Source organism: Sorex fumeus, unplaced genomic scaffold (genome assembly GCF_029834395.1).
Source record: "Sorex fumeus unplaced genomic scaffold, SorFum_2.1 ptg000265l, whole genome shotgun sequence".
Lineage (NCBI taxonomy): Eukaryota > Metazoa > Chordata > Mammalia > Eulipotyphla > Soricidae > Sorex > Sorex fumeus.
In genome coordinates, this window is record NW_026606322.1 from 8,581,052 (window position 1) to 8,722,083 (window position 141,032).

At 39.0% G+C, this 141,032-nt stretch overlaps 1 non-coding gene and 1 pseudogene across 1 annotated transcript; both read left to right on the forward strand.

Moving 5' to 3' along the window:
• The first annotated feature begins 60,882 nt into the window (after nucleotides 1-60,882).
• Nucleotides 60,883-117,428, forward strand: LOC130018435 (39S ribosomal protein L15, mitochondrial-like; annotated as a pseudogene).
• Nucleotides 64,837-64,943, forward strand: LOC130018770 (U6 spliceosomal RNA). Its single transcript, XR_008791641.1, has one exon. It is a non-coding gene; the product is annotated as a U6 spliceosomal RNA (small nuclear RNA).
• Nucleotides 117,429-141,032: the final 23,604 nt, after the last annotated feature.

A 141,032-nucleotide genomic window follows, 5' to 3' on the forward strand; every position in this document is an offset into this window, starting at 1 on the left:
CCAGGTAATGTCAAAGAATGACAGTCACCACGAGAATCTAGAAAGAATCAAGGCAGGCTTCTCCCAGCAGGTTTCAAAGGGAGTAAAAGTTTGATAAAACCTTGATTTTGAAATTCTGAATTTCAAATCTGAGATGCTATTTTTGTCCAAAAGCAAATCTATTTTCCAAGTTCAAATAAATGCTCTCAGCAGGATTTTCACTTACATTAATTTTCACAGTGCTCGGGGATCATGGGCACTTTGGTGGCATTTTGGAGTGGTCCGATAACTTTGTACATCAATACCAGAAAATTTAACGCTACTGTCACCATATTTCATAAACTATAATAAAGTCTTTTAAGATAACTAAAAGAAGAAATTCACAAAAGGTGTGTACTTCATGACTCCTGAAAAGGCCACAAATATAAGGCTAAATAAACAGTTAACTTCATTTATTGGAAAAGGATGGAACTTTGGGGAGTGATATTGGTGGTCTACATCTTTGATTGCAGTGCTCATTATATAATCTCAATGCATAGATCATATACAATACTGGTGATTTAATTTAAAATTTTACTCATGTAACATCCCAATAAACATACTACAGAAGTGGGAGAAGTATATATTGACTCATATATTTAAGAAAACTTTATATTCTTCACTTTGAGGCATATTTGGGTTATGTACTAAATTGAAGTTTTAACCACATGTCTTTTCCTTTCCTTCCTCCACCTTGACTTATTATTTCCAAGTGTTGGTCCCCACCAACGATGCCTGTCTAACAATAAACAGTGCAACTCATGAATAAGAAAATAATTCATCTCTTCTTATAATAAAGTTAATTCCCCCGATCAGGCACTTATTTGCTTTCCTTAGCCCTCACACCCAATGTTCTGGATATAAATATCTGGGCCCTCGGAAGTGAGATACATATTTAATTCATTTGCCTACCCCCTGTGGCAAGAAATTAGATCACATTAGAATTGCTTGGTAAGGTAGAAATACAATTTCCAAAGTGGAAGGGGAGAAAAGCAGACAACATAACAAACGTTCCAATACGTCATTATTGAATACTGTGATTTGTCTGTTGTTCATGTTGCTCAACAATATTTAGCGTAACTCCTTCAAGCTGATTCCAAAGAACCTGTACAGCGTGTTTCTGAGATTTCCGTTTTGTAGTCCTACGCTTTAAATGACAACACATTATTTGCCATGATTATTTCTATTTAGCTTTCTTACTTAATCCATGAAACCAACCCAATGCCTTTGGGTTAGAATGGCTCCTTTTTGCATCAGTTGTGATTTTTAAGGTAGAACATATTCTCACTTTCCATTTGGTGATGAGACCTGTCACTTCAATGACCGTAGTTCTAGGAATTAAAGCTGCATCCACACTTGGCTGGTTCTCAGTGAATTCACTCAGCAGTCCTGATATAGAACAGGACAGGAAAAGATGAGCTGGACATGCCAGCTGGACTGACTTGCATAATTAATCTCACCACACAAACTTAACCTGTGTATAGAGCAGTCATAGCTCTCTTTCAACTGCAAAGACTCATTACACCATCAGTGATTTTTTTTTTCTGGGAACCCCTAGAAGCAAACAATTACATTTAGGAAAAAGCCTTTAAGACTATTTAATATAAAAGTCTACTTTCATAAATGAGATAAACTCTAAGCGCTTCTTTTATTTTTGTTTGTTTTGTTCTGAATAACACTCAAATTTCTCTTTTTCCTTTCAAACCATTTTATATATGGATTTATGGCTTTAAGATAAGGTGTTATGCTAAGTCCGTTTTATGACCTAAATATTCACTCATTAAAACTATATTAATACTTTAATAAACTATATAAAGATGATGAAACACATGTGCATTTATAAAACTATATGTCATTCAGGCCACATCCCCATGGAGGGAATTCACATAATGACCTCATTCATCTATGAAGACACAATCTTTGTTGACACATACACATTCATCTACTTGTCCAGCATGATTAGCCCTCTGCTTATTGATGATTTCCTTCTGCTATGAATATGCGTGTCCAGTTGTCTGCCTCTCAGGGCATCTCATCCACCAGCCAAAGGAGAAGACCTAGGGATATGCAAATCATTGATTTGGCTCATTATTCTGGAAGAATTTCTCAGTGGTCTTCTTCTATCATTCTAACTGAAATTGGATGAGTTTTTGTTGATTCTTCTCTTTTTCTCCCTTACTAAAGCAGTCTTTTCAAACAAAACCACAAACTCAGCTATTACCTGGAAGGAAGCTATGATCAAAGGTAGTCTTTCTGGGGATGAATGATAGCTACCTAGCACTCGTCCATTGGAGATAGAAACCATCTTGCCTCTGTTCACCTCTGGAGCGACTGGGACTGTGTGCTTAAACAAGATCACAGAAAACTATCCGGGGTCCATAGCAGTAGTACAGCGGGCAGGGTGTTTGTCTTGCACATAGATGGTATACATCTTCCAAAATGGTTTCAGTATTCCATATGGTTCCCCCAAGCTTAACAGGAGTTATCCCTGAGTACAGAGCCAGGATTCAGTCCTGGGCACGACTAGGTGCTGTTCCCCATTTCAAGCAAACAAACTAAAACAAACAAACACTGTCCTCCCATTGTTCATCAATTTGCTCCAGCTGGCCCAGCAACGTTTTTGAGACTTGTTGTTACTGTGTTTGGCATATTGAATACGTTACGGGTAGCTTGCCAGGCCTTGCAGTGTGGGCGAGATACTCTCGGTAGCTTGCCGAGCTCTCCAAGAGGGGCAGAGAAATTGCCCAGGCTGGGCTGGGCTGGCTGTGCGCAAGACGATGAATGCCCTACCGCTGTGCTATCGCTTAGAGCAAACAAAAAAGAAAAACAAAAATTACCTGGCCTAACTTATCCACAAATCTGTTCTCTACTCACTACTTTTTGGTCCTTTTTTAATTCTGGAGTTTCTCTCTAGTTAATGGTTTGTCTGAACTTTTCTACCTGTTATCTGTATTGATATTGTAATGATCCTGAGGAAACAAAATTTTATGTCCATTGACAATGTAAAGACCTCCGCTGATGAAAAAGTAGAGACCATTGTCATGAAAACATGGGAAAATAAAAGGACATGACTAACGTTATCAAAATAAATAGATACAAAAAAGGCAAGAGCCGATAAAGACCTAGCTGTGTGGCCTGGTGAGTGAAAATACATAGGACGATATTTTCATTTCTCCTATATAGAAATTAACAGGAGGTCCTGATAAGACACCGTGGAAACATAGTATAAATTTTGGTGAAAAATAGGTCACATTTGAGAGGCCTTCTAGTGTCTAATACCAATAGTATTGGTACCTCTGACCCCATTGCAGAAGGGGGTGGTCGCAGAGAATGAGTCAAACACATAAATTGATAAACACACATAAACTTCTTTTTCAATCTTTGAAGCCAAAGATTTGAATAAAAATTGTGATTTAAAAAATATATCTGTTAGTTGGGTGACCTTGGAAATTTAGCTAATCCTCATCTGTAAACTAGGGATAGTATCTCCTCTGGAGGGGCAATTTATAGCATAAATAAAACATTTAGCACAGTACCTAGTATGTAGTCTTAGAAAAATGACTGATCTCATCAGGTTTTCTCTTTGGACTGTGTTTCTCTTCTATAAGAAAAAATAAAAGGACTTTCCCCCCTTTTTATTAAATTAATGTGAGATACATAGTTACAAAATTGTTCATGATTGGGTTTCAGTCATATAATATTTCAACACCTGTCCTTTAACCAGTGTACATTTCCCACCACCACCAATGTCCCCAATTTCCCTTTTGTCACCCCCAAAACTAAAAGGCTTAGCAAAGAGGAGCTCACAGAGAATCTCCCAGACATTGGACTAGATAAGATTAGGAGTTTAAATAAATTTACATTTAATGCTATGCTATTTTAAGAAAATATTAGTCCCCATATTTCTCTAATGGGTCATAGTTTTTGAATAAGAAAGACAACTTTGAAGATTTGCTAGGTAATATTGAAATGTATACTGGTGCTATTACTGTGAAAAGTACATTTTCCTGCACTGATGGGTCCTTGAGAATGGTATGAAAGATATGCATGCAAAATTCAGGAGGTTAAGAAATTAGAGATTTTATATTTCTTTTCTTTTCTTTTTTTTTGTCAGAGTCAGAATCCAGGGATCTGGGATCTAGGAATGAGGACTAGGAAGGAAGAGTGTGTAAGATGGGAGAGATGAGGGATTGAATAAACAGCAACTAACCAGCAACCCTCCAGAACTCACGGCTGCTTCTTCTGGAAGGGAGCATAAAATGAGGCTCCCATAACCTTGCCACCTGGACTCCACGCAGCTTCGGGGTGCACCAGAGGGGTATGGGTGAGAACCCTCCCCGCCCCAAGGGACCCAGCCCCAGCAACTGACCTCCACTAACAAACCACCACCATGCTCCAGACCACTTTCCACATGCTCAGGCCGAACCTCACACATGAGCGAAATCCCACGGAACCCAGGTAATGTGGAACTTTGTGATCCTGGACTCTGATCTCAACAGGACCTGGGAGCAGAGATCCTCTGCCTGCTTCCCCCAGTCTCCAGTAACCCAGGAATCACACCCATAATTCACCTCATGCGGCGCCAGATAATCTCCTCATTGTCCACCCTCCTGAACGGCTACTTCTCCTGGAAGGGAGCATAAAATGATGCTCCCATAACCATGCCACCGGACTCTGCATCAGGCTATTTTCACTCAGAGTGCCCCCAGAGGCGGGCGGGTAAGAGCTCTCCCCTCCCCAAGGGACCCAGCCCCTGCAGCCAACCTTCTCTAACCAACAGCTACCACGCTCCAGGCCATTTTCCACATGCTCAGGCCAAGCCTCATGCATGAGTGAACATATTCCTGGACCACAGGGCCTCGAAATATCATCATAGAGGGAAAAAAATATATATATTTATGTATATCTCTTGGATAGCCCAGCAAGCTACCAAGAGTATCCTGCCCGCATGGGAGAGCCTGGCAAGCTCCCTGTGGTGTATTCAATACGCCAAAAACAGTAACAATAACAGGTCTCATGCCCCTGATCTTGAAAGCGCCTCCAATCGTTTGGAAAGACAAGTAAGGAGATGCTGCTAAAATCTCAAGGCTGGGACGAATGGAGATGTTACTGGTGCCCACTCGAGTAAATCAATGAACAACAGGATGACAGGTGATACAGTGATATAGTGATGCTACATTTTAAGTAGATGGTTTGGATCCATTTCCAAATGTCCTGGTGTCTCCTTTACCCATGTACATCACTTGTCCTGTCCCTGGCATTGCCCCATTCTGTGCACAGCTTCCTAAGTCCTATCCCACACTGTCTACTCACCTCCAATGTATAATCACAGGGACTCGTCCCTACATCTTTGTCCAGTGTATTCATTCCTAGTCTGAAGTAAAAACTCTGGACCTTTCCCAAAGATTCTATGATGACTAGTCCTGGTGTTCCTTAAGTCTGTAGCCTGTCACCAGGTGCTTATGAGCAAGATTCCTGTGCTCTGCCCCTATGGCTGGGACATCCCTGTGCTCTGTCCATATGGCTAGGTCTTACTCGAACCGTACCTCAGCAATTCTTGCTATCCTGTTCAGACTTTCCTCATCACATACTATGTCTGCGGTACACATGGATGAGACTCTGGTGCTCAGTATTTGCCCATGCCTGAGTATGCCATTTTCCAAGCCTGTGTGCAAACTTTATCTATGCCTACAGTCTGCCTGGGTGTATTCAGAGAGAGTGAGACTGAGGGTTTCCTTTTATCTGCTGCCATCTTTAAACTTCATTATCTCTTTTGATTTGTTGCCTCTCTTTTGAGAGGTTCCCTGTTCCATGGGCAAGACTTAAAGTGATTCTTTAAAAATCACTTTAAATTCACCTGGTTGCTCCACCTTTTCCCTCACATTGCATCAGTATTGGGAGAGCAAAAGAGGATTTATTCCTGACTTCATGGGTTCTTGAGAACTGTATAAAAGATTCACAAAGGAAACTCAGAAGCTTAAGAAGTAGATGAGTCCAGGTTCCTCACCAATGTCTCTATCCACCCATGTACAACTGTATTTTGATGCCCAGTCCAGATTTAAAAAAAAGTCGTAGTCTTGTTCTCCCGCCATCTGCTTGTCTTCCGTGTACAATGGCCTAGTTTTATCCCTGTGTTGTTCTCTGCCCAGCACATGCTTTTATACTCTGAAATCCGCAGCTGGAATCCCTTCACATATTTCCCATTGCTGAGGCTTGATGCTTTGTAACTTGTTGCTGGCCAATCTGGGCTGATCACTCCAGTGATTTCCAGTTCCCTTGGCTTTGCTTAGTCTCTGACAATATATACGAGTGCATGGGGAAAATCCCTGCTGTCCTTTGGTCTGTCTTGGTATAGGTAAAAGGGCAAAAGGAAGTTCCCTGGTATGGACTCCCTTTGATTTCCTGCTATATTCCACTGCCAGCCATTCCATTCCATTATTGACAGAACACTTGTTCAGTGGGTGAGATTTAAAATGACCAGAAAAAATAACTAGTTTACCTGTTGTCCAGCCCTTCCATGCACATGATAACAGGATCTTAGATTAAAAATATGGAATGATATAGTGGCGAGGAGTTGGGCAGCCAAAGAGCAGGGTAGAAAAGGAAAGGCTGTTCAAAATTATGCAGGAGTAGTGTGTACAGAGGCATTCTTGGATAAGACAAGAGGAAAGAAAGGGGAAATAATCTTGGGTTCAGGAAAGCAGTGAGCCAAGTCTTGCAGGCCAGCAAAAGCTTTGATAAACAAAAAGAAAATGTACAGTGCAATTGCAAGAGCAAGCAACAAGAATTATTTAAAAACTGAGTAACTGAGCCTCTAGTAAAAGGGGACAATAAAGCATTACAAATTGGGATTCCTAACAACAGACATGGGTCCTAAGAAATGAGCTCACCATTATAACTAAGGCATAGATTTCACACATGTCCTTTGCAGTACCAGGACTAGAGTACTGTTAAATCTACAAACAGAATAGAGAGAGAAAGATTTTAAACTAAAATTGTTCCTGAGTAGAAAGTCATTTCATATCTTCATATGACAACAGGCTCTCACAACACATATAACTTGAAACAGAAATAAAGAACAGGAAAGCATAATTGCAGAATGTACAGAGATATTTTAGTACATGTGCCCAGAGGCATTTTAAAAATATGGGCTTGTTTTTCAAAATTAAGAAAATGAACTGAATATATTAATGATTAAGATGGTATCACTAGAATTCAACTTATTTGTTTTTAAATTATTTTTTTAATTTTTTTAAATTTTTAATAGTGAGACATCATGAGGTACAGTTGCAGACTTACACATTTTTGTGCTTGGGTTTCAATTATACAATGATCAAATACCCATCCCTCCACCGGTGCCCATTTCCCACCACCACGGATCCCAGTATCCCTCCCACCCCCCCAACCCCCCCATCCCATCCCACCCTGCCTCTGTGGCAGGGCATTCCCTTTTGTTCTCTCTCTCTTATTGGGTGTTGTGGTTTGAAAAAGAGGCAATGGGTGACAATCATGTTTAGTCTATAGTCTACTTTCAGCATGCTTCTCCCATCCTGGGAAGATCCTCCCGACACCTTTATTTGGTGTTCCCTTCTCTATCTGAGCTCCCTTTTCCCCTAGCATGTGTGGTTGGCCTCCAAGCCATGGAGTAACATTCCTGGTACTAATCACGGCCATTCTTGAGTGTTAGTCTCCTATTTTGTTACCTTATGTTCCCTAGATAAATGCAATCTTTCTATATCTATCCCTTTCTTTCTGAGTCATTTTATTTTTAATAATATTCTAAGGCTTTTTACCTGCCAGTCATTAATTTAATAGTATTTTTTTAAGCATCTTGAAATCATTCCATGAAAATCAGACCTAGAAAACTCACAGTGATAGACACTTTTGGAAATTCAAATTTTTAAGGATACTGAATATTGACACTTTTGTTTCTTGATGTAATTGTATGTGTGTCTATGTTCATATGTATGAATGTGTCTGTACATGTATGTATACTGGAGATCAAGCAGGTAGAGGCATGAGTTCAGTATGTAGGCACAGGAAATATTAAAGAAATCTTACGGAACTGGATGTAAAACCAAAGAGCATTGATAGAAATCATCACACAGTTTCTAAACTTCGATTTACCAACGCGGATCCCAAAACTCAGTGACAAACCTAAGAGAGAGAATGAGGATGAAAGTCGTGTTTAGAGTAACTGGGTGAGGAAGTACAATGGTTTCTTACACAAGTATAGGGAATATAAGGGGGAGTAGGAAAGAGACAGAGTGAAAGGGAAGAGAAGAAGACATGGACAAGAGGACACAGGAATAGGGTCAAGGGGATTCAGGAACATCAGTGGTGTTAAAGAGTACAAGAGCTGAGTGTCCAACCAGGAGCCACCAGCCCTGAAATTGCGAAACCCAACTTTTAATAACCAGACTTAAAAGGTGCCTTCCAAAATGGCAGAAAATTATTATCTACCCAAGAAAGGCCCATGGTGGATAGTGTTCTCAAAAGATCTCTTTTGAGACTATAAGATTGATTCTCATCTTTTTTTTCTCTGTTGTAACACATAATAATATATGTACCCTCCTCTGAGCACAAGTATGGTAGTCTATTACATATGAATTCTCACACACTACCTCTAACTTTTCTAACTACCTGCTTCAAAAGAATCTATCAGTATGCAAATGAATATCATAATGAAGTGCTTATTCCGAATACATATTTTTAAAAGGAAAATTATTGCTAGAATTAGGTATTTTACCAATTGTAAGAAATAAATTACCTAATATACTTATCACCCTTAAAACTCACTGGAGTACTACCTCCAGAATTAATAATCAGTTGTATGAACAGATAGTAACCTTATTTTTAAATAAAAGAAACAGAATAAGAAGCAATGGAAAGAAAGTGGAAATAATAAGAAAATATAAATAAAAGTTAAAAACAATTTAAAGGAGATAATTAAAAATAAGAAGAAATAATTTTAAAGGAATACTTAAATCATAAAAGGGGAAATTAAAGAAAGAAAAAGACTAAACAAAGACCCTAAACCAGTAAAGACTGACCTTACAATAAGTCTTTGAATATATTGGGCCTTCTTGCATTTTCTGTCATTGAAAGTTTATACTCCTATGATAGACTACGTTGCCCAATACCTTTCAATGTGATCTTATTTGGAGATGAGGTTTTTACAAGGGTAACTAAGTTAAAGTGAGATTATTAGAGTGTCAGACAGATAGTACTGCAAAAGGCACATGCTGTGCCAGCAGCTATTCAATTCCTGGCACCACCATATGAATCTGCAGTCCCATTACCAGTCTCACTCCCTAACCAGTGTAGACAAACACCAACCAGTGTAGACAATTACCACCCTCCCCACACCCAGAAAATAAAAGCAATATCATTAGAGTGAGCATCAACCTAGTACAAATGGTGCATTTCTAAAAAGAAGAAATTTGGAAATAGATGTACATACAAGAAGAATGCTAAGCTAAGGTAAAGGCAGAAATCAGAGGGACACTGATAGTTCTATCAGCAGGAATACCAAAGACGGCCAGCAAACTGAAAGAAAATTTCTTCCTCAGAGCCCTTCGAAGGAAATCAACCTTGATCTTCATGACACATTGGTTTGGGGATCCTTGCTTCTAGAACTAGTAGTCAAGATATTTTTGTTGTTAAAACTATTCAGTGCATTGCCATTCTCTGCTATGAAAGGCCTAGCAATTTAATCTAATTCTGAAGAAGTGTCAGGCACCCTCAGAAAAGAATTTGGAACCATGTCTATTTGTCAGGTGAGATGATTTCTCTACTAAGAAATTGGAGAGAATTGAGGACTTCAAGGCAGACAGAGACCTAACAACTAGATAGTAACTACCAAAACATTAATTCAATGGAAATGAAAGGAGGAAACCCAGACATTTCATTATGTATATCCAAAACACATGAAAATAAAGAGAGGGTTACCAAGTGCTTCTAGGGGTCAGAATTAGATTTCTGGCAGCAAACAGGCCAGGCAAGGTAGGATAAGAGATAAGAATGAAAAGTCATATCCATCCAGTAGACTGTTTGCCTCCAGCTCTAAAACACTGTTATGAATGTGAATTTCTGTGTCTTAGATGGTAACTCTCTAGGTTTTAAAAGAATTAACATGTATGCTTTAAAAATTATTCTCTTTGGAAGTGTGACTTAGTTCAGTACCACAAGTCAGCATGAATAATGAATAGTTACCATGTTTGTTTTCACTCACAGAAGCTCTGGCCTTTATCTTTCTGCATGAGTTCACACCTTTCAAACAGGCAGAAGTGGCCACCGGGATTATGAAAATTGTAAATTAAACAAAACATCAAATGTGCATGAGAGTACACATTAGAAACATAAAATGATTTCTAAAGTTAGAGAAAACAGAGAGGAGGATTTCAGTATAAAACAGTGAAAAATGTGTTCAACCATTAAAAGTGCATACCTTCATATACAAATGCACAAATTAATTTGACAAATGTGGCATCCTATTTCTACACATTTTGATTATATTAAGCAACTATATTGTTGAACTTTCATAGCCACAACCATTCCTCCAGTCATCTCAGAATTTTGTCCTTCACAACCTTGCTGTACTGTCAATAAAGCATAGCTACCATTCTCTTACGAAAACCATCTAAGTGCACTGTAAAAAGAAGTGATGAGGGCACAATGTCCTAACTTGAAAGTAACTATGATATAATTTTCCAATTGCTATTACAGAGAAGTGGGGAGAGGAGGGTGCTAGGTAATCGAATTAATACAATTACTTATTTTAAATTTCTCCTACTTTAGACATAGCCAGTCAGATAGATATGAAAATGTCTAAGAAGCAGAGTAATATAAAAAAAAAAGGTGTACCTAGGTCAGGAAGCTTCCATTTAGACCTGACACTCATGTCAAGAGAGATGGCAGCCTCTCTTTGAACGCGAATCTATTAATCTATGCAAATGGCGAAAAGCCATCGTTCTCAGCCACGTCCACATGGCCAAAGAACAAAGCAGCAAATGACAAGAAGTCATAGAGCAGCAGGCCTTGAATGACACATACCCCCAGTGAAAGATTACAGAACAGTGAACCTCATACCAAACCAGAGACCTAATACACAGGAAGCAAAAAGAGAGAGGTCTGAACATGGGGGATTCAAACTACGTATTTAAGCTGTATGATTAATAAACTTTAATATCATAGAAATCAGGATTGTAGAGACTAGAGAGGTAGTATAGTGTGCTTGCCTTGCACATAGATGACCCAGGTTTAATCCCCAGTATCCCATATGGTCCCCCAAGCACTTCCAGGAATGAGTCCTGAATGCCGAGTCAGGAATTACTCCTGACTCCGCCAAATGTGGCCCAAAACCAAATTTTTTTAGAAAAGAGTTTTGTACGCTAATTTTACATATAGAAGTTAAGCACCCACACTGGAACCAGACCAGTTGTCAGATGATTTTTATCAAACTCACATCAGTTCTGATTATGCGATAGTCTCTTGTCTGGAATGCCTCCTGCTGATGTATCAGTCTTGCCTAGATCATTATACCTTTTTGCTCCTCAATTTTTTTCAATACTCATTTCTCTTTGCTGACTACCTTCTGTCTTCTACTTTGTCCTATCTTCTTACTAAATCAGTTTAGATATTTATATCATACTTCTGCTTCTTCAGAACATGGTGAATGGTCCTTACACTTTTGTAGAATGATGCTTCCTCACCAGGCTGCATCTCTCTGTCTAAACTTTTCTTTCTTCAAAAGGGCACTGGAATCCTAACATAATTTATTCCATAGCTGAATAAATAATTGGAGTAGATATGTCTCTAGGTGAAGAGAGAAGGTAAGTTCCTTCTCAATGATTTCAAACATCCAGAGTACTATTCATATGTTTAAAAGAATTTAAAAAAAAACTATAATTACCAGCTCCCATTACCTTTCTCTTCTCTTACTCTTGCTCCTTGGTGCTTATATTGTCACAAAGAGCTTGAGAGTGGGAATCAAAAAACTCAGATTAAGTCCTAACTATTAATTGCTCTATGGAAATAAAGTCTAAAAATAATATTGTTACCTGTAAAATAGAAAGGTTATTGTGATCCCTGACTACAAAATTATTGTGAGAAGTAATTGCCTGAGAAGTGCCTTGTCTGGGGTTTGAAAATTTAATAATTATATTATTGAAATGTTAGATATTTTTATATTATTGCCAAAAAGAAGTCCATGAGCAGGAGATTAGATTGGTATCTAAGCCTTATCAAGAATATTCAGAAGGAACCCAGCTATGACCATAATGGCTAGAAAGTTGTGTCATATTTTTAAATACAACTCAGTTACTAGTTACTAGTTAATAGTTAAACTATTGAGTACAAATTTACCTAAAATATTCAGAAGAAGCTTAAAGAAGATCAAGTTGGCTAGAATGTGGTGTCAGATTTTGAAATCCAATTTAGTTACACTTAATAAAGAAAAATGTATATAGTTATTGTCTTGATTTTGATGTATTCTTTGGTGTGCTAATATTCAACAATTTCTTAGTACTAGTCCATAGGGCTATGTACAGTGTTATACATATTAAATGTTGTATCATCCATTTGCCCTTATGTTATATATCCTATAATTTTTTAAAATATAATTTTGTTTCCATTTCCTAGAATATTTAAGAATTCCTATAAAAAGTCAGTTTTCTGGAATTTTCCTCCAGATCTTATACAATTCTTTTCAAAATTATGCTTTTGCTATTGGTCTGTCACAGTAATTTTATTCCTGATTCCACAGTATTTATTCTTACTCTCCATAGTGATTCATACTCCTAATATAGTTAAAAACTGGTTGATATCCTTAGATATTCAGCTATTCTGCGATATTCAATTATTCTTAGATATCCACATTATCTACAAATTTGTTTTCTATAAATTAGTGGACTGAAGTGGCCAAATTCTTGACTTACTGTGGTTTGCAAAAGAGGCATTGAGTGGCAATTATGTTTGGTCTATAGTCTACTTTCAGCATGCATCTCACATCCTGGGAGGATACTCCCAACACCCTTTATTTGGTGCTCCCTTCTCTATCTGAGCTGCCTTTTCCCCTAGCGTGTGCGGCTGGCCTCCAAGCCATGGAGTAAACCTCCTAGTACTTACCTCAACTATTCTTGGGTGTTAGTCTCCTATTTTGTTACTTTATGTTCCCCAGAGGAATGCAATCTTTCTATGTCTGTCCCTCTCTTTCTGACTCATTTTGCTTAGCACGGTACTTTCCATGCAGTACCACTTATATGTAAATTTCATGACTTTATCTTTTCTAACAGCTATATAGTACTCCATTGTGTAGATGTACCAAAGTTTCTTTAATCAGTCATCTGTTCTCGAGCACTCAGGTTTTTTCCAGATTCTAGCTATTGTAAAGAGTGCTGCAATGAACAAACAAGTGCAGATGTCACTTCAACTATACTTTTTTGCCCCTCTGGGATATATTCCCAGGAGTAGTATTGCTGGGTAAAATGGGAGCTTGTCTTGCTCACTGAAAAATATTTCAGGAGTAGACAAGCAGTGAAGTAAACAAATTTTATTTGGAGGGTTTTGGAAGGGAAGGAAGAAGAAAAAGTGGGAGTGTGAAGAGTAAAAGAGACAGAGAAATGCACACAGGAGGGAACTCGGGCTTCTCCAACGGTGGAGAGAACACCTACAAACACCCCAGCGTTAGATAGGAAAGCATAAAAGTACACATCTCAAGAAAGGAGATGCGGATGACACATGTGCTCAGGCACCACATGTACTTGGCCACACAGGTGCAAGCATCACACAGGTTCAGGCAGCATATACATGCCCTTCCTTTGTTCATGGTGTCTTTTATAGGCTCTTCCCGGGTTGTCTTGATTCAGAAGTTCTGGAGTCTTCTCTGGGCTGGATCACATTATAATCAGATTAAGGGAGAGGTCAGAGGGTTTGAAGCACTTCATGGGGAGAGGTCCAACCTCCTCAAGGTCCTCTGAAGATCTTATCAGGTCTGTTTTCTGTACCCACAGGGTGGATCAGTCTTAGGATTTTCCTCCCAGAAGTTCTGTAGGCCTAAATTTTATTGCTGAGGGCCTTTCTCTGTTTACCTGCCTACATCAGCATCAACTGAGGAAAAGAAAAGTATCAGCCTAATATTGAAAGAGAGAGCCTCAGTTTGGCCTTGCCAGCTGCTATGAGCAGTCCCATTTTTGAATGGCCCATCCTACATTTTTGAGTTTCTGCAAATTCCTGGGATTTTCTGAAAAATAGGGAGTTAACAATTGTTCGTCAAAAAATTCTGCCCCAGAATTTAGGCTCAAAGGGAGACTAAGATAATGGGAAATATCTGTGGTAAATATCTAGACAAGGATCTGTTAGATGCTTGCATCCTTTGTAACACTTGCCAAGAGCTCAATTTTCATTTAAAAGACTCTATAGGAAAAACATTGTCTTTAACTTTCCTGCATTCCTTGTAACACAAAGACTTGGTTCTCCTATAAAAATCCCACATAAAGAGCCATAGTTAACTTAATCCTATACCAAGTTCCTCCCCACTTGAGGACCTCCTTTTCTTTTCTCTTTTCCAATAAACCTTCTAACCCTGAGCCTGAGCATCTTTATTTTTCAGTTCATTCTTGAAAATATTGAAGAACGTGGGGCTGGAGAGATAGCACAGCGGGTAGGGTGTTTGCCTTGCACGCGGCCGACCCGGGTTCGATTCCCAGCATCCCATATGGTCCCCTGAGCACGCCAGGAGTACTTCCTGAGCACAGAGCCAGGAGTAACCCCTGTGCATCGCCGGGTGTGATCCAAAAACCAAAAAAAAAAAAAAAAAGAAAATATTGAAGAACGTGAGAAACACCAATGGATACAGAGACCTGCCACCACCGCTTCTGCTTCATCTGCATCAATATCAACTCCCTGAAAATCATAAAAATAATTATAAAAGCGGGTGCATAGAAATATTACAGCTATTCAGGTGCTTGCCTTGTACACAGCAAATCTGCTTTTGATCATGGCACCCCATAAGGTCGTCCAATTCAGGAGTGACCCCTGAGCACAGAGCCAGAGCCCTGAGCACCACCAGTGTGTCCCCAAAATAACAACAAAATATTAAAAAGGGAGAAGTTGAAACTAACAAAACAGGAAATGAAAGTTCCAGCCATTTCAAACAAAGTACAATCTAACAACATTGGGAAAGAATTACAAAGAGTCATCCTTGTAAACTGGCTGTAAAAAAAATTGATTTTTTCTTTTTTGGTCACAGGGTTGCACAGGGTTACTCACGGTTTTGTACTCAGGAATTACTCCTGGCGGTGTTCAGGGGTGTTATATAGGATGCTGGGAATCGAACCTGGGTCAGCTGCATGCAAGACAAATGCCCTACCCGCTGTACTATAGCTCCACCCCCTGTAAAAAATTTTAAGGGAGTAATTGTTTTTCAAACTCGGGTCAGGTCGGCCATGTTGGCTGCTTGTAAGGCGAACGCCCTACCTGCTGTGCTATCGAGTTCGATTCCTCCACCCCTCTCAGAGAGCCCGGCAAGCTACGGAGAGTATTTGATATGCCAGACACAGTAACAACAAAGTCTCCAATGGAGACGTTACTGGGCCCGCTCGAGCAAATCAACGATCAACGGGAGGGCCTTTACCTTTTACCTTTTAATTGTTTTTAACTCTGACCTCATGAGTGGAAAATTGTTCATTTGCATATTTATTGGAAATCATTTTGCTATCCTTTCAAACTGTGCAGGGAACACTAAGAGGAAAAACTCAGACAGCTCACTACTTGGGTACCATAAATCTATGGATAAAGATCTGGATTCTAGGAAAATATCACCACTCATTTCTCAAATATTTATTACATTCGCAAATCAAGGTCTGGTTCCATACAGGAGCAGAATAAGACTCTGCTCCCATATCATGATGGTAAGACAAAACTTAGATGCTTCCTATTGATGTCATTGGGCCAACAGGTGGATCATATGAAGTGGGGAGGAGAAAGACCATCACTTCCTCCCCATCTGCCTCTGCTACCCGGGACCCAGGGTTACTGAGTTCTTGTCTCACCTTGCAGAACGGAATTTCAGGAGTAGATGAGCACTGAAATTACAGTTTTTGTTGAAGGTTTTGAAGGGAAGGAGGGAGAGAAAGTGGGAGTGAAGAGTAACGTGCTCAAGAGAAAACCCAGGCTTCTCCAAGGTCGGAGAGAGTCCCCATACACATCCCACTATGAGACACGAAAGCATGAAAGTACACATCTCAAGAGAGGAGATGCAGGCGACACATGTGCTTGGGCACCACAAGTGCTCAACCTCATGGGTGCAAGCAGCACATGGGTTTGGGCAGCACATGGCACCCTTCCTTGGCCCAAGGTGGCTTTTATAGCATTTCTCCAATCTGCCCCCATGTGGGGCTTCTACCTACATAAGAGTCTATTGCTAAGTGAGTAGAATTGGGTGTGGCCTCTGTAACTCCTTTTCTTGACCTTCAGTTGGTTGTGCTGGATCTTCTCTGGGCTGAATCACTAAAGTTAATGGGATTAAGGGAGAGGTCTGGGGTTATTCCAGGAATTTCCTAAATCTGGCGGGGTCTAATCTCCTCAGGGTCCACTGCTGGCACCAGGTGAGGGTCTTATCAGCCTTAGTTTCTGTTCTCTGCAAAGTTGGCCTTTGCAACTCCAGAGCTATTACTTCCCAGGAAATTTACTGCCATCGCCTGGCCTGGGGAGGGGTCTTCCCTATCTGCCTGCCTGCCTACACCACTGTCTCTCAGAAGCCTTCCTCTCTCCATTTTGTCCTACCCACTCTGAACACTCCTAGGAGTGCCAGTCCTTCTCAGTAGCACTACAGTTTTTATTTTTCACATTAACTTGCCACTATCTTCAGATGTGGGAAGAATAAATCTAATAAAAATATAAGTGGTGAGCTGGAGATGCAACTGTTGATACTTCATGTTCCCCCCACACACACACACACAGACCTGGACCACAGTACTGCCCAGTGGAGCTAGCGAGACCTCCCACACCAGCACAAATGGATGTGACTTTGAGGCCCACAGCCTGCTAGACTCTAGCACCACAGCATTACTGACCCTAGAATTAAATATTCCAGACAGTTGACTGAGAATATTTGGTGTAGCCCCTGGCCCTGCAAAGCACTGTTTTGGAGAATTTGTAAAAGTTTTTAAAAAGACATCCTGTTGGGAGAAAATACTGTGTATACCATATATCTAACAAAAGGGTCATCTACAAGATACAAATAGAAATAAAAAATTCAAGAACAGATATGAAAAGCAACCCACAAAAATTGCAAAAAGATATATTAAAGAAGATACAGATTGCTAAGGGCACATAAAAATTCTCATCTTTACTTAGTATTAGGGAAATGCAAGTCAAAAATTGTTGGATAACGTTGGTCCATCCTTTCTCCTCCACTGAAAGGCACTTAGGTTTACTGAGTAACATGGATCACAAGGCTCCCTAAGCAATCCCATTTATCTTTAACTTCTCATTTGAGCTCTATTTTCCCCTACCTGTTAATCACTTATTTTCCCCTAATCAGACCCTGTGACTTACAAAGTCAGATTCCTCAGGGGATTCTGGATTTTATATTTGTAAGCGGACATTGCTTTTTCTCTTTCCTTTATGTAATTTGCAGTTTACTTTAGAGCAATGCCCTTTTTGTATAGACACAGGAAGACAGTTAATGCTTTGCTCTATGTTCAAATAATATGTACCCCTGAGCATCTGTCATATTTACTCAATGTAAGCCTCAATTGCCCCTATTCTCCAGAACCCAAAAAGAAGGGTCCCAAAGAGAGGACTTTGACAGACCCAGAGCAAGCCGTGAGCTCCCCTGGCACCAATAAGGGACAGGCCAAGGATCCTAAAACCTACAATAAGTTAAGAGCACGGTCATGGATAAACTCTGTTATGACCCAAAAAGAAGTAACTGGATAAGGACACTACTGGGGTTAGGAATGGCTCATCTTGCCTGGGAACTGTAGTCTGGGCTATATAGCAAAATGCCCCCAGGAGAGCCACCCTTTAAGCTTAATGCGTCCATACAAAATGACTAGGAAGATTATGAAGAAGTAAATTTAAGATGACCATTTAAATGGATTTGGACTAATTGAAGGAGAAATATGCCCTTAGATGAAATTCTGCCCTTGAACAGATCTCCTAGCAGGATGAGATTTTGTCCTAGAAGAGCTTCTGCAGAAGGAAGGACTTTTCATATGTTGATTATGCTACCTTACTTATGTGTAATTGATACCTCCAACCTTTGAGGTTTGTCTCTAAATTAACACTGGGAGATAAGAAAGGGGCAGAGTGAAACTGGATGGGGTGTGTGAGACTGGGATGAGAGAAGTGTGAATCTGGTATGGGGACAGATATCGAAATAAACTGTGACTGATCAGCAACCAGCCTGGTAACCCTGTTCCCTCCTTCATGCATTCAACAGCAGTGGCTGGTTGGGGTAGGTAGGGAAGTGGCTTATGGCTACTGAATGCATGTTGCATGTGCCCACACTTTTTGAACTCACAAAAATGATAATAAAATGTCAGTTCACACCACTGCAAATGGCTTATATTAAAAAAAAAAACAAAGGAAAAAAACAACAGAAACTTAAGAACAAAGACTGGTGGGGATGTGGAAAAAAAGAGCCCTCATTTACTGTGGGAAGGCAAACTGGCTCTGCATTTATTAAAAACAGTATGGAGATTTCTCAAAAAAAGGTGATAATTAAAACCAATGTGATCCAGAAATTCCTTTCCTAGGTATCTATGTGAAGAAAAGAAAACATAAATTCAAAAATACAGATGCATTCCTATATTGACTGCAGCACAATTGCCAATAGTCAACAAATAGCAACAATCCACGTGTCCAATGATAGATGATAAAGAAATTGTGATAAACATACACAACCATTGCAGCTCAGCTCTGTGAAAGGATAAAATATTTCCCTTTGCTACAACATGGATGAAACTGGAGAGGATCATGCTAAACCAAATGAGTCTGAAGGAAAAGGTAAATTCTATGTGATCTTAGTCATGTGAGGCATGCAAAGAGATAAATCAAGAGAAAAGGCAATGTGAAAAAATAAACCAACCACAATCCTTAGACTTGTGATAGAACTGAGGTTACCAAGGTTTAGGGCAGAGGTCTGAAAGGGTTATACAGACTTTGATACAAGAATATGGGCATTTTATGGGTAGACATGGCATAGTAATAATGTTTCCTGAAAACAGGTCAATATGCTCACCCTCATACACTTAACATTTGCGAGTAAAACAAATAAGCATGTAAATAAATTTTAATAAAGTAAAATTGGGTCTATGTAAGATTGAACATAAACTAAATATCAAGCGTAGACCACTCAAATGTAAGGCATTAAGAATGCTTTGTGAGCCATGCATTTCAATTCTACTGGGATTCATCTAAGCTGGGAAAGTCTACATATTAATGATTTTTACCTACTTGGTCTTTGACCTTTGACTTTCCTTATTTTCTGTGACATTAGGATTCTTCAATGTAGCCACTTGAGACCACCTGTGTTATTAGAAACCATTAGAGACATAAAATTAGAATTCATTAACAGACAGATAATGTACTTGCTACTATGATATATGGGACTATATTTATCCTTCAGTGTAACATATTTTCTCATCAGCGCGGGAACAGAATGATCTTTTATCTGGATGAAATGTCCTTAAAAGCTTCGTCACTGCAGAGCAGCAAGAAGCTACTCAAATGGTTCTTCTTAACCTCTTTCTGATGATTAGAAAAAAAGAAAAGAGACTGCACCACTTCCCAAGGGTTTCGATGCAGTTGCTATAGCAACGCTATGTCTGAGTCAGAGCTATTAACAATCACCATGGCAACAAGTGTCTCACATGCCATTTCCAGAAACTCAATGCGTTTGGACTAGAATCATCACACCATGTAAGAAGGGGTGGGTTTTCCTCTCTCTGACTGTCATACAGGAGGCTTTCTCCAAATAACTTGTCCCAAAAATGTTTCGAATAATATAAAAGAAATTATATGAGAACTAAGCTGACAGTTGCTGATTTTCCTGTTTTCTGAAACATTAGGACTTAATGAAAATAATATCTCAAATGTTAATAATTGATATGGTAGATTGGTTGTTTCTGATATTACCCAGCAAAATCATTGATACGTAAAAATTTTCTATCTTTCAAAATCCAAAAACTGTTTTATTTCTCTTGCACAGCAATCTTTTTCTCTCTGTTAATTTCCCTTCCTTCACTCTGTCAGACACCCTTTTGAATATTTAGCAGAGCAGAATTCTTTAGAGATTTGTGGATCACACTTGTCAACTTAAAAGCAGCAGAAAGGAGAAAGGATCACACATATTTCTGGAATTGCACCAAAAATGGAGCGTGTGGTACTCTGTGGAATGCGGTTATGGTAGAACTATAGGATCATCCTATTTTTCTTTTTAAACACAAAACATTATGTGCTAAGAATGAGCGGTGTCCACATTTTCATCCATAACACGATATTGTAACTCCTCTAGTGATTGGGCAGCAGAGCAAAATCAACAGAAAGCAGCTATGGTCTCTGAAACCTACAGGATTACCTGTGACCCTTAAAACAGCTCCTCTTCCTAGATGTGTAGGGTACTTCATTCCCTGATCCTACGATCCTATGCCATGTCACACAGTAGCATTTTATTGGGAATTTCATCCTGAAATAAGAGCTGGCAGGGCCATATAAAGTTGATTGATAGTTTTCATTATAGCTTTTTATGTGCACTAACAAAAAAAAACTAAGTTCTGGGGCTATAATAATAGTACAGTGGGTAGGTAGGGTGTTTACCTTACATTCAGTCCTGGTACCACATATGGACCCCTGAACCTTCCCCCTCACAGTTATCTCTTAGCACAAAGCTAAGAGTTAGTCCTGAGAAATGCCAGATCTCCCCCTTCTCCCTCAAAATGTTCGATAAAAAATTTAATTTTTTTTTAAATTCAATTAACTTCAAAGTTTAGTTGTTTTGGTCTTTCTCTGTTATTTGTGACCACAAAGATTCTAAACTTTCCTGTGCTTTTTTTACCTCAGAAATCAACGACTAGAGAATGAAGCATTCTAGAACAAATACACCTTAATGCAGAAAGTTTTCTTACCCAGTGAGAGAAATGATAAATAGAAGCAATCCTTTCCATTGTGCATTCTTGGTTATTTGACTTCACACATCTAGAATTTATTTAGGCAGAAATGGGCAGGAGACGAGAGGCAGGCAGCATTATGTAGTTTCTCACTGAGCCAATTTAAAAGGAAATCCAGAGCAAAGACTGCAACACTTTGATGAGAAATTAGAAGGACCCTTAGATCAGGGCAAAAGACTAAAAGCTAGGGACTGTCCTGTAGTCTAGCGTAAACAACCATAGGGAGAGAGTGAATTCAACAATGAACCCATCTCTATATGACACATGAATTTCTGCCCCAACCCTGGCCTACCCAGGAGAATATAAAACTGGCTTTCTTCAGAAAATGCAAGATATGACATAGAATAGTTTACATTTGAAAACTCTTCCTTGAAATTTTGTAATCTTTCAATAGAGTACTTAACCTTTGACTTTTCAATATTTTTCTCATTCTTTTTCTAGAGAAAACAAGGCTAATACTCCATTGGGAGGAAAAAAACTATAGGTATCATGAGTTGTGAATAGTTAAAATAAACATTTACTTACTTAACACTGGAAACGGCTTCTGCTCTGATTCATCATAGATATTTGTATACCAAATTGGAAATGAATCATAGAGCATTAGTGTTGCACTCAAATTCCTCCTCCCTTTGAGCGATAGCACAGCGGTAGGGCATTTGCCTTGCACGCAGCCAACATGGCCAACCCGAGTTCGATTCCTCCGCCCCTCTCGGAGAGCCCGGCAAGCTACTGAGAGGATCTCGCCCGCACAGCAGAGCCTGGCAAGCTCCCCATGACGTATTCGATATGCCAAACACAGTAACAGCAAGTCTCATGATGGAGATGTTACTGGGCCCGCTCGAGCAAATCGATGATCAACGGGAGGGCCTTTACTTTACTTATTTTTATTTGCTGTAAGATTTATATAGTGGGAATGGAAAAAGTAGATGAACTTGTTGATCTAATTGGTCATTTTTTCCAATCAAAATGAATAATGGGGGACTGGGGAGTCTAAGCAATAGTACAGCAGGTATTGTGCTGCCTTTCATGAACATGATCTAGGTATGATTCCTCGCGTCCCATATGGCCCCCCAAGCATTGCCAGGAGTGATCTCTGAGCAGCACAGAATCACAAGTAAGCTCTGAGCACAGTTGGATGTGGCCCCCCAAACAAACAAACGAATAAAATAAATAAATTGACAGTGGGCTAGCTGGGAGTGGAAAATAGCAGCAGATAGGAAGCCCCCAGCAAGAGCTCTTGATCCCTTCCTCAAAGCCCAGACAGATAGCAGGACAGTAGGAGTCTCACTCACATGACCAGAAACTAAGGGAAGATGGGATGACAAGGTGCTGCTGGGGTACAGAACTAAAGCGGCCCAGAGGCAAGGTACAGAGAAGCAAGCCCTAGTAAGGGGATATAAGTGACAGGGTTCTGGCTTCAGATTTCAGACTAAGAAAGCAAACACTGTACAGAGAATAGCAAAGGGACAAGATCAGATCATCATACACTGGAGGTGATCAGTGATGAGAGATGGGATTTGACTTAAGACACTGTGCAGACATCAAGAAATGAGACAGGGCAGAATCTCCTGCCCCCCATGCCAGGCTGTCTTCACCGGGGCCCCCTTGAAGGGGGGCAGGTTGAGTTTCCCTCCCCACCCCAAGCAGAGCCCTAGCAGCCGAAAACCTCCAGAACCCAGCCACAACCATGCTCAAGGCCACTCCCCACATGCTCGGAAGAGCCTCACCCATGAGGGAACTAACAGAGGAACCCAGGTACGCGGGACCCGTGACTGAGCTCTCCAAGCCTGCTTGGATCGGGACTGGGCCTCCTCCACCCAGATGCCTTGTTTTCCAGTAGCTTGGCAGTCACACCCACAGACCGCCCCCCAGCATCATGTAATCTCATCAATGGCCAAGATCCAGAGACTATAAAACAAAGCTCCGGGAAGAGAGGGACTATGCTGTTTTTCCAATAGTGCACACCTGCGACCTCTTATACTCTAGCGCACTGATGTAGCTAAAGCAGCACACATGTGTTTTGTTTTAACAAACTTGCGTGTATTATCTTACATAGGGGCTTAAAGGGCCCCAGAATGAAATCAACAACCTTTACACACTTCTTATTGTGGTTCGAAGATGCTTACTGGTTGGGTGGGTGTTTGAATATTATCTGTAATCAACTATTGTGAACTACTTTATGAAAATGAAATATAGAAAAACTTAAAAAAAAAGAAATTAGGATGAGTGACACAATACACAAAGGTCGCAGAACCACTACTTAAACTATACAATAAACTTTAACTTTTATGGACCTGAGGGGTTTTTGTTTTCTTTTGTTTTGTCTTTTTGGGCCATGCTTGGCTGTGCTCAGGACTTATACCTGGCTCTGTGCACAGGGATCACTCCTGGGAGTATTCAGGGGACCATAAGGGATGCTGGGCAAGGCGAGCACCCTACCCACTGTACTATCACTCTGGCCCTAAGCAGCTGGTTTTGTATGCAAATCTTCCCAGTTCTCAAGAACCCACAAGCTTAAAGAGAAATCTTCTTTCGAGCTAACAAGATGATGTAGAGTAAGTGATCTGAACACACTGATTGCAGTTTCACACTATTGAGATAGAACTAACAAAATACCTAACTCACATAATTGTTGACGTGATTAATAAACTATACCTAGAATAATACATAGAACACTTAGAACATTGCCTGGAACTCAGTGCTATCATCAGCTGATAATTAGATTCAATTTGTCTATAAGTTCCTTTCTTCTCTGCTAAGATAAATATAAATCTTGTTTTTCTGAAATAATTTTGATTAATTGTATTCATTCATCTCTTAATTCATTAAATATTTATCTCTGAGAGGCAAAGACAGGAGGTAGAGATTGTCTTATTATTATAAGAATTATAATTGAATGTGCTAAAAAAAAGACTAGTAGAGGAGAGGTAGCATTACAAATGATATTTCAATTTTGGAATTAAAGAAGAGATTTTCCCAACAGGGTGAAGTGATCATATATTTATAGTTATTTCCCCCTCTAATAAAATTTGTAATAGGTGACAATATACATAGTATAAAACTCCATGTGCGGAGAATAGAATAAATTGTCTCAATACAGTCATCAAAAATGACTAGCATAAATGTGAGGTACTCTTAGTTATAAAAATAAAAGTTCCCTGGAACTTGGCAAATATTTGATTATGTTGGGCTACTTCAATTGTATGCTCAGAAAAAAAAAAACAGTATGTCCTAGTGAATCAGGTCATTTTGAAATTAGAAAACTGGGCTTCCCATTCCAACATTCTATATTGAGTTCTTCGATTTTTCCTAATTTAAAAAAATTGGAGAACTGTTTTTAAATATAGTATGTTATCACAAGGTGAAAAAAATGCCAATTTTATTGAACCCTAATTATTTTACAAGCTTTCACAAAATGGGATTCTATCTTCTTACTCTGAAAAATAAGAGCAAGCAAATATGATTAATCCAGATAGACTTAACCTTGTGCAAATAGACATAGCAAGTGTCAGAAATTAAAGCCTCTAGGTAATAGTCCATTTCAATATTTATATGTAATCTGACCACAACAGAATTAAGTGGTATATCTAACTCAGGTTCAATCTCCAGCATCCATATGGTCCCCAAAGCACTTCCTGGAGTAGCCCTTGAGCTCAGAACGAGGAATAGCTCCTGGGCATCACCAAGTGTGGTCTATAAAACACACCAAAAATTCTGGTAACAATCCAAGTTACCATTCAGCAAAAAGAAAAAAAATTGTAGTATTGAAATAATTATTAGTACTATTATAAACTATAATTTTTAATTTTAAAAACTTCAATAACTTTATTGAAATTTAAAAATAAAGAAGTGGATAAGAATGAGATTTTATCCTCTGAAAACTCCAGTTCAAAAATTTTGTTTTGTATTTATCCATTGCTGTTGGTTTCTCATAGAACTTTTCCTCACAACTCTTTAGACTATTAGGAAATAAAATATTGAGGTACATCCTGCTTTCCGTTTCTGCTGTCAATGAAGTTGGTATAAACGTAAGCAAGTAAGTTTTTATAGAAAGCAAATAAGTTGCTTCATAGAAGCAATTCTGTACCAATTGCTTCTACATACCCCTATGACTAAAACCTTTTATTGTTCGTAGAAGCCATTCTGAGTATACTCAGTTTCACTAGCTGATGAACCAGTGGCATCATCCAGATTTGACCTGGATGGAAAAGTTCTGTAATATTAACTAGTCACTAAAAGCCTAAAAGTATTCACAATGAATAGAATTCTGCTTCCCTCCCGCAAAGTTCTTCCAGCTTAAATAATTATCTTTTACTCATATAAACTTCAAGCCTACTTGTATGCTACTTCTTCTAAAAGGTGATACTCTTTATGGGAAGGTACTGTGTCTTTTTTTTTCTTCCTACTGCATCTAAGACACATAACTTGTATATGCGTGTGAGTAAACCTTTTGAGTCAAGGGATTGATAAAGCAAAAAAGATCATAGACTATATCCTAACTTCTGCTAAGATATGAGCAAGGACATTCGTACTCTGGACACAGTGGCATTTCCTTCCTAACCTTCTACTGAATACAGCTGGGATTTGAGGTATGTGTTCATCCAAAATGCTTCTCTAATTTTTTCTTACTGATATACATGTGTACATAAATATATGTATATATATATGTGTGTACATAAATATATGTATATATATGTGTGTACATAAATATATGTATATATGTGTGTGTACATAAATATATGTATATATATGTATATGTGTGTGTGTGTGTGTGTGTGTGTGTGTGTGTGTGTGTAGGTAAGGCCAAAAGGGACAGATAACTTTAAAGAGCTCTCTAACTGATCAAGCTGTGACTAAGGGAAATAGAGAAGGACCAAGAAAAATAAGGAGGAGTTGCCATTTTGAAATATTGATTAGAACTAAATTTTGAAATGATCCAAATGCTATAATTCTATATTCAAATTAACCCTGTTGGATCAAGATGTATATCCATCCTAGATATGTTAACCCTCTGCTCTTAATTAGAAGCAGGCATTCTCAGCATTCCAGTTTTAAAGTGCATACTAGGGTCCTTTGTTCCTACCAACAAAATAGCTCTAATTTAGTTCCATTCATCTCAGCAGAAGTTGTATCTAGAACCAGACAGCTTTTAGAGGTACTAGCAGACTCTGTGGGTGGGTGCTCTGTTGCTGGAATAAGTAAACCTTTTCCTTTTTCTGAGAAAGTGATTAGTCACCAAGGGAGGGCAATTGTTTATTGGTTGACTACCCTGCAAAGAGAATTTAGCAGAAGAAATTCTGAGGGAATTCATGATTCCACAGAGACAGGAGAGGCACTAAATTTACCAGGCCACCAAGACTTCACCAGTGTAGGAAAAGAATTCACCTCCATTTTATCCACCAAACTATCAAGAGGCTATCAGTATGGAAAAGGAATAGTTGGTGCCTCCAAAACCACAAATATGCTTTACAATCATCACCTTTCTCTTCTGATTTTTGAGACATTATGAGATCCATTCTCTGTTAGTATTTAATAGGGGAAAAATGGGGAAATTATATGTACTTGCTGTTTTTCAACTTGTTAATGAACTCATCCCATCAGCTAGTCTAATTTCTCAAGTATAATATATACATATATAAATTTCAAAAATAAAAATTCAGGTCATTATTCAGGGCCCCTATAAAACATAGCATGTTATCCAGGTGCTTAAATTAGCAACATTTTGCCACAGTGATGTATATAGTATCCCTACACTGATACTATAATTATTTGCTTGCAAGGCTTAAATAAACAAAATGACATTAGAAGGCTTTAATATTTTTCAAGTTTAATAAATATTCTATAATATAAACATTATAGGTGGCTCAGAATAAACAGCTAAAGCAACTGACAGTGCAAAGTTTATAATATCTAACTTGCCACCTCATTCACTGTCACTGTCCTCCCATTGTTCATCGATTTGCTTGAGCGGACCTAGTAACGTCTCCATTGGAGACTTTGTTGTTACTGTGTTTGGCATTATTTTCATTTATTCTTAATGTCTCCTGGTCATCGGGAGCCACTTTTAAGGTTGATAAAATGCAGGCTAATGTCTTTTCTGGTCTTAATGTTCGTGAGTGAGCAAATGACAAGGATATAACCTATCAGGATTGTCCAGAAAGCACAGCAAGGAGCCCAGACTGCACTTGCATTCATACAAGTCTTCAAAAGAAAGATTCTGCAAGTCTATGATCTGCGATTTCTTTCCAATATTTATGCAGTATAATATGTCAGCACAATGTATATTTATTCTGATTACTGGGTCATTTTCACTTCTGGCCGATAATTGCTCTTCGCTGTTTCCCAAATACTAAATGAGTGACAGGCGCATGCTGATGAAAGTTGTATGTGCCATCTTAGAGCTATGCCAGAAAAGAAGGCAGGACCACAGGAATGCCAACTGCAAAGGCATACCATATACTGAGCAGATTCAGGCACTCATTGTTCTCATTCAACATTTCAGAACTTAGAGCTACAGTTGTTTACTTAAAGGAATAGAAATATTTTTGCCGTGGATTAGCCAACAAAACGAAGGCCCAAAAGATTCTGAATTATTGATGTTTTAATTGACTATTTACAGTGAATACACATCCCAAGTAATTGCTGAGTCTTTTTTCTATCCTGTGAATTTATAGCCCAAAAGTTTGGTTATTTTCATGCTGGCTTTAAATGGCTTCAGATGTCTGACCCAGCTACATAGGCAAACTGCTACGCTTTAAGATGTGGTATTTCCTGCCCAGTAAAAATCTTTCTTTTTAATCTTCAATTTTAGTGCAGCCTATCTACAAATATCCAGGCTTAGGCAAGAGGAAGAAGACAAAGGCTGGGGGCATCATTCCTGGTTTTATTTTATGAGGTTTGGGTAAAGTTAAGTAAAAGTACTGACATGTCCTAAGGAGTCGTATCTGCTCTAGGTTCAGGCCTGCATACATTGAAATAGGTTTGCAGGACTCCTTAGAATAGAGAAAGGAGACACCAAGGGTCTGAAAGAAAGAAAATCTCACATGACCTTTCTGTAAGTCCCTTGCTTACCTGTTTTACTCTATGGGCAGCTTTACTCCTGGTGAGGTTTATGACAAAGGGAATAAGCAATGTATCAAGGTGCACTGTACATAGGGGACAAAATGAGACTTGGTTTTCTTCAAGTCTATGGTAGGTATGGAGCAGAATGAATCAGCATTCCCAAGGGTACCCAATGAGTTTCAATTTAAGCTAGGCAGACGTTGCTGAGAGGTGTTTTAGTAAATTTAACTGGGACGGTGAAGAATTTCTTTTTATGGATGTTGAGATGATTGGTAGTAAAGACAGTTTTGTATAATTTATTTTTTAATTTTTAGGCCATACCCAGAGGTGCTCAGAGCTAAATCCTGTCTCAGTGCTTAGGGATCACTCCTGGAGAGGGAGGGGGATGGAGGGTGGACGGAAACAATATGGTGTATCAGGGATTAAACATGAGAATCAGCTGTTTGCAAGGCAAGCGTCTTAGCATCTGTACTATTTCTATGACTTGCAATTATTTTTGAGCCTTCAGGAAAAACTAAGAAACAACAACTGTCCTAATAGAATGTCATAAATTTAAGCATGAGTATGTCAGATATGATGTGTCTGGAAAGTCAAAGACAGTACTATCAATGGCAACAATGGCAAAAACCATTCCATACACTATCTTTTCCTATTTTATATTAATATTGCTCTACCTGCAAACACATTCTTTCAACTACATTGCCTTACCTTGTCCTTCAGCTTGGAATTACAAAATAGTCATTTGCCACCATTCACTCCCTTTCAGCCTCCAAATAATCATGGTAGATTTTGGATTAATCATTAATTTTTCTTGGTGGTAATTGTCTGAAATTTCACAAGAAAGATAACTAGACTAAATCAGAACATTGGATTTTCAGTCCCTTCTTACAAGCTAAGCAAAACATTAAACCAAAATCCAATAGAGTTCTGGCATCCACATTTTTAAGATATCATCTACCATATTGATCTACTTATCATTCATAATATTGTTTCAGAAATGAAAAATGACTCATATAATCACTGTCACTGTCACTGTCCTCCCGTGGTTCATCAATTTGCTTGAGTGGGCCCAGTAACGTCTCCATTGGAGACTTTTTTGTTACTGTGTTTGGCGTATCGAATACATCACGGGGAGCTTGCCAGGCTCTGCCGTGCAGGCGAGATACTCTCGGTAGCTGCCGGGCTCTCTGAGAGGGTCAGAGGAATCGAACTCGGGTCAGCCATGTTGGCTGCGTGCAAGGCAAACGCCATAATATATACTATATTTTATATATTATTTTATAATATTTACAATAAAACACAATATTTTATATTGTATTCAAAATATAAGATTATAAAGTTTAGAACAAATGACCTTTCTACGTAACATTAGAAGCATACCTTCCAGATGGAATGCACCAAATTAATACAAACACACACGTATCTACAAATATCTCCAATGCTCATGCTCTTAGTTTGTGTAATCTATATTGGAAAACTTGTAAATAGACTTCCAAACTTTAATAATGTGCCAATCTGTGAAAATCCTCTATGCTCTCTGGCTGTGTGTATGTGTGTATCTCTCTCTATCCACAATTCTTTCTTCTCACTGTATCCATCTTCTCTCTCTCTCTCTCTCTCTCTCTCTCTCTCTCTCTCTCTCTCTCTGCTGTCTCTATCCTCTTCTCTCCTTCTCCTTCAATCCCCTCTCCTTTAATCAATCCATCTCTTTCTCCCTGCAGCAACTCTTTTTTATCTTCTCTCCACGCCTCCCCAACCACACCTCCCCACGGGAAGCATGATCAAAATTGTATTTTCAGTCTTCCTGACCACCTGCAGCCCACAAGGGCAAACCAGTACTTACGGTGTGTTTCTCCTCTCCTTAGACCTGCAACTAAATTAACAGCTTTAATTCTACCTCCTAATATTTACCATTCTGTATGGACACAATAATAGACACTTTTAGGCGTGTAGGGTGACTCTCCTGGGGACATCTCACTACAGACTCAGACTACAGTGTCCAGGCCAGATCAATCATTCCTAATCCCAGCAGGGTCCAAATCTAGTTATTATTTTTGAATCATGACAAAATTTGTCCATGACCAAGCTCTTAACTTATAGTTAAACATTAAAGAACTTTGGCCAGGCTCATTTCAATGCCAGAGTAGCTCATAGCTCACCGCTTGCCCTGTGTCTATCCAGTCCCTCATCGCAACCCTGCTTTTGGTGATCTAAGAAGTAAGGGCAATTGAAGCTTAAGCCTAGAGAGCAGATGTCCAGCAAGTAATATTATCTGGAATCAATCAACTCCCAAGCCACAGGCTTCTCTTTTGAACTATCTTCCTGTATCCATACAAAAAGCAATTACTCTGAAATAACTAACCATGTAAAGGACATTAAGGAGAAGAGAAAGACATTATTTACAAGTCAGAGTCTGATCGGGGGACAAAGGAAATTGACAGGTTGAAGGGCAATCAACAAACATCAGTTCCCAGCAGTCAGGTAAGCAGGGTAAGCCAATGTTATCCTACACCAACCAACATACAAAGTCGCATTCTACCTGGGAAATAAGAACACCTCACATGAGAGCCAGGAATATGGATCAAAGTAGAGAGCATGCATCACATGAGGTCTTGGATTCAGTCCTTAGTACCACACATCAAACATAGAAAGCTTGAACAGGAGGTTCAGGAGATGTGGAGCAGCCCCACTGGTATGACAGAGAGGACATAACCTGAAGGGAGGGAAAATCACCACTAGTTCCAAAAAGACCCCAGGGATATCAACTGGGAGATTAACATCATCTGGAAGGATGGGGGAGCAAGCAGAAGATGAATTGATAGTCATTTTTCTTCAGGTTTACTCAAGTATGGATCTACCATCATATATTTTTGTATGTTGATCTGTGTATTTGTATTTCTTGGACTTATTCTTTCTGTGTTGTAGGGAGAAGAGAGTATTCCAAATATAAGCATTAAGGTGCTTCATGTTGGTTTTATGGATAAATTGTGTTTTTACCGTTATTATGTATTTACATAATGATTTTACCCTGAGAATAAAAAAATACCAATTTTAATTAGATAAAACATTACATATTTTTGTAACAAAATATATTACAACATTATAAAAACATTACAGAAATCATGATTTATCCATTTATTTTCATTCCAGCATCACCGAATCTATAATGCCATGGCATCTTTGCCTATGCATGTCCTTCATAATATCTGAACAGCAGAGTCATGAGTCATCCTTGGAGTGAAGATCATAAAAGATGAAAGTGGATAACAAACATCGGAAACCCATAGCTACCTATACTTCCCTAATGCAACATCACACCATAAATTCCTGGCTCCCATTGCAAGCTATCTGTCTGGATACCTGGTTTCCATTTGCCATATGTATTCCATCTACTGCATTTCCTTGTCTGAAAGAGAAATTTTTAAATAGTAGGTTCAGAGAAAAGTTAAAGGCCTGATAATTATGCCAAAGAAAGGATTGATGGTGGCAGGGAGCCAGAACAAGATGAGCCCGTGTGAGCACTTTTGTCTTTCCTTGAGTAGCGGAAAGAGTTCAATCACATTCATCAAAGATTAAAGTGCTTTGAGCTGCCCCTCTAGAGCACTTGGAAAAAGATGCCTTCCTTCTCATCTAGAGCAGCTGAAGTTTTTCCATCCATTCTCTTAATTTTCTACATCTGGTACAGTTTTTTCAACCTTCCACCAGGGCTTCCTCTTAAAAACTCTTGGATCATTCAGCGACATCCATTTTTTTCTTTTCTGAAAAAGCTCTTAGACTTGAAGGGCAAGAAGAGGGGAGTCCAGGGCCTATCTGTAAATACATCTGAAGATAAATCTTCCCTTTAAGCCCTACAATTTTCTGTTCTGTATCATGTATATGTAGAAAATGAGCTGAAAATTAGATAGAATAAATTTGAGGAGCAAGTCTGAATCATTCAACCTTGAAAGAAAGAATGAGTCAAATCAGGTTTAACTCAATTCAACAAACACTTATTGACTGCCTAGACTGTGCTAGCACAGGGGTAGCAGTCTGAAAGGCAGAAAAACTTCAGAGAGGAGTGATTAAATTTCTCTCATGTTGTACTTGCTATTCTCTTTTATACCTGAGTCTAGCAACTTAATTCATGAATCATGGGAGATTTTTGTGGGAAGTTTTGGCCTCTGAAGTATTTACTACCTCTACTCCTGAAAGCAGATTACAGTTTCCTTAGGAAACATCCTTCAATTCCATTTTCAACTCATGACATTCAGATAAAATTGAAGCTATCTTCAGTAACAGGGAAAGACACATGAAGAAATCTAAGAAGAGCAGCACATAACATTCCCATAGCTACAGTGATGAGTTCAGAGCAATGCATAAGACAATATTAGAAGTATCGTGAGCCACAAATGGGAGTATTTTCCAGTCCCACCAGAAAAGAAACACCCTTTTTCTGATAAAAATTCCTGAGAGCATATATATCAGTCATCTGAAGTTGATAATGGTACTGCCATTAGAAAAAAGAGATGACTTGGACGGAAGGGCAAGAGGGGGAGAATGAACAACAGAGAGTGGTTTCCTCAGCAGCAGCGATGTGAACTTTCTTTTGACAGATGGGTGGCTGAAGTAGAAGAACTTGCACAAATGCTGTGTGGGAAAGGGTTTTCCCACTAACAAGAGCAAGATGGCAGTTGGAGGATTTGAACTGACATAGTGACTGAACTCAGCCCATGCTCCCTCCCACAGTTTAGATGCGTGATAGGCATAGTTTCCTCAGTGGCTGCTAGTTACTCCTCTCCATATTCTATAAGATCTATTTCTTGGCCTCCTATACTGAACTCTCACCAGGGCAGCCTGGCTACCCCAACCACATTAGGCCAAGCGTCCATTAGCCCCTACTCCAATCAATATTCTCTCGAAACTCACAAAAATAATAGTCTGTGCAAGAAACAATACAATCCTAATTAAAAAGTCACAGTAAGTTCAAGTTATTTATTTGGGCCCTTGACTTCACAGTTTAAGATCTTGGAAAATGACCAAGAGAAGGAGCCTAAACAAGGCAGTAAGAAGGAAACAACAAAACTTAGAGCAGAAATTAATGAGCTAAAATCAAAAAAAAAAATCCAAGATCAATGAATCCAAGCTGTTCCTTTGAAAAAATACACAAGGTTGATAAGCCACTAGCAAGAGTCTCAAAGAAAGAAAGAACCCTAATAAACCAAATCAGGAATGAAAGGGTGTGGGGGGCATTGGACAACAGAAACAACAGAAATTCAAAGGATCATCAATTATTACTCTGAGAATCTATATGCCATTAAACAAGTGAATCTAGTTTCCTAGAAATGCCCAAGGCTGAACCGAGAAGATTTGGAATACCCAAAAGGCCTATCACTATCAAATAAACTGAAATGGTAATCAAGGGGCTGGAGCAATAGCACAGCGGGTAAGATATTTTGCCTTGCACATGGCCAACCCGGGCTTGATTCCCAGCATCCCATATGGTCCCCTGAGCACCGCCAGGAGTAATTCCTGACTGCAGAACCAGGAGTAACCCCTATGCATTGCCAGGTGTGACCCCAAAAGAAAAAAAGTCTTCCCCAAAACAGAGGCCCTGACACATATGATTCACTAGTGGATTTTTTCAAACCTTTGAAGAGGAGCTATTGTCAATCTGTTTCAAGCTTTTCCAGGAGACTGAAGAATGAAAATGGTTTCTATAGGTAAATATCACCCTGATATCAAAGACATCATAAAAATGAGAATTACAGGCTGGTATGCCTAATGAATACAAATGCAAAAATTCTCAACAAAATACTAGCAACTGGAATCCAGCAACTCATCAAAAAGATCATACATCATGATAAAACAGGATGCATCTCAAGGATGCAAGGATGGTTTAACATTCACAAGTCAGTCAACATAATACACCATATCAATAAAAGAAAAAATAAAACTGTATTAACATATCAACAGATACAGAGAAAGCATTTAACAAGATCCAGCTCCCATTCATGATAAAAATAAAAACACTTAACAAAACACAGGCATTTTCCTCAATATGCCATCTATCATAAACCAAGAGCAAGCATTATCCTCAATGGGGAAAAATTAAGCCTTTCCTCTAAGATCAGGCACAAGACAAGATTTCAAACTCTTGCCAGTCCTGCTCAATACAGTACTGGAAGTATTTTCCATAGCAGTTAGGAAAAAAAGATACCAAGAACATCCAGATAGGAAAGGTAGAAGTCAAGCTTTCACTATTTGCAGATGACATGATACTAGACTTAAAAAATTCTAAAGACTATATTTTTTAAAAGCTGCTAGAAACAATAGATTTGTACAGCAAAATGGCTGGTTACAAAATTAATACCCCAAATTCCATGTCTTTTCTATATAAAAATAATTTAAGAGAAGAGATATTAAAAGTTATCTCATTCACAAATCACCTCAGAAAATCAAGTATCCCAGAATCAGCTGAACTAAAGAGGGATACAAAAATTAAGATCTTAACTAAAGACCTGTACAAAGAAAGCTACAAAACACTACTTCAAGAGATAAAAAAAGGACATGAGGAAATGGAGACACGTCCCGTGATCACTGATTCGGAGAATTATCATTGTCAAAATGACAATACTCCTGAAAGCATTGTACTGATTCAGTGCAGTCCCAATAAGGATACCCATGACATTTTTCAAAAGAAAAAGATAAAACACTCCTGATATTCACAGGGAACAATAAACTCTTATGAATAGCTAAAGAAATTTTTGGAAAAAAATAAGACTGGAGGCATCTTTCCCAACTTCAAACTTTACTACAAAGTGGTAGTAATTAAAACAGCATGTACTGGAACAAAGACAGACTCACAGACAAATGGAATATTGGTCGGATACACACCCTCAAACATATGATTATTTAACCTTTGATAAAGGAACAAGAAATATACGTGGAAAAAAGGAAAACCTCTTCAACAAGTGGTACTGAGAAAACTTGGCAGCTACATGCAAAAAATGAACTTAGAACTTTTTCTAAAGAGAGGCACAAAAGTCAGATCAAAATGAATTAAAGACCTAAATATCAAACCTGAATCCATAAGCTTCCTGGAGAAAAATATAGGCAGAATCCTCCATGACATTGAAGCTAAAGGCATCTTCAGAGATGAAACACCACTGACCAAGCAAGTAGAAGCAAAGATAAATAAATGAGACTACATTAAACTAAGAAGTTTCTTAGAGCTTCTGCACCTCAAAAGAAATAGTGACCAAGATACAAATACAGCCCATGGAATGGGAAAAATTCTTCACCCAATACCCATCTGATAGGGGTTAATATCAAAGATATTTAAGTACCTGGCAGAACTCCACAAGAATCAAAGATCCAGTCCCGTCAAAAAATGAGGAGAAGAAATGAAGAGAAACTTCTTCAGAGAAGAAATACAAATGGCCAAAAGGCACATGAAAAAAATGTTTTGTATCACTAAATCATCAGAGAGATGTAAATCAAAACAGTAATAAGATATCATCTCACCCCACAGAGACAGGCACACACCAAAAAGACTAAGAGCAGCCAACACTGGTGTGGATGCAGGGAGAAAGAGACCCTCGTTCATTGTCGGTGGGATTGCTGACTGGTCTAGCCTTTTTGGAAAGCAATATGGATATCCCTCCAAGAACTAGAAATTGGGCCTCTATATGACCCAGCAATACCACTTCTGGGAATATACCCTGGTGGCAAAAAAAAAAAAAGCAGAAACAACATCTGTATTCCCATGTTCATTATTTGATTCACAATAGCCAGAATCTGGAAACAACCTGTGTCCGAGAACGGATGACTAGATAAGGCAACTAAGGTACATCTACACAATGGAATAATACACTGCCATTAGGAAAGATGAAGTCATGAAATTTGCTTATAAATTAATGGACATGGAGAGTATCCATGAAATTAGTGAAATGAATCAGATGTAGAGGGACAGACAGACTGATAGCACTCATTCATGGGATATAAAACACATAATATGAGACTATTATCCAAGAGTAGTGGAAATGAGGGTCAGACCTACCAAGCTTGCAATAAGTCAAAAGGAGGGTGGTTGGGATAGAGAAGGGAACACTTTGATGATGTTAGTTGAAAGTAATCAATCTGGACAAAAATTGAGTGCTGAAAGTAGGAAAAGGGATATACATGATAACCTTTCAGTACCTGCATTGTAAACCATAATGCCAAAAGAAAAAGAGAGGGGGGGAAGAGGGAGACAGAGAGAGAGCACGCAAGAGAGATAGAGACTGCTGTAGAGGAAGACAGGGTGTAGGTGATGGAAGGAGGAAAGCTGGGGACATTGGTGGTGAGAAGTGCACACTGGTGAAGGGACAGGTGTTGAAGGTGTTGGAACATTGTATGAGCTAAATTCAATCATGAACAACTATTTAACTGTGTATCTCATAGCGATGTAGTAAAAAATAAAAATTTAAAAAAATTTAAAATCTAAGAGACAAGGAAAGCCAAGTCCAAAAGTGAAAAATGCCAAAGCCATTGTTTTAACTCATATACCCAACTTTTCTAGAAGCCACACCCTTGGAATTCCATATTATTTTGACCCAAACCTTCTCTCCTTTTGGGGAAGAGGGAGAGTTGTATCACACCTAGCTATGTTCAGGGCTTACTCTTGAACTTAAATGGAGTGAAAGTGTGGAGAGAGTGAGGGGTGACCTTGAGACAATGGTGGAAGGAAGTGGGCACTACAATAAAGGTTCTGGTGTTGAAGTACTGTACAGATAAAAAGCAATTGACAGTATTGTAAAATTACAAATCACAACCGCTAAAATAAAATTTAAAAAATAAATTACATTTTAAAAATGTAGTAAGTGATATTTCCTGGCAGTGCTCAGGGACCAAATGTGATTCCAGAATTGATTCAAGGTGAACTGTGGGCAAAGCACATGTCTTCAACCCTTGCTATCTCTCTAGCTGCAAACTCTCCTTTTTAAAAAAAAAGGGGAAAAAAAGAGCACTTCCTGGTGGTGCTGGTTATGTCCTGGTTGCCATTCACAGATATTCAGTATGGGAGGGGCTCACTGTCACTGTCACTGTACTCCCTTTGTTCATCGATTTGCTCAAGTAGGCCCTGTAACATCTCCATTGTGACAATTGTTACTGTGTTTGACATATTGAATACGTCACTAGCAGTTTGCCAGGCTTTTGCCCTGCGGGCAGTTTGCCGGGCTCTCTGAGAGGGGCAGAGGAATCGAACTCGGGTCAGGCATGTAGGCTGCATACAAGGCAAATGCCCTACTGCTGTGCTATCGCTCCAGCCCCTGGGAGGAGCTATTTGTGTGTGTGTGTGTGTGTGTGTGTGTGTGTGTGTGTGTGTGTGTGTGTGTGCTGCTTAAGAGTCATCAAAGTCATATCCAAAAATAATGAGTGGTGGGAAAAGATTGTGCATTGAGACATGCACTCTACTCCTTTGAACTATCTTCCTAGCCCAAATTTTAAAGCCCCTTTTAAAATTTCCTCTGAGCATTACTTACCAGCTTAAATGGAGTGAAAGTGTGGAGAGAGTGATGGGTGACCTTGAGACAATGGTGGAAGGAAGTGGGCACTATGGTAAAAATTCTGGTGTTGAAGTACTGTACGCACAAAACACTACTGACAGTCTTGTAAAATTATAAATCACAGCAGCTAAAATAAAATTTAAAAAAATGAAAAACAGGGGACTGGAGCAATAGCACAGCAGATAGTGCATTTACCTTCCACGCAGCTGACCTAGGTTCGATTCCCAGTATCCCATATGGTCCCCTGAGCACCGCCAGGAGTAATTCCTGAGTGCATGAACCAGGAGTAACCCCTGTGCATCGCTGGGTGTGACCCAAAAGCAAAAAAAAAAAAAAGAAAAGAAAAACATACTCAAAAGGACTAGAGATGGAGCTCAATGGTAAAGCATGAACCTCATATTCATAAAATCCCAGATTTTATCCGTAGCAGCACACACACCTTATCTGCTTCCATTTTTCACTCATGGTACGTATAAAAGTATTTTTAACATAATGCCTAATAGCTTGTATATAGTGGCCTCTCTCTACTTTCCTATCTCTTTATCTCTTCACATGAACTTTCATTTATGTAAAAATGTAAAGACACAGACTCCAACCCAACTGCTCTCTCTCCTCCAGGGCATTGTTCACATTGTTTACAGTACAGGAATTACACTCCCTTTGTTTCTGATCACAGTCATTCTATTTCATTATTGAAGACTCAATTTCTTGAGTTCATCCCATACTCAATTTCTTCTAAAACTTCAACCAGAACTTACTTCTCTTCTTCTGACTACCAAAAGAACTTACTGATGTCACTACTCCCTCAGACTAAAATTATGCAACAAACACTTTTCTTTTTCTCATTGAGTATTAGTATTTTTAAGGGCAGAATTACCTGACCTCCACCATAGCAAGGCACCCAACTCCAAAATTCCTGAAGTCTGCATGCCACCACACCATCCCAGGTAGATTGATTACCCCGCTGACAGCTCTGTGGCCTTTCTGGCTTAGGGCGAGGTGGATGACACCCCTTCTGGTAGGTCGGACAGACCCCACACCTGAACTCCACCACAGTGAACTGCCCAGCTCTAAAAGCCCTGAGCACAGCAGCATATGTGGACGGCTGCCAGACAGCTCCTAATTTTAACGACTAACAGCATAGCAGGACCCTAGTCATCAAATGCAATAGGGAAGATACTTAGAAGCCCACCCAGCTCTATGAGCTAGAACTAGAAGACAGAGGTCTCAAACAGAACCAGCCAATCCAGTAAGTCCTCAAGACAACAACTTCAATGACATCGTTGAGGATGTTTAATGAGATCAAGGAAACAATAGCAACAATAGCAGGAGTAGTCAATAAAGCTAGCAATGCAGGAGAAAGAATGAGTGCTGAAATGAGAAAATGAAAAGCAGAAGTGAAGAGCACGGCAGGTGATTTAAAAAAAAAGAAACCTAATAGAAATTCTGAACGTCAGATTAAGAGCATTGAGCAAAAGATCAAGGAGCTCCAAGATAAAATGAAGGAAACCACTAGATAGCAACAGAAGATGGAAACAGTCTGAAAAGAAATGAACAGTATACCAGAGAAGTATGGGATGAACTCAAGAAGAACAATATAATAATCATCAGAGTTCCTGAAGAACAGAAAGGCAAATTTGATGAAGGAACAATATTTAGAGAAATCAAAGACAGAAATTTCTTAAACTTCAGGATTCCAAACTTGAAGAATCACAAAGAAAATAGACTCAAGCAGGAAAAGTCCAAGACACATTGTATTCAAAATTAAAAAAAAAAAAAACTTGTGGAGATAGACAGAATTTGAGAGCAAGCAAGATCAATAAAGCAACTTATTACATATAAAGGAGGTCCCATAAGATTCACAGCAGATCTATCAATGAAACTCTACAAGCCAGAGGGAGCGGCAGAATATAGTACAAAAAATTAATAAAATAAACACATTAATAAGAATACTTTATCCAGTTAGATTGTCTCCAAATTTGAAGAAACGATACAGAGCTTCATGGACAGGCAAGGGTTTAGGAAATTCCTAGCCTTAGAACCAGTTTTACAAGAAGAATTAAAGAAGCTTTTTAAAGGACAGGGCAAACTTCCTAGCACATGACACTGATTCTGTCTGTCCCTCACTCATGGTGCATATATTTACCATCAACTTAATTAAGGAAGGTATGTTTACACCTAGCTTGCTAAATGGTTATATTCATTTTCAATAATGAATGAACATCTCATTTATATTGAATGTGCAATCTAATCCTATTAGTCTTTTAATACTATCTTATTAGTCTTTTCAATGCTCACTTTCTTAGGATAAAACACTTCGGACTTTTATAGGCCAATTTAGATTATCCCCTTTAAATTTTATTGTTTTTCACTCTTACTAAATTTTACAGCTGTAGGCTTTACCCATGTAAACTCTAAAATGTATTATCAAAGAACTTTTAAATAGTTTTATTAATGATAGGAAGACAGGATTATTACCATAATGAGACCCAAGTACGAAACAAAAGTTAATGCAATGTATTTTAAATACCATAGGTAAAAACTTAGATATGCAAAATGAGATTAGGTATTATATTATTCCATACATGTGATTTTAATTTATTTACTTGTTAAAAATATAGCAATAAATCATCAAAAATTGACTTTCAGTGATTTATTTTCTGATAATTGCATTTATCATTCCTCTAAGTTTTCTCGGAGCAAGCAATATGAATTAAATTTGTTTTGTGCCTGCTAAGGAAGCAGCTGTGGTAGGGGAGAGAAACTGGGAACATTGGAGGGAAGGCCATACTGGTGGTAATCTGGTGATGGGATTGGTGTTGGAAAACTATGTGCCTAAAACAACTGTAAGATGCGTAACTTTAAATCACAGTGTTTTAATAAACATGAAAAATAATTTTAAGGGAAGAATTAATAACTTTTACACTCACTACACTCAGGGCTAACTCCTAACTCTGCACTCAGGGATCACTCCTGACTGTCTTGGGGGAGACCAAATGCAATCCGGGGATCAAACCCAGGTTGGCTGCATACAAGGCAAGTACCCTACCAGCTGTACTGTCACTCGCTCTCCTCCCATCCTTATTGTTTTCACTTTTTACATAAAATTATAACTTATTAAAACCAAACAACTCTGTAACTGAAGAATTGAGATCTTCTAAGCCAATATTGCTGAGCCTCATCTCCAGCAATAGTGGTAATCTTATTTATGAAGCAGAGATAGTGACACTTGTTTAGAATGTCTGTTTTCCAGAAACGGTTACAAAATCTTCCAAACAGCCCTAAAATATGGGTAGCCTTGTTCTGCCAATGTTAGAGCAAAGGTCACAAAGGAATACAAAGATCAAGTAATTTTCTCAGATTTCCAGAATTGATAAGTAGCAAAGCTACTTTCCCATCCAAGCATCCTAAATTTATACCTCTGAATGCTTATGCTAAGATTTGGCAATAATTACAACAGTTCATGCAAATTATCTGAAGTATTAAAATCCAGTTTATTTATAATTGGGAACTATAATTAACTCAGATTTACCCTAGCATTCCTCACTTAGAAAATAGTCTGACTTAACTTACACTAACAGTTAAAATCTTGGAACAAAATTGAGAGGCTCTCTTATTCTGAATTTCTTCAAGTGACATTCTCTAAAGCCTCAAGTATTTTGAAGCGTCCTTTTAATCAACTTGGCTATATCAATCAGTGATATTCGAATCCACACCATAATTGTGGATTTTCTAAATACAATAAAATCGATTTTGGCATTTACTGAAGTCCACAGAGAACATTTTTCTTTCAAAAACTGTATATTATGAAGTAGTTTTATGTTGTGAAAGCAACTTATTTATGTAAATGAAAACTTAATAATTCTACAATGTCAACACGGCATTTTTAAATTGTTTTTTTTAGTACCTACAAATGAATAGAAGGTACGAAGAATAGTTGAATCACTGTGGACAATTGATACAGTGAATTTGAGTGACTGCATCAGAAAATTACTCAAACCGAATCTTTCCAACTTCAAAATTATTTCTAACCAAAATGGAGAAAAAAGATAAAAGTGATCTTTTGTCATAAAAAAAATCATATTTCTTTCTCTATCCTTCTCCATATACTCTGAGACCAGAAGTGTTCTAGGCATACGCCTCACCCCCTTTAATCCATTGCTATAAAAAACAGATGTGAAGCGACTGGGTGCGGGGAGGGGCCAAGGGGACTCTGAGTACATCTGTGGTATACATGAGTGATATAGTTAAATATCCAAATCACAGTGTCAACAAGACTGAAAGATGAGATCCAAACTTCGACAACAAAACTTTAAAATGTGTTGTCAAGGTGGCAAGCTTCAGGGAGGATGGTTGGAGAGGGTCAGGGAACACTGGAAACACTGGTTGAGGGAAGTTGACATAGGTGGTGGGACTGCTGCTACAATGTTTTAACTCAACTATGAATAACACTGTAAGTCATGGTTCCTTAAAAAACAAAACTTAAAAAACACATAATTACCATTATCAACCTTTTCTTCACAGCATGTTTTTGTAGCAGAAATTTATTTTATTTTAGAAAATTTCCTTTAATAATGAATAATGGATTGTAACTAAAAAGAGAACAATCAAGAAGACTTCATTTCCCCTACAAAACACAAACAAACATAAGAAATACTGGTTCTTTCTATAGAGGAAATCATAATTTAGTCTAGTCAGCAAAGTAATTCCAGTTTCATATCGAAACACTAGTCTACTATGTTCTTTATCTCTCAATATGCTAAGTATCAAATTATGTTAAATAGCATTGCCTAGGGGGAATTTTTTCAGAGCTACTGGAAAAGATCGATGCAATAACCCAGGATCTTAAATATCAATATTTAGTTTCATAAAGCACACAATTTTTTAAAACATCATTTTGTTAAATATGAGTTTTCAAAACACAGACTCAACAATTGACATTTTCCAACAGTATTCCTATAGTGACTATTTCGTGAGCAGCAGACGAAAAATACAACAGGATAAGTAATAAAGTGTAGATATCAAATATTGGTCAAGATATTTTAAGGAAAGCCTCTTATCATATCAATCCAAAGGAACTTATTTAACTGACTACAACCTTTAATATAACTATCAATCAGATGAGTTGGATACTCACTGTCTTCATTTCCCACACACCGCACAAAGCTACACATTTCTTTGAATCACATAAATAACAAATTGCCCTTTGTACAAAGATGAGCATTTATTGTTCAAACTCTCAATCAAAATGGAAGTGCCAAATGGAAAAACATATCCCCAGGCAAGAAGAGAATGCACTCCAGGAGATATAAGACTTAAAACAAATTAATGCTGTAAAATAAGAAAGAAATGATTGAAGTAAATATCAAGGAAATAATATCTAAATAACTTAACAATATCAAGGGATCCTGTGAGAAAATGAGCTACTTGAAGAATCTGTGCAAAACTCACCACAGGAATTATTTTTTCAAAGGAAGGGGGAATAGTTTGATCTGACCAGAGCAATGACTCGCCAGTAAAAGCTCTGGGTTCTACTTCACATTATGCCACTGATATTGCTATAAAGAGTTGAGACACATGCTGTTTCTGCTGGTGGGGCCCCAAGTATTTTCCCATTATTCCTGTCTCAATATTCATCAACAGCATATATGCTCTAATGAGCCCATATAAAGACAGGAGTATGAACACTAGAAGAGCAGAACTCTCAGTAAATTCAAGAACTAAGGCCTCTTTCTTAAATTTGCATTATGCTACAAACAGTATAAAATTTCGGAAGAGAGTGAATAAAGTGACCCTAAGGGAGCTAGTTCTATAGAAATTCACAGCCCCTCCCTGCCTATACCTTCTCTACTAGTCCATCTTCCTCTCTAGTCTCTCAAATTAGAGAAGGGATGATTCTTCTTTGTCAACTGAAAGAACACGTTGAGTCTCAGTTTGAAGTGTTGAAAATTTCAAAAGCAATTAAAATTAACTTTTAGGCTTCTTTGTCTCAGAAAATCTGGAGATTTAAAGTATAATACAACTCCTTATATGCTTATCCACTTCAAAAAATGAATTCGAGCAGGGTGGGATGGGGGGGATGGGGGATGGGAGGGATACTGGGATCCGTGGTGGTGGAAAATGGGCTCTGGTGGAGGGATGGGTACTTGATCATTGTATAACTGAAACTCAAGCACAAAAATTTGTAAGTCTACAATTGTACCTCATGGTGTCTCACTAATAAAAATTTTTTAAAAAATGAATTTGAAGCCTTTGTGCTCTCTTGCTGCCTGCATTCAGTGGTCTCAGGTCAGTTTCCTACACCCCGGGCTGCCGATGGCAATGGGCGAACAAAGTAGGAAGCAAGGGCTAGGTGGTTGGTCATCAGTTGAGTTTATTCCAATCTTGTCACCCTCTGCCTCCTTCCAGTCTCACCCATTCCCTTATTCCCTCCATATCCCCCTCAATTTTCCTCCTTGTGTCAACTCTTCCAGCCTAAGTTATATTCTCAAATCATGAGAAGTTGGGGTAGCAATTACACATAGGAGTGGTCATACAATCAACGGATGTAAAGTCCTTCCCTCAGGCGAAGCTTCTACTAAGACAAATTCTCATCCAGTAAGATGACTGCCTAAGGGCAAGATACCATCTAGGGGTGTGTTTCTCCTTTCCTTAGTCCAACAACCATTTAAAAGTTCATCTTCTACTTCTTAATAGTATTAGTTATTCTGTATGGACACAGTAAGAGATACATTAAGCTTATAGTGTGGCTCTCCTGGGAATATCTCACTATAGATCTCAGACTATAGTGCTCAGGCAAGATGAGTCCTTCCTAATCCTAAACAGGGTCCTTATCCAGTTGTTTCTCTTGGATCATGACAGAATTTAACAATAGCTTATCTGTAGCCAATATTAAGAAGTTCTGTGTGGATGGGAAAAACCTCTGCAATTTTTGCATAGCAGAGACTGCTTAATGAAACATTTTAGCTGACCAAGAGACTTAAGCCAGATGCAGATTCAGAATAGAAACAAGCCAAACTCAAGGGATCAACTTTAGCAACAATATTAACACTAATGTCATATAAATTCTGTAGACTCAGTGACCATTGTCAGTTTATGGTGATTCCTAGAACTTATGATAACTTGCACCACTAGAAACTTTAGGATCATCTGTGGGTTCTATCTATATGTATCATCCTTAACTTCTCCTTTGTCTTGTATGCTTCCCTGTCAACCACTAACAACAACGTTGTAGGCCATATTCTGTGTCTGAGGCCATAACCTTTGTCTTTATTGTCTTAGTGAAGAAAGTCCCTATGATGTTTGCATAGCAGCAAGTTTTTTACTTAAAAACTTGATCACTTGGCATCCTGTTACTCATCAATTTGCTTGAGAGGGAGCCAGTAATGTCTCCATTCATCCCTGTCACGTGCTAGTGTAGCCCAATGGCATCTGTTTGTTCCAGGAACACAAAGAACCTAAAATCACTTGTTCAGGGTCTTGATGAAGAAGTCTGATCATCTCGTAGGTGGGCGGCCTCGTATTCTTTTGATGTCCCATAGAATCCAGTCGGGAACAGCTCTAGTCTAGCAGTTGCCTTTAATTCGCATTATGTGTCCAGCCCATCTGATTTTTGAGGCCTTGGAAAATGATAAACCATCCCTGATTCTCAATCATCAATGGAGGTCGGAACTCCGGATTCCTTTTCTCACTTGAGTGGAGTGTGATTCTCCAAGCATAGCTCTTTTGATTCTTCTTTGGAGTTCTCATCCTGTTTTCTCCTGTTTCGGGTATGTTCTCATACCTGTTTCCATGGTAACTCACAGTTCCAGAAGGCTGAATCTAAATGCTGGACATGGGAATCTCCCAGTGGACAGTTCCACAAAACTGATCACATCATACTCAATCACAGTTTTGCCTGACCGATGTCACTGTTGTCCAAAAATTCAAAATGGGATAGGACCACCATCTCCTTCATGCAGAATTCTATATTACAGAGTAGGGAGAAAGGACTGCAAAGTTTAAGAAGAGAACTCCCAGAACGACCACCAACTGGGAGCTCTTTGGCACTATTGCGGCAATATGGGAAGATGCCGTCATTGATTATAACATTGACAAGGAATACGATCCACTAGTTCAGCACCTCCATGATTGTGCGAGGAACACTGAGAAAGAGAAAGCCACAAAAAGATGCCTGTCTTCTGAAACTCTTGTGCTCATTCCCCAATGTGGCTTGGCATGAGCCTCAGTCAACCGCAAGCTAATGTCAAAGCTCACAAAGCAGCGCAGAGGAGCAATAAAGGAAGACCTCAAAGACAGAAGAGCAGCAGTGCTGGCCAATGAGGCAGAAGCTAGGTAAAGCATTTGCAATGCCCACCTGCCCTTTGCCAACTACAAGACCAAGATGACTGCCCTCAGACGTCCTGATGGATCTATCACATCTTCCATAAGAGCAATGGAGAAGATCATCCATGACTTCTACTCGGATCTCTTCAATAGCCATGTCCACCTGCCCACATGCCAAATTCCATAGGATGGATATGTCATTCCCAATGTTCTCCCTTCTGAAATCTGAAAAACCATTTCGTCAGTAAAGAAGTGAACAGCACCCGGTCCAGACAAGGTCAGACTCGAACACCCGAAGAAACTGCTGCCAGTACTCATCAATACACTGGCTCAGCTCTTCACACGCTACCTGTCTGAATGCAAGGTTTAGTCCCCATGAATAACCTGCAGGACTGTTCTACTGTATAAGAAAGGAGACATCCATGACAGTGGCAACTATCGCCTGATCTGCCTGTTGTTCATTGTCTACAAGCTGTTCACTCAAGTCATCCTGAATAGGATTGGCAGAACACTAGATGAAGGACAACCATGCAAGCAAGCTGGGTTTCGAAAAGGATTCAGCATGATCGACCATATCCACATGGTAACCAAGCTCATTGAGGTTTCACGAGAGTTCAAGGTGCCACTCTGTCTAATGTTCATTGATTTAAAGAAGGTCTTTGATTCTGTTGAGACTGAAGTGGTCGTCGAAGCCCTAGCCAAACAGGGTGTTCAAACTCAATACATCAGGATCTTCTCTGAGCTGTATTACAGATTCACCACCAGGGCTTCACAAGGATTCTACAAGGAAGTGATCATCGACGTCAAGAGACGGGTTCGGCAGGGCAATACCATTTCACTGAAACTTTTCAGTGACACCCTCGAGAACATCATGCGGCAACTGGAATGGGAAGAAATGGGAGTGAACATAGATGGTTGGCAAAAGCACCACCTCCAGTTTGCTGATGACATCATTCTAATAACACCAAATATCAGCCAAGTGGCACAAATGCTGGTCAGCTTTGACTGTGAGTGTGGAAAGGTCGGACTGCAGCTGAATCTCATGAAGACAATGTTCATGAAATACAGACTCATTCCTGATGTTCCATTTGCTCTCAACGGAACAAACATTTCCAAATGCAGCAGTTATGTGTACCTAGGTCGAGAACTTAACATGACGAATGGCCTGGCACCTGAGCTGTGCAGGAGGAAGAGAGCAGCGTGGAACACCTTCAAGAGTGTCAAAGAAATAGCTAAGAGGATGAAGAACCTAGGGCTCCATGCACATCTCTTCGACTCCACCATTCTCCCTGCACTAACATACACCTCAGAGACCTGGGCCCTACTTACTAAAAACATTCTTGAAAATCCTCCATCTTTTTAGTTTCTATAGAATGTATGACATTTTTCCAGAAAAACAATGGGAACCACAAGGAAAGTCACATTAACTACCAATATGCCTTCATTTACTTTAGCCTTTTCCAGAGAATCACATGATTGCCAATCTCTTTCTATTATTCTTTCTCTCCTGTACTTTTTAATGCAGATTATATTCCAAAATCTTTATTACTAATGATCTAGAATTTCTTAATTCCAATGAACTTGTTACTTATAGTAAATCATCAAACCCTCAATCAAGTGCATTATAGAAAAGTAAATGATATCTTCCCCTGGAGGCTCTGATATTTCTGATATTTCTTTCCTCTTATGGAAACTCATATAGCTTAAGAATGTTAATCTCAGGTGTATGTATTTTTTGATGCAATATCATCAGTAGTTCTTGCTGCTAGAACTTGGGATATTACTAGTTTCTTTTTGTTTTTTACTAACTTTTCAAATAGAATCCCCTCCATCCTTGAGTAAATATGTTATACTGTATATATCAATGTCCAGAAAACTTTTCTCATATATTACACATTTAAGCTTATCAAGTCTCTCTTTTTATTCAACACATAATGTCTTTTGTTATTAATATATGGCTAATGCTTAGTCTTCTTAGTCTCTCTTGACAATATGTGCTTTGTTGGTAAGAATTCTAAAGGAATTTGGAAGTACATTTGTAATTATTCTCATAAGTGATAAGATAAAACAATTTCTCCAATAATTACATTACATCATCTCTTCATATATGTATCCTCCTCCTACGGATATGAAATAAGTACAAATATACTACACTTCTTTAAGTTAGAATGATTCTTCTAGTATATAATGATGCCTTGCAAGGCGCTATAGTAGACTGCCTTGCCATTTCTCCGTATGCTCCAAATTCAGATCTTCTAAGGATTTTACATTAAGGCCTCATAACCTATGACTCATTGTGCCAATGTATAATCTTTATTCATTACCAAGGCTTTAAATATTTCAGGCAGTCTCCGAAGTGGTACTCAGAAGGTTTGAGGGCTCCTCCTGGAAATTCAGCTACGAGGGAATATGTCTAGGCCTGGGGTACAGTGAGAGTCGGCTGTGCATTGCCTGGCCCTATACAATCTCTCTGACTCCTCTATATAGCAATATTTTCACGTTAGTAAATGGCTATCAAAATAAAGAGCTTCTTTAGATTTGATTCCAGATGCATGTATCCATGTTACTGACTCTGGCCAATAGTGTATGATTTAAAAAGTGCTATATGTCACTTCCATATATTATTCTTAAAACAATTAGACATATATTCTTTCATCCCTTGCTTGGCTACTAGGAAAGTAGATAGAACTAGACCTGCTCTCTTGGACAGAAAATACAAGCCTGAGGTTGAGAATGACCAAAACACCTTATCACTCTAGACATGACCAAGAAATAAAATGCTTTGGTTAAAAATACTTTAACCAAAGGGTTTTGAACTCTATGATTGTGATGGCAATTTTAGTCTGTATATGGCAAATATTCCTCCAATTTATTTTCATGTACAGTTCTCAAATATCATAGGTAACAATTTTTCAAGACAAATAAGTAAAATTTGTTCTAATTATAATCCTTAGTTACTCAATTCTATCATAAAGGACCTGGAATTAAGCTTATAACACTTTTGTAATTCTCAATGTCCAGTATCAATACAGACAAGGTTGATCTGATTTCTACTGTGCAATTCAAACTTATTTTAAATAACCTAATATTCTTTCTATATATCTGTTCTATGATTCCTATTAACATTTTGCCTGTGAAAAATCATGTTTACAATATTCTATGGTGGCAAATCCATATAATTCTCTTCATTATATTTGATTATCTAGAGAGAGAAATAACTGTATCCCTTTAAAAGTTATATAGGCATTTCCCAGAAAGTCATACATTCTCCAAAAAAGCCTAAAAGAGAAATTTGTGAAGGAGTTATAAAAGTTGCCCTATATAAATTCTAAGTTATTCCTTTACATCACAGGTGAAGTATTAAGACTGAACCCTATTGGAAAACATGCCACAATATTGTTCTGACATTGGCATCAAGTGCTGTTATTCCCTGTCTGTGAAGCTCACTGGGAAAATATTTAATCAAGATCATTTATAAAAGTATTAGACCAATACTTTTACCTGAAATAATGAGTTCGCATTTCTATATCACTGTATCACTGTCATCTCATTGTTCATCGATTTACTCAAGTGGGAGTCAGTAACATCTCCATTAGTCCCAGCCCTGAGATTTTAACAGCCTCTCCTTACTCATCTTTCCCAACGCTGCCATCAAGGCTGCCATATTGGAGGCTCTTTCAAGGTCATGGGAATGAGACCCACTATTGTTACTGTCTTGGCATATTGAATACACCCCAGGGAGTTTGTCAGGCTCTGGTGTCAGGCCATTTTCCAATAGCTTGCCAGGCTCCTGAGAGGGACAGAAGTAAAGCCCATATACATAAGAGAATACAAGTAAGTATGTATCAGTGGGCTAGACTATAAGATTAACATTATAACATTATATATATAACATATAACATTCTTGGTCTTGTGCTTCTGGGAGCTTTGTTTTATAATCTCTGGATCTTGGTTGTTGATGAGATTACATGGCGTCAGGGGCAGTTTGTGGGTGAGACTGCCAAGCTATTGGAAAATGGGGGATCTGGGTGGAGGAGGCCCGCATTTCTATAAACCCTTTATATACTTCTCAGAGAGTCCTGCAGCAGCACATCATGTCATCTTAAATGAGACTTATGATGATTATCAGTTCCTTCTGGCAGTGAATCAAGATGTATTAAGAGAACTTCAAAACATCCATGATCCAGGTAATATCAAACATATGAGGAGTTTCCTCTGGAATATTTCTAAAGACTCTAAGAATCAATTTAAAAATTATTTGGCTAGGGTACACAGATGAAACAAATTTTCTTTTACTCCTTTATCATCAAACATTGCTATCTATCATTGTGTGGTTCTTACTCTCCCATATTAGGAATTGTGATTGGAGTTAGAAATCCCTTAACAATAATTTTCAAAGATAGGACATGAAGCAAAAATGTGTTCTACATTTTAAGTATCTGTTTCAGACATTTAAATACCTTCTTAGACGATACTAACATCTTTTCATGTCTCTTACAACACGTCATGCTGTGTGTCACTCTATATAGAATTCTAATGGAGCCACTCTGTCCTTGTAACATTTCCCCCTTCCACTGACCCCAACACCATTTGTAATATATCAAGCACTACCCTATAGATTTATCTGAAACACATGATTATGCTCCCTTGCTATCCAATATGTACCAATCACAATCCATACATATTGATTTCAACAATATAAAAATCTTTCTCACATATGCCAGTTTTTATTGAATCACCATGAGTTACAAAGCTTTCATGTTTGAGTTTCAGTCATACAATGGTTCAATACCCGTTCCTCCACCAGTGCACATTTTCCACCATCAATGTCCTCAGTATCCCCCCCTATCCCAACCCTCCCCCTGCCTCTGTGGCAGACAGTTTCCCCCAGACTCTCTCTCTCTCTACTTTTGGGCATTATGGTTTGCAATACAGATACTGATTGGCTATCAGGTTGGTCCTTTATCTACTTTCCGCACAAATTTCCCATACCGAAGGATCCCTCCAACTATCATTGACATAGTGATCCCTTCTCTATTCCAGCTACCTTCTCCCCCAGCTCATGAGGCAGGAGAAATATTAAGCAATATTCTAAATATGGAGCAATATTCCCGGTCCTTGTGTCTACTGTCCTTGGGTGTCATCTCATGTTATGTTATTTTATATTCCACAAATGAGTGCATCCTATATCTGTCCCTCTCTTTCTGACTCATTTCACTTAACATGATACTCTCCATGACCATCCACTTATAAGCAAATTTCATGACTTCATCTTTCCTAACAGCTGCATAGTATTCCATTATGTTGACGGACCAAAGTTTCTTAAACCAGTTGTCTGTTCTCGGACAATCGGGTTGTTTCCAGATACTGACTATTGTGAACAGTGCTAAAACGAATCTACAGGTGCAGATGTCATTTTTACTGTGCTTTTTTGCACCCTCTGGATATATTCCTAGAAATGGTAATGCTGGATCATATGGAAGCTCAATCTCTAGTTTTTAAAGGCATTCCCACCAACAATGAAAAAGAGTCCCTTTCTCCCCACATCTGGGCCAGCACTCGTTGTTCTTGTTTTTTTTGATGTGTGCCAGTCTCTGTAGTGTGAGATGATATCTCATTGTTTTTCTGATTTGCATCTCCCTGATGATTAGTGATATGGAGAATTTTTTGTGTGCCTTTTGAACATTTGTATTAATTTTTTGAGGGAGGTTCTGTTCATTTCTTCTCCCCATTTTTTGATGGAGTTGGAGGTTTTTTTCTTGTACTAGTGTCTTGTAACACATATGCCATTTTAACATTTTCAGTAAATAAGTAAACAAATGGTAACTTTTTTTATGTCAGACACAGGTTTACTGTCCTTTATTTTCTTGTATTGCCAACAAATACAGAAAAGTTAATTACACGGTGACACATTGAGATTGTATATCATACTGATCATAATTAAGCTCACTCCACCTCTTGAATTGCTATTTAACACAAAATCTTTGGAAACAGAAGACTTTTTGACTGCTTTTATGTACACTTACCCATAGTTTAATTGCCATAGCCCAACCTAGCAAACTGTTATAACTAGAAAAGAGCTTTGTTTGATTAATACTAAAGTGATTACTATGTCAATTTTTATAACTGATTATCTTATAAAAGTAATTGATAAGTAATCGACTTAATAATCTGGATAAAGCTTATGCATTGATGAAGCTTCATCCACATTATTAAGTCGATTACTTATCAATTACTTTTATAAGATAATCGGTATAGGAATTTTGTATTATTCATTCCAGAACCATTTAATTGTTCATTCACTTCCTGTGCAGAGAGCAATATACTTGCTAGAATATTGAAGGGCTCTTTCAATTAAAAATCCCAAAGCACTGTGATCAGAAAGATAACAAACTTTTTTGTTCAATTCCATTTCAATTTAGTGGCTTCTTAACAGTTCACTAGGTGATACCTGAAGGGAAAACAGAAAGACAAAAACAAAATTCTGGGATTTTTTAATTGAAAAATATGTTAAAACGCCACAATTCACAATGCTATTCATAGTTGAGTCTTAGACATAAAATATGATCCCACCACCAGTGTCAATTTCCCTCCACCAGTGTCTCACCCAGCTGCCTCCTCAGCAGGCACATTTGTAGGTTTAGTTGTTGTGGTTTGGATTTCATATTTCCAGTGTTGCTGGTTATGTGGGTTGTGTCCATAGGTATACCATTCCTCTACATCACTAATATATTCAAGGCCTGATACTTCCCTTCTGATTCTTATCCCAACCCCTCAATTTCTTTCTCTCTATACTCTTGGGTCGAGTGTGATCTAAGCTAACCCCTTTTATACATTGCATTTCATCATACTGTTATTCTACATGCCACAAGTAAGTGATATCATCCTGTATTTGTCTTACTTCTGACATATTTCACTTAACATGGAATCACCCAGTTCAACACATTATCCTGTATTTGTCTTACTTCTGACATACTTCATTTAACATGGAATCATACAGTTCAAGAAATGTTGTTATTGTGTGTGAGTGTGTATGTATAGATGACATCTTCACAATCCACTCATCTATCATTAAATACTTAAGTTGTTCCATATTTTAGCTATTGTACTGTGCTACAATGAATAGCAGTATGCTTATGTTAATTTGAATGGATGTTTTTGTATCCTGGGGGTAAATATCTAGAAGTGGAATTGCTGGGTTATATAGCATCTCAATTCTTACTTTAGTGAGAAACCCCCTTACCAAAAAACAAAATTAATTATATGAATGTTCCTCATGGTCTGGGTTGGAGAGGAAGTACAGAGGATAGAGCGCATCCCCTGTATACAGCCCACCCTGATTCAAACCCCTAAACCACATGGTGTCCCCAAGCATTGCTAGGTGCAGCCCAAGGTGAGGGAAGAGCACATCCAGGTGGCCCAGATCATCTCCAGTACAGTACCCTGGTAAGCCCTGAGCAGTACCACATCCTCAGTCCCTCTCATTGAACTACTGACCCTTCAGTGCTGAGAATCAGAGGAGCAATGGGAGTCCCGAACAGTTCTTTCTGATCCCATAAATTTAATGATTCCCCTCAATTTCAGCACTAAATTTGAGCTCCTCTCCCAAATTTAGTGATCCTAAGGAATATCTATTTCAATATAATATGATGTAAAAATACTCAGTTCTATACTTGGACAGATAGACTATAAAAATAAACATGTTCTGGTACCAAATGAGAGAGAGAGAGAGAGAGAGAGAGAGAGAGAGAGAGAGAGAGAGAGGGAGAGGCAGTGTCTTGATTCTTTTATATATACAAAGTGAGCTCAGTCTGAAAGTCTGTGTGTGTTTGTCAGTGTAAGATAATCCCTCTCCCTTCCTCTCTCCCCCTTCTCCAGGGAAATGAGTCACACCTGGGCTCTGTCCTTGATATGATGCTTGATATTACGAATTCCCATCAGTCCCGCACAGCTAGGATGATGTCAGCACAGTTGACATTGTTAGATCTCTGCCCTGCTTACATCAGCTCCTGTTGTTCAGGCATCATGTGATTGTGCTGAAGAGGAAAAGACAGCATTTTCTTAGCAACCAAGCTCACATACCCAGGATTCAGAAGTGACATCTGGCACTTTGCTTTGGGGATTTCCAGCACTTCCCAGAATTTCAGCCAGACTGAAATACTGCTGCTCTGATCTAAAAGGATTTACTCCTCCCATCAGGAGCACGCATTTGTGTGTGCTTCTACATTTTAGATAAAAACGTTTTATCACCCAAGCATTTGTGTACTTATCCCTTAGCTCCTTGGTTCCTCTGAGATAACCTTTATTACTTATTGATTTTACAAAAATAACTAATTCTTGTTAGCAATGGGTAAGTTAAAATGAAATATTTTTATTTTCTATCCTTTGCCAAAATCTAAGATCTGTATGATCTATGAAATCAAACTGGATGAAAAATAGAGATGATTGTGCTAATTATAATAATTAGTCTCTTATGATGACTCCAGATAAAATGAATCAGTATTTCAGTTTCTCATTAGCTGGATTATACTTATTTACAAAAAATAGAATTGTACAATGAACTTAGAAGATTGTGACCTATATAGACATTTAGTCACATATTGATGATATAGTGGGTGGGGAATACAGAACATTAGGAAAGACACCAAAAATAATATTTTGGAAAATATTTTGCTACAGAATGAAACTGTAGTAGTAAGATGCCATCATTCTATAGATTTCAAAATTCCCAACAATGGAGACTGAATGTCTATTATCCAAGAGCAATCTCTCTAAATTATTATGAGTATCTTGGCTACTTCATGTAAATGATTACCTAATATCACCTGCATATGCGAATTTTTATGCTATTTCCTGCTCACTTATATAACAAACATTTTTGGGTGGAATTCCCTGCATTTAGAACACTAGAATCAAACAAAAGAGCTAGGTAAATGATCAGAGAAGCACAGAAGTGCTACAATGGAAATGGAGAAGCAATCTAGTTCATTTAATTGATGGTTTTAAATCTTGCTTGCATAAGGCATAGCCAGAGTAATAATGGAAAGGGCTTAAGGGGTAAAGATGCAAACATATACAAGAGATTTTAGGAAAGGGAGCTTCCTCTTTGACATCTCATTTATATCCAGAATAGCCATAGGTTGATTCCATATCTTAGCTATTGTACTGAGAGCTACAATGAATAATGGTGTGCAAGTGTTCTTTTGAATAGGTTTTCTGGGTCCTGTGTTAAATATCTAGTAGAGTATTCATTACCAAGGAGCCTCATATGGCTCTCAGCCATATTCGCATAGCCAGAGAACCAATGAAAGCCAAAAACCCAGAGCTGCAAGCACCAAAAAGAAAAGACAGACCACTGAGCATCAGTGGCAGATCAGCATACCATTAAGAGATATTGAACCTGCAGACTTAAAAACACAGAACCAGTAAGAGATTGGTGTGGCCTGAAAGCCAACATAAAGTGGTCCACTGGAAGACAGATTCAGAGAGAAACCACCATGAGGCCTAAATATATAGGACACTGGTGTACCTAACCCAAACCACCTTTTTAAAGCTGTTAAATAAGTAAACAGTGACTTCATAAACATCTGGATTATTTTTTCTTTTTAGCTAATTGTACATACAATTATTCAGGGACCCACTCAGGAGTAGGTCAGTTTCATGGGAACAGTCCTTGGGTATAAGTGCTCTCAAGAGAATAAACCAGGGTATAGAGTCTAACTCAACTTGTAGCTCAGATATGGTAGAAGTCCTCAGGCCTGGATTCCTGAGTTTTCCTAATTCTTTGTTCCAATGCAAATGATTTTCTACATCCTGACACTTTATCCATCAAATGTTCCTTCTAAAATTGTTATCAAATAGCACTTTTCAGACCAGACATCTCATTTGCTTGCTGACATGACCAAATTACCCTGAGTACCCTCTTTCCACAAAACGAGAAGCAGGTATATATTTGGCCTCCATTCAAATGAGAAGGATTTAATAGAACTCTTTCTTCAAATCTCAAAATTTGAATGGGCATGGATAAGTGATTGCAGATAGATAAAAAGATAAATAGATAGATAGATAGATAGATATAGATATAGATTATGACCTTTGAACTAAAAATGAAAGAACCAGTGAGAAATTGTAATATATATATGTAATATACATACATATATATGGAGAGAGAGAGCACCCCTTTGAGTTTCTCCTTTCCTCAGATAACTTTACAAACTATATTGGGGTTGTGTATTTACTTATCCCTTGCCTTCTAGAAAGTATACTCTGAAAATAAAATGTTTTTGTCTCATTTACCCCAGAGTACCCTCAAGAGATTATGCTATTTTACCAAAAGCAGAGAAGAGGGCAAGTGATAGGAACCAGAGAGATAGTACAGTGAGTAGGGCATTTGCCTTGCACTCAGCTGACCTAAATTCAATCCCCACCATCCCATACGGTCTCCTGAGCCTCATCAGGAGAAATCCCTGAGCACAGATCCAGTAGTTCTGACACCGTGTGAGTGGAAGGAGAGAGTGCCAAATCATCTAATTAGCTAGTGCAGCATCATATCAACTAGTTGATTAATCTGATCATTTAATCTGATCACCCACCCAAAAAACATATCCAATCAAGAATAGATAATGGAATGTCTAGGGTGGGAAATAGAAGCAGGTTAAGGAAGCCCAAAGCTTGCAGCTGGGATGGCTCTCTCTCTTAGCAGTTACCTATGCCCAACAGACTACAGAATCAGGAAGGGCTTAAATGCCTGAACAGCAACAAGATACTGAGCATAGAACTCTCACCCACCATGCATGGCCATGACTGGGGACTAAGAAAAGCCAGGATGATTGAGAATCAACGTGTCATTAAAATATCCAGCAACAAAAGACTCCAGGAAACTCTACACTGGATAGAGAATAGCATAAGAACAAGACCAGGTCATCACCATCATACACTGGGGCAATCTGGAATTTGGAAGAGAGAGAGAGAGAGAGAGAGAGAGAGAGAGAGAGAGAGAGAGAGAGAGAGAGAGAGAGGAGTGACTTTATACATGGGCCAAAGAAGAGGCTGGGACAGTAGGGAAGGACCCAAACCCATCTACTGAATAAATTTTTAACTTCTTAAGCACCTAAAAAAGATATCTATGAGTAACTATCTGACTAATATAATATATCTAAATGTAGCATATCTATTTTTATTATTTTCATATTTTTCATATACTGTTTTCTTTAGAGGATGAATCAGATTGTGTTCTCATCAACAACCTATGAGGGGTTGTTTTTTACCTTGTTAATGTAGGGCATTTATCATAGGTGTGAGGGGACATCTCATTATTATTCTCATTTGTACTTTCCTGAAAATAAATTAGTATGACATTTTTCCTCACGTGTCTGTTTGTCATTTATATGCCTTCTTTGGTGGAGTATCTATTCAGCAATTCTCACCATTTTAAAAAAATTTATTAAATAGGATTTACAAATTTACTGACAGTTGAGTTTTAGGCACACAAAACTTCGACATCAATCTCTCCACCACTGCCAACTTCCCTTCACCAGTGTTCCCAAACTTAACAATCAATATGCGTTAGGACTTAATTCCATTCTATCAGTTTGAGTGACTCTTTTGAGTTGATACCATAAATTTTTATTGCTTTAACTTTGTAGCAGCTTAAAGACAGGAAGCATGATGCCTCCATTATTCTTTTGTCTCAAAATTATTTTGACTTTTGGGAGACTGTGATTCTATATTAACTTCAGTAATGCTTACTTAATTTCTTTGAAGAATATAATTGAGATTTTGATATGGTTCGCATTAAATCTATGTAACGTTTTGGGCATGAATTTCTTGCTTACAGTGTTCTTCTACTCCATGAGTATGAGTATCTGTCCATCTCCTTTGTCTTTCCATTTTTTAACAATAACTATTTCATTTCATTTCATTTCATCATCCTGTTAATCGTCGATTGCCTCGAGCAGGCCCCAGTAACATCTCTTTCATCCTAGCCCTGAGATTATATTCACGGCTCTTTAGGAGAATGAGACCCATCATTGTTACTGGTATTTGGCATATTTGGTAGGCCACGGGGAGTTTGCCAGACTCTGCCCTGTGGGCAGGCTATATTTGATAGCCTGCAAGTTTGTCCAAAGTAGGAATGAGATAATAAAATATCATAAAAAGATGTCCTGATAAGATGTCGCGTGGCCGCGAATGCAGCCGCGCGGTTCCGGGATCTGGATTTTATAGTCTCTGAGTCTTGGCCGCTGATGGGATTACACGGCGCCAGGGGGCCAGGTGGTGGGTGTGACCCCCGCCTACTGGAATTTGGAGGATCTGGGTGGAAGATGCTCGACTCCAAATCGAGTAGGCTTGGAGGTCTCGGCCCCGGAACCCGCGTGGCTTTGTCCCTCTGCCAGTACCTTCATGTGTGCGGAGAGTGGTCTCAGCATGGTGGTGGCTGGTCCTGGAGGTCTTCAGCTGCCGTAGCCCTGGTCGGGGCGGGGAGGAAAGCTCAACCCGCTCCCCTCCAAGGGACTCCGGGAAGGAACACCCAGGCGCGGGGGCAGAGACTGCACTGTGCTCGTCCGGGATCTGGATTTTATAGTCTCTGAGTCTTGGCCGCTGATGGGATTACACGGCGCCAGGGGGCCAGGTGGTGGGTGTGACCCCCGCCTACTGGAATTTGGAGGATCTGGGTGGAAGATGCTTGACTCCAAATCGAGTAGGCTTGGAGGTCTCGGCCCCGGAACCCGCGTGGCTTTGTCCCTCTGCCAGTACCTTCATGTGTGCGGAGAGTGGTCTCAGCATGGTGGTGGCTGGTCCTGGAGGTCTTCGGCTGCCGTAGCCCTGGTCGGGGCGGGGAGGAAAGCTCAACCCGCTCCCCTCCAAGGGACTCCGGGAAGGAACACCCAGGCGCGGGGGCAGAGACTGCACTGTGCTCGTCCGGGATCTGGATTTTATAGTCTCTGAGTCTTGGCCGCTGATGGGATTACACGGCGCCAGGGGGCCAGGTGGTGGGTGTGACCCCCGCCTACTGGAATTTGGAGGATCTGGGTGGAAGATGCTCGACTCCAAATCGAGTAGGCTTGGAGGTCTCGGCCCCGGAACCCGCGTGGCTTTGTCCCTCTGCCAGTACCTTCATGTGTGCGGAGAGTGGTCTCAGCATGGTGGTGGCTGGTCCTGGAGGTCTTCGGCTGCCGTAGCCCTGGTCGGGGCGGGGAAGAAAGCTCAACCCGCTCCCCTCCAAGGGACTCCGGGAAGGAACACCCAGGCGCGGGGGCAGAGACTGCACTGTGCTCGTCCGGGATCTGGATTTTATAGTCTCTGAGTCTTGGCCGCTGATGGGATTACACGGCGCCAGGGGGCCAGGTGGTGGGTGTGACCCCCGCCTACTGGAATTTGGAGGATCTGGGTGGAAGATGCTCGACTCCAAATTGAGTAGGCTTGGAGGTCTCGGCCCCGGAACCCGCGTGGCTTTGTCCCTCTGCCAGTACCTTCATGTGTGCGGAGAGTGGTCTCAGCATGGTGGTGGCTGGTCCTGGAGGTCTTCGGCTGCCGTAGCCCTGGTCGGGGCGGGGAGGAAAGCTCAACCCGCTCCCCTCCAAGGGACTCCGGGAAGGAACACCCATACAACTATATACTTGTATAGTTTTAAATATACAAGTATTTTTCCTTCTCTGGTAAATTTATTATAAGAAAACCAATTATTTTTATATAATTGTAAATGGGATTTTTTCTTTCTCTTCTAATTCAGTCCTATACTCTTAAAATGACAATAATAGTGCAGTTATGTTTTACATATATATGTTTTCACAATAAAAATAGCTGCTTTAAAAATTTGAAACAATTTCAATCATAATAATTATCTTTCTAACCATTTAGAATACTAGAATGCACTGTTGATTTGTCCAAATATCACAGGATCACAGGAAGCACTGTTTCTCATTTGGCAAAGCAAAGATTATCAATAAATGTTCATTAGTCCCAGCCTCAGGCCAAACCCATCATTACTATCACCAGTATCAGATGTCCACATGGGTCCCTAACATTCCCACATTATGAAATTATCAAGTCATTTCAGAATGGATATCAACTTGACTTCTCTCTCATAAGTACAGACCCATACACTTTTCCATTCTCACTCTTATCTTAAATTTTTAATAAAATGTGATTGATTAACATTTAAATGCAAACACAAAAGCCTCGATCGACCTGCACTTACACTAATCAATGCTTCCAAGAAATGCAAAGCTTCGGTCCTTAAAAATGCAACACAGTCTTTCTTGGATCAAGAGAATTTCACAGTATTCCCCAGCATTAGATTAACACTTTTCTCTTTTTATTATTATTATTATTTTTTTTTTATTATATCACTGTGAGAAGTTGCAAAGCTTTCAGGTTTAAGTCTCGGTCATACAATGATCAAACACCCATCCCTTCACCAGTGCACATTTCCCACCACCAAGAACCCCAGTATACCCCCCATCCCACCCCTCCCCTTCCAGTGTGGCAGATGATTTCCACTTTACTCTCCCTCTCTCTACTTTGATTACATTCCATTTTTCGACAGAATACCTACCATTATTATTTGGAATTTCCCCCCAAACATTCAGACCTGCCGAGAAGCATCATGAGATAATTTGTTTTCTATTGCTGAGTATGAAAAGCACATGATGTTGTGCAGCCGCAATAGAGGCCACGCAATTTTGGATTTCTGATATTTTGGTAATTAAGTCCAGAGGGATTTCTGCCAAAAGCCGCTGGGTTCCTGGATTGGTTTGTGCACCTCTGGGATCATGGATATACAGGGACTGGAGGAGCCGTTCATCTGCGGCAACTCGGAGTCTCGTGGGGCGGGGAGAAGGGCCAGTTCCAGCCCTATCCTGCAAGGCCCCGCGTGTCTCATCACTGCAGGCTCGTATCTCTGAGTCCAATCGGCTCTGAAAGATGGCAGTCACCATGCCACCGAGGGGAAGAAGGCGGAATTGAAATCGCCCTTTCCCCCCTGGGGTGTCACGGGGCCATAGCTTAATTCACAGTCCAGAAGCATGAGCTACTGTCAGATACGGTTACATAGCTTTCATGTTCGATATTCAGGAATTGAAAGAGCTATGCTTGGAATATCACGTTTCACTCAAATGAAAGAAAGAATCCGGAGTTTCGACATCCATCGATGATCAAGAATCAGGGACGCTGTCTTGTTTGCCAAGGTGTCAAAAATCAGATGGGCTGGTCACCTAATGAGATTTAAAGACGACCACTGGACTAGAGCCGTTACCGACTGGATTCCACGGGATGTCAAAAGACCATGTGGCCGCCCACCTACCAGATGGTCAGACTTCTTCATCAAGATCATGAACGATTGGTTTGAGGCTCTTCATGTTCCTAGAGCGAACAGACGCCATTGGGCTACACTAGCACGCAACAGGAACAAATGGAGACGTTACTGGCGCCCGCTTGAGCAAATCGACAATTAATGGGAAGTCAAGTGATCAAGTGATTCAGCTATACAATGACCGATCACCCATTCTTCCACCAATGCAAACATTCCACCACCAATATCCCCATTATTCGCTCCATTTCCATCTCAGTCCTTGCCCTGCCTCTATAACAGACAGTTGCTCAGATACTCTCTCTATAGTTTTGGGCATTATATTCTGGGATATTCCTACCACCGTTCAAGCCTGCCTTCTAGGGGCAAATGCTACATCATCTATTTTCCATTGGTCACTTTGTATATCAGAAAAGGTTCAGAGGAATAGTCCTGGGACCCACATACCGGAGCAATGCTCGTGGTCATGGTTGCTGGGATTCCATCTGGAGAAGGCAGGGAGACTGCACCTGCTCCATTTGGGACACCCGGTGATATAGGCTCCATTTGGGGCCTAGAGAATTCTCCGGTGTTGTGGTGCCCATCGGGATTCTTCACTGCTGAGTGCGGCAAGATCAGATTAACACTTTTTTCATGATATGTTTACACAGCACAGTGCAGAATTTAACATGATTCAAACAGCCTATTGCTCTATTCATTTTATTTTCTGAGTGTCTAACATAAACATTTTATGTTCATTTTTCTCTCAGCTAATTTTTGCTTTCTTTCTCACCTTTCAGTTTTTATTTATTGTCTCTTTTCTTAGATTTAAAAAAAATCAGATTAATGGTAGGTCTTGCAAGCAAGCATAGGGCAGAAACCAACCAAAGTGGTCCAAAAGTATAGTATAGGGAATTTTATAATCATATCATGAAAAATAGTCAGGATGATGATAATCCTTTGACTAAAAACTAAGTTGACAATTAAAATCTCTTGAAAACAATACATAATTGAAAAGAGACAAATTTGAGCTTATATTTGAGATGCATTTTCATTATAGTTTCAACTCCTTCAAACTATTTGAAATACAGTTGACCCATTCCACTCTAGAATTAGTACTTTCTAAGTTAGAAAGTGATGGTGGTCTCTGACAATAAATGAATTGGTAGAGTCTCAAGAAAGTTGTTAAGTAAAATCTTGATTACAGTACTTTCCACTCTGTGAACTGATTGTTAGGAGTTAGAAAAGACCTGCTGAGAAAATTAATGCTAACATTGTAAAAATCATCATAACCATTATATGAGAAGTCTCAGCTTTGTCCTGGGGTAATAGCAGTTGATTTTTAAAGTTTCAGCAAAATAAATAAATAAATAAATAAAAGATACAAAAAGATTTGCATTTGGGATGAAACACTGGTTGGAGATAAGATCCAGTTAAAGAAAGGTGACTATGGTGAGATAATTGATGTATAGTTTTACTCCAAGTGCTTTTCTGGTAGAGTTTTCAAGGATAAACATTTAGACACAATGAAGACCTAAAGATTCACTAGATTCTAAAATTGACTTGGTCTCTCTTTGACAATAAAGAACTGCACACTCTAAATGACCTCTAACCTCATCTAGTTTAAATCTGTTCTTGTCTGTTCTCTACTTAAAATATTGGGCCGACTCTTAGAGGAGTTTTCTAGCTCTTTTTGAGAATTCCTTCCTGTCAGTTTCATAGATGCCTCCAATTTGATATGCTTCATACCAGTGTAGGTTGGGGTTTTGGTTTTGTGGTCCCCTTTCCTTTGAACACAACTGTATTTTTCAGTAAATAATTGTTATTACCTTCTCTATGAAACTTGTGGGGCAAGGAACATGCTCTCTTTTCCTGTACAACATATGGATAAGGAGCGATAGCACAGCGGGTAGGGCGTTCGCCTTACAAGCGGCCAACATGGCCGACCCGAGTTCGATTCCTCCGCCCCTCTCGGAGAGTCCGGCAAGCTACCGAGAGTAGTCGATATGCCAGACACAGTAACAACAAAGTCTCCAATGGAGACGTTACTGGGCCCGCTCGAGCCAATCGACGATCAACGGGAGGGCCTTTACCTTTACCTTACCTTACTTCTTCATATGCTTCTTATATTTTTTCTTAAATCACTTTTTTTTCTCAGTGCCTGATGTTGAACCCGGGACCTCACACACTTGCAAGGAAAGTGTTCTAATTGCTGAGTTCACTAAGCTACATCTCTGGTACAGATCCTGTCATCTTTAATTTCAACTGTGCAATAGTTGTATCCAGGTCTCATTGTGTCCAGTATTCTAGATAGATCCTCCATCCTCCCCCCATGTATTGTAGTTTCAGTGAATTTCCTCATAGGCAAATCTGATAGCATTACTCCCCAGTTAAAAATACCTCACTAAGATGAGATAAATTAAAACTCAAATTCCTGCTTTGGTTCTCTTGCACTTACCAACTTTGGTGACCCAGTGAGAATATATTACTAAAAATACCAAACTTCACTTTCAATGTTAAATACCACACACTCTCAATAAATTAGATACCTTTTGTTCTTTACTTCAATAGCATTAATAGTATTTGACCTAGCGTCAATTGCTTTGGATCACAATTATTTACTTATGGGTCTCATCTCATCTCCTCCTCTATGTTCTACTGACTCCTAAGTGTTTTTCTTCTTTTTCTTTTCTTTCACCCCTTAGGAGATGAAGGGACAATGGCAATGGGATGGTGGACTTCAAGTAGTGTACATAATTCTCTGAGCAAGTATGGATGTGTGTGTGTGTGTGTGTGTGTGTGTGTTTAATTTTCTTCAGTTCTTAATGGTATCTTTCACTGTCCCTCTAAAAGTGTTAAATATAATTACTTCACAACAAGGGCTGGAGCAATAGCACAACGGGTAAGGAGTTTGCCTTGCACAGGGCCAACCGGGCTGACCCGAGTTCGATTCCTCTGCCTTCAATTCCTCCACCCCTCTCAGAGAGCCCGGCAAGCTACTGAGAGTATCTCACCCGCACAGCAAAGCCTGGCAAGTTACCCGCGACATATTCGATATGCCAAACACAGTAACAAATGTCACAATGGAGATGTTACTGGGCTCGCTCGAGCAAATCAATGAACAACGGGAGGACAGTGACAGTGACCATGACAGTGACTTCACAACAAAGCCTGGAGTTTTTTAAGGGCACAAAACATATTATATGTTTTGTTGTATAACCAGTTTATTGAACAGTCTGATCTCAGTAGGGCATACACATGAAACAGTTTTATTTTTCTTTAATTCTTACTTTGAACTGTGTTGCACCAAATCTTCCTTCCCTGTTCTTAAATGGAATCTCAAATCTCATAGCTTTTTTGTCTCCCTTCACTATTAAAAACACATGATCAATTGTTTGACTTCTGATTCAAAAAACCACCTCTAAAAATATAATCTTGTGTGCTTGCTTTGGCAGCACATATATTAAAATTGGAACGATACAGAGAAGATTAGCATCGCACCTGCGCAAGGATGACATGCAAATTCATGAAGTGTTCCATATTTAAAAAATAATAATAATAATAATTTTGAAACAATCAAGAAACTCAACAGGGTTACTATTTTAAAATATAGGATTATTGTTAAAATTATTTGGTACAATGAAATTATAGTTATATATTTTTTAATGTCCCAAGCACTAGAAACATATGCAGAAGTATTTTTGATGAAAACTATAAGCTATCTGGGGTTTGATTTACAATATTCAGGTAAAATATTGATAACAATTGAGGTTAGGAAAAGGGATACTTTAGTATTTATACATTTACATTTGTTAAAATTTATTATTACCAAAATTTTATTTAAAGATTTTTTCTCTTAAAGTAACTTTTTAAAATTTCAGTTTAGTTCAATATAAAAGTTCATTATCACTCATATCCAATGGTGTTCTGGAGGGAAAAATCCAAGATTTGCAGGATTTGTCCGTTTCATACTATAAATGCTACCATGACCAGTTTCGTTATATCAATACCATAGTGAGTTCAGAGCGTCAGTAGAAAGGAATAAGCGCATTATGTTGTTGTTGGTGGTGGTGGTGGTGGTGATTTGGGGGTGATACCCAGTAGTGCTCAGGACTTACTCCTGACTCTGTGATCAGGAATAACTCCTGGTGATGCTCAGAGATAATATGGGATACTGGAGAATGAACCCAGGTCAGGCACATGCAGGGCAAGCACCCTACCCACTGTACTAGCCCTCCAGCTCCCCAATGCATGTATTGACCTTTCCAATAAACTAATTAAGTTTAGCAGACATGTATACGAGTATAAAGTAAAATGTCATAATAAAGAAATGATTAGAGTTTAGTATTTACTGACTTTGATATTATGTGACTTATTTGTAGGTTAGCATAGCTTTTTTTTAATAAGTACTATGTAGTCAGTTGTTCACAGTTTCCTAAAACTTTTACTTTTCCCTCATGAACTGATATAAGGCAGTTCCAGCTCTGTCACATCATGGCAATGCCTGCCCCTTTCTCAACACCTGGAGCAGCAAAAGTTGTAAGCCACTTCTCTAGTCTGAACTGCCCTATCTTCCTTCCTTACTCAGCAACATTAATATACCAGCTACTCCCAATTATGCATAACCAGTCAGTAAAGCGGAGAAGCAAATGAATGACCCCCTTTCTTTCTGCAGCTCTCCCTTTATGCTACTCTGAATGCTTTGTTCTGGATTACGCCTTTAATAGAATCTCACTTTGCTCCCTATCTTCTTAAACTCTCTTATTTATTTATTTATTTATTTATTTTTATTTCAGGTGTTTGGGGTGTGCTTTTGCTTTGGGGTCACTCCTGGCTCCGGTTATTTCTGGCTCTGGCCTCAAAAGTTACTCTTGGTGATGCTCAGGGAACCATATTGGGTGCTGAGGATCCAACCCCTACACTCTGTACTATTACTCCAGCCCTGTTAACTCTCTTAATTTTTAAATAGTTATGCACATAACTCTGAGGTATTTAAGTGCTTCCATCTCTCATGGAGGACATGCTTGATTTTTCATGCACTGTATTTTAAAATAAGTGGATGAACATTTTTATTCCTGATAAACACTATTAGATTATTGATATCTTAAATTACTGAGTATATGCTCTTGACTTAAGCTTGAGCATAATATACCCATTCATTATTTATAACCATGTAAAAAGTTTAAGTAGTGTTCATTATACTTGTCTTTTCCAAATTCTAAATCATATGATTTGTATTTAAAATTTTTTAAAAACACAATATATATTTTTTGAACCTTGTAGAAAAGGATAAATTTACTTCAATAATTTTTTCCCAGAAGAATAATGTACATTTTTGTAGAAAGAACTAGTACAACAAATAAATTCTAGCAAAGTATTTTAAAAGTATCAAAACAGCACAAGCTTTCTACTATAGTACTTTTGGTAGTCGTTACTTAACTAAATAGTACAAAAATATAATATTTTCTAAGGCACAAATAATTCTCAGATGTCACCCCTAAACCACTTGATTTGTAAACACTTTTCATTTCTGGTGAAGTAAGATAGTTTTTATTAAAACTTATTTAGAAAGATGTGATGGGAGAGAAAGAAAGAAGCTAGCATTCGAGAGAGAATACAGTTTTCTCCAGGATGGAAATACGAAAGCAAATTTAATTAGAGATAAGCAAGCAAAATCATGTTCAAGGAAGAAAATGGGCTTTAAGAGCAAGTCTATTTAGCTATCTATATTAATAGACTGTATGGTCATATTTTCAGACTGATAACACCGAATTCTATGTCTTTTCAATATCTTCATTCCCAGATTCTAGAAGAATTTCAAAATTAACACACAAGCACATACAAATGATTGAGTCAGTGAGAAACATATTATAGCAAAAATGATCTAATATTTATTGAACTAGAATTAGACCCAATTGTCTAAATCTCATTTTATGCTAACAATCTTACTAATTATCATAATAACCAATATGAGGAAATATTAAGCTTCAAAATTTATCTGGAAGAGTTACTTCCCATAATGTTCAGGCTTTACTCTAAGCTTTGCGTTCAAGGATCACTTCTAGTAGGGGCTGCTCCTGGCACTGCTCAGAGAACTATGCTGACTGAGGATGAAACCTGGGCATCCCAAAGGCAAAGCTTGTACTCAGACCACTGACTTATCTCTCTGACCCCAATTCCAGAAATTTTAAGAAATTTGGTCACTTAGCTAAGAATTCAGAGCCTTCAAAGACTTAAAATTCTTTGAATTTTATTAAAAATCATTCTTCAAATTCAGGGGCTCCACATGGATCTTTCCCAGGATCAATAACTCGAAACGGGGAGAAGATGGGCTCACACTATTAGGGAGACCACCCAAAGTCCACTGGAGTGTTGTCAATTATGGGAACCTGCCTAGCACCAAAGAATCCCGCCAGTGTGCAATCTCAAAATGGAAAAATGCCAAAAAAACAGTTAGTGCAATAGAGAGGCAAGTCAATCTAGCAATAGGACTTAATTATGGGAATGAGCAAAAGTGAGAAACAAAGAGAGGGATAGTCAGATAAAAAAAAAATCTCATGTACGTGTGTATATATGTGTGTGGATTATGCGTGTGTGTGTGTTATTCAGTCTTCTCATAATTCACCACTTTCCCTGACCACTCCTTCTAATAATCTGTTCTGCACTCTGAATCTAAGGGTTTGTTTTCATTTGGATTTTACTATTCCTTTCCTTAGCTTCTCTATAGCATATGTGAGTGATGTCAGCTAGGTTTTTTGTTTTGTTTTTTGGTCACACCCAGCAATGCACAGAGGTTACTCCTGGCTCCTGCACTCAGAAATTACTCCTGGCGGTACTCGGGGGACCATATGGGACACTGGGAATCGAACCCGGGTTGGCCGCATACAAGGCCCTACCCACTGTGCTATTGCTCCAGCCCCATCAGCCAGTTTTTATCTTTCAACTTCTAAACTGTTAGACACAAAAATATCATTTTTTTCTTCTGAATTTTGGCAACTCATCACAGAAAATTAAGAATATCATTGGAAAAAAATAAAAACATGGAGCATGGTTCACTGAGGCTGTGCACTCTCCGACTAGCCCACTCCAAATGCCTCTGCAGGGCACTTTTCTTTCCTTTCACTTGTTAATAAAATTTCTGTCACCTTATCCTTTAACACCTATCCTGGGTCTCCTGAGTGAATTCTCTCTCTTCTCCAACAAGAGCTGAGACAACACAAAATGCTCATATCCCAGTAACATCTAGACACCTGGTAGCAATCTTATTGTAATAAAAATCTTTCTACCACATCCCAGATCACATTAACGCCCATTTAAAAGCTTAAAGGTAAGGTAAAGGCCCTCCCGTTGTTCATCGAGCGGGCCCAATAACGTCTCCATCGTGAAACTTTGTTGTTACTGTGTCTGGCATATTCAATACGTCACGGGGAGCTTGCCAGGCTCTGCCGTGCGGGCGAGATACTCTCGGTAGCTTGCCGGGCTCTCCGAGAGGGGCGGAGGAATCGAACTCGGGTCGGCCATGCTGGCTGCGTGCAAGGCAAACGCCCTACGGCTGTGCTATCGCTCTGTGGGCAGCCAGCCCGGCCGAGCCAGGTTCGATTCCTCCGCCTCTCTCGGACAGCCTGGCAAGCTACCGAGAGTATTCAATATGCCAAACACAGTAACAAGAAGTCTCATAATGGAAACGTTACTGGGCCTTAATTTAAAAGCTTACAAGTGCAAAATGAAGGAAAGGCATGCATAAGCTGCACCAGCCCATATGCTGCTTGCGCCCACAAGGCCGAGCACATGCAGTGCCCGAGCACATGTGTCTGCAACATCTCCCCTCTTGACATGTGTACTTTCATACCTAATGCTGGGGTGGGGGGGGGGGACTCTCTCCACCCTTGGAGAAGCCCAGTTTCTCTCTTGAGCATGTCAATCCCCACTCTTTCTCACTTTCTCTCCCCCTTTTCCTTCAATGCCTCCAAATAAAAACTATGTAATTTCACTGCTCGTCTACTTTTGAATTTCCTTTCTGCGAGATGAGACAAGAACCCAGTAACCCTGGGTCCCTGGCGGCAGAGGCGGATCAGAGAAAATGACCCTCTTTCTCCTCCCCACTTCACTTGAGCTCCCCGTGACCCAGAATTAAATCCTTGACACAATATATGATTCCTAGCTCTACCAGTAGTAAACCCTTAATAAAGATCCAGCAGTAAACACTGAGCACAACTGGACCTGACCTCTCCAAAGGATAAATAAGAAGTGAGCTAATCGACCTAACATGAATGCTGGGCTCTTATTCGAGTTGTTGGAAACCCTGAAAGAGCGACAAGCAAGTAATTTGTCTTTCAGGTTAGAATGAACTGCTAATGATGGTAAAACTTGCCTGCTTTCCTTACTGTATCAGCTACTTGGTGTGTATAGAGGTGGCAGGTGGGGTGGCACACCCAGTGATGCTTAGGGTTTACTCCTACTTCTGTGCTCAGTCATTATTGTTGGTGGTGCTTGATGTTGTTCAAGGGTTGAGCCTGGGTCAGCAATGTGTAAGGCAAGCAGCTTACACCCTGTACTATCTCACTGTCGGAGCATCAGCTATTTGGCGACCTCATTGGAATATGAGTATCATGGTGTATTTGGGGATAAAAAGAGCATACAAAGTCAACACCACTATCTCCTACAAGCTAGATCACTCACCTATTCAACCGTCCTGATCAGAACCTAATCTCAATGATGGTATGACCAAAGCTCAAACACAAAAGTTTTGTAATTGTATCTCATGGTGAATCAGTAAAAAAGGGGAAAAATAATAATAAAATAGTAAAATAAAAATTAACATTCTGAAAAAAAAGTAATGTGGAGATTATGCCCAATTCAATCAGCTTAATCAATAGCTGAATAAATAGCAGTACTCCTACATTATAAAAAATTTTAATTTTTAAAAAAGAACCTAATCTCTCTTGGTTTTGTTTGCACTCAATTCTAACAAATTTGTCTCTATGGTTTTAAAGACCTTGGGAGAAATAAAGAAACACGATTATTTTTGGGGGGGAGATGTGTACAGGGGCAGGGGGAGCACACACCTGGCAGTGCTCAGGGCTAACAACTGGCTCTGTGCTCAGGGATCTCTCCTGGCAGTTTCAGGGGACTGTATGGAGTGCTGGGGATTGAACCTGGGTCTGCCACTTGCAAGGCAAGCTTCCTACCTACAGTACTATCTCTCTGCCACAAAACAACACTGCTCTATCAGCAGAAATAACGTTCTATCAGTTATAACAAAATACCAGTGAGAACAATGCATCCCGTGTACTGGTAATATTAAAGACATTAAAGAATTAATACTTTAAATATCATAACAATCAGGAAAGGGTAATGTGGAAGGTAGAAGCTGTGTATACATTGATGGCCTTTGAGGGCATTCTTGGTTTACAGAATAATCACTGGTGTATACAACAATGACTTTGAATCTTCCAGAAAAAATTAAATAATGTTTGGCCTTCTTTGTGAAAGCAGAGGAATGTGTGCTCTCCATTTTTAGGAACATTCTCATTACCTTTAGTTACACATAAAATTTTAAGTAGATAACCTGCTATCTAGAATGGCTAATTTCTCAATAGCGTGCTGAAATTTTCCTAACTCCTCTGTCAGAGCTAAACTACCCATGCCTTTCTAAGCATTTGAAAGTCGTTCTTTCTTTCCTCATTTACCTTTTACCAAGTATAGAGCAAACATTAGGGCACAGACAGAAACTAATTAGTATTGTTGATAATAAGACACATTTTTACTGATATCACTGAGATATACATGTAATTAAACTCTTTTTTTTCTTTGCTAGCATATCTCTTTTTCCTTTGCTATTCTCTTTCATCAATCTAATTTTTTCTTTTATTCCTTTCCCTTGTTAATCTAATATACAGGACCCCAGATAGAATATTAGGAAGGGAAGAAAAGTAAAGTTTTCATCCTGTTCACAATAATGATAATGTGTTATTGATGATATAAACTGTGCAAAGTTTCTGTTCTCAATCCATGACACCATAATTGTATCATTATTTTGTATATGTGTGTTTCCCATCCAATGATCTAAAGAAAGCTCTTTCAGAGCAGAGATCATATCTGCCCGACACATTGCTTATTGCTTTATTGTGGGCCATATTGTTTCAGGTTCAAAATCACCACCATTTCTACGATATGCATGAATATATGTATATTCATATCTAGCATACATGGCTATATATGATATATATGGATATATGGACATATGTATATACATATGGACATATCCATATGTATATATGGATATATATGATATGTACATATATATTCATATATACATATATACTAGAAGTTTCTATTATAATCCCAGTAGGCAAAGACTGCTAAACAAGATAATGAAAAAATACCATTCGTGGATTTTGTTTTGTTTTCTTTAATGAGAAACTAAAATTATCTCAGATTCTCTGAGCATGTTCAATGCAGTAATTCATTTAGACAGTATATGTTTTGAGCTAATTTTAGCGTGGACTGATTTTCAAGACTCTTCAATTGTTTGCAAAACAGTGCTAAAATGGGATATCTAGGGTATGCAGCAGTGTATTGTGTTTTGTCCACAACAGTGCTGAGTGTTTAAGAATCACAATTGTAAAAGTTCCATTTTGATGCTTTTTATTTTTATATGCACCATTTTGTCATTACCAAAATACTGTGAAGTTTGCTGAGAGAAGAGATTCTCTATATTTCAATTGCTTCAGAAAGAATTGTTTTTAATTAATACTGGTATTATCTCAGAATCTATTTTCGTCAGTCATCGGTGTCCCAATGATAACCTTCTCTAAGAAACTGCTTTTATTTATATCTTGTAAAATGTTTCTCTCTTTTAGAAGTAATATTTCTCTTCCTTTCCTCACAGTACATTTTACGTATCACTTCACCAAATGTTACAGAGTTTGAGGTAAGTTATAAATTGATGATGGGCTTACTTGAGACACAGCCTAGATCTACAAAAGTTCAAGAACAGAACAGAGGTTAGTCCTCTTTTATTGTGATATTTACCACACCCTGAACTTTGCCACACACACCTGTCAAGGCCCCAAACACTCGCAAGCCTGCTTTTCCTTTAAAACTCTGAAATGAAACCCTAGGGTAATGTTGCTGCTGGGATATGTGAATTCTACATTTACCTCACTTTATCATTCAATAGTCCTTCATTTTCCATTTTCTTAAGAAATATCTCTCTCTCTCTCTCTCTCTCTCTCTCTCTCTCTCTCTCTCTCTCTCTCTCTCTCTCTCTCGTCTCAGTGTAATTATTAAGCCAAATGAAATGTTGTATGTGAGTTCTCTACATTTACTTGATGAAACCCAGGGTCCCAGAAGCTAACAGAATGCTGTTTTATGCGATTGTAACACTGAACTGTAGGACTGTCCTCCCGTTGTTTATCAGTTTGTTTGAGCGGGCCCAGTAACGTCTCCATTGTGAGACTAGTTGCTACTGTGTTTGGCATATTGAATATGTCACGGGTAGCTTGACAGGCTTTGCCGTGCAGGTGAGACACTCTCGGTAGCTTGCCAGGCTCCCAGAGAGGGGTGGAGGAATTGAACCCGGGTCAGCCCAGTCAGCTGCATGCAAGGCAAACACCCTACCCGCTGTGCTATTGCTCCAGCACTATGGGATTGTATTAGTTCAAAATGACCTAAACACAATCTGGCTTTTATAGTCCATCATTTGTTTCAAGACCATCATCTTCACCTTTAAAAGCATTCCTGCAATACAGACAAACGAATATTGGAGTTTAGGTGGAAAAATATGAAAATTTAAGTAGACATTTCCTTTTTTCCTATTAAAATCTTGAATTGTTTAGTTCTAGTTAGGCAGTTTAATGTGTTTTATGTGATAAGCAGTAATCTATAAATGTGTGAAAAGTGTACCTTTATTACATACCTTTAAGAAAATGTAATTAAATAAAGTTAAATAGATCTCTTTACTGCAATATTTCTAGAGTTTTTAAAATGTTCTGAGGAGATAGTGTGCAATATTTTCCTAGTTAATGTGCAAAACCTGAAGCTTTATTCAAAGAGTACTTCTATAGACTAATGTTAAAATAATAATAAAAAAATAAGAAAATGTAGGGCTAAAAACTTCATGAGGATTAACACATGGTTCCAAGCATTCTTTGTCCAACTTGATCCCAAATGGATGGTAAAGGTAAAGGCCCTCCCGTTGTTCATCGATTTGCTCGAGCGGGCCCAGTAACGTCTCCGTTGGAGACTTTGTTGTTACTGTGTCTGGCATATCAAATACGTCACGGGGAGCTTGCCAGGCTATGCCGTGCGGGCGAGACACTCTTGGTAGCTTGCCGGGCTCTCTGAGAGGGGCGGAGGAATCGAACTCGGGTCGGCCATGTTGGCCGCTTGTAAGGCGAATGCCCTACCGCTGTGTTATCGCTCCAGCGGCCCCAAATGGATGAAATTAATCTTATTGATATTTCTTACATATGTTATGGGACTACTATAAATTCATTACATATCTCTCCCTCATTATTTGCTATGGCCAGGGGGAAAAATATGCTTGCTTTACCTTTATATGCACCCCTAATATTCCCATTCTGGAAAGGGGTTTAAAGCAGGTATCCCATTATATAAAAAGGAGCTAGTACAAGAAAAGCACTCTGCTCATTTTCTGTCTCCCCTGAGATCAGGACACAAATCTTTCAGGTAAAAGGTACTCTCCCTAATCTAAGATGATGATCCCTTATTACCAGAAAATATAAAACCTACAAATAATCAAATAATCTTTGCTTATTTTACTTACTTTACATATCTCTGGGTCCCCCTATACATTGCTTCTCCTATTAATCTGTCTTGAGTTATTGATAATAGCAGCTAAAATAACCCAGAGGATAGAGGGGAAAATTGTTCCCCCCACCCCACCCCCCCCACCCCCCATGGTGGGAAAGGCAGAGTTCAATACCACATACATAGACTGAGTGAAAAAAAAATCACTGTCTGGCCAGAGAGAGTGGTAAGGATGAAGTTTAATCTCCAACATTAGCAATGCATATAGATCCCCCTGGGCTGGAGCGATAGCATAGTGGGTAGGGTGTTGGCCTTGCACATGGCCGACCTGGGTTTAATTCCTCTGCCCCTCTCAGAGAGCCCTGCAAGCTACCAAGAGTATTCCACCTTCATGGCAAAACCTGGCAAGCTACCAATGACATATTCGATATGCCAGAAACAATAACAAGTCTCACAATGAAGACATTACTGGTGCCTGCTCGAGAAAATCGATGAAGAACAGGAGGACAGTGACAGTGATAGTTCCCCCGAGCACCATGAAGAAAAGTTCCTGAGCACAGAACCAGGAGTTAGCCTAGAGCACTGCAGTGTGAGGTGCCCTAACAAGCAAAATAATTATCATCTACTCCCCTGGCATAATATTACCTATTTTATTTGAATATTAGAATAAAATGAGATAATGTATGTGAAGAAATTTCACTTAATGCCTGATGTATAGGAAATGAATAAGTGATGGAACTGCTATGACAGTAACAGCATCTATCTATCTGTGTATGCATGTGTGTATTCAAGTATATATATGTATATATATATATATACATTCAAGCCTATCAACTTTAGGTCTTCTACTATAGACCATCATATCACAGCTGACCTAATTAAATGATTAAATTATTAATTAAATAATAAATTAAATAATTTAATTAACAATAAAATAAGCCGGTATTTAACCTAGATTGATGTTAAACTATCTTTCAAAAATTCTGTTTTGATCATGACACTCTCTTACTCCTATAGAATTTTTTTTTATTCTTGAAAAAATTTTCACACTGCACACAAGGAACTACCTCTGGTACCTAGTGATTTAGTCTGTCTTTACAAGTTCATCCTTCACTATTGGCCTGCTTTCTAGGTCTTTGTTTTTCTGCCTCACGTTCCTTTTATCCCTCAAGATATCACATACATTAAGTTATTTGTTTTTTCAAATCTTGTCCTCTGCACATACTCCTGTTCTCTAAAATTGGGATATGCTTCCTCTGATTTCAACAGCAAAACGTCTTCAAGGCCAATTCAATTACTATCTATTCTTGAGATCTTTAGTCACGCTTTGTCACCCTTTCCGTTTCATCCCTGTAAACTGTTTACCTCTGACACATCCTTGATGCATGACAATTATTTACACAAATGTCTGTTTTTATATATTAAACAAACTTATTGCAAAAAATAGAAATATAAGTTATCTTTTATTGAGAAAAAAATATGAAGATTATGTTAGACTACCCATGTCATTCACATAATTTAAGGAATACATGAGTGACCATACTTCAAATAGATCAAAAGTTGCAACCACAAACAAAATACCATTAGCATTTTTCTGATTATTATGTATACATATTTCCTTGGTTTACAAGGGTTTCCTATACTCTTTGAGATGTCTTGACATAAATTTCAGGTACAGTAAAATATACCCTTAATATACAGTAGTATAAGTTGTAGCAAACACGTTATCATGCAACAACCTTTAAAAGAAGACAAAGAATAATATTATCACCCTCCAAATTCCCTCAAGTCCTATTGTAATCAAATTGTCCGTTGATCAGCCAGAAAGCCTATTTTCTGTCCCTATGATTTTCCCTTCTCCCAAGTGCCATATAAAATCATACTGATTCTAGTCTTTAGAGTTTGACGTTTGTAAGCAAGCTTTATTATATCTGAGACTCACTATTGTTGCTGCTCTGTATTGTTTCCTTAATTCTGTTTGCTTTGAAGTTTAATTTTTCCTCTTTTTTCTTGATTCATAAAGCATATATTTTGAAATCAAGACTTTTTATAATATGATTTTAACTGAAATAAATTATATATGGTACTATTTTAGATACACCTTACAAATTTTGATGTGCTTCATTCTTTTTTTCTTTAATTTTCATTAAATTAAAATATTTTCCAGTTTCTCAACTGGGATAGAAAAGGAATCACTATGACAAAGATAGTTGGAAATAATCACTCTGGATAAAAACTGTGTGCTGAAAGTAGGTAAAGGAACAAACATGATAACCTCTCATTATCTGTATTGCACACCATCATGCCCCAAAAGGAGAGAGAGAAAGAAAGGTCAGAGAGAGAGAGAGAGAGAGAGACAAAGACAGAGACAGAAACAGAGACAGAGAGACAGAGAGGTGTCTGGCAGGAGGGAAACTGTGACATTGATGGTGGGAAATGTACACTGGTGAAAGGAGGTGTGTTGGAACATTGTGTGACTGAAACCATCCTGAGCAGCTCTGGAACTCTGTATCTCATGGTGATCAATAAAAATTTTTGTTTCTAAGTAAAAGTGAAAAGTATTATTTCTAGTATCATCCTTTATTTGTTAAATTTGTCTAAATATTAAATATTGAATACTAAAATTAAATTAAAACTCATTAATTGTTTTAATTTCCAATTTCTTTCATGAATTCCTTTTAGACATGTGGATTATTTAACTTGGTGTTGTTTTCTTCCCAAATATGTATGGATTTCTTAGATATATTCCTCTTATGGATTTCTAATTTCCATTAGAGAATATAATCTATATAATTTTAATTTTGATCTCTTACATTTCCTTATGTTGTTTTACAAAGAACAAAGACATTTTCTCTAAAGAATATTCCAGATGCTTTTAAATAAACTTTTTTTTAACTTATTCCTTCATTTATTTTAGTTTTAGAGAACCACCCATCAATCATCAGGGTTTCTAGATCTGAACTCATGAATCATTCATTCTTGGGGGTGATGAAGGACTACATGTGGTTCAGGGGGTCAAATCCAGGTTGGTTGTGTGCAAGGCAAGACCTTTCTGCTGTACCATTTCTCTGCCCCATAAACACGTTATGAATTATGCACATATTCTTTTTTTCTTTGGAAGAGCGACAAATTTTGAAGTGCTCAGGGCTCGCGCCAAGCCTCATACTTAAGTGAAGTCCCACAGAACCCAGGTAATTCAGAACTTTGTGACCTTGGACTCTGGGCTCAATGGAACCCAGGAGCGGAAATCCTCTGCCCATTTCCCCCAGTCCTCAGAGACCCAGGAGTCACACCCATAAGCCACCTTCTGCCTGCGCCAGATAATCTCATTATCAGCCACCATCCAGATCACAACAGCTACTTCTCCCGGAAGGGAGCATAACATGAGGCACACATAGCCATGCCACCAGTCTCCACGACAGGCTGTTTCACTTGGGGCACCCCAGAGGGGGGGAAGTGAGAGCCCTCCCTGCCCCAAGGGACCCAGCCCTGGCAGCCGAAAACCTCCAGAACCCAACCACTGCCACGCTCAAGGCCGCTCCCCACATGCTCGGCTGAGACTCACATATGAGTGAACACATTCCTAGACCATGTGACACATCATGACACTCCCTACCCATTTTCCATAATTACCACACCATATTTGATGGGGTTCAGATAGTAGGCAACACATCATAGAGGAAAATATATATATATATGCATATATACATATTTTCAGATATGTATATAACAAAGCTTACATCATCCAAACTTTAACAACATCTTAGTGATATCCTATAGAATGTCTTAATGGCTCCTGCCAAAATAGAACAATCTTCACACTGTTTCCTACACGAACACTCTTTTGTAAGCATGTTCAACAGTTCTTCATAACAGACAATACAAAATATATTATTTCAGTTGTGTTTTGTGACAGGACTTGGGGGTTGGGATGGAAACATCCCAAATTTGGTGGTGGGAAGGTATAATGGTGGTGGCATTGGTATTTGAATATTAAATGTAATAAAATACTGTGAACTAACTTATAAAATTTTAAAAAATTAAATAAAATATGTTAACCACAAAGAAGGCAAGCACCCTTTCCCGCTGTACTATCTCTCCACTGCATGTGTGTGTGCTCTTTTGATATTGGATAGAGTGCTCTATGATCGTCAACTAATTCCAGTTGGTTTATAGTGTTTACATGTTCAATACCCTAACTAGACTTTTTTCTCTTCCACTCAATACTCAAAGTGTTCAATTATTGAAATATCTAGTGATAGCTCTAGTGATAGCTTCTTATTTTCTAGCAGGTTTTACTTCATGTGAAGTTAAAGTCTATTATTAGGTGCACATGTATTTAGTATTTTTGTGACTTTTAAAAGGTTGAATTTTTTACCATTATGTAATATTATATCTGTCACTCTCACTGTCACTGTCCTCCCGTTGTTCATCAATTTGCTTGGGCGGGCCCAGTAATGTCTCCATTGTGACAATTGTTACTGAGTTTGGCATATCGAATACATCACGGGTAGCTTTCCAGGCTTTGCCGTGCGGGCGAGATACTCTCGGTAGCTTGCCAGGCTCTCCGAGAGGGGCAGAGGGGAATCGAACTCGGGTTGGCCATGTTGGCTGCTTGCAAGGCAAATGCAAGGCAAATGCCCTACCCACTGCGCTATTGCTCCAGCCCTGTAATTTTGATAAATGTATTGATAAATCTAATCTAATTTATCAATATATTTTAAAACCCGTCATAACTTTCTCCTCACAGATATCACGTTTTATATTGTAGTTTCTATCATCAGAAATCTACTATCTCTCCTAGATAAATTTAAAATTTGACTTAAATTGACCCGGTTTAATTTAAGTCAAGTTAGCAACAATCATAGTGTCATGGGGACTAAGTATATACGAACATGGGATCTTGCATGGGAAGAATTAGAAAAACAGCAAAAAAACTGTACCAAATACATCTCCTATATTCCTATACTCCATTCTAAATAATAAAATGCTGGTGTCATAACACTTGTCATATTGGTTATTTTCATCTTACAGAATCTAGCAAAAAACCTAATCAAGAAATTTTGGCTAAGGCCTTTGTTTTAACTTCTTACTTCCTCGTAACCCTTCTCCCAGTTCTGCTCTTTTCCCTTCCCTAGCAGTGAAAGCGATCACTAGTATACTTCCTGCACATTAATCTTCATTTCAGAGTCTAGTTTGTTATGACTCACAAAATAGTCTAAGATTATAATCAAGGATATAGTTATTCAAAGAAAAAATTGACCACATTAGCATTCTATTTCATATATATTCAGGATTATTATGTCAATGATTACCATGGACACTAAATGAAAGTTTAGCTCTCATTTTACCATCTTTAGGCTCATAGGTACCTCAAAAGAAAAAGTAAAGGGGGCTGGAGAGATAGCACAGCGGGTAGGGCGTTTGCCTTGCACGCGGCCGACCCAGGTTCGATTCCCAGCATCCCATATGGTCCCCTGAGCACCGCCAGGAGTAACTCCTGAGTGCAGAGCCAGGAGTAACCCCTGTGCATCGCCAGGTGTGACCCAAAAAGCAAAAAAAAAAAAAAATTAAAAAAAAAAGTAAAATTAAACTTGAATCCTAAATTGTAGTCACATAGTCACAATTCTGGTCACAAAAATTGACTACTTTTCTCTTTGAAAACTTGGGAGTTTGTCTGTGTTTACATTTTTAACTACTCAGCCTAGAAATTATAAGAAATTTCTTCCAAATATAATGGTGAATGTTCATCACGTATTCTCATTTAATTTTAATAGGAAACTTTTGAAGTAGACAGAATTTTCCTCATTGTTCAAATGGTGAAATTGAGGCTTAGAGGGAGAACTTTTCCAGTCCACATTTGAATCTAGTTGTTTCTCTTATAGAGCTAATTCTCCTATATGCATATATCAGTACTATATGCAAATATCAGAAATTTGTGTATAATTCATTGATTTTCCCGCATATTAAAGATATATATAATAGGAACCTATGAAATCCGAAGATCTGAACTCGCGCCAAATTTTAGCTAAGTCACAAACAACTGTTAACTTCATACTTACCAAAAATCCCTCATCAACTACTCAGCAAGATACAATTTTAGCCTAAAAAAACTTATGGTCGAGTCACTGTCACCGTCCTCCCGTTGTTCATCGATTTGCTAGAGCAGGCACAGTAACATTGTGAGACTTGTTACTGTGTTTGGCATATCAAATAAGTCATGGGTAGCTTGCCAGGTTTTGCCCTGAGGGCGAGATACTCTCCGTAGCTTGTGGGCTCTCCGAGAGGGGCAGAGGAATTGAACTCATGGGTCGGCCATGTTGGCTTCATGTAAGGCAAACGCCCTACCCACTATGCTATTTCTCCAGCCCATGGTCGAGCAGAGATGCAAATATGAAATCAACATAGGTGAGACTCACAAATGTATAGCATCTGCCTGTGGGACAGGCTTAAATGGTGGTGGGAAAATTTGAAATAATGGAGGCAGGAAGATGTAATCGTGGTGGATTGGTATTGAAATATTGGATGTAATCAATTATTGTGAACAAATTTATGAAAATAAAATTGAAAAAATTACTATACATATGATTTTAGTTTAATTTATGCAGCTTTCTTTGTATTAAACAGTTATTATAAATAGAAGTTACGTAGACATCTCACTGTGAGTCCTAAGACAAATTGGATAGTTAGGGGAGATTCTCCTAAATAGTAATATTCAGGATGAAAATTCAAGATGATTATAGAAAAAGTCCAATAAAATATGAATTTTTATTGCTGATAAAATAGGTATGAGGACATTTGATATGTAGAGAACTGACATTAGCCTCTATCAGAGGAAGATAATCAGGGCTCTGAGTAACTTCTAGTACTCATCTTCTGCTTTGCAATATTTGTATGTTTTTTTTAACCATGCTTATTCTCTGTTCTTCAGTTCTATAAGTATTCTTCTTGGTGAATGAAAATGATAATCATTAGAAGTTTTTATTTTCTTTCAATAGAAGCAGTCACTTATGGAATGATTTGAAGAGAGCATTGAAGTCAGTCTTTGCCCCTTTCTTCCTAACACATACAGCTATATAATGCATCTCACTCAGTTTCTTCACTAATATAAGAAATTCTTACTCTCCCTGGTCCTTATTTGGAAAGACAAATCCTCCTAGGAGTGACTATGTAGTTCCTAAATCCGATTGAGTTTTTACAGTAGACTTTGTACTTTCTTTATGACACACATAAACAGCTGTCAGCAACCTGTCCCCATTTTTGATAGGCTGTAGATTGCTCACACATCCCAAGCATCAATATCTAGTTTTCTCACCCTTTAACCATAAAAGCTTCACTTCTGTCTTTGGCGTTTTGCAATGTCACTCAGAAAGACAGAGAACTATGTTCATCTTACCAATAAGGGTGTTCTATATACTCCTAAAAGATTAGTCAAGCATTCCCACAGTTAATCAAGTGACCCTCAGATCTGAGAAGATCTAATAGTCTTGGAGTCTCTCAAACCCATGCTCACTACTATCCTAGGCCAATCAAGAAATGAGAGAGGCTACTTGTCTCAGTATCATAGTTTAAACATAGCCCCAACCATTGGAAAAAGACATTGGCAAGAATTCTGAAGGAAAGTGATTATTTGGGGATGTTAAGGAGGTCATTTAATTTCTATAGATCTCATTATTTTTCCCCAACAATAACCAAAAAAAGGGAACAGGAGTAGATTTCAAAGACCTCTTCTAGGGTGAGCTGTGTATCTTGGATTGCCTTCAAGTATCCTGATTTTACAAACGAAAATTTAACATCCTGGATATCTACTCAGTATTCAAAGCCCAGGATTCTTGTTGTTCCCCCAACTTTCTCCACAGGGGACCCTAAGTGATGTTGAGGATCAACATAGATATAAGGTTATTTCCCTCTCCTCCACAATAGAGGGGAATGTCAGTTCTACCTCTCAGTCCCACTATTACTGGTTTTTAATGATATGTGCCTGACACTTAAAGAATTCAATGTTACTTTAATTTTATGTGTGAAAGTAGTAAAATGAACATATTCACTGTTTGATTTAAATGGTGATAATCAAACTTTCATCATATTTACTGTCGGCTGAAATACAAATATTTTGGCCTTATTTCTGATGTAGGCTTTAGACTTTACATTCTGTTCCATGTGGATTAATCAGGTGAGTGTTAATAAAGTGAAAAGGTTAGGCATTTTAATTTTTCACTGTAAAATACTTGGACACATTCCACTCCTTGTTTTGACTCAGAACGTGTCATGGGACTATGCATGGCATGCCACCTCCAAAAGTGGTGGCACACGGTGACATGATGTCACTGGCAGGCTTCTCAGGAGTTGCTCTCCCTGCAGCACTCATCTGACAGGGCAAAGCAATTCACCAAATCTAAAACTCAGGGTTACAAGGATTTGTAACTGTTGCAAAAATTAGTAGCTGTTATGAGATATTAATATTAATGCAATTATTCTTGCAATTGTTCCAAATTCCTTCCTTTTGTAGTCACTGCTTAGAAAGTAAGTAATGACCTCATCCTTAACGACTATTCTGAAATCAGTCATAAGGATTAAAACCAATGTTTTCTTCACCAAAGGAAGAAATTAGATGACCTTTGTTCTGACCTTTGACTTGATATTTATAAAAGCTAATTATGAGGTGGGCCAACTCTCCTTTATCATTCAGGGACATTTGGCTAAGGTCTACTGTTCAAAATGAATATATTTATATACATATATGTCATTCAGAAAAGCTATTTAGGATTATACACAGTATGATAAAAATCTAGAAAGGGATAGTTAATTTAGAATTTTGGCTGTCAACATCAATTTTTCCCAAAACCTATCAAGTAGAACATACAGTTGATATTATTCAGTCATTTAAAATCAGTGTTTCTACTAAAAAACAGAATAGCTGTCTGGTGGTCTTGTGGTTAGAGGTCATAGAGATAGACAGCCTGGCAGGTTCTGCATTAAACCTCTTTTTCTACCACCAGACCCTCTTATTGCATCAGCAAGAAAAGAACTGCAGGCTAACTGCGTTGGTTAAACTCAAATGCTAATTGACTAATAAAGCAAGACTGCACCTAAGATTCAGTATAATTATATATCCTCATAGTGCATGATCTTTAGCATATAGAGGGATTTTTTTTAAGGAAAAAATTCAGAGGAGAGAAAACAAAAGCATCTGATAATAAAAAAGACAATGAAGATTCACAGTGTTCCTCTTTCTGCCTTAGCTGCTCCTGACAATCCTTTTCTCTGGGCAAAAGTAGAGATCTGATTCCTTTTGTTCATTCCAGCCACCGCCCTTTAGCAGTCTCAGTCTGAGCAAGACTGCCACGCCCAATCATGGGACAAAGGCAGAATAGGAAATTCTGGGCACTGAGACAGCCGGCTTTATTTGTAATGTGTGACATGCTGGTCTCAGTAACATAAAGGTAAAAATAAGCTCCTACCTCTACAACTGAATAATTAAAACAGGTGTATTAAATATGTTTTCTAAAATACTGTCTGATATAAGTATTATTTTCCTAGAAAGAACGGGATCTGACCGAAAGGACTCTAATTTTTAGAAAAAGGGTGAATGCTGCCCCCTTTTGACTGAGAAGAGATATACATTCCACCCAGCCTTAAGCCTGAAACATAATGTAATCTGTGGGAAAACAGATTTGATTACTGTAATGAGAAATCTGATTAAACTGTAGAGATTGGAATGTATGTGGAGACTCACAGTTTATCCAGTAAAAAATATTACTGGGACTTTACTAACTTCTTGGAAGATTAGTCATCATTTATCCAGTCAACTTTCATTATCATTTTAGTAGAAGCTCTTTTGTAGACTCTTAATTCTTCAGAAATAACTACTTGAGTTTACCTACAAATACTTATGCATTTACCTGGGGAGGGGGTAGTGGGAGGTGTTCTAATGTTCTTTGGACATTGATGAACATATATTTATTAAAAGCTAATAATACTAAGATCATTTTATAATGAATGGCTTTTTCTGATCAAAGTTCATTCGTCCTAAAGCTGAACATCAGGATACACATATAAGTAATATTATATCTTAATCCAGAAACTCGAAATATTTTGAGAACATATGCCCAATACAATTTGTACTTATTTATAGACCATATCTGAGGCTCCCACACATATTTGTCCTATCCCTTTTATCATATTAAAAAAATTACTCAATACCCTCCAGAAAATTTCTTTAAGAAACAAACAAAAAATATCCCACAATTACACTCAAGACTACTACTCCACTGGATCTTTCCAATGCCCCCCAAGGAGAGATATAGCCCACTTTGGTAAACACTAGAATACAGGCTGTACTACTAAACTATTATGCTATGTACATTGTAGGCACAAAAATTAAAGATGAAGAAAAAGAGTTATATGACGTATTAAACATTGAGTAAAATGAACTGGATGCAGAAGAGTATATATGATGTGATCTAATTTATATAAAACTTAAAAACGGGCAAAATTAATCTGAGAGCATTTATGAGGCAGGCTAGTGGTTGGGGAAATAGATTAAAGAACATAAATGACTCTTAGGCATACTGCTAATGCTTTGTTCCTAGCAGAAAGATGTGTTCAGTTTGTGAAAATTCATTAAGTTATATACTTATGACATGTACACTTATCAGTATCCATTACATTTCACTAAGCAAAAATAGAAAACAAGATTTTTTTCTCAGTCTTCATACTGACTTTCCTATTTCCTACATTTCAGCCTCCCATTTGGCTAACTTCTGGTTTAATTAACAAAGATAATCAAACTTTCAATTACTGGTCAGTTAATAAGGTATGTTCCTAGCTAGAGAAATATTCTCTAGCAGGAATTCCTGTGTATCAGTTCTCAGTTGCTATAGCAACCGCGGTGCATCTAGTCTGTTTGAGAAAGACTTTGTTCATCGTCCTGCTCCTCTCAGGTTCCTAAGCATTATTGTTCACCTGTAAAGTTATTTCATGCGTTTGAGCCCCTTTTCTGGGGTGAAAGAGAGCAATGTTACTATGAAGAACTTCACATTTTTTCCAACAACCTCATATTTTTCATCGGCAAAGTGGGAAGTAGAGTTTACAACTTTGTCAGAATAATCCGTTACATTGAAATGTGATGAAAACAGGAGCCAAAACCTGTTGACCCTTGAAAAAAATGTACTTAGTGACTTCCCTAAATTATTAGGAGAAATGTTCATTTCTAGGATTAGGGGATTCATATCTTAGAAGTGACTCTGCCAGATATTAGAATGAATATATCTAAGTTAAATGTTTGTTACTTCAATTGTAGTATGACCAGAGGGCCATTACGTTACAAAGTGAAGCATTTAGATATGACTATAGACTTAAAGACCAATACAAAAGTTTTCTAGTCAGCAAGCAGAGGTTCAGTTTATTCCTGGCCAGTTGTTTCTTTGGCTTTTCACTTTATTAGTATAATTTCCTGTAACAGTATAATTTCCCCCACCTGCCTTTTACTTTGGTTTACCACATTGTGTTTTTGGACCATAAAATTGTAAGGAAAGGACTCCAGGAGACTTTAAGTCCTTTGTGACTGACTTGTTCACTCAGTGAACAGGACAAGTCCTCTGACACATTCATGAAAATTATTATAGTAAGAGCAAATAAAAATGGTTCGGACCGTGCTGAAAGGAGAGAATATTTTAAAAGGAAGGATGCTAATGATTAAATTTTCAGAAGTGGAGTAGAACAATGCAAATCAATAGCTATTAAAATATAAACTGAAGATGATGCTATTCAAGAAAAATCTCTGGAATGCTTTAAGCATATGAAAGTCTAGCTGGATTAAGAGCTTGGAGAAGGACCAAAAAAAGGAGCACAACCCGAACAGGAGAAAGGAAATAATAAAACTCAGAGCAGAGATTAACGAGATGGAAACCCAAAAAACAATCCGAAAGATCAATGAAACCAAGAGCTGGTTCTTTGAGAAAATTAACAAGATCGATAAGCCTCTAGCAAAACTCACAAAGAAAGGGAGAGAGAAAACCCTAATAAACCGAATCAGAAATGAAAAGGGGGTCATTACAACAGAAACCACAGAAATTCAGAGGATCCTCAGGGAGTACTTTGAGAAGCTTTATGCCACGGAACATCAAAACCTCGAGGAAATGGATAAATTCCTAGACTCCTACAGACTCCCAAGGCTGAACCAAGAAGACCTGGAATACCTGAACAGACCTATCACCATCAAGGAAATTGAACTGGTAATAAAAAGTCTCCCCAAGCACAAAAGTCCTGGCCCGGATGGATTCACTAGTGAATTCTTCCAAATCTTTAAAGAGGACTTACTCCCAATGCTCTTTAAGCTTTTCCACGAAATTGAAATATCAAAAACACTTCCAGACAGTTTCTACGAAGCAAATATCACACTGATACCAAAAGCAGACAGAGATACCACAAAGAAAGAGAATTACAGGCCAATATCCCTGATGAACACAGATGCAAAGATCCTCAACAAACTACTAGCAAATAGAATCCAACTACTCATCAAAAAGATCATACACCATGACCAAGTAGGATTCATCCCAGGGATGCAAGGATGGTTCAACATTCGGAAATCAATCAACATAATCCACCATATCAACAAAAGAAAAGATAAAAAGCATATGATCATATCAATAGATGCAGAGAAAGCATTTGATAAGATCCAGCACCCCTTTATGATGAAAACCCTAGCCAAAATGGGTATAGAGGGGACCTTCCTCAACATAATTAAAGCCATCTACCACAAGCCTACAGCAAGCATCATCCTCAATGGGGAAAAACTGAGAGCCTTCCCTCTAAGATCAGGGACGAGACAGGGATGCCCACTCTCTCCACTGCTGTTCAATATAGTACTGGAAGTACTTGCAATAGCGATTAGGCAGGAAAAAGATATTAAGGGCATTCAGGTAGGAAAGGAAGAAATCAAGCTCTCACTATTCGCAGATGATATGATACTCTACTTAGAGAACCCAATAACTTCCACCAAAAAACTCTTAGAAACAATAGACTCGTATAGTAAAGTTGCAGGTTATAAAATCAATACCCAAAAGTCCATGGCTTTCCTATACGCAAACAGTGAGAGAGAAGAAAGCAACATGAAAAAAACAATCCCATTCACAATTGTGCCCCAGAAAATCAAGTACCTAGGAATCAGCTTAACTAAGGAAGTAAAGGACCTGTACAAAGAAAACTACAAAACGCTACTTCAGGAAATAAAAGAGGACATGAGGAAATGGAAAGATATCCCCTGCTCATGGATCGGGAGACTTAACATTGTCAAAATGGCAATACTACCGAAAGCATTGTATAAATTCAATGCAATCCCTATAAGGATACCCATGACATTCTTCAAAGAAATGGAGCAAACACTCTTGAAATTTATATGGAACAATAAGCCCCCACGAATAGCTAAAGCAATTCTTGGGAAAAAGAAAATGGGAGGAATCAACCTCCCGAACTTCAAACTGTACTACAAAGCAGTAATAATTAAAACAGCATGGTACTGGAACAAAGGCAGAACTGCAGACCAATGGAACAGGGTTGAATACACTGACATCTCTCCTCAATCATATGCTCATCTAATCTTTGATAAAGGTGCAAGTAATGTAAAGTGGAGTAAGGAAAGCCTCTTTAATCAATTGTGTTGGCATCACTGGACGGCTACATGCAAAAAAATAGGCTCAGAACTCTGCCTAACACCATGTACAAAAGTAAGATCAAAATGGATTAAAGACCTCAACATCAGACCAGAAACCATAAGGTACATTGAAGATAAAGTTGGCAAAACCCTCCATGACATTGAAGCTAATGGTATCTTCAAAGATGCCACGCCACTGGCCGAGCAAGTGAAAACAGAGATAGATAAATGGGACTATCTTAAACTAAGAAGCTTCTGCACCTCCAAAGAAACAGTGACCAAAATACAAAGACAGTCTACAGAATGGGAAAGGATATTCACCGAATACACATCTGACAAGGGGTTGATATCCAGGATATACAAAATACTGGTTAAACTCCACAAGAAGAAAACATCCAACCCCATCCAAAAATGGGGCAATGAAATGAACAGAAACTTTCTCAAAGAAGAAATCCGAATGGCAAAAAAGCACATGAGAAAATGCTCTTCATCATTAATCATCAGGGAGATGCAGATCAAAACCACAATGAGATACCATCTCACACCTCAGAGACTGGCCCACATTCAAAAGAACAAAAGCAACCGATGCTGGCGCGGATGTGGCGAGAAAGGGACACTCCTTCACTGTTGGTGGGAATGTCCACTGGTTCAGCCCTTCTGGAAAACAGTATGAACGATTCTCAAAAAATTAGAAATTGAGCTCCCATTTGACCCAGCAATACCACTCCTGGGAATATATCCCAGAGAGGCAAAAATGTATAGTCGAAGTGACATCTGCACTTGTTTGTTCATTGCAGCCCTCTTTACAATAGCCAGAAACTGGAAGAAACCTGAATGCCCAAGAACAGATGACTGGTTAAAGAAACTTTGGTACATCTACACAATGGAGTACTATGTAGCTCTTAGAAAAGATGAAGTCATGAAATTTACATACAAGTGGTACAATATGGAAAGTATCATGCTAAGCGAAATGAGTCAGAAAGAGAGGGATAGACATAGAAAGATTGCATTCATCTGGGGGATATAAAGTAACAAAGTATGAGATTAATACCCAAGAATAGCTGAGATCAGCACCAGGAGGATTACTCCATAACTTAGAGGCCAGCCGGGTATCCTAGAGGAAAGGGCTATTCAGATAGAGAAGGGAGCACCAAATAAAGGATGTTTGGAGGATCCTCCCAGGAGGGGAGATGCATGTCGAAAGTAGACTATGGACTGAACATATTTGCCACTCAATGCCTCTTTTGCAGACCACAACACCCAAAAGGAGAGAGAGAACACAGGGGATTGCCCTGCCACAGAGACGGGGGGATGGGGGGATGGGGGTGGGAGGGATATTATCCATGGTGGTGGAAAATGGGCACTGGTGGAGGGATGGGTATCTGATCATTGTATAATTGAAACCAAAGCACAAAAAATTGTAAATCTACAACTTTAAAAAAAATAAAATAAAATAAAGGGGAAAAAAAAAAAAAAAAGAAAGTCTAGCTGGAAAAACAGGAGCTTAGACCTCAAGTATAAGTATAATTTAAGAAGTTAATTGGGTTTTCCAAACAAAGGGAAATACTGCATAAAGTTTTAGAAAATTTATTGATGTCACAAAGTAAGTTATGAAGATGCATATATAAACATATATTAAAGGGGTCAGAAGAAAAAAGTATGCTATACACTGGTCAAGACTGAGGTGATGGAGTGAAATCCAGAAGAAACTAGGACTATGAAATTGTTGATGTGTAGCCTTTCATATTTATCTCAATATTCCTGAGTAAAGTGAGAAGTGAGTAGAACTAGTATTCAATTATGTTCAGGACCAAGTGATGGATGAAAATAACTGCAAGGAAAAAAATAGAAGGGGGGGGAACTAGAGTATCCTACAAAGAAAATAAGTGTAACAAAGAAACAACAAAGAGATAAGTATCTTTGTAATAACAAAAAAATCTGACAATTCCACCTGGGGAAGGCTGAGAGGACAACAAATGCCAGAACTGTCCACAGGAAAGGTCAGGGCAGGGATGAGCATGGCAAACTCCTAGTTGGAGGATGATTGCTTTAAACTGAAGAATACACCCTATGAATATTACTTAGATTCAGGTGCATACATTTCCTTACCAAAGGATTATGATTTCTTTATTGACTCCTTCATGTAAGATTTTCCTTGCTGCTGTAAAGGCTTAACTAGGCATAAAACCATATACTTCATTAAAGTGTGTATGTCAAAACTGCCAAAGGATTTCTATGTATCTGACTATAAAAGGCAACCACCTACTAGATGAAATCTAAACCAGAGGTCCCAACCATACTGTAAAATATGAACCACCTGGGATCTTGTTAAAATGTAAAGCCTGGTTCAGTAAGTCTGGTGCCTGAGACATTATTGGGCGTTCCTCAGACGTTGAAACACCCAGACTGGAATGATGTTCCATGGGTCATACACTCAAAGCAAAGAAAAGTTGTGGAATTTTAGGAGAAAGAAACATAAACATTTTGACATCTACCAAATTCCCATTAATTCCAGCTAGAGATTGAATGGTTCATTTAATAAATGAAGATAACAAGATAAAATCCAGCCTCCAAAATTTCAGATTGTTTGTTGTTATTCATATTACTAAGCATTGCAACAAAGGAATAAATGAGGTGCTGCCTAGCTTTAGAACAGGACCTGCCTAAAATGCCAGAGAGAGAAAAAAGACAGAGAACAGGAACTGAAATTAGCTTGGTATTGTTTGAAAGCAGAATATATTTAGAAGGAAGAAGACAAGGCTGGACAGGGAGGTAGAGGTTGCCAAAGCTTGATTCTTCACCTTTAGGCATTTGGGCATTACATAGTAAATAATTAAGATATTGGCTAAACACAGTGACATTATTGGATTTATGTTCTTTTAAAAATCATATCTATCACAGTGTATGAGGTGAAGTCAAAGAAACTACTATGATAGTCTCAGCAGAAAATAATGAACGCTTGAAATAATGTCATATCACCAAGTCCCAGCAGCCAAAAACCCCCAGAATTCAACTGCCGCCACTCCACACACTCGGACCGAGCCTCACCCACGAGGGAATCTTCAGAAAACCCAGGTATGTGGGACTTTGTGACTGAGAACTCTGCATTCGACAGGACTGGGAACAGAGATCCACCACCCATATCCTCCATCTCTGGCAACTCAGCAGTTACGCCCATAAGCCACCTCTAGCTGACGCCAGATAATCTCGTCATCAGCCACCATCCAAATCACATGTCCTTCTCTCCTGGAAGGAAGCATAACATGACGCTCGCCATAACCATGCCTCCAGACCCCACACCAGGCTGTTTCACTCAGAGTGCTCCAGAGGGAAGTGGGTAAGTTTCCCTATCCGCCCCAAGGGACCCAGCCCTGGTAGCCGAAAACCTCCAGAACTCAAACTCCACCATGCTCACAGCCACTCTCCACATGCTTGGGCCGAGACTCACCCACAAGTGAACCTATTCCTGGACCGCGAGACACTTTATACCTCACATCTTACCTATTCTCCAAGAGTATCGCATCACATTTGATGGGGTTCAAAATAGGTGGCAACCAATCTTAGAGGGAAATCATTTTTTACAGAAATATATATATTATATATATATACATATATATATATATGCACACAATGTGTTAGTGATCTCTTACAGAAGGGCTTAATAGCCCCTGGGTGAAATACAACAATCTTCTCATTCTTTCCTCTAAGAAAAGTTTTTGTAGCATTTTCAGCAGTTTTTCATAACTAACAATACAAAATATATTATTTCGATTTTGCTTTGAAACAGGGTTGGAGCTCGAGATGGAAACATCTGAAATATGGTGGTGGGAAGGGGTAATAGTGGTGGGATTGATGTTTGAATATTAAATGTAATAAAATATTGTGAACTGCTTTATAAAATAAAAAGAATTTTAAAAAGAAAATAATGTTGTGTTATGAGAAAGAGTGAGTGAGAGTGAGAGAGAGAGAGAGAGAGAGAGAGAGAGAGAGAGATACAGATAGATTCCGGGACGTTTTCAGCAAGTGTTGGTATATTACTGTAGCACTCTCCTCCCTTTGTTCATCAATTTGCTCGAGCAGGCACCAGTAACGTCTCCATCGTGAGACTTCTTGTTACTGTGTTTGGCATATTGAATACGCCACAGGGAGCTTGCCAGGCTCTGCCATGCGGGCAGGATACTCTTGGTAGCTTGCCGGGCTTTCCGAGAGGGATGGAGGAATCAAACCCAGGTCAGCCGCCTTGGTGTATAAAGAAAAATCAAAGAAAAAAAGTATTCAACAAAGAAACCTTCAAGTAAAAGAAAGAATACTCCTTTCATTCTTATATCCTAGAAATAAATTAACAGAAGGTCATATATTTTAATCTGTGTTGATGATTTACAAGTTTTGAGCAAAAGCATGATAATGATAAAATGATACTTAAAATGAACTTGAATTTTAATATAAAAGAGCTAGAAACATCATTTCAGCTGGCATCTGAAAAGATGGTATAGAAATCCAAAATAAAGAAAATCTTTCTCCTAAGTATATAAAGTAAGTGAGATCCTACCTATTTAATAAATGGAGTGATCGTGAGAGCCTGCATCAAAAAACAAACAGTTTGGGACTTGAAAAAAAATACATGACCTGAAAATATTTCATTTAAATTAATATGTGGGTCATAATAGCAACCCAAAACTTATTTCTGACTCAGATCTCCTCATTAACATCATCCAAGGGAGAGTCGTTCCCTCTTTTCCCAAGAGCGTCTCTGAAACAGTTCTACAATAATTAGCACTGTTAAATTCATACCTGTTAAATCATTAATAGGTATGAGCCAAGCAACTCTACAGCCAAGCCTTGCCTTTCTCAACGCTTCCTTCTCTCTCTGTCTCTCTCTCTCTCTCTCTCTGTCTCTGTCTCTCTCTCTCTCTCTCTCTCTCTCTCTCTCTCTCTCTCTCTCTCTCTCTGCTTTTTGGGTCACACCTGGCAATGCACAGGGTTACTCCTGGCTCTGCACTCAGGAATTACTCCTGGAGGTGCCTGGGGGCCCTATGGGATGCTGAGAATCAAACCCAGGGAATCAAACCCAGGTCAGCCATGTGCAAGGCAAACACCCGCCCTGCTATGCTATCTCCCTCCCCAGCCCCAAGGCTGCCTTCTCTTAAATCAACCTCCCCACAGCTTTAGAACACAACCACAAAACAGCAGCTATGTTCATTCCCAACTGAATTCTAACAGACACCAACCTTCTCCTAATCATTCCTAAGACTACTGTCCTCCCTGCCAATCCTCAGAAGTCTTCAGACCCACCTATAAACCTGGGTAAAGGTAAAAGTAGTCCCTGGTGCCTGCCACATGCAGGCCTTTGCCCAGTCTTCTCTGGCACAGACCTCTGTTCTCAGGGACCTACTCTTCTTTCGTTTCCATTCATTCTGCCTACATCAGGACCCCAAATGCCTAGGGACAATGTTGCAGTAAGAAATCATATTGCTATAATGAGGCCATCTTAATAAAGAACAAAAGCAAATAAACAATCTAGTGTGTTTTCATGTAATTTACATGTGTCAGAAAGATCAAATGTTACCCATAAGAAAGGATACATGTCAGTCTAAGAATTGGGTATTGTAATCAATCCCAAGATACATAAACCAGGGTTGCTAGTAGAAATAGCATCCGTTCTACGTGCACCATATCACTGAGAAAGGAACCACTTTCTCAAAAATTAAAAAGGTTTTAACAGTCAATACAACATCTTTCCGATCTACATTGACATTATAATACCAAATTCTCTGTTTATTGGTTAACTACTGCTATAATACAAATTGCAGTAAATTTAGCAGCTTATAACAATATCCATTATAAAAGTACTCACCTTGCAGATAGCTTTGCCAAAAGGAGCAGCGTGTTCCCTGAGTCTCAAGGCAATTGCATATCTACTCCACATCCTCCATGACCATGAACATGATTTCACTGTAGCAACAGTATTTATTTATTCTTTGGACTGATCAATTATGGGAATGGAGATCGTACCTAATGAAAAGGATGAGAAGCATTGTGTTTTTTTTTTTCAGGACTATCAAAGCTAGCATGCTGACAGAAAAAAAGAGAAAAAATCACCTTCTAGTGATTAGTTCCGAGCACACACTAATTTAGTTGAAGTCTCTGCTAGGGATTCACAAGGCAGAAATCAAAACGTTCTTCTGGAAGTAGGGATTCCATCCCCTCTTTCTTTGCTACACTGTCACTGTCACTGTCCTCCCATTGTTCATCCATTTGCTGGAGCGGGCCCAGTAACATTGTGAAACTTGTTGTTACTGTGTTTGGCACCTGATCCACCATGCTGCGGAATCATCCCTGTTCCACAGCTGCTGAATGTTTCATAGTGAACATGGCAAATTAGATGGGCAAGTTCCATAGAAAATAGCCCAAAAAGTTCAACTAGCACCTAACAGTTCAGTAAATACTCAGACAATGACCTCAGTACGCCATCATGAAATATATGTTGTAACAAGCAACATTAAGTAAATTAAGGGGAAGTCTTGGGGTTGGGTGAGAAACAGGGGGCAATGGAGAAGGGCAGGTCACAATGATGGTGGGATGGTATTGGGCCTTTGAATAGCTACAAGGACTGTGTTATAAACAACTTTGTAAATCATAGTGTTTTAAATAAAGTGTTTCAAACACTAAAAAAAATTAAGGAGCATCTTTCGGTTGAGAACTCCCTCAATAGTTTTTAACAGCCAAAACCAAGAACCACTGTTCACCAGTTGTTTCTTGGATTAGTTTATAATGTACGTGCTTTAACCATCATCTCTATCACAATAATTCTCTGGGTTCTACCTTTATCTTTGACCATCTTGGTGCATCCCCAACTCGTTTCAAAGATGTCTTACTGATAAGGAAATCAGACTTTCTGTGATCACCAGGCCTTCATGTCTCAGGTTCTATAAACTTAAATCACAGCTAAGAAAGATACTTAAATTCTTTCATCCCAAGAAAATTGCACTCATTCCAGTTAGAATCAAAATATTTTTATTTATATTTGATTTTATGATTTCAAGAAGACATTTGAAATTCACTCACCATGATAAATCTCTTTCCATTTCCTATTGAATTGCCACTTGCTTTTATATTTCCCACTTGACAGATTCCCAAGAACTTCACTCATCTTACTCAAAACAACTCTAAAAGAAGCCGCCTGAGAAACCTTTGTATAAAATAATGCATGTCATCTTAATTATTTTAAGGAAGCAAAGTGCAAATGTGCCTTTGGCTGTGAACACTCCCATCTTGCTTGCTTCAGAGCCAGCTTAATAAATAATAGTCTTTCTTTTAGATTCTGAGTATGTATTCACAATCAGGATGGCAGAGTACAAATTCTTGGGTTACTTCTTTGTCATCTCCAACAAGTAATTTATTTCTTGGGCCTTACTTTTCTCATATATATAGTAAGAATCATAAACGTACCTTTTCAAACAGCGAATTCTAAAGATTAAAAGAGTCAATGCAAATTAGACAGACGATTTATGGTAAGCATATTGAAGTTATGTCCGATATTTAAAATTCTTTTTTTTTTTTCAGATTAGGAATAATGCTACAAATTAAGACTTCCTTAGCTTAACTATCCAGAAACACTGACTGGCAGCAAATTTGATGGTGATTTAGCAGAGATTAAAGAACCAACTGGACTGCCTGGTTCTGATTCTAGCTCTACCATTTATTTCACTATGTTTACCCTTTCCTCACCAGCACTTCTCGGATATTGTAAGAATCTTTCTAAGTTGTTATGAGGATTAAATAAGTTGACATTTACAGAGAACTTAAAACAAGATTTGGCATACAATAAATACAATGTAAGTATTTAATTAGCTTTTTAAAGGTTATGTTAATTTAACCCTACATTTTATTAAGGATTAATACTATAATGAAGGATCTTAAATATTATTTTATATCAAATATCAATATTATTGATTCTGTAATAATTTTCATTTAAATGATTTATGCATTCAAATGTACTGTGAACATAGCAATTTGGGGTTATTTTCTTTCTTTTTTAAAATTTTTTTAAATTTAATCACAGTGGGTTATTTTCTTACAGGATAGTTTTTTATTACTTTTGGGGGGATTTAGGGACCATACCTGGCATTTCTCAGAGCTTACTCCTGGCTCTGCACTCGGGGATCACTCTGGGCAGACTCAGAGGACAGTATGGGGTGCCAGGAATCAAAACGGAGTTAGCCACATACAGGCAAGTTTAGTTAAGAAAACTGGAACTTCTTATATAGTCTGCATCTTTATTGTGAGAATTAGATTTTAAAAAAATTGGATCTTTATATTTATATATATATATATAAAAATAAAAATATAAAGATTTTTATTTTTATATATAGCCACCACCATGCTGAGACCACTCTCCGCACACATGAAGGTACTGGCAGAGGGACAAAGCCACGCGGGTTCCTGGGCCGAGATCTCCAAGCCTACTCGAATTGGAGTCGAGCATCCTCCACCCAGATCCTCCAAATTCCAGTAGGCGGGGGTCACACCCACCACCTGGCCCCCTGGCACCGTGTAATCCCATCAGCGGCCAAGACTCAGAGACTATAAAATCCAGCTCCCGGAACCGCGCGGCTGCATTCGCGGCCGCGCGACATCTTATCAGGACATCTTTTTATGATATTTTATTATCTCATTCCTACTTTGGACAAACTTGCAGGCTATCGAGTATAGCCTGCCCACAGGGCAGAGTCTGGCAAACTCCCCGTGGCGCACCAAATATGCCAAATACCAGTAACAATGATGGGTCTCTTCTCCTAAAGAGCCTTTAATATAATCTCAGGGCTAGGATGAAAGAGACGTTACTGGGGCCTGCTCGAGGCAATCGACGAATATTTATATTTGTTAATATAGTTTTCTCAAGGGCTGGAGCCATAGCATAGCGGATAGGGTATTTGCCTTACAAGCCGCCAACATGGCCGACCCGAGTTCCATTCCTCCGCCCCTCTCGGAGAGCCCGGCAAGCTACCAAGAGTATCTCGCCCGCACGGCAGAGCCTGGCAAGCTCCCCGTGACGTATTTGATATGCCAGACACAGTACAACAAGTCTCACAATGGAGACATTACTGGGCCCTCTCGAGCAAATTGATGAACAACGGGAGTACACTGACAGTGACAGTTTTCTCAAGCCAACAAGTTGAAATGTATCTTTTTAACATTAAAACTATAAAAAGTGAGAGAGCAGAGAGATAGTACAGGGAGTTTATCTTGCATGTAAATGAACCTGGTTTCATCCCTGTCACTCATATGGTCCCTGAGCACAGAGCCAGGAGTAATCCCTGAGCACTATTGGTTGCAGCACCCAAACCAAACAGTTATTCAAAAATGACTTTCTATAATATAAATACACGTGTAGACATATTTTTCTAATAACTTTTTTGTTGTTTTTATTTGGGGCCACACCCAGCAAGGCTCAGGAGTTACTTCTGGCTCTGTACCCAGGAATTACTCCTTGTGGTGCTCATGGGTCCATATGGGATGCCAGAGATCCAAATCAGGTCAGCCCCATGGAAGAAAAGCTTCCTATCCCCTGTACTATCTCTCCAGTCCCTGAAAATAACTTCTGGTGGAACTAAAATGCCCTCTGTATCTTAAATTGAAATATCTAATTTTTCCCAATTAAAATGTCCTTAATAATTTCTTCTTGAGAGTATGGGAAGCCACTTCCATCAGCGCTCCCAGAAGGTGCTGGAGCATCAAAGTGGGAGACACTCTAGCACTTTGAGCTATCTCCCCAGTTCAAACAATTTCCTTTTTTGTTGTTGCTTTGTTTTGTTTTTGCTTTTTGGGTTACACCCAGTAATGCTCAACGCTCACACCTGGTGGTGCTCACGGGACCATATGGGATACCGGGGATCGAACCCGGGTTGGCCGCATGCAAGGCAAATGCCCTTCCCGCTGTACTATTGCTCTGACCCTTGAATAATTTCTTAGCATAGTTTGTGAGTTGCTGTTATTTTTCTTCCTCTAGCATCCATAATGAGAAAGAATCCGGAATTCCAACCTCCATCAACAATCGAGAATCAAGGATGCTGTCTTATTTGCAAAGGCATTGAAAATCAGATGGGCTGGACACGTAATGCGATTTGGAGATGACCACTGGACTAAAGCCATTACCGACTGGATACCACTGGATGTCAAAAGATCGCGTGCCCGCCCACCTACGAGATGGTCAGACTTCTTTGTCAAGACCCTGAACGATCTCGGTTTGATGCTCTTCGTGTTCCTAGAACAAGCAGACGCCATTGGGCTGCACTAGCACGGGACAGGGATGAATGGAGATGTTACTGGCGCCCACTCGAGCAAATTGATGCGTAAAGGGATGTCAGGTGATCAAGTGATCAAGCATCCATAATTATCCTCAAGTCAAATTCTCTAGTTTCTTTTTCCTTTTCTTTTTAATTCTATTTTTTCTTGTATTGCTATGCTTCTGCAAACCAAAACATATTTTTTGTCTACTCTGTCACTGTCACTGTCACTGTCCTCCAGTTGTTCACTGATTTTCTCAAGCGGGCCCAGTAACGTCTCCACTGTGACAATTGTTACTGTGTTTAGCATATCGAATACATCACAGGTAGCTTGCCAGGCCCTTCCATGCAGGCGAGATACTCTTGGTAGCTTGCCAGGCTCTCCGAGAGGGACGGAGGAGTGGAACTCGGGTGAGCCATGTTGACTGCTTGTAAGGCAAACATCCTACCGCTGTGCTATTGCTCCAATAATGCTATTTTATGAGACTGGAACATTAGCACAACAGGTAGGCCATTTGCCTTGCGTGCGGCTGACCCAGATTCGATTCCAAGCATCCCATATGGTCACCTGAGCACCACCAGCAGTAATTCCTGAGTGCAGAGCCAGGAGTAACCCTTGTGCATCGCCAGGTGTGACCCAAAAGGCCAAAAAAAATGTTATTTTCTATGTCTAGTTTGCACATAAATTTTCTTAGTACTTCCACTCTCTTTATTTCCAGCACAGTATTTTTGTTTTGTATATTTGTAGTATATGACATCAATTGTACCATCACTCAGTGACTAAGAAAACCGCAAAGTTTGGTTACAGTTTTCAAAATATCATTATTAATTCGTCTTCTAAAATGAGGAGCACTTTGCCTCACTTATGAGATTATTTTCTTGGAGCTCTAGCACTTTGCAGTTGCTAATTTAGTTTTAAGTTCTGGCACATGAACCCATGGGAGCATCTCCGTGCCAGCCTCTGGGAAGGGCCAGTCTCTGACAATTTAAATTCCTTTAACTCAGGTACATTGACTGACCAGGAATCTGCCCCTTCTGTCTCCTTCTGTCCAAGAAGAGCCGCAGCTCAAGGGACCATAGGTAGACCTCTGCGAGTTTCTCTGCACCCTTTTCTGTCCCACATACAACCTCTGAGATCTGCCAGCCACTGCTAATTCCTCTAATCAGGTGCACTGACCGCACCAGGTAACCTCTACCTCTTCCCAACTCTGCCAGAAAAAAAAAAAGGCAGCCCCAGTCTCCAGGGACTGCACAGACACCCACTATCACACTGATAGTAAGGTATCTGACTATTGTACTTTACCCACTTCACACACTTGGTGGGCAAGTGGGAACCACAAGGTCTTATTTCGGTGCAAGAATATCCTCATAAAAGTCTTGGAAACCAAAAGAGAGGAGCTAGATCAACACTTGTCTGTCCAATGCAAAACCTTTACAAGGTAATAGAAATACTCCAAATAACAGAAGCATAAACAGTAGCCTGTTCGTGTAAAGCAGTGAATTAGATCAGTATTCACATAACCAGGAACGTAAAGTACGACTGTAAGCATCCACAAAAGCCTAATAACAATATAAAAAAAAAAACCAAAGAATTTAGCTGCATTAGAAGATAGTGACAAAAACGCAAGCTAGTCCCCACAATTCATAAGTGTGGTTGAGATGATCTCAAATCAACACTCCATGCAACAGCTATGGAAATTAAGCAATCATGGAAGAGAAATTCAATCATCTCAAAGAATTGATTCAAAATATGAAATAATTCATACAAATTGAATTGATTGAGCTGAAGAATATAACAGCAAGCTACAGCAACAGAGTTCTAAATGCAAAGAGAAGAATGATATCAGCAAGCTTGAGGATAAAATGCAACCCAACAACAGCAATGAAGTGTCAAAACAAAAGAGGAGTAAAAGAATGGAACAGAATTGAAGACACTTAATAGTAAGATGAATAATCTAATAGAAATCCAAAAATAGACGAAAAGAAAGAGGAAGAATTTATGTAAGCAACAAGAGTTTCGAGCTTCTACAATCTCTAGAGAAAGACTTCTGCATAGATTCAAGAGAGCCTAAGAATATCAAACAAGGGGCTGGAGTGATAGTACAGCGGGTAGGGTGTTTGCTTTGCACACGGCCAACCCAGGTTTGATTCCCAGCATCCCATACAGTACCTGAGCACTGCTAGGAGTAATTCCTGAGTGCATGAGCCAAGAGTAACCCCTGTGTATCACCCGGTGTGACTCAAAAAGCATATATATATATATATATATATATATATATATATATACACACATATCATCACGGTCATCATGGTCCTCCCGTTGTTCATCAATTTGCTCAAGCGGGCCCAGTAATGTCTCCATCATGAGACTTGTTGTTACTGTGATTGGCATATCAACTACCTCACGGGTAGCTTGCCAGGCTCTGCTGTGCAGGCAAATTACTCTCGGTAGCTTGCTGGGCTCTCCAAGAGGGGCGGAGGAATCGAACTCAGGTCGGCTATGTTGGCTGCGTGCAAGGCAAACGCCCTACCCGCTGTGCTATTGCTCAAACAAAATAGATTCAAACAGAATAGTTCCAAGACACACAATAATCAAGATGACAATAGAGAGACAGGGCGGGGTAGAAGGGAGGGAGAGGAAGATAGACGACTTAAAGCACCAAGAGCCAAGAAAACTCTCAAATCCATAAGGAAAATAACATAAGCAAAATAAGATAAGAATCACAATCGATCTCCTATATGAACCTGCAAAAGCAGGAAAACTTGGAATGACATAACTAAAGTACCAATAAAAAAAACCTTTCAATCTAGAGTGTACTACCCTGCAAATCTGTCATTTAAATTTGAGGGCGGAATTAAAATCATTTTCATACAAACAAGAGCTGGCAACGTTTGCTATAACTAAACCAACTCAGTAAGAATTATTGAAAGACTGTCTATAAAAATCAAATAGCCAACTGCAAAAACAGCTACAGCCCACACACAAAATAATGGCAACACAGGCTTTTCTATCAATAATATCTCTTAAAGTCTATCAAGGAGAAAGTAAAAAGATTCCTAGAAACTAATGATAATGAAGAAACAATCTATCAGAATCCATGAGACACAGAAAGAGCTGAAGTAAAGAGGAAACTAGTAAAAATACAGGTCTACATTAAGAAAGAAGAAAAAGCTCAAATTAATCACCTAAACAGATGCGTTAAGAACCTGGAAAAGAAGCAATTAATGCCAAAACTTGTAAAATGAAGACAATAATAAAGCTAGAGCATTAATTAATGATATAGAAACCAAGAAACCAACAGAGGGAGCTGGGTCTTTGAAAGAATAAACAAGTGAGACAAACAAGTGGAAAGTTAGACAAACATTAGAGGTAAGGGGGGGAAAGCCCAAATAGATAGGATCAGCGATGAAAAGAGAGAAATTATAACTGATCCCTCAGAAAATCAGGATCTCACGAGAGTTTAGCATAAACAACTCTACTGTGTTAAGCTGGAGAGCCTAAAATAAGTGAACATATTCTTAGAATTATGTAGCCATTCAGTTTTCACTTATCTTCACATATGACATGCAGGCCTCCAACTATATTGCAGATAACTCTCCAAGGTTCAGCTGCTGCACTCTAAAATACATTCCTGTAGTTTCCCTGATCCCATGCTTTCTGATGGCTGCTTCTAGATGAGAAATTCTAAATATTCCTCAGCCAGCAGGAATATTTAGAATGATCCCTTCCTAAGGTATATTGAATATCTCTGCAGATCAGTTGTGGCTCTGAAACACCTCTAGGTAGGCCATACCTAGCTGCTTTATAGCCTAGAATTCATTTTAGCACCCGATGTCCTTCCCTTTCACTTTCACTTAGGGTTAAACTTGTATTTGGTATTCCTCCTTTTATAGCTCTCTCATCATTTCATCACACCTGCAGTTTTTCAAGTTAGGTACATTTAAATAGTAATCGTTTCTTGTCCTCTTGGTCTTAGCAGAAACAAAACACATTGACATATACAATGAATATAACATAATATAAAGTAGCTATATATATATATATATATATATTTTTAAAAATCTCTGTCCTGAGACTTAGATGTTAGTTTAGGACTAGGGAGTGCAATAAGGCTCTAATAGTGTGTGCTACAAAGTTGCTTCATGAATGAAAAGGGCCATGGGTATGACTCATCAGGAAGCACTTATCTTATTGTCTTGCACATGAGAAGATCTGAGTTCAATTGCTGGCACTGCCACCAAAAACAAACCAAAAAAAATGGGTGAATTAAAAGATGTTTACTCAAGGGCCTAGAACTGATCATAAGGCCTTATATTTCATACTTAGGGAGTTTGGGTTTTATTTTCAAAACCAAGTATGGTAGGGGAACATAGAAGTTTGTATCAGGAAAATAAAATTTAAAAATATGAATAAACATATGAAATAATAAATATATGAAAAAATAAAAATGCATATATACACTACCATGTTTATGTGTTTGTACATATATAGATATAAACATGTATAGTATACTTATATAGTCTGTACTTGTATAAATATATAGTATATAACTATACATAGTATATAAGTATACATATATAGTATATACTTGATAACATGGATACAAATGAGATATACTGAAAGTATATCCATATATAAACATACGCTTGATATGTCTAGATCTAAATATAATGAAGGGCTGGAGCGATAGCACAGCGGTAGGGCGTTCGCCTTACAAGCGGCCAACATGGCCGACCCGAGTTCGATTCCTCCGCCCCTCTCGGAGAGCCCGGCAAGCTACCGAGAGTATTCGATATGCCAGACACAGTAACAACAAAGTCTCCAATGGAGGCGTTACTGGGCCCGCTCGAGCAAATCGACGATCAACGGGAGGGCCTTTACCTTTACCTTTACCCAGGAGAAAACCAAAAAATGACATTGGCTTACTTAGGTCATTAGTCCAAAATTCAATAAACCCAACCATATTCTAAATATGCCTCTTTCTTTTGGGTACAGCATATGAATATCCATGGAATATCATGAAAAATGGCTATCTTTACTCGCTCTCACATCATCATTTTTTACTAATTTTAGAAATAATTTAATGAGACTTGGTTAGCTAGAAACAGAATTCCAGTTCCATGAACTCGAGGTGAGAAAATTCCAAATACAGGGTGCTAATAATCAACAAGACCAAATATTTGGATTATTCTTAAAATTCATTTTAGCAGTAATATTTTATTTATGAGTATCATATACATGATACATAAACACAAAACTTAAAACATAAAATAACTGAAAAAAAAAAGAACTGGTTCCACTCTAGTTAAGGGATTCCTATCTTGTCTGTAAATCAGCACTCTTTTTTTACACATTTGACAGTATAATTTCTATCTCCATTATAACTGTGCCACTTGTGACAAGCCAACAGGTAAATCTTAATCTGGGGGTGTACTAATAAAGTCATATGAGACCTTTATATCCTTGATGTCCTACCTCTCTGGCAGAACATAGGTTCAATCCTGAAACACAGCAGCATTCATACATATCGTCATTCTCTCATTCTTTCTCAGACCTCAGGAATGTGTCCCAACCTGTGTAAACTTTGCTCAGGCACTCGACTATCAATCAGAGAAAAAGAAAATAAAAGCATTGTCAGACTAGCTGAACTGAAACAAGTGGAATTAAGTTGGCCAAGAGGCTTATACTGATATTCAGAATTTCCACTTAAGAAAATTGTTCACCATATGACAAATCTCTGGATTATAGCTGTATTTATCATCGGGAAAATAATTTAGTTGCAGTTAGGGAAATCTAGTTTGTAACAAATAGGTAAAGTCTAGTCCCCAGGGGAAAAGATTAACAGGAAAAAAAACAAATAAGCTATCAGAGTAACTGGTAAATGAGATAGAGGTTAAGCCAAGGCTATAGACCCAGCAGGAAGCTGGACTGCACACCAGAAAGGAAACACAAACCTTGATGCCTAGAGGAATTACATATGTTGAGCATTACTGGGCAGTTTGCCCCTCACTGCTAAACCAGGTGGCAAAGGGCTTTGTCCAGAACACTCAAACTCAGATTCCACAAGCTATTCGTAGACCTTCCTTATCCATTTACAAATCTGGACAATTAAACTTTGGTTTCCATTAGTTCAGGTAGTTGCAGAACTGAGCCGAGGAAGAAGATTTGCACCTTTGATAGACTGGGAGAGAAAGAAGCAAGTAGCAAACAAATGCAAAAGAATTAGAAGATATTTACTTTGTTAGAGAACACTAATGTAGGTACATTTTTTGGTAGAATGTTCAGAACATTTATCTGTGGCAGAGGTGTGCTGAGTAACTTAAGGGGAAAAAAAACAGAGCAGGAGTTGATAGTACAGTGAGTAGGATATTTGCTTTGCAAGTGGCCAACCTGGGTTTGATTCCCAGCATCTCATATGGTCCACAAGCACCACCAGGAGTAATTCCTCAGTGCAGAGCCAGGAGAACCCCTGAGCATCGCTGGGTGTGACCCAAAAAGCAAAAGAAAAGAAAAGAAATCAATTAAAAAGGAAAAAACAACCTCTGCTCTTTGTTTATTCTTCTGTTCTTAAATGTGCTACATCCTTTTTGTTAAATTCTAAGATTTTTCCAGTCTTAAATCTTTAATATGAGGGATGCTTATGAATATTTTGTGTTTCCCTCTCCTGAGCACAGGCTTAAAAATAAATGACAAGCAACTCATATGGTCAATTGATATATTTCAAGGTGCTCAGGAAATGTGCACAAGCTATATATAGTAACCCTCTTGGTTATATCAGGTTGCTGTAACAAAACACCGTGAAGGGCATCTTAAACATAAATATTTCTTACTCCCAGTTCTGAAGGCAGATTCAGCTGTGGTAAAGGTCGGCTCTCTAGCTTTCAGGCTCACAGATGGTGGTCTCCTCACTGTTCCCACAGATGGTAGATACCAGAGAGAGAACAACCTCTAGAGTCTCTTCTTACAAGCGCTTATAAAGACTCAATTCTCACGACTTAATTTACTTCCCAACACTATCACAATCGGAGTTCTTTGTTAAACTTACAAATTTCAGGGGAACAGGGAGATGGTGATAGGGAAGATATAAGTATTCAATCCTTGACAATAACAGAAATATTCATTTGCCATAGTATCTCTCCACTATGCTTCCTCTGGTTGAGAAACAAGGAGATATTCAAATGACAGTTAACCTATTCTTAATGTTAATATTACTTTAAGTTTTTTGAGGAGGTCTTCGAACTTCAAAATTGGAGATATCTTTATGTGTGAATATTTTCTCGGAAAACTCGGCAAGCTACCAAGAGTACCAAGAGTATCCCACCCATACTGCAGAACCTGGCAAGCTACCCATGGCATATTCGATATGCCAAGGACAGTAACAATAATGCTCTCATCCCCCTGACCCTGAAAGAGCTTCCAGTATGGCAGCACTGGGAAAGACATGTAAGGAGAGGCTGCTAAAATCTCAGGGCTGGGACAAATGGAGACCTTACTGGCGCCCACTCTGGTAAATCGATGAATAATGGAATGACAGTGATACAGTGATTAGTGGTTAGTAGTATGAGCTGGTAGCAGTAATTACTGAGAGCCTGTCTGATTTCTGTGACCAAGTCCCTGCTTCCTACTACAGTTTAGAGACTGTTTTTGTCATGTTTATTGTGCCTAATTGATTGTTTTCTTTCATTGTTTATTCAAGTACTACTGACATCTGGGCTGGAGCGATAGCACAGGGCTGGAGCGATAGCACAGCGGGTAGGGCGTTCGCCTTACACGCGGCCAACATGGCCGACCCGAGTTCGATTCCTCCGCCCCTCTCGGAGAGCCCGGCAAGCTACGGAGAGTATTCGATATGCCAGACACAGTAACAACAAAGTCTCCAATGGAGACGTTACTGGGCCCGCTCGAGCAAATCGACGATCAACGGGAGGACCTTTACCTTTACCTTTACTGACATCTATTCTGTTACAGATATATTCTAGGTAAAAGGGATTAAAGCAATAAGGAAATAAAGTCCCAGTTCCTTGTTTTCCGCCGTTGTTGCGAGACTATCAGAGAAAGTAGTATGACTGGAATCATATTTGGAAAGGAGAAGATCAAAATGAATTAAGAGAGGTTTAGTTCCTCCACAACCCAACCATTGCCACACTCAAGGCTGTTCCCCACATGCTCAGGCCGAGCCTCACACATGAGTGAAGTCCGACAAAACCCAGGTACTGTGGAACTTTGTGACCTTGGATTCAATGGGACTGGAAGCAGAGATCCTCTGCCCATTTATCCCCAGTCTCTAGCCACCCAGGGATGACGCCCATAAACCACCTCCTGTTGGCACCAGATAATCCACACATCGGCCACCATCCAGATCACACAGCTTTTTCTCCCAGAAGGGAGTAACATGACGCCCGCCTTTCCCCACTCGCTCAGGCCGAGCCACGCGTAGGAATGAACATATTCCTGGACCACATGACCACAAATAAGACACTCCCTACCCATTCTCCATAAGTATCACAACACTTTTGATGGGGTTCAAATAGTAGGCAATAAATAATAGAGGGAAATATATACATAGATACATGCTCATATATACATAGTTTCAGATATATATAGGAACACTCACATCACTCAACCTTTAACAACATGTTAGTGATATTCTAAAGAATGTCTTAATGGTCCCTGCAAAATAGAACAATCTTCACACTGTCTCCTCTATGGATACCTTTTTGTAGCATTTTCAGCAGTTTTCCATAACAGACAATACAAAATATACCATTTTGGTTGTGCTTTGGGACAGGGATTGGGGCTTGGGATGGAAACATCCCAAATTTGGTGGTGGGAAGGTGTAAGGGTGGTGGGATTGATGTTTGAATATTAACTGTAATCATATATGGTGAACCACCTTTTTAAATAAAAAAAATTTTTTTAAAAGAGTGGTGTAGTTGGGACTGTAGTTAAGACATCCTGAAAAGGCATTCTAGATCAGGGTAAGAAGTTTGGGTTTTATACTTAGCAGTATGGGAAGTTATTAGTCAGTTTTTAGCATGTGAGAAATATTATCTAGTTTACGTTGTCAAAGAATTATTCTGGCACCCTGGGAAAAAACGTTTAGAGCCTATGAAGCAGTTCCACATTGAGATGATAGTGGTTTAGACTATAAGATGGCACTTGGTTAGAACCTGGTTAGTTTCTACCACACTTTAAAGACAGAACTAATAGAATGTGCTGAACAATTGCATGCAGAAAGGGAAAAAGGAATCACAAATGATTCCTGGGTGTTTATCTGTGCAACAGCATAAATGATGTATACTTTGCTACATAAATATTAAGCTTTGGAGGTTCAATTTTGAATTTTGGATATGTTAAGTTTACAATGTCTATTAAATATTCGAATGGAGGTAGGAAATAGGAAGTTGTATAGAGTCTGCAAGATAGGGAAAGATTATGCCTACGTGAAACATTTGGGAATCACAAATAGTGATTTGTGTAAACTTTTGTTTTTTGGCTTTTTGGGTCACATCTGACCATGCTCAGGGTTACTCCTAGCTCTGCAATCAGGAATTACTCCTGTCAGTGCTTAGGGGACCATATGGAAAGCCAGAGATTGAACCTGGGTCAGTCGCATATAAAGCAAATGCCCTACCCACTGTACTCACTCCAGCTCCTTCATTAAACTTTTTAAGAAACACTTTTATTATTATGTATGCTCTGGGGGAGAAGAATATATAGCATATTTATTTTCAGTGCAAATCTGAGCACAGATCCTATATTAGTGGCATCTTATTGTTATAGACATGAAAGCTGTCCTTCAATAGTTCAAGCAAAAGAAGGAATTTTACTGAAAGAAATATTTTGGTTTTCTTACAAAATGAGAAAATTAACAGCTCAAAGTCTCATCTCAAGAAGGAGTGAAGCAGCCAAGATCTCGCCAGAGTCACAGTCATATGCAGTTAATAACATTGAACTCCAGTGATTAAGTTCACTAGAGTTATAGCAATGTCCTTTAAAGTCATATCCTTCCCTTCTCTCATCTGTTCAACAAAAGGATTGAAATAAATCCATGTCAGCCAAAGGACCAGGTCATCAGCTAATTTGAAACGTAAACTTCAGGTCATACTATTCTATACTATCGGAATTTTCAAGTTAATGAGTGCCCCAAGGATGGAGCCTTAGTACAGTGGGTAAGGTGTTTTGCCTTGCACATGGCCGACGGGGGTTCAATTCTGAGAATCCCATATGCCCCCCCCCCCAAGCACTTCCAGGAGTAATTCCTGAGTACAAAACTAGGAGTGATCTCTGTGTATCGCCTGGTGTGACCCCTCCCTGCCAAAAAAAAAAGCAAAAATAAATAAACAAAAATAAAATTTTTTTTTAAAAAGAAGAGCCCAAGTGACTCACATGCAAACTGGGCAGATGTTTTCATATATCAGTTACATTAAGTATGGTTCTTTGGATTTCTACCCATAAAACTTTATTTTGAGGGTCGGAGCATTGGCCTCAAGCACACCCCAGCCACGTGGGCACCCTTGCAGGACTCTGAGGCCCCGGACCTGCTCCGGGAACTGCTTCACTTCAGCCTCGTCAACCTAAAGCTGAACCCAGGCTCCCAGCAGCCAGCCAGGCACCCCAGAGGTCGGAGGAGACAGAGGCCATAAAGGGGAATGGCCTAGAGGTATCCGGCCCCGTTGGGCTTTGAGGGAGGACAGACCTTGTTTTACATTCGAATCCCCAAGCCGGAGCACCAGCCTTTGAGTCTCAGTGGGCAGCAGTACCGCGTTGACCTGGCCGGGCTGATTCCACGCAGCCTATTGACTTCACCCAGCTGGTGAACTGCAGAGGCAAGTGACCATCCAGCTGTCCAAGAGGGATTACTGAGTCCAGCTGGTAGAAAAGGGCACTGACACCTCCAAGGCCAAGGTCAATATTGAGGTACAGTTGGCTTCAGAGCTCACCATTGCCACAGTGAAGAAGATGGGGGAGGGTGCCATCACCACAGCCCTCTACCCCCGGAGTCTGGAGATTTTTTTTTGGCTTTACCTCTTGCGTCTTTAATGTGATGGGTTGTTTGTTTTTTGTTTTTTTGTTTTTATTTTTGTTTTTGAGAATCACAATAAGGCACAGTTGCAGACCTACAAATTTTTGTGATTACAGTTTCAATCAAACAATGTTCAAGTACCCATTCCTCCACAAGTGCCCTTTTTCCACCACCAGTGTTCCTTAGTACCTATATTGCAAACCATAGCACCCAAAAGGAGTCTGGAGATTCTGTGCAAGCCTATTCCCAAACGGATGCTTCCCTCCAAAGCCCTGGGTCCGTATTTACACTGTTGGGATCGGGAGTTCCCTGGCCCTGGGAGGCGCGGAGAGACCAGATAGACACAATTCCTGCAGGAGTAAAAACGGGGTTTATTTAGACCAGCATGCTGGGGCTCCGCAGCATACCCCGAAAACGGGCAGTGGCTGAGAGCCCCGAACTTCTTCAAAGGGGATCTTATATAGGCCTTCACTGGCCGTTACAGCAAAGCCCGCGCATTTCATAGCCAATAGATTTGTAACAACATATACTTTCTTAACCAATCCATTTAAAAGTACCTCACTCCTTAGCCTATAGATTCAAAGATCAGCATTTACGTATATCGATTGTCAGCACAAGCAAGGTTATAGCTGGAATCATTAAGCCTTAGGTAATCTCCCTTGACCATCCTCGTTTTGTGTTACCCAAGTCTGCAGGGTGCTTTAGTGAGACAATACATTCCAGGAAAGGGCAATTTCCCCCAACCACCAGCATCCTGAGTTAGCCTTTACCCAAATCTGCAGGGTGCTTTACTGAGACAATACATTTCAGGGACAGTAAATACACCTGAATCTTGTAGAAAGAAGTTATGCCCTGTTCACTTTGCAAGTCCCCTCTCCCCCAGGTGCAAAGCAGCCAAGCAGTTTTACAGAAAGCAATGTTGCAAGTTAGCTAAAGTACACAAAAATTTGATGCCCTAATATGGATTCTTTCATTCCCCACTTCTTTTCATGAGCATCTCTAATCCTAGAGATCGTGGGGGGGTCGGGGCCTAATTCAAGGACCCGTGGTTAAGAGTAGCTTCCCTCAGTGGGTAGAGTCCGGTATTGTTGCCCCGAATTAGGAGGATCTTCAAGACTCAAACCAATTCTCCCAGGCTTCTCCGACGTCGTTCAAGGCCTTCCCGTAGCTTGGCTATAGAGTCTCTGACAACCTCAGTGTGGTCTGCGTAGAAACAGCATCCCTCCACCAGATGAGAGCAAAGCCCTCTGTTCTTGAGGAACAACAGGTCGAAGGTCGAGTACTCTCAGGTTTTGGGAGACTATCTCGAACAGGGATGTGAGCGATTTCTCGATGAGGTCTTAAAAAGAGTTAAAGCAACAGAAACCAAAGCAACATAATGCCATACCCATCTCTATCATTAAAACAATGAAAAGGATTAACTCTACAAACAGGTTTGGTTGATAATATAACTTCCTGTGTTCAGATTTTTCTAATGGTCACAGAAACACCAAGCCATTCTCTGGCTTTCTCAGTACAGACTGGAAAAGCTTCTGCCCATATACTGAAGCTATCAATGAGAACCAACATATATTTATACCTTGAACATATGAACATTTGATCATTTGTATAAGGTCAAGCTGCCGATTCACCTCTAAGTTCCTTGATGCTGAACAGGTGTTAGGAGAGGAGGCTCAGGATTTCCACTAGGTTCATTAATGGCACAGAAAGCACAGTTCTGAATTACTTCTATCTTACTTGCTGTTCAGTTCCTCCCCATGGAAGATGGTTCTCACTAGTGTTAAAACATAACCCTTTAATAATATTCCATTGCATTGGTTCAGGAGTTGTTAATCCCATGATGCAACAGAAATTAAGAGCTGATAATATTCTTGTTCTCTCCAAATGACTGTTCACAGAAAATGAGATGCAATAAAGTATAGAAAGAAAATTCACAGTATTTTAGAACTAGATATTAATCTACTCTAATTTGACCAGTTTAGATGCCTTTCTCGACACTTTGGCCAATTCAGACCGGGGGAAAGCAATTCTGCACTTTGAGATGAGCTTCACCCTAGTAAAGCTCTGGCTTTCAATGCTCGTATCAGACTAGTGACAGCATGTATAATATTGAGTTCCCTTTACAGATTAGGCTGTTTTACCTACAGACAGTAAACTAAGTTTTATCTAAATTTCCCCAAAGGGGGTACCTTTTAGATCAAGATTAGAATACATTTATTCAATCACCTCTGTAGAATTAGAATCTGATTCTTACAAAAAGCAAGTTACAGAAACATGGTTTTCTCTCCACCTTCATTTTGAAACGTTGCAAGATAGTTTAACAAACCTGGCTTGTTCTTTTGCATAAACACAGTAAGATTAGAGAACTCTCCATTTGGGATATCCAATTATTTACTGAGAAGTCCTGGGGATCAGCTAAAGACAGGAGACACAACAATAGTGGCATTAATCTTCATTAATCTTATCTGGCACGTCAGAGCTACCCAGGCCTGGCCAGAAGATGTCCCGCGATGTCTCGAGCCCTTGGGTTGTGGCTTTGGTCCTCGTTTTCCACAGAGATGTCCTGGCAGAAAGGAATCCATCCCATCCCTTCTTCAGGGCTGGGAGAAATCCTGGTTTCCAGGTTTTTCCTTGACGCTGAGAGTAGGCCCAGACTGAGTTAGTCATTGCAGAGTCCTAGATTCCTCATTCTCCATAGCAGTGATGGTTTCCAGTCTTTTCTCGAGCCAGCCTGCCTCTAGGGTCGCTCTGAGGTTTGTAGGGTTCTTGAAACAGTACCTGTTAAATCCCTGCTCCTGTCATTTAGACAGATCCCCTGACTGTTTCCCTGGAAGAGGGCTTTGGGGTCCCATGGCTGGTTTTTCCTGTCTGCATGAGGGGTAGACCCTATTACAGAGAGGAAAGACTTATCTGGATTTATGCAAACCAACATAGTGCCATGAAACATCAAAAAACATACTGAAGGTACAAAAGAAGAGAAAAGCAAGTATTTCACTTTACTCACAGAGATGTAATACACCTGTTTGCTGTGGGTCCTAGTCAGAGAAGCTAAAATCTGTAGAGATAAAGCATACCGTTTAACATGTTTTTAATCCCATGTCAAAACCCTTGATTTCTGCAACTTTTGAAAAATTCAATGATCTTAAGAGCACTGTAACAGGAGTCCAGATAATCCATCAATCATCTTTACCATAGATCTTACCACAAAGGTGCTAGAAGAATTCTGCATGTGATTTAAAGCGTTTCTTATAACAGTTTGACCAGTTCCTTTTCTTTAGAACAACCTCAAACCTTCTACACATTCCTTTACATACATTCTGTAACTTTCATTCATTTAAAAATCAATTTCACTTTAACAGAATTCCTTTCCTTTCTTCCCACTGACGATATCTCCATCCATTATCTTTCTGACTTATGGCATACATCTATAGTAGTACAATGTACAATGTGATCTCCCAAATTTAGACACAAGTTACCAACCATCTCACTTAACATGACAAAACTGTACTCTGCAGTACTATTTCAAAAGCATTAGATCAGTTCCATAGATATTCAAAATGCTTAAAAATGCTCACAATTAAAGCTTTTACAAGGTATATCCACTGGGCAAAAGATCACTTTACATTAGAAACTAACCAGGAGACATCTTAAAATTCTGATTTAGAGGAAAACACAAATACAAAAAGATTAAAACACTCATATATTACCATGAAGCAGAAAGCATCTCAGGTCAGGGCTAGGTTGATACCTGGAGACAAACCTTGGCATAAAATAAAATTATCAAAATAATAGCATGCACTTTCAAGCACTAGACAAGCAATGCTATGGCTTCAAATTGTCAGGCTGACATCTGAGACTAATTCAATACAACTTATTACTAAGTAGCCCTAGAAATTTTAGTTACCAAGAGTCTCAGAGATCAGATAGAGCACTGGTAGGACAAACTTTGTAACCAATTTTATAACTCTAGAAACTCATGATTAAACTAAACCATTACTTTTAAACCAGTTTTAATGTGTCATAGTTATTTTAACTCTTTCTAGGTCAAATATTCTAATCCAATGCAGATACAAATATGTACATTAACATAACAGCATAAGACCTATAAACAATCAATTTTTATAAAACATGATAAAACCTTCTTTGGCTTAATTTCAAGAGTTCTTGTACCTTAATTATTTAAAATCATGAGCTTTCTACACCAGATACTTTTTAACAATTCCACAGAAATACAAACATGCTTTCAGACACAGAAAAAGCCCTTTGGATTTTTTTTTTAACCAAACTTTGATATCAGCATAAGAAAATATTTGAATTGTTGTGTGAGCACAAAAAGGATGGCAACAATCTATCTTTCCCACCGCCAGCGTTCTGTAGTTTCCCCCACTCCAGGGAGGTAGATGGAGATGGGCAGGAAAAGGAAGGAAACCTTATGGCCAGGCTGCTTGATCTTAGTTGCAGTTTATTCCAATCCTCTCTCCACTCTCGTACCAAAGACTAGCCTGCCTAGAGCTGGGAATCTGCAACCCAAAGATCAGGCCTGGCTAGCACCTGAGATCTCCGTATCTAAGACCTGCTAGGTTCTGTGAGAAAAAGGGAAACTGCCTCTTACAAATTTTTCATAAAAGTTAGCTGAGGCTTGTAAGACAAGTTCTTGCTTTCTCTGAACTCTTATTTCACTTTAGTTTCAGGCTCTAGTTCCATAGCTCTTCTAGACAGTACAAGATTCTTAAGTTCAAAAAGGATTTCAACTGTTAATAATATAATCAATGTTCTTCTAACAAGAAATTTAGATTGAGAATTCTGCTTTCTCTGTAGGCTCAACCTTCTGATAAGGATTAACCCTTGTCTAACAGGTTCCTAAAACAACTGCATTTCTTAAATCACTGGGTTGCATGTCACTAACTTCTCTAAAATTTCTACTTCTGATTTCAGCCTGGTTCCAACACTCAAGTGTTCCACACAGACACACAGACAGACAGACAGTCAGACACAGACAGACGGACACAGACAGACAGACAGTGAATTGACGAAAACACCACACGTACATGTGCACATATCTGTAGTTGATCGATCAATCTGACCCTTCAAAAAAATGGCAGGGAGAAATTGATGGACTGAGAAAGGAAGGGACAGCTCCCAGGGCGGCTGATTGGGAACTCTGCTCCTCATTTCCCAGCCTAACTAGTCAGTCTCCCACTTGTTAAAAATGGGTCAAGAAAGCGCTTTTGTTGATATAAGCCGGCAAAATAAACTATGACAAAGATGTTACCATATTTTCGCCAAGGCTAATTCTGAGGCAGGGAACTAGTACCTTCCTATCAGACATGGGGATAGGCTTCTTTGTTTCTGATGTCAAACAGTTAATCATAAGATCTCGCATTTTCCTGCCTCCTCTGCTTTGATACTCTCCTATTTCTTTTGTTACCTGCAAAGATCTGACTGCAAAATGATCTGGTAATGCAAACTGCCATTCACTGGCTATCTTTCCCCACTATACTCAGGCCACATGGTGTTACAGAGGTCAATAAGATCTCCTTATCTAAAACTACCTAGTTGGAAGCTCCTCAGATGATTTCCTAATTGCAAGCAATAATCTATGAAAAGGGATGGTTCCTTGGCAAAACTTTTCTCCAGGTCTATCACTTTTGCCTCTCCTAAGGGGACTCTAACCTCCCTTAAATTGGCCTTTATTCAGAGGCTCATCTCTACCTGGGTGGGCCTGGCTTTGGGCAGACCCACAGCTGTGTGCCTGAGCCGAACTTAGTGCTGTGGTCTTAAAAACTCTGCTCCTTAAAAAAACAGTTCTGCCTTCTCTCAGCTTGCTACATCTTCCCTGCTTTTGCTGGCTTGCTGCTTTTCTTAGGCTTCTTACCTGCCTTTTACCCCTTTTTTTTTTCTTTCTGCCTTACATCTGGACTGCCTTCATTAGCATTTGAATTGACCTCTAGCTGAGACTGGGTGGGGAAAAGGATTTTCTGCCTGTAAATTGACCTGCCTTAGTTTCCCAGAATCTTCTCACTAGTGGGCTTTCCTCCCATCCCCCCCATAGTGGATGGTGACGCAAGACAAAGGAGGGGTGCCTCTTTGCAGAGACTATTCAGATGCTTGCCTGGCGGAGAACTTCACAGCAGATCTTCCACAGATTACCTCCTTTATCTGAGCCACAAGGTTTGGAGAGAAGGAACCTCGTGGGGGCCAATCCACACCGAAGGAAGGTCATTCTGATGAACAATAAGTGTCATCAAGCCCAGATCCTGAGCTTTCCTGTGGATCTCAGAGAAGTGATCAATTCTGACCCGTATTAAACAATCTTAATAAACAGAATTAGGAGAAAGATAATAAATACACACACTATGGATACACGCACAGATCACACTTAGGCACTCGCTCGGACCGGTCCACTCTTTCACACGGGTGTGCACCACACTCACCAGTCACCCTGGGACTCCCAAATATGCCCAAAGGGCATGCACATGATTTTTCACCTCCAGAGGGTTTAGTTCTTCCAAGTGAAGAGATCGGAAGTAGGGAAAGGCCAGTGCTGGCCCGGGAGTGGCAATAGAGAGTTCGGGGTTCAGGGGCAGAGGAGGAGCAGAGTAAGTGGGGGCCCCTTCTCCCCCCGGCCTGGCACTCCTGCCTAAGGCTCCTGGTCCGGGTACCCCCGGGGAGCAGGCTGGTAGATGACTCCCTTGACCTGGAAGATAAGCGGCGAGTGGAACGATCCCTGGGGGGGGGGGGGGGGGGGGGAGCAACCAATCTGGAACGTCGGCCATCCTGCAGAGCAAAAGGTCTGCCATTTAGGCTTTTTAACAATCAGAAAAGGATTCTGAGCACGAGAGCAGACCTCTGACCAGTGGGAGAGAGTGAGTGAGAGGAGTGGACGGAGATTGTCCCATGGTTCCAAAGACGGTGTCTCGGTAGAGAAAAAGGACGAGCGTGATCCAACCTACAAAAAAAGAATGACGCAAGCGCAAGGCCTTTTGGAGAGGAAAGAAGAATAGAGAAGTAATAGAGCGGCCGATGATTCCTGACACACCAGATGTAGCCTCTCCGAGGCTACCACCAAAGAGGCCTCCAGGCGTCCCTGGCCCTCATCCACCTCCGGGGCGTCCCCCAGGGCTGCGGCCCGTGTCTATTCCCGACACGTCTGTCAGACACAAGGCTCGCACACACAACAGTGTGCTGCACACCACTGTCACTGTGCTTGCACACCACTGTGCTTGTGTCACCGATCGGTAACTAGAGTAAAACGGTACCGGAGAAACAAAGAGAGAGAAAGAGGCGCCTTAACTTACCCCGCGGCTCAATCCTGCGTCCCTGGGGCAGGGTCCTCGGTGATCTCGGTGGGACCTCCAAATGTTGGGATCGGGAGTTCCCTGGCCCTGGGAGGCGCGGAGAGACCAGATAGACACAATTCCTGCAGGAGTAAAAACGGGGTTTATTTAGACCAGCATGCTGGGGCTCCGCAGCATACCCCGAAAACGGGCAGTGGCTGAGAGCCCCGAACTTCTTCAAAGGGGATCTTATATAGGCCTTCACTGGCCGTTACAGCAAAGCCCGCGCATTTCATAGCCAATAGATTTGTAACAACATATACTTTCTTAACCAATCCATTTAAAAGTACCTCACTCCTTAGCCTATAGATTCAAAGATCAGCATTTACGTATATCGATTGTCAGCACAAGCAAGGTTATAGCTGGAATCATTAAGCCTTAGGTAATCTCCCTTGACCATCCTCGTTTTGTGTTACCCAAGTCTGCAGGGTGCTTTAGTGAGACAATACATTCCAGGAAAGGGCAATTTCCCCCAACCACCAGCATCCTGAGTTAGCCTTTACCCAAATCTGCAGGGTGCTTTACTGAGACAATACATTTCAGGGACAGTAAATACACCTGAATCTTGTAGAAAGAAGTTATGCCCTGTTCACTTTGCAAGTCCCCTCTCCCCCAGGTGCAAAGCAGCCAAGCAGTTTTACAGAAAGCAATGTTGCAAGTTAGCTAAAGTACACAAAAATTTGATGCCCTAATATGGATTCTTTCAACACCAACACAAAGAGTTGGGGCTAGCTGGCCGACCCTGCTGAATTTCCCTAAGCGAGACTCCAACTCGCCCAGAAGTATGGGTCTATTTTACCGGATATAATGAAAGATGAGCTCTTCAGAATGCTGAGCAGGGGAAGGACCCGAGGCAGACTTTCTTCTACCTGGCTCCTGACTGGGTGGTGAATACGGCAGGTAAGAAAATCCTGAAGCCGACGGATGAGGATTTCCTCAAGTACTGCAGCTAGTGAGAAACTCCAGGAGGGTCCAGTTGGGTACTCCAGAAGATAACATCTCTCTCTTCCTGTGTTTTATCTCCTTGTTATTCTTGCAATGTTGATGATGGTTGTGATTTTCTCTGTAATTTCTTTCTCGAGTTCGTGTTTCTAAAATCAACACTGTAGTATAATAAGCAAGTGAGGTGCAGCCTAGGAGAATTGAATCTGGGTGGGTTCTACAGCAGAGATAAAGACGCGGGGGGCGGGCCGACCTGGGTTCAACCCTCCGTACCCCCTATGGTTCCCTGAACCCCTCTGGGAGTGGCCCCTGAGTGCAAAGCCAGGAGGAAACCCTGAGCATCACTAGATGTGGTCCATGAAATAAAACAAAGTTACAGATGCTTATTTGCTACCAAAGGAAGATAATACATTCTAGAGCATTTCCAGTCAATTTTTAAAATCCAAGTCTTAGCACTGCTGCAAATTAGAGGGAAAATGCAAATTATAGGGAACGGACTTGATCTCTAGGCCTGCAACCCCCACTCCACATTAGCAGAGTGGTCAGTGCTCTGGGTCCTGCACTGCACACTGAGCCAGTGACCTTCAGGCAATTCCTCCTGGCCAGAGGCAGTGGACCAGAGGCAGTCTGGAGCAAGCATGATAACCTCTCAGTATCTGCATTGCAAACCATAATGCCCAAAAGGAGAGAGAGAGAGAGAGAGAAAGAGAGAGAGAGAGAGAGAGAGAGAGAGAGAGAGAGAGAGAGAGAGAGAGAGAGAATGGGAAATACTGTCTACCATGGAGGCAGGGGGAGGGTGGGAAAGGGGGCGTATACTGGGGAGATTGGTGGTGGGGACTGTGCACTGGTGGAGGGATGGGTGTTTGATCATTGTGTGATTGTAACTCAAACATGAAAGCTTGTATCTGTATCTCACAGTAGATTCAATAAAATAAAAAAATTTTTTAAAATTTTCAAAAAGGGAGGGAGACTGGGCAGTTGCCATATGCTGCCAAAGGCCTTCATTCTATCAGTTCTGGTACAGATTTACTATTTCATGGATAAATGAGGAATTTTGTCTTCCATCTTAATTGATTTTGAAAAAAAAATGTACTTTGATGCTACTTCGCGAGAACAGTTGGTAATGTGGAACTGAATGCTGGAGAGGTGTGTTGAGCTTTCTGTGAGATGTACCTAGATGTATTAAACCATACGCACACCTGATAAACATTTGTGCAGTGGAATCTGGAATTACTCGTGCAGTTCTTCCACAGTTGAAATAAAATGATTCCTGCCTATTCCTTTGAGAAATAAAACTTTATTCTGACTATAAGTAATAGTGTAATCACTGTCACTGTCACGGTCTTCCTGTTGTTCATTGATTTGCTTGAGCGGGCCCAGTAACGTCTCCATTGTGACGCTTGTTACTGTGTTTGGCATATCGAATACATCACGGTAACTTCCCAGGCTTTGCCATGTGGGTGAGATACTCTCGGTAACTTGCCAGGCACACCGAGAGCGGTGGAGGAATCGAACCTGGGTCAGCCAGGTTAGCCACGTGCAAGGCAAATGCCCTACCCACTGTGCTATCACTCCAGCCCAATTTTGTAATGCATGATTAAAAAGTTAAATCAATTGTGCATTTAGTATAAATTTGCCTATGTACAGGCAGGTAATTCCATATTACAGAAACATTTAAACTTCTTGCTGCACTTCTCATGACTCAAGAAATTCAAAGTTACTTTTAAAGCAAACTTACTCTGATGACTCATACATTTTGTATAACATTCAGTCTTTGCACGTTCAAATATTGTGATTGTCTAAAGTTATTTTATACTACCTATCTGCTTTTATTGATCAGAATTCTGCACTTTGCTTTGTATTTTATTCTTTTCATAGTTTTATTACAATATGCTTAGTAGTTTACACACTTTTTCATGCTTTTTCATAGTGGTCACATTCAGCGGTGTTCAAGGGACTCAGAGCCACTTCCTGGTGATACAGAGGCAATTCCTTATGCTGTGGATCCCATCCTGCAGGGCTGGGGGTCACCAGGGCTATTCCCAGTAGTTCTTAGGGGGCTCTATGTCTCAAGTATTAAACTCAGGATCTCACAAGTTATAGCGATGTGCCATTTGAACCATAGCCTCAGCCCATTCTCCTCTTTTATTGTAAAATAGTAGGTCTAAATACATAAATACTAAAAAAGCTAGAAAAAAAGGCAATTCTCATCAATCAGTTTTTATTTGATGGAAATAAGCATTGGAAGTTTGTTAAAATTTCAATTCAGAATTGAGGTCCTGAGAGCAAATCAAACTTGAAATGGAATTTGACTTGTTCATTAACAATTCTTAGAAATAAATTTCACAATTCAAGAAATAATCCATGAAGTAAACTTTTGTACAGAATTCTCTTATAAATGTGTCTAGTATATATGAATTAAGGAAATATGTCATATCTAAAACTAAATTTATTATTGAAACTTATTAACACTGATTCATGCAACCTCATTTTAAAAGTACCTGAGAAACATTTAAAAATGCAAATCTTATGATCTACTCCAGACCTTCCAAATTATAATCTCTGGGGATGGGAAGGGTCTATGAAACTTCCTTTAAAAATATTTCCATAGATAAGTCTAGTGCAAATTAAAATTTAATAACTACTATATTAAACATTAAATGTCATGTTTGGTTTTCCATTGACATTAAGTCAATTTTCAATGACTGAGAAAAGCATTTATCTTTATTGTTTCATATTATATTTTCTCAGATTCTCCATACTTCACATTGTAATGACATTTTGACAAGTACATGGCTTATTTTTTATTTTTCCAACGGATTCAAATAAATATTTTTCTTCACAAGTTATTAAGACAATATGTAGCATGTTATTTCCAGAGCACCTAAGAATATTGCCTTGACCAGAATGAGAGCCAAGTTGGGGGAGAGGGAGAAGAAAAAGGATAAAAATACAAAAGGAGATATCAATTTCATTTAATATGGAGCGATAGCACAGCAGTTAAGGCATTTGTCTTGCATGCGGCCAATGTGGCTGACCTGAGTTTGATTCCTCCGCCCCTCTAGGAGCGCCTGGCAAGCTCCCTGTGTCATATTCGATATGCCAAACACAGTAACAAGTCTCACAATGTTACTGGGCCCACTCGAGCAAATCAATGAACAATGGGAGGACAGTGGCAGTAACAGTGACAGAATAAAATTTATCTTTTTATTTATCTTCATCCTATGTTTCTTTTACAATACAGAAACTATTAAGTTTGACGTAGTCCCATTTGTTTAGTTTTGATTCCTTAGCCTTTGACAATCGCATCATATTGTTGAAAATTCTTTTAAGGTCTAGGTCTTGGGGCATTCCACCTATATTTTTTTCAATGAACTTTATAGATTCAAGTCTGATCTAAAGGTCTTTGGTCACTTTGAGTTGACTTTTGTCAACTCAGGTGAGAGATATGGATAAAGCTTTAATTTCTTGTATGTGGTTATCCAATTCTCTCAACGCCATTTGTTAAAAAGGCTGTCTTTTTTCCATTTCATGTTCTCCACTCTTTTGTCAAAAATTATATGACCACATATATGGAGTTTTATCCTTGGATATCCTATTGTTTAGAGAATCTTTATTCCAATACAATGCTGTTTTGAATACTCTGGCTTTATAGTATAGATTTAAGTTAGGTAATGAGATGCCTCCACATTTATTGTTTTTCAGTATGGTTTTGGCTCTGCAGTGACTTTTATAATTCCACACAGACTTTATAATTGACTATTTTGTGTCCTTGAAGAATGTTGTCTGAATTTTTATATAAAAATATTTTTTCAAAATTGATACACCTATATTACTTTATGTATCATCTGCCAATTATGTCAACAATAAATAGATAGTTAAAGGCCTCTCATTTTCTTATGCAACATATAAAGCAATATGAATATTTCTATTATGCCCTACAATATACAGAATATGCACAGAAATGTATGCATTGTTGAATGAATGAATAAATGGTACATAGAACATGCACATTTTATGTGCTTTCTTGGAATCTTCTTTGCTTTTTAGTTATCAATGCACCACAGAATTTTTCTGTAGCAATACAAATATAATATATTATACTTAAGTATCATAATTCATTTAATCTTTCCCCTAATAATGGAAATTAATTCTTAATTATATATTACTAAAAGCTATTCTAATCTTTTAGATTAAGATTAAAGCTTTTAATCTTAATCTAAAAGATTAAGACTAGACAATTATCTGGCTACTATTTTCAGGGGGAACAAACTAATAAAACAACTTCTGGGTCAAAACTCATGTGTATTTTAAACTTTACTAAGGCTAGAGGAATGGTATAGTGGTGGATGTCTTGTATGTGGCTGACCTGGGTTCAATCCCTGGCACTACATATATTCCCCCCAAGTACTGCCATCGCTCCTGAGCACAGAATCCAACAGTGACCTAAGTACTACCAAGTGTGATTCTAAAAACTAAATATATACATGATGCACCTAAATTGTTAATGTTAACTCAACACTATTATAATTTAAAAGAGGCTATTTTATACATAGATATTTTTGTTAATCCGCGTCAAAAAATATGATCTCATTTTAATTTACATGTACTTAGTTGCTAAGTAAAAATATACCTACTTTGAAAATTAGCCCACTTTTATGTCTCATAAATTTCCTGTTCATAATCTTGAATCCATTCTTCTCATAGTTAATAGAAACTGGAACAAGAAATTTTAAATTCTAATTGCTAAGTATAACATAAAAGCAAAACTCTAATTTATAATCATATACATATAACTAGATATTTTTAAAACTAGCAAAATGGAACATTAAAAATAGCAAAATGAAATACATACAAAAATTGAAATAAAGTAATAAAAGAACAAAGTCATGAATGTAGAGGGATAAAACCATATAGATATAAAACCAGAGAACCCAAAAGTTCAAATATCTTGACTCATAGATACAGACACACAGATGTGTTTTGATAAAGTCATTTACAGAGATACAATGTTAGCAGAGACTACAAAATAACCTGGGCACAAATGAAGAGCACACAGACACAGACACATAAAATCACATAGAAGCAGATATCTGTATACAAGGAGATAGGGACAGAAAGTCATCCAAAAATACGACACAAACATATGGAAAAGCCTTATATAAAACGTAGAGAAAAGATATGAAAAAGGGGATGGGGTTTAATGTGATAGTTGTTGGTGTACCTATTTTGCATATGTTGGCACAATTTTAACCACATTTAATTAAAACAAAAGGGGTGGTTTTAAAAAGACTTTCAGAAAGAAGACTGAGTAAAAGTGATAGGTAAAGTCAGAAAATTAATTTCATGATTTAAATCACTATAATATAGATTTAAATATATACTAATTAATGCCTATTTAAACTTATGTAGCATTATCTTTCCCATTAACCAAAGTTGATGTAGTATTTCTTGCTTTTTCTCATTATTATTCTTTTGCTTTTTCTTCAGATTAGATAAACTGAAATCAAAGACCAGATAAAATCATACACTTAAATTTCCTACTTCATTTTGGAAGCACACGTAATTTAAACCCCTAGCAAAACATAGACAGACATGATAAAGGAAATTCTTAATTTAACTCATCCACACACAAAGCACAAAAAATAATGTATTATATTTCTTCCTAGAGAGTTGAGAAAAATTAGAAATAACTTAAAAAATAATGCAATCCTGGGGCTGGAGCAATAGTACAGCAGGTAGGGCGTTTGCCTTGCACGCAGCCAACATGGCCGACACAGGTTCGATTCCCAGCATTCCATATGGTCCCCCGAGCATTGCCAGGAGTGATTCCTGAGTGCATGAGCCAGGAGTAATCCCTGAGCATCGCAGGGTGTGACCCAAAAAACAAAGATAAATAAATAAATAATGCAATCCCTCAATGGAGGACCACGGGTGTTAAGATAATTCCATCACTAAAATCTAATGTCAAAAGTGGTACCTCATGGTATTTCACTAATAAAAAATAAATTAATAAATAAATAAATAAATAAAAACAAAAGTGGTTCTAACAAATCTGAGTAATTATATAAATTACTTCTGGGAAGAAGTTGAAGGAAAGAGTTAAGGTAGAAAATAAAAATTAAATATCTGAGGATGTCACAAAGCTAATATAGTTTATAAAGTTCATTTCTTTGAGCAGAAAGAAAATCCAAAAACTACTCGTTGTTATAGTCATCTTATTATTGAGTTAACCAAATCAACTGTGTGGTAATTCTATCAAACACTAATCAATCACTATGAATGACCAAAAACAAACAAAAACCTATTCACTAGAAAACCATCAATTCAGCCTTGCTATACAGGCATCGCCAAAGTATTGCAGGGATGCATAAATATTTTGAAATATGTTTAAATAATATGTCCTGACTGCCAGTACAATTTTTCCAAGCAAATGTTATTGAAAATGTTTGGGCTATCCACAAATGTTTTTAAAAGCATTCCTACAAGGCAACTACTGAAGCCTGAGGAAAAAATTTTGGCCAACGGGAAAATACATAAGAAAGAAGTGCTGAATCAAAGGTGACCTAAGGAAACGTAAACAGGAATATTTGAGCTGTTAGCATGGTTGAAAAACAAATGCATGTTTCATGAAAGCTTTCGAAACAAAGTTCTGGCTGAAAACAAACATTTGGATGGTGAGGCCACACCCAACAAAAATGTTTGTTTGCTGATACTAACATTTTATTTGGCACATATTTCCCAGAGCAGAAGTGGGCAAGAAAGAAGATAAATTCAGAGATCTCACAGAAGGCAACGTTACAGGAAATTTAGAAGTTCACGAAAGATGAGAAAATTTGTTCACTGAATCTAGAGCAAAAATAGATATGTATTCTTTTGAGCAGTGAAAAAATTATCAGTATAAAAACAGAGCACAAAAATATTCCTAAATATTAGTTATGGTATACATCAATTTAGATTTTGTACTCATAGAAACCTGTATCATTCTTTTAATTAGCTCACATAAAAATTCTGAGATGAGCTGATGGCAAGTACTATTATCCCCATTTTACAGGTGAAATATATTAGCGACATAAGTCTGCTCTTTGTCTCTTATATCACATTTTCAACCTAGCATTATGAAATCCATGTAAAAATGCCATATTTTTGTTATTTTAGAAAAATATTTATAAAATTAAAATTTATAAAATTAATTGTGTGGGAAAAGGACAGATAAGATCAGTAGTAGGAAAACATAAAAGTATATTCATGATTGCATTTTTTAAAAGTTTTCAGAAAACCTGCCCTCTGCTCTGTTTTGTTTTGGTTTTCATTTCTGGGTCAACCCAGCTTTGCTAAGTGTTTAATCCTGGGTCTGAGGTGAGGGATCACTCCTGGAGGGCTCACGGAAATATTTGGGGTACCAAGTGAGCAGTGTGAAAGGCAAGTGATTTACCTTGCCTTTACTCTGTTCTTATCCTTTATCACACTCATCATTATATTGGATCTTAAGATACATAGGATAATACTAATGCTTTCATTTTTCTTTTTTTTTTTTTCTTGATCTCACTAGGCTCAAAATTTAAATGTTGTAACCCCAGGTTCACACTTGAACACTACTCTCCTTCACTGGACTTGCCTGAGTTTCCTACTTGTGCTTTTATTGTCCTTCCTAGTCCATAAATGTCGTCTCTTCGTAGGTTCTGGCATCAGTCTGTTTTGACTCCTTTGCTAATTCCAACTACCTGCACTTCTACCGATTCCACTAGTGGTGATGGAAGTGATTCAGAGTAAGGGGAGAGTGTCTTTATTCCTGACTCTGGACTCCAAGTTCACACTCTAAATTTTCGGCGACATGCAGGGCTACACTTGATAGCTCTCATTAATTACATCTGAAGTATCTTTACAGAGTATGAGTTACTCTCCCTACAGCAAGCCCCAATCACCCCCACCTCCAGGAGGGCAAGGATATCAGTTAAAAGTGGATATTGGTCTCCCAAAATTCTCAACGAAAATATAATCCCACTGTGATGACTTTTTTTTTCAATTGAATTACAGTGAAATACAGTTACAAAGCTGTTCCTGATTGGATTTCAGTCATACAATGTTCCTATATCCATGTCTTCACCAGTGTACGTTTCCCACCTCCAATGTCTCAGTTTCCTTCCTGCCCACCCGCCCACCACCTCCAATCTGTCTTTATTGCAGTCTCTCTCTCTCTCTCTCTCTCTCTCTCTCTCTCTCTCTCTCTCTCTCTCTCTCTCTCCTGCTTTGCACTCAGTGCTCACTGATGGTGGGGCTCAGGAAATCATCTGGCGTGCCAGGGATTGAACATAGGTTGGCCATATGCAAGGCAAGCACCCGACATGTACTATCTCTACAGTCCTTAGAGCTTCATTTTTATAACAACAAGGAATAGTTAGAATTAGTCTTCAGGTGCTTTTTACACGTCCTTCTACTCCTCCAAAGAAGGATGCATTTTCACGGGGTTGCCGTCACTTTAAAATGCTTAACCTATGACATTATATTCTTTTCCCACTGGTGAATGTTTTATTCCAGCACACTGACCTTCTACCTACACTCAAAATATTCTCTAGATATCCCATCTTCTGTTTTAATTAAATACATTCAGTTCAACATGATAACTTACTTTTCCACCTCCACTTTTTAATTTCTTGCGTTCTTTATGACATAAATTAGTCTATAAAACTTTTGATTTAAGGCCTATGAGAAAGCAATCTCTAATCTCTGACATGCATCTCCAAGCCTCTTTTGTAATTGTTAATACCTTCTAACAAATAACATGTGCATATGTCACCTTATCAAAAAGTAGCACTGTAGCACTGTCATCCCATTGCTCATCAATTTGCTCCAGCGGGCATCAGTAACATCTCCATTGTGAGACTTGTTGCTTATCAAAATGTAAGTTTTAAAAATAGCTTTCAATCTTCCCTGACCTCCTAATGACTGTTATAGTATATAGATATTTGATAATTGAATGTAAAAAAGATGAACAGATAAAATATGACCAAGTTAGCTGGAACTAGAGGTATAACTGAATATAAACAAACAAAAAAAGTACCTCAGTGACTTTTTAAAAATGTTTTGTTTCTTTGCCACACACAGCAGTGCTCAGATTTTATAATGTGAGGTAGGGGATTGATCCTGGGTCTGCCAAATGCAAAGTAAGTATCCTATTGACTATACTATCTCTCCAACCCCCAGACTGAATGACTTAACATATATTTTAACAACTATTTAATAGTATCCTCATAAATTATCTGTAGAACTTGTGGAATGTAAAAAATACTAGAAATATTAAATGTCACTTTAACAAAGCTTTCTGTATTTTAGGCAATGCACTAACACATATCTTTGTAGAGAATCTTTATTGTTTTTGTAAACCCTCTATGAAGTCTTCCTTGTTCCAGTGCCAGCATCTTATTTTGATTTGTTACACCTTCCCTCTTCAAGTCTCTGTTAATGCGATTCAGATGGAACTGACTCTGCCATTTCTCAATAAAGTGTATCAACCCTCAGGCTGCAACAGACTCAGTGATGAACCTGGAACTCTGCTACAAAGATTAGAGTCATCTCTGCTCTTGTGTCATAACTATTCAGAAAGAAGTCTTTGCATTACAAAACATAAACTTGGAGCTCCGAGTCAAACTAGGAGAGAGTGAGATGAGACTAAAATCAACACAGCAGAAATGGAAAAATTGAGGTTTTGGACAGGAAACTGGGTTATTAGTTGAGGGATATGGTCATGGGCTTGAAGGTGGGAACATTGTATGTCCAAAAACGCCGTAAACAATCTTGTTAAATATAGCACAGAGGGCAGGGCGTTTGCCTTGCATGCGGCCAACCCGGGTTTGATTCCTCCACCCCTCTCAGAGAGCCTGGCAAGCTACCGAGAGTACCCCGCCCACACAGCAGTGCCTGGCAAGCTCACTGGTGGTGTATTTGATACGCCAAAAACAGTAACAACAAGTCTCACAATGGAGACGTTATTTACTGGTGCTCATTTGAGCAAATCGATGAGCAACAGAAGGACAGTGCTACAATGCTACAGTGTCTAAATTTTTAAAAAATTTCCAAATAAGGACAATGAATTTTGCTGAGAGTTCACTCCATCTTAAACACAGCTGTGTCTAAATGTAAACTAGTGTTCTTAATTTTCCTTTGCTTTTCATCTGGTAATATACATCAAAGATTCCCTTTTAAAAATTTTTTTTGAAGGAAAACAGATTTATTTGGAGGGTTTTAAGGTGTGGAGGGAGAGAAGGTGAAAGAAAGAGAGTAACACGCTCAAGAGAGAACGTTGGCTTCTCCAAGGGCAGAGAGAGCCCCACACACAATCAGTATTAGACAGGAAAGCATGAAAATACGCATCTCAAGAGGGGAGATTCGGGCAACACATGTGCTCGGCCACATGGTCACAAGCAGCACATAGGCTCAGGCAGCATATGAGCCTCTTTTAAATTTTTTAAATCTCATTCTGTTTAAGCATGTACAACACCTTTAATCATGGAGAACTCCAGAATAGGTTAGACTTTCTTGCTATAGTAACAGCCAAGCGTAACAGTTTTGGTCGTCTGCCACAAAGTGTCAGTGGAAATGTGTTTCTAGTGAAGTATCCCAAGTGGGCTTGGTAGACTGGGGAACAAATCTGTTTGCATCCTGCCAGCCCCACAACGCAACCATCAAGCCATGCCTGCACCCCACCTGTTCTGCACGGAGTAGGAACAGACCACAGAACTGGAGTGCTTGGAGTTGTGGATTCAATCTGAAGTAATAAACTGCTTTTTGCAGACAAGTAAATACATTTCTAGACTCTTAGCTCAGGCTTTCAAGACTGTGACTGTCTCTTGCAGAAAAGAATTTGAGGAGGAAACAAAACAGGCAAACGGTTTTGTTTTGTTTTGTTCTTTTTTTTTTCTTGCATTTATGTATTGAATCACTGTGGGAAAAGTTACAAAGCTTTCAGGTTTAAGTCTCGGTCATACAATGATCAAACACCTTTCCCTTCACCAGTACTCATTTTTCACACCAAGAACCCCATTATAACCCCCTCTCGCACCCCTCCCAATGCCTGTGAGGCAGATGATTTCTACTTAACTTTTCTCTACATTGATTACATTCATTATTTTGACAAAAGATGCACCATTATTGTTTAGAATTTCCCCCCCAACAATCAGAATTGCGGAAAAGGCATTGTGAAATACTTTGTTTTCTATAGCTGGTTATGAGAATCATATAATGATTTTGGATTTCTGCAAAGAGCCAGATAATTATGAGATTACTTTCTGTGCGTCCGGTGTTATTGCTGTGCCAGAGAGTCACTCGTGGGGGGCAACTCTTGACCTCGGTTAGGTGTGAAGGATGAGCCGGTACCACCCCCCCTCCCATGAGACCACAGTTGCCCCATCACCGAGGGCTCATAACTCGTGACCTTGGTAGGACATGAAGGACATGCCGGTACCACCCCCCTTCCCATGAGACTGCAGTTGCCCCATCACTGCCGGCTCGTACCTGGCTTTCCTATAAGCTCTGAGGTGGCGGCATCCTTGCTGCTGGGGGTGGAAAAAGGCAGAAGGGAGCAACACCCTTTCCCTCCCAGTGAGGCATGGTGCCGTAGTTTAACGCATGGTCCATTCACTTTTCTGCTGTAAGCTGCCAGGCTCTGGATTAAGTCCTTTTGCCTCTGGAGCCATGGCCGTGCCAGAGAGTCACTCGTGGGGGGCAATTCGTGTGACCTCAGTAGGGCGTGAAGGACGATCTGGTGCCGTTCCTCTTCCCATGAGACTGCAGTTTCCCCGTTTCTGCCAGCTCATACCTGGCTTTCCAATAAGCTCTGAGGAGGTGGCCACCTTGTGTGCAGTCCAGATGCATTTCTGCCAAAAGCCGCTGGGTTTCGAGATTTGTTTCTGAGTCTCTGAGATCATGGCCTTTAATCAGCTTGATCAGGAGCCAGAGAGGCCATGCTTCCAAATATATAGCTGAGCCGAAAGTGGTTTTTGGGTGTGTCTCCCACATACCTAACTTTTGGCCATTTACTTTCTTGGTAAACTTTGCCCCCAAGTGTTTGGGGTCTGGCCAAAGGCACAGCAGCAATTTTGGGGTATCTGAAAGTCTGACGGTGCTATCAGGCTGCTGATGTACTCACCTCACTGGTACAGACTGACCTGCTGGCAGCACCATACCCCCTGTTTTGTTCTGTTTTAAGAAATATTTGTTTTGTTCTGTTTAAAAAGGGGCGGAGCTACAGGGTACAGAGGGTAGTGTGTTTGCTATGCAGCTGCCAACAAGACTTCTATCCCCCTCATCCAAATGGTCCTCCTAGCCTGCCAGGAGTAAGAGAGAAGACCCAGAAGAAAGCCCTGAGCACCACTGGGGGTGTGCCCCCCTCCCACCTCACTACCACCAAAAGGGGAAACAAACAAAAATAAACTTAGAGAATTGTGAGAGAAAAAGAACACACGTGTAAGAGAAAACAGGGGCTTCTCCAGAGGAGGAAAAAGCCTAATTCTCTTTTAAAAAATCTAGATGGGTTTTATAATTTGCAACCAAACGAGTTCTAAATAATACATTACTGATTCTCACATTAACTTGAAAAATAATTCTCATTAGACGCAATTTCATACTTGGGGGAAAAAAAGTCCCTGAATCTTGGAGCTCTACAAAGATGCCCAGAAGAAAATTCAGAATTGCCCCAAATATTAATAGTTCTTATTTGGGTAATAAAAATATAAATGACTTTAAAATTTTTCTGGTTTTTTTTGTTTGTTTGTTCGCTTTGGGGCCACATCTAGCACAGCTCAACTCAGAGGTTACTTCTGGTTCTACACTCAGGAATCACTCCTGGCAGTACCTGGAGGACCATGTGGGATGCAAAGCACCAAACCAGGCCCAGAACGTGGAAGGTAAGTGTCTTCCTTGCTGTGCTATCTCTCTGACCCCTGGCTTTAAATATTTTAAAGATATTTTAGTACCTTCAATATTTTTTAATGAATTTGTATTATTTTATATGAAATAATTTTCTTTATTCTTTAAAGTTATTCGTCGATTGCATTGAGCAGGCCCCAGTAACGTCTCTTTCATCCTAACCCTGAGATTATATTCAAGGCTCTTTAGGAGAATGAGCCCCATCATTGTTACTGGTATTTGGCATATTTGGTACGCCACGGGGAGTTTGCCAGACTCTGCCCTGTGGGCAGGCTAGATTCGATAGCCTGCAAGTTAGGCTTTAAAGTTAGGCCACAAGTATTTTTCTTTTTTCTTTTTTTAAATTTTTCCTGTTAAATTTTTATTGAAAATATAAGCATTTATGCTTTTTTAAAATTTATTTTTTATGGAATCACCATGAGCTACACTTACAAAGCTTTCGTGTTTGAATTTCAGTCATACAATGATCTAACACCCATTCCTTCACCGGTGCACATTTTCCACCTCCGATGCCCCCAGAATCTACCCCCCAACCCCTGTGCGCTGTTTCACCCCTCCCCCTGCCTCTATGGCAGAGAGTTTCCCTCTCTCTCTCTCTAATTATTGGCATCATGGTTTGTAACATAGATAATGAGAGGCCATCACATTTAGTCCTTTATCTACTTTGAGCACATTTCTCCCATCCTGAGCGATCCCTTCAACCAACATTTTCTTAGTAATCCCTTCTCTATCCCAGCTTCCTTCTCCCCCAGGTCATGGGGCAGGCTTCCAACCATGGAGCAATCCTCCTGCCCCGGCTCTACTGTACTTAGGTGTCAGTCTCATATTATGATACTTTATATTCCACAAATGAGTGCAGTCTTTCTATGTCTGTCCCTTTATTTCTGACTCATTTCACTTAGCGTGATACTCTCCATGACCATCTACTCTTTAGCAAATTTCATGACTTCATCTTTCCTAACAGCTGCATAGTATTCCATTGTGTAGATGGACCAAAGTTTCTTTAAGCAGTCGTCCGTTCTCTGGTACTCAGGTTGTTTCCAGATTCTGGCTATTGTGATTCAGTGCTGCCATGAACATACAGGTGCAGATGTCATTTCTATTGTGCTTTTTTGCACACAGAAGTGGTATTGCTGGGCCATATGGAAGCTCAATTTCTAGTTTGTGAAGGAATACCCATATTGTTTTTCAAAAAGGCTGGACCAGTCGGCATTCCCACCAACAATGAAAGAGAGTCCCTTTCTCCCCACATCTGTGCCAGTACTATTTGTTCTTGTTCCTTTTGATGTGTACAAGTATTTTTCATTGTTAGTTTTTTTCAAAAACATTTTCAATGGCTACAAGTGATATTTCACTTGCCATTATTGATATATTTTTCTAGTGTTGAGCATGTCACTAATATTCTGCTATTATAATTTATGTGGAGAATAACTTACTAAAAAATGTTTCCTCTTATTACATATGAATGTCTTAGTTAATTTTCCAGAATTATCTTGAGTTAAATGTATGTTAAAAAAAACAAAAACTTCATATATATAAGGCTATAACAATCCAGAGTGACAATATTGTAGGTGACTTTGGGTTATGATCAAGACTGAAGGAAACAAGAGGCTAGCATTGTGGTCAGAAATTTAATGGGAAAACTATTTTCATTTAAACAAAAATTAATTTATAATTAAGTGTGCCACTAAAATTAACAACTTAAACTACAGCTTCTTGAGAACAAAAATTTACCAGAAAATCTTGGAGAATTTAGCTGAGACTAAGTTTTTTAATAAATTAGATAAATTAGATTTGGTAACGTTTTTTAATTTACTTCAAAAGACACTGTTAAAAAATTAAAAAGTAAGTCATGAATTGGGAGGTCAGAAATATAGGACAGTGGGTAAGGCATTTATCTTGCATTTGGCCAACTCATATGGTCGCCTATGCACCACTAGGAGTAAATCCTGAGTCAGGAGTCACCCCTGAGCATGATCAGGTGTGGCCCAAAAACTAAACAAAAAAAGAAGACAAGTCATGAATTAGGAGAATATAGCTACCTATCATAAATTACATAATAATTTTGTCTACAATATATAAAAAAATTCAGGAGAAACAAAAATATTGATGAATGAACAGTTCACCAAAAACATGATTAATAATATGCTCAATAGTATTAATCACTTAAAAAGATGCTTGATTATTAGTCACTTGAAGTCAAAATTACCAATTTAGCACAAGATAACCACTCACTAACTCCTGGAAAGGCTATAACTTAAAAACAACAAAAAGAAGAAATGTTGGGAAATATATGGAAAAACTAGAATCACCATGTCTTACTTACCAGTCACTTTGTAAAAGCCTGGAAATTTCTTAAAAAGTTAAACAAGAATTTATCAGACAATCCAGCAAATACACTCCTAAATATCTACCACTGTCAAAAAGAAACAAAAGTCCTTGTGTGTGCATGCATCTAGCAGCAACTTTATGTATAATAGCCCCAAATTTGAAACAACATAAACGCCCAGCAACTGGTAAATGAATAACATGTGATATATGTGCAAAAAAAGTGCAAAAATTTTAAACAATTGAAAGAAACTCGATACCGATAGCATATGCCAGTGAAGTTCAAAAGAAGTAAGTCACCATATTCAGAATCATTTCTCTAACCCCATCATAACAGAATCATTCGGAATGGCACCTTCATATTCATAAGAAATAAAATGTATTGTGACATAGTTATGTTAGAATTCTTCATTTAAGGAGAAAGAATTTCTGCATAGGAATAAATTATTACTAAATGTGTTTTTCGGTAAGTCCAGATCATAAATTTGTGCTTCTTTAAAAATAAAACATTCTTTAACATTTCACTATTTTCTACAACCCTAAAACATGTAACAAATTATTTTCCATATTTGCAAAAGCCTTAAATAGTGATGGAAAAATCCTAATGAACAAGACACACATGGACCCCACTTAGCAAATTTTCTCATCTAAACCTAACCAAAGTTTGTTTTCTGCATCCTTTGTTCAATCTATTTAATATAAACTCTAATTTTATTTTATTACTTTACAAAATAATGGGAGTAGATGATCATCTTTTCTATAGGAACTTTGAGGCTATCACTTTTGACTTAACAGGTAACCTTTGAGGTAGTTCAGTTTGCAATCATTCTTTATTTCGACCAGCAGATGGAGCCCTTTGGATTTATTTCATCTCTAACACAGCAACATAATAAAAGCTTTCATTGTATCCTTTCAATATTAAGACTTGTTTACTTTGATTTAACATTTATTCCTAAAACACAAGTTCATGATAGTAATCAATTATGATTATTTCAAATTCTTTTTAAAAAGTTCCACATTACCACAACGAAGCCCACATCAGCACTAAAATTCAATTAAAATTGTAAGTCCACAGATACTTTCATAGAACACCTCTCATTCAGTCAGTTCAGTTTGGGGCCACATCTGACTATACTCAGGGCTTACACCTGGCTCTGTGCTCAGTGATAACTCCTGACTGGACTCAGGAACCAATTGGCATGCCAGGGAGTGAAACCAGATGGTCCACATGCAAGGCAAATGCCTTATCCCCTATACTATATCTGGCCTCTCATGCAGTACATTCTTAAGCAAGATTGTGCAATTCTCAATGCAAAAAAAAGTATGAGCTAAAATTGAAGATACAGAAACTCAAAAGGTAGAAATCCAGAAAGATCAAAAGTTGGCGAATTTTCTATAAATGAAACATACATTTTTGAACCCAGTGATAAGGATTTCCTCTTATTATTAAAAATAATTTGTAAAATTATATATGTATATGACTGCATTTTAGAACTTTAAATATTCCTTTCCTAATGTATCCTCCAGGCTTCCTTATCTGAAATACAATAATAGTTGGAAATGATCACTCTGGACAACAACTGAGTGAGTGCTGAAAGTAGGTAAAGGAATATATATATGATAACCTTTCAGTATCTGTGTTGAAAGCCATAATAACCAAAAGAAGAGAGAGAGAGACACAGAGAGAGAGAGAAAAGTATCTGCCATGGAGGAGGGAAACTAGGGACATTGATGGTAGGAAATGAAAATTGGTGAAGGGACAAGTGTTGGAACATTGTATGACTGAAACTCAACCATGAAAACCTTTGTAACTGTGCAACTCACAGTGATCCAATTAAAAATAAGTAATTTAACCGAAAGAAAGAATGAAGGAAAGAAAGAAAGAAAGAAAGAAAGAAAGAAAGAAAGAAAGAATCTAGCCATGATTAATCTAATATTTTTGGACATAAATTTACCATTATTTTCTATTTCTTTCAAAAATAATTATAAGAAGCAAAATTTCTGGATATTTGAAATTCTTTATGAATCTTGGAGTTATTTTGATTATATAATCACTTCTTGTATAAGAGGGTGAGTTTCCCTATTCCATATCCAATTAGGGCATTCCAGGAAATTTTCTTAATTTTCTTACAAAAGAGAAAGTCACTATCATTATTCCAATATGATATAAAAGCCTCCTCCTACTTCTCTATCACCTGAACCAATTTCTTGTCCCAACGACCCTCTCCAATTCCCTTAACTCACCATACAGTTGCATACACAAAACTACAATTTCAAGAGGAGTTGGAAGAATAGTGCAGGAGGGAAGGCCTTGTGTGCGCCTGACCTGGTTTGGATCCCTGGCACTCCACGTGGTCCCCAGAGTCAGAGTGATCCCAAAGTGGAGAGCCTGACTAAATTTTGAGCACCAACAGGTGTGATCCAAAAATTAAATAATAAATAAATACAGTTGCCATATGTCTGACTTCAGGCTTCATTCCCTACGATTCCCATCTGTCTCTACAAATCAGTAGAAGAAAAAAGAAAACGTAGCGAGAGGCAAAACCACACCAGCACGGGGCTCCTAAGAATCTTCAAGAGAGGGGCTGGAGCAATAGCACAGCGGGTAGGGCATTTGCCTTGCACGCAGCCAACCTGGGTTCGATTCCTAGCATCCCATACGGTCCCCTGAGCACCACCAGGAGTAATTCCTGAGTGCATGCGCCAGGAGCAACCCCTGTGCAACGTTGGGTGTGACCCAAAAAGAAAAAAAAAAAAGAATGCTCAAGAGAGGTCTAGGTAGTGACTCAGTAGCAGAAGCACCTGCCTTGCAAGCATGAAGTGATAAGTGCCTTCATGAACTGAGCATAACCCTGGCTGCTGAGCTCTTGATTCTCAGGCCACCACAGAGTGTGGAATGTCCAGAGCACCAGAGCCCGGTGTGTGCAAGCACTGCAAACTAAAGTGAGTGGCACCCAAACAACACCGAGCCTAAGATTACAAGCAGCACAGCCCGCCGTGTGTACGAGCCCCAGTCACACCAACAGCAGTGACAAAGGGAAGGGCACCTGAAAAGAAGAAAGGAAGGAATGGTCAAGGGCCAGAGCTTCAGTTTAGCGGCAGCCTCTTCCCTGCACAAGGCCTGTCTTGCATAAAGCCATGTTGTTGGCTTCAATGAATAAAGCACAGTGGTAAGGACGATTTTGCTTCTACAAGCCCCAAATGTTCTTCCACCACTGTGACTGCCCTTACCCTCCCCACCCCAATTTCACAAAATTGTTTGATGACAGGTGAGAAAAGTCTTGCAAGTTCTGCTGGGATTTGAAAACAATGTCCAAGATAATGGAGAAAAACTTGAAATCATTGTGTTGTGAGGAAAAATGTAATTGCTGAAGTTCAGTGCAATGATGATAATATAGATCTGATACAAGTTGGACCTAAGATATCAGGACTTATGGATACAAGTTACGCAGAATTCACCCTTGAAACCCACCCTTGTGGAGTTCATGCCCAATTCAATCAGCTAATCAGTGGCTGAATAAATAGCAGTACTCCTACATTTAAATTTTTAAAAAAAAATTAAAAAAAGAAAAAAAAAGAAACTCACCCTTATATATTGGCGTTTCTACAAATCCAGCAATAGTTGTACTCAACGCTAAATCCAGCAATACTTGTACTCAACAATGTATCCCTCAAATAATGAAATTTTTACCACTCAGTAGAATGGAATTTCAAAGCTGAAAATAAATATGATTGAAAAATAAGTTCTCAAGCTTACTTTCTTATAAGCTATGTTGAAGGATTACCCAACCAAATGTTGGTCATATTCTGATAGCAAATTAACTGCCAAATGTGTCACCAGTCACTACCCTCCAGCCTTGACCTTCCATGAAAAGTATTTTCAGAAGCAATGATGAACAAAATTAAATTAAAAATGTGTCTACAGTGTGTGTTTTCAAATAACTGCCTTTATAGTGAAAGCAATATTATAATATGTGTTCAGTTGAGTTGATGGCCAAAGGGAACACAAATGGGTGACCCACTTGCTCTCGACCATCCTATCTTTGACAGCTTGACCAAATTTATGGTGACTAACAGCAGCCGACCCAAGTTTCTGTTTTTATATGTCTTGTTGAACTTCATGATGAAAAACATAAAACTGCTCTGAGTTATTTTAACATTAAACACATTCGTCCTTGGAATTGGAAAATGCTAATGCTTTCCTATGCCCATATGTTGAATAAAATTGAAAGTAAACAGAGCTCGCATATTTTGGGAATTGCTACTATAGTCATCAAACCAATTAAAAACTCATTTCAAGGTAGTTATTATAGTAGTATTTGTTGTTATTTATATAACTAAAGAAGCAACGCTTCTGTGGTGGTATATTATTCTACATATATTAGCAACAGAAAAAGAACAAGAAAAACTTTTCTATCTCACAGAATTTGTTCTCAAAGCCCAAAATTTCCAGAGTTAACATCCTAAAGATGACATCCTCTCTGGCCTTCATATGCTTTAACATTTCAAATAAAATTACATGCATGCTTATAAAAATTTAATAGATGAAGAAAACTAATGTTTAATTGGCTCATATCTATGAGTCTCCATTTATTTGACCAGATTGCCATATCCTACTCATAAATTAAAAGGCTTTTAAAGAATTAACAGTACAGTTTGTCCTAGACTATAATACAGTTTATTGTTTCTAACATATTTACCAATTTAGAAAGAGAAAAATTAGGTTTTGTTGGAACAACCTTCCATTATACTAAATTTTGCCTTTGAAACATTTTTATAAAATAAGACACTGCTGGACAGTTTTTCCGACAGTGAACATTTTCCATCATTAAAAATTATTCATGTTTAAGAATTTCATCTTTCCAACCAAGTGAAACACATAGAGTACAGATTTTCTGCTTTGTTCTTTCACACACTCCTGTATGTTTGCTCTAAGCTTTTTCCAGGGAAGACCTTGTTTATATTTAGGGAAGCTTTACATGTAATCATTTTTTTCCTTGGAAACACACTCACTATAGAGTTATTTAAACAAAGTCGATTAAAATTATCATAAAACTTGTGAAAGTGGTTGTCTTACTTAGAAATGAACCATTTTACTTTTGGCCATTCTCCAGTGACAATAGACTGAGTATGGAAACTTTCAATGTTTTGTTGTTCTGTTTTGTTTGGGGGCCACATCCAGGGATGCTCAGCAGTTAATTATGACTCTTTGTCACCAGGGATTGAACCCAGGTCGGCCATGTGCAAGGCAAGCACCCAAACCTCTGTACTATCTATCTGGCCCTGTTGCAGTGTAGTCTTAAGCTTCTCCATGGTAGTGTAACAGCTGTACTTACATTGGACCTTGACCAATCTAATAAAGTCAAGGTCCTCATCAGAGAAAGTCTTACTATTGGACTCCAAGTTTTCACTCAACCCACACCTGATACTCCTCATGAACTTCCTGAGTCTATTTCATACCTATCTTGTTCTGCATTTTTCACAGCTTTCCCTGAGTATTGCTTGACACTGGAAAAATGACGAGACTCAGCTTTGCAGAGCAAAACAAATTTGGCTTTTTAGTAGAGGACTAGGACCTAGGACTAGGGTCTAGGTCGTAGACCCACAACAAAGGAATCATAGACCCACAACAAAGGAGTCCTAGGACTCCTTTGTTGTGGGTCTATGACCTGTTTCTAACCGCACAGTGGTTTTTATCAGCCATATTCAGAGCTCAGAACAATAAATACTTAGATTTTGTATATATATATATATATATATATATATATATATATATATCCACAAAAGAGATGTTGTATAGAAAAAAACCTCCAATCCCATCAAAAAATGGGTTAAAGAAATGAACAGAGGCTTCCTCATAAAAGAAATACAAATGGCCAAAAGGCACATGAAAAAATGCTCTATATCACTAATTAGCAGGGAGATGCAATTCAAAACAACAATGATATACTATCTCACACCAAAGAGACTGGCACACATCAAAAAAAAAAAAAACAAGAACAACCAGTGCTGGCACGGATGTGGAAAGAAAGGGACTCTCATTCTTGGTGGGAATGCAGACTGGTTCAGCCTTTTTGGAAAACAATATGGCCATTCCTTTAAAAACTAAAAATTGAGAGGGTATGGTGACACCAACAGGTCAATCTGTACCTAAAAGGTGAGTGCATCAGCAGCCTGATGGCACTTTCAGACTTCCAGATACCCCAAAATTGCTGCCGTGCTTTTGGCCAGACCACAAAAGCTTGTGGCAAAGTTTACCAAGAAAGTAAGTGGCCAAAAGTTAGGTATGTGGGAGACACACCCACAAACCACTTTCGGCTCAGCTATATAATTGGAAGCATGGCCTCTCTGGTTCCTGATCGAACTGCTTAACAGTCATGATCCCAGAGATTCAGAAACAAATCTCAAAACTTAACGGCTTTTGGCAGAAATGCATCCAGTCCCTGCAGTAGGTTACAGGCACTGGGCCACCCCAGGTGGGAATAGGTTTCGTGCCTTGGCCTGTTCCCCCTGGCGGCCCACTGGCCACCATCCTCCAGAGACCACTGGACAGTCAGGTTTGGGCCCTCAGTGACGAGACACGTGGGACCTCATGGGATCGGGGTGGAACTGGTTCTTTCCTCCCCATCCCAGCGAGACCCCGAGTCACCACCCACAAACAGCCTCTCTGGCTCCTGATCAAGCTGCTTAACGGCCATGATCCCAGAGACTCAGAAACAAATCCTGAAACCCAGCAGCTTTTTGCAGAAATGCATCCAGACCTTGCAGTAGGTTACTGTCGCAGGGACACCCCAGGGGGGAAAGGGTGCTGTCCCTCTGCCTGCTCCTCCTTGGTGGCTCAGTGCTGTCATCTGCCAGGGGCCATTGGACAATCAGATTTGGGCCCTCAATGACAAGACACGCTGGGCCTCACAGGATGGGTGTGGAGCCGGCCCTTTCCCCCCAACCCCAACGAGACCCCGAGTCGCTGCCAACGATCAAGCCGTTTAATGGCAATGATCCCAAAGACTCAGAAACAAATCTTGAAACCCAGTGGCTTTTGGCAGGAATGCATCCAGATTTAATAGTTAAAATTTTGGAATTTCAAAATCGCGTGGCCACTGCTGCAGCCACATAACATCATATGTTATTCATAACCAGCAATAGAAAATAAATTGTCTACTGTTGCCTTTTCAGCAGATCTGAGGGTTGGGGTAAAATCCCAAATAATAATGGTGGGTCTGGTGTCAAAATATTGAATGTAATCAAAGTAGAGAGAGAGTAATGTGGAAATCATCTGCCACACAGGTAGGGGGAGGATGTGGGATGGAGATATACTGGGGATTTAGGGGGGGGGGAGAATGGGCACTGGTGAAGGTACGGGTGTTTCATTGTATGACTGAGACTTAAACCCGAAAGCTTTGTGACTGCTCTCACAGTGATTCAATAAATAAAATTGTAAAAAATGGGGAAAAAAAAGTAAGGTGGAGTTCATGCCCAATTCAATCACCTAATCAGTGGCTGAATAAATAGCAGTACTCCTACATAAAAATAAATGAATAAATAAATAAATAACTAGAAATTGAGCTTCCATATGACCTAGCAATACCACGTCTGGAAAATTATCCTGAGGGTGCAAAAAAGGACAATAGAAATGACGTCTGCACCTGTATGCTCATTGCAGCACTGGATCACAGTAGCCAGAATCTGGAAAAGAAAACCTGAGTGCCTGAGAACAGATGACTGGTTAAAGAAACTTTGGTCCATCTACACTATGGAATACTATACAGCTATTAGGAGAGATGAAATTTGCTTATAAGTGGCTGACCTTGGAGAGTATCACGCTAAGTGTCACTGTCACTGTCTTCCCGTTGTTCATCTATTTGCTCGAGTGGGCCCAGTAACGTCTCCATCGTGAAACTTGTTGTTACTGTGTTTTGCATATTGAATATGTCACGGGTAGCTTGCCAGGCTTTGACATGTGGGTGAGATACTCTCGGTAGCTTGCCAGGCTCTCCTTGAGTGGTGGAAGAATGAAACACGGCTCCACCGGGCTGGCTGTGCACAAGGCAAATGTTCTACCACTGTGTAATTGCTCCAGCCCCATGCTAAGTGAAATGAGTCAAAAAGTGAGGGACAGACATAGAATGACTGCACTCATTTGTGGAATGGAGCGATAGCACAGCGGGTAGGGCATTCGCCCTACAAGCGGCCAACATGGCCGACCCGAGTTCGATTCCTCCGCCCCTCTCGGAGAGCCCGGCAAGCTACCGAGAGGATCTCGCCCGCATGGCAGAGCCTGGCAAGCTCCCCGTGACGTATTCGATATGCCAGACACAGTAACAACAAAGTCTCCAATGGAGACGTTACTGGGCCCGCTCGAA